Source organism: Grampus griseus (genome assembly GCF_964374135.1).
Source record: "Grampus griseus genome assembly, chromosome: 14".
NCBI classification, from domain to species: Eukaryota; Metazoa; Chordata; class Mammalia; order Artiodactyla; family Delphinidae; genus Grampus; species Grampus griseus.
The window spans coordinates 38,726,034-38,836,666 of NC_139008.1; the positions used below are offsets into that span (position 1 = coordinate 38,726,034).

The 110,633-nt window shown below is 60.4% G+C and overlaps 11 protein-coding genes and 1 pseudogene across 20 annotated transcripts; 4 read left to right on the forward strand and 8 right to left on the reverse strand.

The window, feature by feature from the left end:
• Positions 1–13,244: 13,244 nt before the first annotated feature.
• On the forward strand, positions 13,245–16,370 carry FBXL16 (F-box and leucine rich repeat protein 16; the record flags this gene model as incomplete). Its single annotated transcript, XM_082669593.1, has 5 exons — positions 13,245–13,886; positions 14,607–15,115; positions 15,490–15,574; positions 15,889–15,952; positions 16,222–16,370. The coding sequence occupies 5 exons, from the start codon at positions 13,245–13,247 to the stop codon at positions 16,368–16,370; spliced, it is 1,449 nt and encodes a 482-aa protein (XP_082525719.1).
• Positions 16,371–19,833: 3,463 nt separating this feature from the next.
• WDR24 (WD repeat domain 24) lies at positions 19,834–25,009 on the forward strand. Its single transcript, XM_082670555.1, has 8 exons — positions 19,834–20,769; positions 21,962–22,139; positions 22,288–22,960; positions 23,489–23,607; positions 23,686–23,807; positions 23,901–24,005; positions 24,090–24,430; positions 24,606–25,009. The coding sequence occupies exons 1-8, from the start codon at positions 20,289–20,291 to the stop codon at positions 24,957–24,959; spliced, it is 2,373 nt and encodes a 790-aa protein (XP_082526681.1). The 5' UTR covers positions 19,834–20,288; the 3' UTR covers positions 24,960–25,009.
• A 221-nt stretch (positions 25,010–25,230) lies between these two features.
• On the forward strand, positions 25,231–26,921 carry JMJD8 (jumonji domain containing 8). Of its 3 annotated transcripts, none has more exons than XM_082671059.1 (9): positions 25,231–25,354; positions 25,432–25,530; positions 25,742–25,790; positions 25,868–25,964; positions 26,054–26,122; positions 26,214–26,333; positions 26,421–26,488; positions 26,566–26,700; positions 26,781–26,921. In XM_082671059.1, the coding sequence occupies exons 1-9, from the start codon at positions 25,263–25,265 to the stop codon at positions 26,859–26,861; spliced, it is 810 nt and encodes a 269-aa protein (XP_082527185.1). In that variant the 5' UTR covers positions 25,231–25,262; the 3' UTR covers positions 26,862–26,921. The 3 variants fall into 3 exon arrangements, with proteins under 3 accessions (XP_082527185.1, XP_082527186.1, XP_082527187.1); XM_082671060.1 differs by having other exon boundaries at positions 26,421–26,470; XM_082671061.1 differs by having other exon boundaries at positions 26,566–26,695; positions 26,781–26,901.
• Positions 26,910–29,336, reverse strand: STUB1 (STIP1 homology and U-box containing protein 1). The gene is made up of 7 exons (XM_082671058.1): positions 29,048–29,336; positions 28,332–28,530; positions 28,078–28,243; positions 27,790–27,877; positions 27,575–27,631; positions 27,372–27,488; positions 26,910–27,294 (listed from the first exon to the last, which is right to left on the reverse strand). The coding sequence occupies exons 1-7, from the start codon at positions 29,207–29,209 to the stop codon at positions 27,169–27,171; spliced, it is 915 nt and encodes a 304-aa protein (XP_082527184.1). The 5' UTR covers positions 29,210–29,336; the 3' UTR covers positions 26,910–27,168.
• A 2,044-nt stretch (positions 29,337–31,380) lies between these two features.
• Positions 31,381–33,591, reverse strand: RHBDL1 (rhomboid like 1; the record flags this gene model as incomplete). Of its 2 annotated transcripts, XM_082670824.1 has the most annotated exons (8): positions 31,381–31,652; positions 31,727–31,787; positions 31,871–31,971; positions 32,046–32,158; positions 32,287–32,435; positions 32,520–32,744; positions 32,957–33,118; positions 33,553–33,591. In XM_082670824.1, 8 exons carry the CDS (start codon positions 33,589–33,591, stop codon positions 31,381–31,383), a joined length of 1,122 nt encoding a protein of 373 aa, XP_082526950.1. The 2 variants fall into 2 exon arrangements, with proteins under 2 accessions (XP_082526950.1, XP_082526951.1); XM_082670825.1 differs by lacking the exon at positions 32,520–32,744.
• Positions 33,592–35,311: 1,720 nt separating this feature from the next.
• Positions 35,312–40,923, reverse strand: RHOT2 (ras homolog family member T2). 4 transcript variants are annotated; one of them, XM_082670974.1, is made up of 19 exons: positions 40,800–40,923; positions 40,622–40,680; positions 40,442–40,523; positions 40,312–40,355; positions 39,359–39,412; positions 38,819–38,871; positions 38,632–38,740; positions 38,435–38,536; positions 38,264–38,362; positions 38,027–38,135; positions 37,812–37,932; positions 37,524–37,608; positions 37,306–37,448; positions 37,124–37,224; positions 36,908–37,038; positions 36,731–36,811; positions 36,497–36,619; positions 36,203–36,405; positions 35,312–35,920 (listed from the first exon to the last, which is right to left on the reverse strand). In XM_082670974.1, exons 1-19 carry the CDS (start codon positions 40,834–40,836, stop codon positions 35,794–35,796), a joined length of 1,863 nt encoding a protein of 620 aa, XP_082527100.1. In that variant the 5' UTR covers positions 40,837–40,923; the 3' UTR covers positions 35,312–35,793. The 4 variants fall into 4 exon arrangements, with proteins under 4 accessions (XP_082527100.1, XP_082527101.1, XP_082527099.1 ...); XM_082670975.1 differs by having other exon boundaries at positions 36,492–36,619; XM_082670973.1 differs by having other exon boundaries at positions 36,731–37,038.
• A 378-nt stretch (positions 40,924–41,301) lies between these two features.
• On the reverse strand, positions 41,302–57,499 carry WDR90 (WD repeat domain 90; the record flags this gene model as incomplete). The annotated part of the gene is made up of 44 exons (XM_082670703.1): positions 41,302–41,604; positions 41,895–41,979; positions 42,093–42,212; positions 42,283–42,426; positions 42,535–42,665; positions 42,774–42,948; positions 43,101–43,223; positions 45,236–45,407; positions 45,564–45,675; positions 45,816–45,984; positions 46,073–46,263; positions 46,361–46,520; positions 46,693–46,814; positions 47,042–47,144; positions 47,717–47,814; positions 47,944–48,033; positions 48,118–48,285; positions 48,431–48,678; positions 48,882–49,055; positions 49,193–49,323; positions 49,522–49,683; positions 49,973–50,103; positions 50,615–50,745; positions 50,952–51,091; positions 51,298–51,533; positions 51,863–51,979; positions 52,051–52,181; positions 52,284–52,427; positions 52,520–52,638; positions 53,093–53,150; positions 53,221–53,366; positions 53,436–53,546; positions 54,193–54,261; positions 54,525–54,587; positions 54,726–54,923; positions 55,001–55,098; positions 55,478–55,545; positions 55,634–55,748; positions 56,007–56,168; positions 56,381–56,489; positions 56,579–56,755; positions 56,885–56,976; positions 57,203–57,386; positions 57,428–57,499. 44 exons carry the CDS (start codon positions 57,497–57,499, stop codon positions 41,444–41,446), a joined length of 5,910 nt encoding a protein of 1,969 aa, XP_082526829.1. The 3' UTR covers positions 41,302–41,443.
• Positions 57,500–58,178: 679 nt separating this feature from the next.
• MCRIP2 (MAPK regulated corepressor interacting protein 2) lies at positions 58,179–63,460 on the reverse strand. Of its 2 annotated transcripts, none has more exons than XM_082671286.1 (5): positions 63,211–63,460; positions 62,988–63,105; positions 59,127–59,254; positions 58,790–58,891; positions 58,179–58,561 (listed from the first exon to the last, which is right to left on the reverse strand). In XM_082671286.1, exons 1-5 carry the CDS (start codon positions 63,260–63,262, stop codon positions 58,491–58,493), a joined length of 471 nt encoding a protein of 156 aa, XP_082527412.1. In that variant the 5' UTR covers positions 63,263–63,460; the 3' UTR covers positions 58,179–58,490. The 2 variants fall into 2 exon arrangements, with proteins under 2 accessions (XP_082527412.1, XP_082527411.1); XM_082671285.1 differs by lacking the exons at positions 62,988–63,105; positions 63,211–63,460 and adding exons at positions 60,154–60,289; positions 62,665–62,807.
• A 6,920-nt stretch (positions 63,461–70,380) lies between these two features.
• On the forward strand, positions 70,381–72,136 carry METTL26 (methyltransferase like 26). Of its 2 annotated transcripts, XM_082671551.1 has the most exons (6): positions 70,381–70,659; positions 70,812–70,974; positions 71,196–71,255; positions 71,612–71,679; positions 71,768–71,846; positions 71,926–72,136. In XM_082671551.1, exons 1-6 carry the CDS (start codon positions 70,463–70,465, stop codon positions 71,971–71,973), a joined length of 615 nt encoding a protein of 204 aa, XP_082527677.1. In that variant the 5' UTR covers positions 70,381–70,462; the 3' UTR covers positions 71,974–72,136. The 2 variants fall into 2 exon arrangements, with proteins under 2 accessions (XP_082527677.1, XP_082527678.1); XM_082671552.1 differs by lacking the exons at positions 70,812–70,974; positions 71,196–71,255.
• A 438-nt stretch (positions 72,137–72,574) lies between these two features.
• Positions 72,575–75,069, reverse strand: WFIKKN1 (WAP, follistatin/kazal, immunoglobulin, kunitz and netrin domain containing 1; the record flags this gene model as incomplete). The annotated part of the gene is made up of 2 exons (XM_082671632.1): positions 74,768–75,069; positions 72,575–74,056 (listed from the first exon to the last, which is right to left on the reverse strand). Exons 1-2 carry the CDS (start codon positions 74,936–74,938, stop codon positions 72,575–72,577), a joined length of 1,653 nt encoding a protein of 550 aa, XP_082527758.1. The 5' UTR covers positions 74,939–75,069.
• Positions 75,070–76,897: 1,828 nt separating this feature from the next.
• On the reverse strand, positions 76,898–107,413 carry RAB40C (RAB40C, member RAS oncogene family). The gene is made up of 7 exons (XM_082670556.1): positions 107,274–107,413; positions 106,295–106,513; positions 89,480–89,540; positions 88,933–88,993; positions 79,821–79,898; positions 79,315–79,537; positions 76,898–78,782 (listed from the first exon to the last, which is right to left on the reverse strand). Exons 2-7 carry the CDS (start codon positions 106,434–106,436, stop codon positions 78,502–78,504), a joined length of 846 nt encoding a protein of 281 aa, XP_082526682.1. The 5' UTR covers positions 106,437–106,513; positions 107,274–107,413; the 3' UTR covers positions 76,898–78,501.
• Positions 82,965–85,195, reverse strand: LOC309832468 (protein TFG-like; annotated as a pseudogene). Its single transcript has 3 exons — positions 84,759–85,195; positions 84,421–84,506; positions 82,965–83,615 (listed from the first exon to the last, which is right to left on the reverse strand). The product of its transcript is annotated as a protein TFG-like (transcript).
• Positions 107,414–110,633: the final 3,220 nt, after the last annotated feature.

Here is a 110,633-nt window from a genome sequence, read left to right on the forward strand (position 1 = left end):
GCCCACTGGAACCTCTGGGAGAGGGGAGTTCATCTGGGTGGCTCTCTCCAAGACTGGTACCTAGGCTTCCATCCCCCATCTCTCCCTAACCTGGCCCTGGTGACTTCCCACAGGCCACGCGGTAACCCAGCGATGAGAGTCCAGGCACTGGGGCTGCAGGCACCGTGGAAAAGCAGGAGCAAGGACAGCCCTGAGCCCCAGAATCAAGCCCCTAGTAGGTCGGGACAAGCTGAAACGGGGCCCACTCTCATAGAGGAAACCCCGCCCCCAATGCCAATGTGTAGGCTAGGGAGGAGGTGGGCAGTAGGTTGTCAGATGGGGACTGGAAAGAATGCCAGACAATGGGGAGGAGCAGACAGCCTTGGCCAAGGCCCTGAGGTGTGGACCCGGTGGATGGGACCCAAGAGCCTGGTGAAACCGTGGGGTCAGATTACAGAGGCCTTAGGCACAAACCCAGGACTCCAACCTCACACTGGAACCCTTGAGATCACTGAAAGCTTTAGCTGACATAGACTCTCTGCCGCCTGTGGGTGTGAAGGGGTTTTTTTGTGTTTTTTTTTTTTTGCCTGTATTTGGGTCTTTGTTGCTGTGCGCGGGTTTTCTCTAGTTGCAGCGAGCGGGAGCTACTTTTCATTGTGGTGGCGGGCTTCTCTTGTTGCAGAACACAGGCTCTAGGCACGTGGGTTTCAGTTGTGGCACACGAGCTCAGTAGTTGTGGCTCGCGGGCTCTAGAGTGCAGGCTCAGTAGTTGTGGCGCACAGGCTTAGTTGCTCCGTGGCACGTGGGATCTTCCCTAACCAGGGCTTAAACCCGTGTCCCCTGCATTGGCAGGCGGATTCTTAACCACTGCGCCACCAGGGAAGCCCGGATGTGAAGTCTTTACCCCACTGTCCCCCCACCCCAGCCCTCCTGCTGCCCTGGGCCAGAAGTGCAGGCTGACAGATGAAGGCAGATGGCGCCAAGGGGAAGGGAGGCATTGGAGCCGCTGCCAGACTGAGCGTACCACTGCCCCCTCCCCTGGCTCCAGGGCCCTTCAGGGCCAAAGAGGGGCAAGGCATCCTCAGGGCTCAGCTGGCCCCTTGCCCTGGGCAAGGTGCGGTGGGAACCAGCCATCAATCACGATAGCCCAAAGGTGGACACAAGCCAAGTATCCATTGACAGATGATGGGTAGACAAAATGGGGTCTATCCGTACCGTGGAATATTATTCTGGTTAAAAAGGAAGGAAATTCTGCCACATGCTACAACATGGATGAACCTAGAAGACATTATGTTCAGTGAAATAAGCCAATCACAAAAGGACAAATATAAGTCTATTCATTTGAAGTACCTAAAATAGCCAAATTCATAGAGAAAAATTAGAATGAAGGTTGCCAGGGGCAGGGGGATGGGGAGTTGGTGTTTAATGGGGACAGAGTCTTCAGTCTGGGAGGCTGAAAACGTCCTGGGGATGGTGGTGACGGCTGCACAACAGTGTGACTGTACTTGACACTCCTGCACACTTAGACATGGTTAAGATGGTAAGTTTTATGTGTATTTTACCCAATTACAAATTTAAAAAGGGGTACACAGGGCCTGGCGCTGGGCACATAGAAGGCAAAAGAGGCCCCACTAGAAGGAAGGGAGCGGGCACCCCCGTCAGCTGCCCTTGCTGAGACAGTGGGTCCACTTCTGGCGGGTCACTGGGGCCCTGACTGCTCTTGCACAGGCCTGGGAGGCGGACAGTGGGCTCCAGGCGCCCTCTGGTGGCAGTGTGAGGAGTCAGCCTCAGCCCCACCTCCCACCAGTCTGGGGCCCCTGGCTCCCCACCCTCCTCCTCCCCCAGAAAATGGGCTAGTGTCCGTGGGTGCCTGGAAGGGGTTCCTAAAGGGTGACCTAGTCTGGAAAGGACTGAGCTGTGGCCCCCTCAACACCAGGCTTCCCCTGCCTTCTGCCGCAGCTGATTCTTCAAGGGGCCCAATGGTGATGCTGTCACCCACAGAAGACCACAGAAGGCTGCCTCTCCTCACAGCTCCTGGCCCCGCGCCCTGTGGGTGCTTCCCTGAAGCACCCAGTGGCATAAGCCATCGGAGGTCTGCCACCCACAAGACAGGGCGCCCAGAAGGCCACGCCTGGCCTTGCTTGCTGCTGGTGCCGGAGCAGACATGCTCAGTAAATAACCTGGAGAGTGAGTGCATGGATCGATGAATGATACCCCAAATCTCAGGTAACTCCCTCAACATCTGTGCTCAGTTTGGAGGCTCCTTCAGCCTTTGGAGTGCCCCCAGCTCCAGACCCTTCAGTGCCCTGACCCTCCAAAATGGGCCTCTCTGCATTTCCACTCAAAACCCAAGTCCTGGCAGAGGACTGGAGCAGATGCTGGGACAAGGAGCAGTCCAAGTGAGCCCTGCCCTCCAGCAGGGGAGGCAACCCCACAGGGTAAGGGGCACAGATGAGGAGCACATGTGACCGAGGGGGGCGCTGGGCTGGTCCCGGGCCGGTGGGAGCAACACAAAGGCCAGACAGAGGCAATGGGGGTGGAGGGATGGGAAGAGTGCCCCAGGTCTGGATGGAGCTTAGGGCCAACCAGGGACAGGAAGCTGACCAGTGGGAGGTGGAACTTGGCTTCGAGGGGACAGTGAGCCTAGCTCTTGAGGAAATGGTGAGAAAGCCCAAAAGGGTCAAGTTCTCCCAATTGTCCAAGACTTCCCACTTGGGCTCCCATTTCAGCAGAAGTGGGGGAGAGGGAGAGATGGGGGCTAAGCAGAGGCCAGCTCAGCCTTGCCCCGAGCTGAGTCTGTGGCCGCCCAGGCCCCTGCAGCCAGGACCTCTTGAATGTGTGCTCTAGTTGGCCCAGGGCAGGGCGCTGCACCCCTTGCGGGGGCTGGGAGCATGGGAGCAAAGGACAACGGGGACAGTTCCCACAACTGAGAGCCAAGGGTGCCAGGAAGCTGCCATCAAGTGACACGCTCCAGTGGTGCCCACCATGAACACTGGCCTGGAATGCTCCTGACCAGCCTGACCTAGGGAGCCCTAGGGTGCTGGAGTGACCAGCCCTCCCAGAGACCCCATCAGGGAGACAGTCATATCTGCCAACTCTTCCCGGCAGCCTGAGCTGGTTCTGCTTCACCTGCACACACCCCCACCTCCACTCCCAGGTGGAATCTGGCCTTGCCCACCTATGAGCCTGTACCTTGGGACACATGACAAGTTTCCTCCCTTGATGAGAAATCCACCCCCCTCCCCGCCCCACATACACCTTGCATCTTCTCTAGGAGCCAAAAACGCAGCTGCAGACTGATTTGCAGCTGAGCTAAAAATAACTGCCAGGCTCCAGCCAGGGCCCGGGAAAATATCCCATTGCTAGGAGACGTTACTGGGAGACCGCCATTGCTAGGCAACAGGGTTGCCATGGTGACAGCTGGGCCCTGAGTCATCCTCAGCCCCGGCTGCTCCACCCCCCTGCCCCTGGTGAGTCGGGCCTGCGTCCCAGGAGGAGGGAAGGCAGGAAGCAGAAGCTAGAAGCAGCAGAGAGGCCTGCTGCCCACCGCCCGCCACCCACAGCTGCCAGGGCCACCCCACGCTGCGAGGTTCTCACTTCTGTGGGCGCCCATCTGGCTTCGGTGGTGAGGACTGGCAAACACACTTGTGGCCTTCCCACCCCACATGGTTCCCTCCCCAGGCACTCTCGGGGCTCCTGCCTCTGGGTGGGGAGCAGAGGCAGTGAGGGGCCCAGTGTCCATGTGGCCCCGCAGCTTCAGAGCAGGAAGCTTCAGAGCCGGCCTAATCACTAGGGAGCACGAGGCTCTCACCACCTGTGCTGCACTAGGATCTTCAGGGCAACCCCTTGGACCCCAGACTCATTTTCCAGGCAGGGAACTACTTGTCTGAGGCCCCATCCACAGAGAGGAGATTTGGGCCCAGGCATGTGGTTCCAGGGCACACATATCACCCCAGAACTCCCAAGGAAAGGCCTGAGGACCTCCTGTGAGGAGCTTCAGGGAGTTTTAGAGCCACTGCCCCAGGCCTCCAGAGCCATGAGGGTGACCTCCATGGTGAGAAGCCCCACTCCCTGATGTGACAGTGGCTCCCTCTCTCATAGCCTTCCAAGGTCTCAGATCCTCACCCCCTCATGCTCCAGAGCTGGAAAGCCCTTGCTGCCTGGACTGGGGAGACTCCTCCATGCCTAGGCATCAAGACAAGGGGTGCTCCAGTTGAGGGGTGAAGGTACTCCAAGTGAGGGGATGCTCCAGGTGAGGGGATGCTCCAGATGAGGGGTGCTCCAGGTGAGGGGATGATCTAGGTGAGGGACATGGTGCCCTCCTGGCCCTGGAGGGAGGCCAGTGTAGCTGAGACTCCACGAGCAAGGGGCCAGGTACAGGGCAAGGCTGTGGGCTGGCAGTGCCAGAGACTCAGGGCTTTGCAGGCTTCAGCAAAGAGCAGAGGGAGCCCTGGGAGCATGGGGACCGCATCTGCACTGTAAAGTGACCCCCCCTGCACCTGGGAGAACAGGTGGGGGCAGAGGTGAGCAGGGCACAGGTGTTCAGGAGGCCCCCACAGAGTACGCATGTCCCTCTGAGCAAGAGCTCTTCGCTCAGATTCTCCCAAGGCAGGTGGCCTCTCAGGCCCCTTTGAGGGCATAACTTGCTCTCTGCCTGGGGCCCTGGCACTGCTGAGGGGCAAGAGCCCCTCAAAGTGCAAAGTGAAGTCCTGCCTACCAGTCAGGACGCTGTCCACATCGGGGTCCATGCCGACCCACGCATGCTCTCGTGGGGTGGAGGCTGAGCACACACTGGACGTTACCCGATGGGTCAGACAACACTCTCCCGGTCACCCCGAAGTCTTCACGCACCCCCTGCCTGTCCCACCAAGCCTCCCCCTTTGATCAGTGTCAGCAGGATGGTGACTCTTAAGGCCCTGCCACACAGAAGAGCTGCCTTCACCCCCACCGGCGTCCCACACACAGCCAGAGTGGCACCCCCCAAACCAGCCAGGGACAGGCCAGGCTGCTCCCCCTCCACTGCCCTCACCTCACACCAGCCCCACTGGGTCCCGCTTCCTGTCAAAATGTTGCAAACAACAGCTGGTTTCATTTTCTGTTAAGGCTCTGGGGGGCGGGGGTGCTGCCTCTCTGCCCTGAGGCTCTTTCCCTGGTGTGAAAACCCAGCTTTGCTCTCCCTGCACCTGGTCCTTCTGCCTTCTCCACTCCCAGGAGGTCCCAGGATGGGCGATATTAGCCGCTGTCCTCTGCCCTGAGCCTGCTGGGAGGCCTGGCATCCCCAGTGGCCCAGACAGAGCCCTCCACACCCTCCCGCCAGACCCCACTGCCCCCCACCCAGCCTGCCCTATAGAGCTGCCACCACCGAGGCCTGCAACCCATTCCAGAGGGAACTTGCCTGGCCAGAGGGAACTTGCCTGGCTCCTTAGGCCTCAGGACCTTTGCACATCCCTTCCTGAACAACTTCGTCTGCCCTCTCACCCTTGGGGCACTCAGTTTAAGCGTCTTGTTTTCAGGAGCCCCACTCCCACCACCAACCTCGCGCGGTCACCATCACGTGACCCTCTTGAACGTTCACCGCACTCGTCACTCTCTGAAATGATCTACTGGTCTCTTGTTTCTCGGCTCTGCGGGTGTGCAACTGCGCTCCTCACTGAGGGAGGTTCCTGGGCCTGGCACCCCGCAGGTGCGCGGGAGATGCGAGGGCCGCTCACGGGGCCTGGCCACCGGCTCCGCAAGAGGGGCCAGGAGGGGGAGGGTCGGACGGCCGGCGCCCAAAAGCTCGAGTCCTCTCCGCCCCGCAGGATTCGGGGTCCCCACAGCTCCGCAAAAGGCAGGGCTCGCTCCACCCGGCTCTCCCTTTGCGCGCCCGGCCCTTCCTTCGCCTTCCTCCCTCTCCCGCCCTCCCCTGCCCTCCTCTCCCCTCCCCGACCCGCCGTGCGCCAGGGTTTGTTATTGTGCGGGCGCCCGCGGCGAGGGGAAGCGGGGGTGAGGTCCGGGCTGGCGCGTGCCCGTGCACGCCGCCGCGTGAGCGCGCTCTGCGCGCGGTAGGGCGCGGCGGGGCTCAGCATCCTCAGCGCCCCCGCCCGGGCTCGCCAACCCGGATTGGCTACCGGCAACGGGGGCGCGCGAGGGAGCGGCGCGTAAGGCCGGGCGGGGGGCGGGCGCGGCGCCGCCGGCGGCCGGGGAGGAGCGCGGGGAGGAGGGCAGAGGAGGAGGGCGGGGAGGAGGAGGGCGAGGGGAGGGAGGAGGCGCCCGCCCGGCTCCCTGCAAAGCGGCCTTATTTATCTGGGCACAGCCTCAGCCTCCCTGGTGGGAGGCTCGGGGCGGCCGATCCTCTCCCACCCGGGAGCTCTTCTTCGAGGCGCGGCAGAGGGGGCCCGGCCAGGCCGGGCGCGGGGCGCGGCCGGGCCCTGCCTGCCAGACCAGCACCTCGGCCGCCTCCCCGCTTCGCCGGTGCCCATGCCGGGCTCCCCATGACGGGAGGACGCCCGGTGGACAGCGTGGCATGAGCCAGGAGCCCGGGCCCAGGTAAGGTGTGTGTGCCGGGCCAGGCTTACAGGGCGGGTAGGGGGCCAGGCCACAACACCGCGGAGGCCACAATGAGGACGACGCGGGGAGGGGGCTTGGGACAGCGTCGCCGCCACCCCCGGAGGGCTTACGTAACCGCAGCCCCTTCCCTGGCTGCTGCAGCTGGGCCTCCAGCCCTGCCAGGCCTTCCCGCAGCCCTTCACCCCAGTGGCTGGCCTGGTTGAGGCTCGATCCCCATGGCAACTGGACCAAGGCTGGGGGTCGGTGCCACGGTGCTGTGCCCCTGTGGAAGCCGAATTGCAGGACCCCAGTTGGGTTGGCTGGGTGAGGTCCTGGACCCCCCTTCACTCTGGGCTCCCCACCCCAGCACCATTAGCCCCTGCCCCTGTGAGACAGGTGTTATATACAATTACACTCCAGGAGGAGCTTGTGAACGTGTGGCCCGGTGGCTGATCTGCCTCTGGACACCTGAACCTGGCCCTGTTTGGAGCTGCCACAGTGGGAAGACGAGGCGAAGGGAGGGGGCTGGCCACGTGCCTGGCTCTGGAGGAGGGGTTGGGCGATGTCCAAGGCTGAAGGGCCCCAGAAGGAGAACTGGGCACCCTGAGACTGCTGGGGGAGGGTCTTGTCCTTCTGGGAGTTTGAGTGGGTGGGGAGAGTCCCCACCCATGACCCCAGAAGGAGAGAAGGCCTGGTTGTTGGAGCCCAGTGGCCACTCCTCCAGCCCCTCCCAGCCTCTGCACAGGAAGCCTTCCCTCCACGGAGAGGGCAGACGCCACATGCTGCTTCACCTGCCGCCTCCGAGGGCCCACTGACCAGGGTCAGCTCAGGCCTCCCCGGGGCCACGTGGGGCATGGGGCCCTTTCTTCCAGCAGGCTCCTTTGAGAGATACTGGACAGCAGCCTTGGAGCAGAAGGCCTGAGCTAGCTCAGGACCTTGAGAGGTTTGGGGTCCCACAGGCCAGGGCAGAGGCCTGATGGAGACCCACTGGCTTGGCAGGAGGTGGCCATAGGGCTGGACCGAGTGCTATCTGGGGAGGAGGGAAATTCAAGCCCCAGTCATAAACACTGGCAGAGCAGGGAGGGCTGTTCAGCCCTCAGGGACCCCAGGATTCATCTGGCCCAGTGCCTGCCGCGTCCACAGCCTGGCCTGGCTCCCCCACCTCTACCACCCCTCGCCTTGGGAGGCCTATGGGCACCTCTAACGCTGGGGAGGTTCATGGGACAGATGCCACCCTGCAGCTCACACCCGCTTCCAGGGCACTTGCATGAGTCCTGTTTCCCACTGCTCAAAAGGAAACAAGTGGCCCCGAGGTCAGGGCACCTGGGACACTCAAGACAGCTGGGCCTCAGGCAGGCCTTCTCAGCCAGGGAGACACCTCACCTGGAGGTCGGGGAAGGGGTTCCTTGGCTGGCGCTGTCAGCTCTCCACAGCCCCCATCTTGTCACACGTGGGAGCTTGCTGCTGCGTCTCAGAGGGCTGGCTCAGGGGAAGAGCGACGGTGGCAGCAAAGGAAGCACTATGGGGTAAGTGGGTGGCCCAGAACCTTCCTTACCAGTGGCCCGGGAGGGGCCTTAGCCAGACCAGCTGCAGAGGGTGGGCTCAGGCCACATTCCTTCCCTTGGCAGTGTTTGAGGCACTAGATGCCCCAGGCCTAGGCCCTGTGGGGCTCAGGTCCTTCAGAGCAGAGAGGCCAAGATGAGGACTGAAGCCCAACACCCACCCCCGAGGCACCCGGCCCCACGTGGCTGAGCTGCCCTGAGTTTGGCCTCAGGACTTGGTCTGCTGAGCACCGACTCAGGTCTCTCCTGAGGCCCACGTGCTCCCTTCCCAGAGCCCCCAGTGCACGGGTGGGGCAGCCCGCACCCCAGAAGCATCTCCGAGCTGGGGGCGGGAGGGGAGCGCTGCTGCTAGGACGTGTGCAAAGTGGCAGGGATGTGAATGTGCCTGAGTCACAGGGCTTGTCATGGAATTTGTCAGCCTGCGCTGTGTCCCCAATCCCAAACTATCCTAGTTGTCACCCCAGCCCCTGGGGCCAGCACTGCAGATCGACCTGATGTGAGTTTTTCTGGCTACCAATGCCCTGCCCAGCTCCATGGTCTTCAGCTAGCAGGGAGAACTGGTCAGTGGAGGTTCTACTGGGGCCGGGCCCCCCAGCATCCAGGGCACACTGCATTACGTGGGGGTATCAGGGATGGAGGAAGAGACCTCTGAGCTTAGGGCCATGAGGAGTGGGGGGTTTCCTGGGCATGAGCAATCTAAAAGAAGAGTGTGCCAGTGGTTGACATCAGCTTGCAGCCTCTGGAAGGAGCACAGGGGCATGACAGGGGCACGCTGGGAGAGACCCCAGCGGAGGGACCCAGGCTGGAAGGGCACAGGGACTGAAGCAGAACAGAGCAGAGAAAGGAGGCAGCAGCAGGCTGGTGGGGGCCCGGGACTGCCCTCTGGACCACCATGCCTGGCCTGAGTCTTGGGGTCAAATCCCAGCTTTGTACAACTTCTGAAAATTCACTCTCCGAGCCTCTCTCTCCCCACTTGTGGTCAGGCAGTGTTTGATGGGCTCAGACCAGCAGTGGGTGGAAGGGGGGGCACGTGGTGCTGGGAAGAGCAGAGCAGGACCAGGCTTCCCTCCCTTCTGGTGCTTCCTGTCCCCTGCCCCCCAGGTCTGGCCAGATTATGGGGAACAGGCATCCAGCTTCCTTAACTCTGCAGCTCTTGGGGTGGGGGGGAACTCAGTCAAAAAGGAAACATGAGCCGTCCTCTTCCCAAAGGTCAGAATAATGGCAAGGCCCACCCCAAGCCCCAGGGTCTTGGGAGCCTTCTCAGGGACTCTGGCACCAACCCCTCCCTCCCCTATGGACACTGGCCTCTGTCACCAGGACTGACAAGCTGAGCTACAGCTTCTCCACTGACTGCCTTCCGTCCCGCCTCCTGGGCCTCTGTCAGCTGCACCTCTTTCTGCATGACCCTGATAAATGGACTGCCATTCTTTTCATTCAGCAAGCACTCAGAGGCCACTCAGTAGTCACGCTGTCTGTCCTCAAGGAGTCCCCAGCCAAGGAGAGGCAGACAGGTAGACGGTGATGATAATGCACGTGATGGCGGAGACTCTGGTTATGCTTCCCCGGTGCTGAGGGTCCCCCAGGGAGGGGCAGGGGCAGTGCTCACACTGAAGGATGGAAGAGAAGGAGCTGGCAGGGTTACGGAGCAGGGAGGCCTACTGAGCAAGCAGGGGGACCAGCATGTGCCCAGGCAGAGAGGGGAGGGGAGGAGGAATGCAGGACAGAGGGTCTGGCTGAACTGTAGGGTCAGGACGAAAAGGGGCTAGAAGTGAGGCTGTGAGGTGGACTTGCTGAGTCTCGGGGCCCAGTGACCTGACTTGCAGGAGAGGCAGCTCCTTATGAAGCCCCAGCATGGCAATCTGCAGACCCTTAGCCTGGAAGCCACCAAGGTCTGGAGTCCTCCCGCGAGCCCCTGGGACCCCCCCATGCTTCACATGAGTCTGCTGGGGAAACACAGAGGCATGGTTAGCTCTCCCAAGTGGCACCCTGATGCAGCTCTGGCTCAGGCTGATGAGGACAACTAAAGTAGTGACCATCACCTCCCTCCTTCTGGGGTGAACCCAGGACCCTCGAGCCCCTGCAGCCTATCCCAGGAGGAGGCCTCCCCCAGAACTCCACTCCACACAGAGACACAACACACCAGGGGCTGAGGCTAAGAATAGTGCAAGCCTGACCATCTTATTTTAAAAGCCTCTTTTCCTGGCGTTAGCTTCTCGTGCTTATCCCTAAAGGGGAAGTAGTCCCCAGCGGACTGGCAGCTGCCCCTGCCCCATCCTGGCAGGAAAATCCAAGCAGGTCCTCCTAGCCCCACTGGGGGCAGCGGGGGCAGGTACCAAGAAGGTGGGAGGCTCTGCAACCCGTCTGGCTGGGGGGGTGGGGCCAGGGTCAGGGCCAGGCAGAGGGGCCCTCATCCCAGCCCCCCAGGGACCTCTTGCCTAACTGGCAGGCAGACCCATTTCCAAAGTGAACAGTGAGCATTCTCCCAAAGCCCTGACCCCTGGGCTAATGTGTGGCTGTTTCTAGTTTTGAGCTAAAGAGCCAGGGCTCAGGCTGGGTGAGAGGCTTAAGGATGAGGAGCAGCTGGAGCACAGGAAGACCGTGGACAAGGCTGGGGAGCAGCAGGGCCGCCTCTGTGGGAAGGCAGCTCCAACCCAGGGCATATATGGGGGGGGTGCTGACCAACAGGCTGACCAGTGCCTTCTGGCCGGGGATGGGGTGTGGGATGAGGGGCAGTCAGGCCTTGGACACGCCCCACAGGCTGCTGCGGGCCATCTTTGGCATGGCCCCTCCCTCCTGTGGACTCTTTTCCATGGGCCAGTTCCACCCTGAGGTCTGGAGGGTGGGGATGGGACTGTGGGTGTATGCAAATGTGAGCTCCTGTGGGGGACGGGAAGGGAGCCCCGCAGATGCCCGGGGCATACACGTGATCCCCCCAACTCAGGCGCTCCACGTGCACACCCATGGCTGGGAGAATTTTCAACCTAAATCGGCACTGCTCTTGAGTTATTTCTCCCCTGGTGCCGCCTCCGCCGCCTCCTCCTCCGGATCTTAGCCGAGCGGGCGTCTCCTCCCCCCGCCCCACACCCCAAGCCTCCAGGGCCCCTCCCAGCTCCAGCTGAACTGGGTTTGCCGGGCCGTACCCCTCCCTACCCCACCCCGCCGCTGTCCGTGGTGGAGCGGGCCGGGACTGGCCTGGCCTCCTAGCCCGCGCGAGGCGGCTGGAGGGGCGCTGTCCATGGTGCTGCCTCCGGGCGTCAGGCCGGCCGCGCCTGCTCTGCAGAAAGCCGGCGTGCCCTGCTCTGGGGACACAGAAGGTATTCAGGCTGGGGCTACCCCTCTGTACCCAGCACAAACCGCAGGAGGGAGTTGCCAGGATAGCCTCTCCACTGGCCCCAGTAGTGGGGCAGGGGCAATTGTGGGCTTCATCCTGTCCCCCATGAGGCACTGCTGTCCCAGGATGGTCCCCTCCTATGTACTGGCAGCCCTCATGTCAGGCCACTCCTGCCACTGTGGGCCAACTGTACCTCCTGGGAACCTCCGGTTCCTAATCTGAAAACGGTGGTAACAGTAGTGCTTTCCCCTGTGCCCCCCACCCAGGCTGCTGTAAGGTTGAAATACACAATTATCCCAGTGGGCATTCAGCAAATGTTTTCAGGGATGTCGTGTATCAGCCAGTGTGAGGCTGCTACTACCCGGTCATGAGCTGTAGTGAAGGGGCAGCCAAGGTGTGGGAGCCTCCTCGGGGGAGGGAGGCCCTGGGGTGGACTGCCAGCCTGAAAGTTCATGGCTACCAGGGCAGGAAGGCCTTTGGACCCAAAGCTGGTTGGCAGCCATGAGGGCCACATGTTACAGTAAGACCCTTGAACCCAGCCCAGGATGCACCCCCTCCCCAGGTGTGGAATACTGGCAAGTGTTGTCCTGTCCAGGGCTTGGACGCCAGTGGAGGGTGTGGTACTGGGAAGAGCAGGGCAGGACCACTGGCTCCCCTCCCTCCTGGGGGCTCCTGTCCGCTCACCCTTTGGCCAGCAAGCTCACTATGAGCCATGCACTGCACGTAGTCCTTGTCACATGCTGTCCCGTGGGGCAGTATCGTCACTTCCCAGGCTTTGAAGTGAGGAAAGTGAGGTTTGGGGAAGGAAGTGGCTCCCCAAAGCCACATAGCCAGAGTGGGGTGAGCCACTGGGTATGCTACCTCCTCGCTGAATGTCTGAGGTGGGGATGGGCAGGAGATCTGGAATGTGGGACAGATGGTAGCGCTGTGGGGGTCCTGCTGCCCCTTCTCTCCAGGGTCGTCTGTGCCCAGTGCCCTCTGCCACCCATTCACAGCCTTGGAGGCCTGAGGAGGGGAGCTGGGGGTTGGTCTCAGCCCCCACCCTGTGGGAAGCTCCCTACACATAGCCTTCCACAGCCAGCTCAGTGTCCATGTCTTGGCTCCACCACTTACTATGACCTCAGGCAAGCAACTCATGCTGCCTCAGCCATGATTTCCTCATCTGTACAGTGGGTACAGTCATCATCACATCATCGTCCTCAGTGGGTTGAGTGGAGGATTAAAGAAACAGTATGTGTGCAGGGCTCACTGTGCTGGCATCACGGTAAGCACCCTGGGAAGACACCTGCCCTTTCTCTCGGTAGATTCTGAGCCACAGAACCTCCTGTAGCCACTGAGATTCTCAGAGGCTGGTATGTGAGTCTCAGATGGCTTACTCAAACCACTCCAGACAGCTACGCTGGCACCCCATAGAGGAGTGGCCAGAGAATGCCCCAAACCCTCAGTTCCCCAGCCCCTGTCCAGCAGAGGCAGGCCTGGCAGACATTGATGGTGAGCAGCAAAGGTAAAGGGAGCAGTCATGGGCGAATGTCCCTCCATCTCTGTTCTGTCATCTGTAAAATGGGAGCCATAGTGCCTAGGTATCGAAAAGCTCTGTGAGTGGGTGGAGGTTGAGCTCAGTGCATACAGTAGGTGCTCAAGGAGTGTCGTGGTCATGACCAGCCCTGCCTTCCTGTAACTGCTCAGTCAGGGAGGGAGGGACTTACACTCAGATCCTTTCTGTTGGGTGGTTCTGGGAATGGCATGGGAGGGGACGCCCATGGATGGAAAGGAGTTCAGTTCTGCCCTGGCAGCAGACTCACTACCCTCTCTCCTGGACACTGTCTGCAGACCGAGCGAGGAAGATGTCGAGCCCGGGCGTCGACGGCGACCCCAAGCCTCCATGCTTGCCTCGCAATGGCCTGGTGAAGCTGCCAGGCCAGCCGAACGGCCTGGGCACAGCCAGCATCACCAAGGGCACGCCGGCTGCCAAGAACCGCCCCTGCCAGCCACCCCCGCCCACCCTCCCACCACCCAGCCTGGCTGCCCCACCGCCCCGGGCTGCTCTGGCCGGGGGCCTGTGCCCCCAGGCAGGGCTCCCCCTTGGTGGACCAGCCTTAGCCCCAGTGCCCGGGCCCCCAGTAGAGCGGCCGCCACTGGCCACAGACGAGAAGATCCTCAATGGCCTCTTCTGGTACTTCTCAGCTTGCGAGAGGTGCGTGCTGGCCCAGGTGTGCAAGGCCTGGAGGCGTGTGCTCTACCAGCCCAAGTTCTGGGCGGGCCTCACGCCTGTGCTGCATGCCAAGGAGCTCTACACAGTTCTGCCTGGAGGTGAGAAGGAGTTCGTGAACCTGCAGGGCTTCGCAGCACGTGGCTTTGAGGGTTTCTGCCTGGTCGGTGTCTCCGACCTGGACATCTGTGAGTTCATCGACAACTATGCCCTCTCCAAGAAGGGTGTCAAGGCCATGAGCCTCAAGCGCTCCACCATCACTGATGCCGGCCTGGAGGTGCGCACCACCACTGGCCCAGAAGGGCAGGGATGGGGGGCAGGGCCAGGCAGCAGCCACTCAGCACATGTGGGGGGAGTAGGAAGAAGCTTGGGCACACAAGCAGCAAAGCAGCCGAGGGTGGGGTCGGTGTCCTGAGGAGGAGTGTAGCTCTGGGGTGGGGGGAGCAGGACTGGCTACATAATTTGGGGGACCAAAATGAAAATTCGGGTTCCTTGTTCAAAGATGACTAAGAATTTCAAGACAGCAACAGCAAAGCAGTCAATTAAATGCGAGGCCATGCATGCCCAAGAAGCTCACATTGGGTAGGGAGGATGCTGGAGGAGGTGGGGGAAACGGGCAAAGGTCAGAGGAGCAGCTGTGGAGGCAGCCCCTTCCCCGGGACCTGGACTCTTAACATCACATCATTAACACCTATGGCTCTGAGCACCTGCTCTGGCCAGGCCCTGGACTCGTGCCCTGCCTCCTCTTTTAGATGTTGTTCAAGTGTAACGAACACACTGTAAAGTGCACTTGTCAGAATACAGCTTGATGCATGTTTACACCATATACACGCTTAAAAACACAGCTTCCTGCCCCTCGGTGGGCTCCTTCTGCTCTGTCTCCTACCATCCTCACCACGCCCTGGGGGAAGGGGCGTGTCTGGGGAAAACGTGGTAGGGTTGCACCCTGGCGAGGGGGAGGTCGGGGCCTCCTGACCCCGCGCCTGCCCGCCCTCAGGTGATGCTGGAGCAGATGCAGGGTGTCGTGCGCCTCGAGCTGTCAGGCTGCAACGACTTCACCGAAGCTGGGCTGTGGTCCAGCCTGAGCGCGCGCATCACCTCGCTGAGTGTGAGCGACTGCATCAACGTGGCCGACGACGCCATCGCGGCTATCTCTCAGCTGCTGCCCAACCTGGCTGAGCTGAGCTTGCAGGCCTACCACGTGACGGACACAGCACTGGCCTACTTCACGGCACGCCAGGGCCACAGCACGCACACGCTGCGCCTGCTCTCCTGCTGGGAGATCACCAACCACGGCGTGGTCAACGTGGTGCACAGCCTGCCCAACCTCACCGCACTCAGCCTCTCTGGCTGCTCCAAGGTCACCGACGATGGTGTCGAGCTTGTGGCCGAGAACCTGCGCAAGCTACGCAGCCTCGACCTCTCGTGGTGCCCACGCATCACCGACATGGCGCTCGAGTACGTGGCCTGCGACCTGCACCGCCTGGAGGAGCTCGTGCTGGACAGGTGTGCGCGTCCCCCACCCCGGGGCCTTGGAGGGCAGGGCTGGGCGAGGCCTGCCGGACCTCTAAGCAGGGAGCCTAGTGGACTAGTGGACAGGTCTATAGCTAGAGTAGGGCTGCAGCAAGGGGGGGGGGGCGGGGCCCTCATAAGAGGCCTGCCTAGTGTGGGCTATAACACGAGAGCAGGGCTGAGCTATGTCCCGCCAGTAGGGAATACCACCGAGGGGTCAGGTGGGGGCGGAGCCTGGTGGGGCGGGGCTATGGAAAGGGCGGGGCATGTTGGGGCAGGAGGGGAGTTCACGACCGGGACACTTCGGGAAAAGGAGGAAGGGGTCGGGTGTTTTGAAGGTGGGCAGCCTCCTTCTGTTGCGACCACAGGTGTGTACGCATTACGGACACTGGCCTCAGCTATTTGTCCACCATGTCGTCCCTTCGCAGCCTCTACCTGCGATGGTGCTGCCAGGTATCAGACCTCCATGCCTCCAGAGATTGGGGAGTAGGCAGGGGAGGTGGGGGGCACGGGGAAAGCCTCCACCCAGACAAGCCGCTGGCCTGCACCCGGCCCGCTCAGATCCTGTAATGAAGTCTGGGATCCCTCCACACCCAAGCGGCCGACGTAAGCGAAGCGCAAAGAGTCCCCAGGGCCTCACCGACTCCGTGGGGAACTGAGAACCCCCGTTTTGAACCCACCCCCTGCCCCCTATGGCCTGACCCCAGGAGTGGGGCTCCCTCGGGGCGCGAACGGAAATAGTTAACTCGCCCCGCCTTCCCGCCCAGGTGCAGGACTTCGGGCTGAAGCACCTCCTGGCCATGAGGAGTTTGCGTCTCTTGTCTCTGGCAGGTGAGACCCCCCCCCCACGCCGTCCTCCTGGGCAGTGACCACCCACCCCCATTAGTCCGACTCCGCCAGCCCTGCCGGGTCCCCTGTGCAGACCCATACCTGGTGCTGACTCGCTGCGTCCCAAGTCCCAGTCAGAAGGCGGAGACGCCGGGCAAAGTTTAGTCCGGCCTGCTCCTGCCCGGCCCCCGAGCTCCCTCCCCCCAGCCCCGCCCTCCGGAGCCCTCGGGCCGCGCCCACTCAGCCGCCGCCCCGCCTCCCGCCCGACGCAGGCTGCCCGCTGCTGACCGCCACCGGGCTGTCGGGCCTGGTGCAGCTGCAGGAGCTGGAGGAGCTGGAGCTGACCAACTGCCCTGGGGCTACCCCCGAGCTCTTCAAGTACTTTTCGCAGCACCTGCCCCGCTGCCTCGTCGTCGAGTAGCGCAGGGCCTTCCCGCCTCTCGGCCCCTCGCTCTCCTCCCGGCCCCGCCTCGAGCAGGGAGGGCGGTGGGCGGGCCAGCCCCGCGCACGCACGCACGCTCGGGGAATTTGTGCATGCCCCTCGCACCCGCAACTGCACGCCCGCCCTCCACCACGCCACAGCCGCAGCCATCCTTTGCCCGCCCGCTGGGTGCGGGGGGCTGGGGCTCGGTCCTGCGGGCACTTTGAGCTCGTCAGACGGCCGCCCCTACCGCCTTCCCCGCCACACCCCTCTCTGTCTCCCCGCTGTCCCCCCCACCCCTGGCAGGGCCCAGGGGGATTGAGGGGAGCTGGGTCCCCTCAGGACACGGGGGCCCGGAAGAGACCCCAGGGCTTCCCGCATTTTCCACTGCACCGCGCCTGGAGCCCTCCGAGGGGTGCGAGGGGAAACAGGCCGCCGCCAAAGCCATGGCCCGCCCAGGAGCCCAAGTCCCACCCGCCCTTCCCCCACCTCATACCAGCCTGACCCCAGCGACCTCCCCTCTTCTTTGCCGCTGTGTGAGACAGGCCGTGCTCGCCCCACCCCCATACACAGGCCTAAGGTCCTTGGGCCCTGGCCAGGCTAGGGCAGAACTGGATTAGGAGAGGGACCGCTGGGCTGACAGTGACCCTGGCATAATCAACATTAGCCCAGCTGGCTCCAGTCCACCTCAACCCAGGGGTGGTAGAGCTACCTTGAGAGACCTGAAGCTGGAGCGACCATCTGGGCCTGCAGGCCTTGGGAGCAGTCCTGGCTGGACCCTGCCCCGCAGCCCCTGTAGCCAGCTGGGCCCAGGCCCCTCAGCATCACACTTCACCCAGGGCAGGTATCCGTCAGGTGGAAGCTGGGAAAGGGGGCCCCAGCCAGCGGCTCCGATCTTCCAGTGGCCAGCTCACCCTCAACACCCAAAGGAGGGAGGGCTCCTTTCTAGCCTCACACCCCTCCCCAGCTTCCCAAACTTCTACTTGCCCACGTGGGTTCACCGTGTTCTGTCCAATCCCAAGATATTGGGAGGTCCCGGGGGTGCTGGCACATCTTGGCAATTACTGAGGAGGGGGCTGGGACCCCTTTCCATCCCAACCTTGAGCCCCAGGATATACAGCACCCACATCCAATCTTGGGACACTCCCCCCACCCCCCCATCCGGTTGGAAGAGAGTAACCAGTTTCCAGAGAGCCAGAGAGTGAGAGAGAGAGAGAGAGAGAGAAAGAGCGAGCGAGAGATGCTGTTGAAGAGAAACAGTTCAACAGCCCAAAGATTTCCCTGACCCTGGAGCGCTGGCCAGAGGCTCCAGGGCTGAGGTGGTCAGGAGCCAGTTTCTTCAGCCCCTCCTCCCCACAGCTCCCTAGTGGGGAGGGGCAGCTGTCCATTTGTCCAAAGTATTAATGCAACTGAAGCTGTGATATTTCCAACGACTGTAGGAGGAAAAATTAGGGGGAGAGAGGAAAACAAAACCAACCAACCCCTAAAATCATTTTCTTATTGTACATACGACCTCATTCTCCTGTATATGCGGAAGATATAACCTTATATTTGGTAAGTGTTTCTTGTGCTATTTTATCACGTGACCTGTTTATAAAAATATATATTAAAAAAGTTGTAAAAACACATGTCTGATTTGGTTTTAGGTCATGACGCCATGGTGGGGGGAAGGTGTATCTGTCCTGAGTGGCCCAAGTCTGAATTTTTGTGCACCTCTCAACTCATCAGACTTACTGGTTCTTTCAACAAACGTGCAGAGGCTGGTAACACTGTGCCAGACTGGAAACCCAGCAGCGACCAACAGAAGGTCCCTAACCTCTCACTGCTTCAGAGGGGGAGAGACACTAAAATTATTACACATAACATTCCCTCCAAAATATCTAGGATCTAGCCTATCCTTCCAGAAGGGCAAAAATGAGGCCTGTTTCGGGCACAGGGTAACTAAGGATAGGAATGGGTCAGGGATATCCTAAAACGGGTCCACAACACCCCCCCACCCCCGACTGCACAGCAGAAGGTGAGCGGCAGGCGAGCAAGCGAAGCTTCATCTGCCGCTCCCCATCGATTGCATTACCACCTGAACCATCGCTCACATTACCGCCTGAACCTCCCCAGCCACCCCCGTCCCACGTCCGTGGAAAAATTGGCTTCCACGAAACTGGTTCCTGGTACCAAAAAGGTTGGGGACCGCTGTCCTAAAAGATCACACAGTGCAGCACGGACAGACCAGGGCTCATACCCAGGAGAGAAAGGCAGGCTCACAGAGTCACTGATTGAGCCGAGCCGCTTGTGTGAACAGGTCGGGTCAGGCACTCGAGCTCTTGGAGACAGAGACAGATGTGATCTCTGCCTGGTTGAGTTCATACTCGTGTGCAACAGATGACAACCAGTATACAAAGGAATGGGTTGTGACAAGCGCTGTGGAGGTGACAGTGGAGAGGTCACGTTAAATGGGGTGGCCAGGGAAGGCCTCCAAGAACGTGACATGTAAGCTGAACTCTGAAGGAGGAGATCCCTTCTGGAGAGGACAGCGGGCGAAAACGTGCGATGGCCACGAGGCAGGGAAGAGCTTGCCCAGCTGGAAGAAGGGCTAGAAGCCGCCGTGGCTGGAGGTGCGCGGAGAGAGGAAGAGGCCGGGAGTTTGGGATTTACTCACAGCACGGTGGGGACTTATGGGGGACCTAAGGCCAAAGAGTGGTACCTGACTGCTGTGCGGGGTTCAGATCAGGGGAAACGAGGAACCCAGGGAGAGCCGTTAGAAGGCTGCTCTTGGGGTCCCGGGGAGGGCGAGAAAGGAGGCGGAGACGATGGAGGGATTCAGGACTAGTTTAGGGATGCCTGGACTTGCTGATGGACCTTGGGGCAGAGATGAGCATTAGCATTAAAATACTGCAATAGGGTGGCGCAGTGGTTGAGAGTCCGCCTGCCGATGCAGTGGACACGGGTTCGTGCCCCGGTCCGGGAAGATCCCACATGCCACGGAGCGGCTGGGCCCGTGAGCCATGGCCGCTGCCTGCGCGTCCGGAGCCTGTGCTCCGCAAAGGGAGAGGCCACAACAGTGAGAGGCCCCCGTACCGCAAAAAAAAAAGTGATTAAAAAAAACCCCACCACCACTCGAAGCGGAACCGGGGGAACCCCTCTACCCCTAGTCCCGGTCAACCCCTCCGCCTCCACCAGCGTAGCTCCCGGATCCGGAACGTTTGTAGTGTGGGCACCCGCCTCCGGCGAGGGGCTGGCAAGAAAGGGACCACGTCCGGCGGGGGGGCAGGAAAGAGACGGGCTGCTTCCGGCGCGGCGGTTCCTCCCCGGCCCGGCAATTTTAGGAAATGGTTCGGGTGCTCTCGGAAGGAGAGACTTCTCCGTTCGGCTAGCTCTGTTCCCGCTGCCTCCGCTCGCCCGCAACCTCCGCGCCGCCAGCCTCTCCTGCCTCCGGTCTCGCCAGACCCCCCCAGGCTCCTTAAACAGCTCGGTCCTTGAAGTCCCTCTGTGTCCCTCGCGCCTTTATAGCCTGTGTTCTCCGGGCTCCTCTATCCTTCTGCCCGCCTTCCAGAGGCCGACTTTGCGGACGGTGGGAACCACCTGGCTTCCCCGGGCGGGATTGACTGACCGAACGTCCAGTGACTATCCTAATCTGGCAGTTGGGGGGTTGGAGAGGTGGCCTGGCCTGGGACTGACCAGGTAGGGTCTTCCCCAGAAGTCAGACATGGGACTCACTGGCCTCAGGGCAGCTATGGCGCCTTCTGACTGCTCAGCCAGGGTGATGGAATTTGCCTGTCAGACTGACTAATGGTGGACTGCCCTGGACTAAGCAGTTTTGGAGGAACCACCCAGGGTAAAGGCTCTGAACTGCCAGGTCCCTACCCCCAGGCTGACCAGCCCTGCCAACTTCATTGACCTATCCCCACCACCCGTGCACCCATGGAGAAGATGTCTCGCGTGACTACAGCCCTGGGTGGCAGCACGCTGACGGGCCGCACCATGCACTGCCACCTGGATGCACCAGCCAATGCCATCAGTGTGTGCCGTGACGCGGCCCAGGTGGTCGTGGCAGGCCGCAGCATCTTCAAGATCTATGCCATTGAGGAGGAGCAGTTTGTGGAGAAGCTGAACCTTCGTGTGGGCCGCAAGCCCTCGCTCAACCTGAGCTGTGCAGATGTTGTTTGGCACCAGATGGACGAGAACCTGCTTGCCACGGCGGCGACTAATGGAGTCGTGGTCACCTGGAACCTGGGCCGGCCATCCCGCAACAAGCAGGACCAGCTGTTTACGGAGCACAAACGCACGGTGAACAAAGTCTGCTTCCACCCCACTGAGGCCCACGTGCTGCTCAGTGGCTCCCAGGATGGCTTCATGAAGTGTTTCGACCTTCGCAGGAAGGACTCTGTCAGCACCTTCTCGGGTGAGGCCCTTGGAGGCGGGTCGGGCAGGTGTGCATCTCTGCAGGTGGCTGGCCTGTCTAGGCAGGTTGAGAAATGCTGTGTGCATCAAAGGCCCTCAGATGTACTCTCAGAGGGCTTCCTGGAGGAGGAACCAGCCGAGCTGGCACTGGAAGAGTGGGTGGAGGTGAGCAGGAGAGGGGCAGGGCAGGGGTAGGCCTGGTGGAAGTATGAGGGGTACCTGGAGTGTGGTCACAGCTCTGATGCACTTATGGAGTCAGCAGGAGTCAAGGCTGAGTGTGAGATCAGGGAGAGAGCAGGGCCTGAGCAGATCCACAGCCCACCTGGGCAGCTGAGCAGAGGGTTTGTTTTGCTGTCTCCTCTTTCCTTGCCTCAGAGCTCCAGGCCACCTCATTGCACAAAGTCTACCTCCAGGGTCCTCAGCCCAGGGAAGCAGTGGGGAGTGGTGCACTGCCTGGTCCCCCCGCAGTTCTCTTCCCAGCAGGCCCAGCTCCCTGACAACCCCCCTTGAGCCAGCTCTCCCTTTTCACCTCGCTGAGACCAAGTGAAGCACAGGGCAGAGCCCAGAGAGAATCTGAGGGCCTCTTAAGACAGACCTTGAGCTACCTGTGGTGGGGAAAAGCTGGACACTGCACTCAGAGGCTCTTGGTGTGGTGGTCCACAGGGGTGGACGTGTACCCTCAAGGTGTCCAGTGCTCTGGGGCTGACTTGGCGGCTCCAGCTCAAGGTGTAGGGACTGGGCAGATCCTGGGGCATCCCATCCATGCCTCCGTGGGCCTCAGGCCCCCGAAGGATTGTATTCAGCCCACTGAGGCCCCTGTTCATTCAATGCTCTGATACCTGGTCCTGAAGCCGACCACAGCTTCGCCCAAGGACTGATGTCAGTTGCAGAATCCAGGGAAAATCGAGGTCCAGGAGCCTGTGTCAAAACCACCCAATGCCTGTGTCCCTCTCACCAGCCCAGGCTATTGTGTCTGCTCTGCCAGGCCTCTCCTCACCCTTGTCCACCCTGGGCAGGCCTTGGCAGTATCTACTCCACCCTCTAGGCCTCCTGGCCTGCGCCATGGGCAGGCATGTGACACCAGTCCACATTCACTCCAAGGGATACCCCTTGGTTGCTCTCCCTGCTGGAGTCCCTGTAGGCTACCCACCCACCCACCCCCAACTCTCCCTCCACTGACGTCCTGCCCACAGGCCAGTCTGAGAGTGTGCGTGACGTCCAGTTCAGCATCCGGGACTACTTCACATTCGCCTCCACCTTTGAGAACGGCAACGTGCAGCTCTGGGACATTCGGCGGCCCGACCGCTGTGAGAGAATGTTCACGGCCCACAATGGGCCTGTCTTCTGCTGCGACTGGCACCCCGAGGACAGGTGTGGGGTGGGGTGGGGGCCGGGGCAATGGGGCAAGATGGGTGGGGCTTATGGAAGGGCTCTCTCACTGCCTCAAGACCTGTGAGACAGAGTGGGGAGCCCTCCCACCCCAAAAGAGGTCACTGAGGACCTCACGGGCCTTCCACAGGGGCTGGTTGGCCACAGGTGGGCGTGACAAGATGGTAAAGGTCTGGGACATGACCACACACCGCGCTAAGGAGGTGCACTGCGTGCAAACCATTGCATCCGTGGCCAGAGTCAAGTGGCGGCCTGAGTGCCGCCACCACCTAGCTACGTGCTCCATGATGGTGGACCACAACATCTACGTGTGGGACGTGCGCCGGCCTTTTGTGCCAGCTGCCATGTTTGAGGAGCACCGCGATGTCACAACAGGCATTGCCTGGCGCCACCCGCACGATCCCTCCTTCCTGCTCTCCGGCTCCAAGGACAGCACCCTATGCCAGCACCTATTCCGTGATGCCAGCCAGCCTGTTGAGCGCGCCAACCCTGAGGGCCTCTGCTATGGTCTCTTTGGGGATCTGGCCTTCGCAGCCAAGGAGAGCCTAGTGGCCACTGAGTCGGGGCGCAAGCCCTACACTGGGGATCGGCGCCACCCAATTTTCTTCAAGCGCAAGTTGGACCCTGCCGAGCCCTTCTCAGGCCTCGCCTCCAGTGCCCTCAGTGTCTTTGAGATGGAGCCTGGCAGCAGTAGCATGAGCTGGTTCGTGGACACGGCTGAGCGTTATGCCCTGGCTGGCCGGCCACTGGCCGAGCTTTGTGACCACAATGCGAAAGTGGCTCGGGAGCTTGGCCGCAACCAGGTACATAGGGCTGGGTTGAGGGCCATGACCTTGGTGTAGGGTCAGAGAGTTCCTCTGACTGCTGTGCCCAGACCCTGCCCTGAGTTCAGTGCTCAGTTCTGCTTGAGGTCACCACTGGCTCTTGCCCCAGTAACTAAGGGTGTCCAGAGCCCCAAGTGGGCCAGATGCCAGTGCCATTCCTGGGATGCAGGTCTGGGGTGCTGTGGGGCTGGAGCCCCCTCTTCTGGCTTATCCTTGCTTTTAGACTTCCCAAGGTGTCCAGCCCTACGCAGAAGGCCCACACTGCCTCACTTATCACCTCCTGGGGACCCCAGGCTCATTTCCACTTTTCTTTCTGTGCCTCTGCAAGTTTGAGGCTGGGGTTTTTGTCTTTCCATGGGCATCGGTTTCCCACCTGGGGCGGGCCAGGACGTTGGGTCCCTGGGGCAGCTGAAAGTTGAGGGTTTGTGGTTCCATCCAGGCAGAGGGGGGCCTGCACGGGGCGCCAGGGACCCAGGACCCCCGTGAGTGAACAGTGCCCACCCCTAGGTGGCGCAGACATGGACCATGCTACGGATCATCTACTGTAGTCCTGGCCTGGTGTCCACCACCAACCTCAACCACAGTGTGGGCAAGGGCAGCTCCTGTGGCCTGCCACTTATGAACAGGTAGACATCTGGGGGTGGCTTTCCCCAGAGGGTGGGATTGTTGGGGCCCACCTATCCATCGGCTTTCCCTGCCTCCAGTTTCAATCTAAAGGATATGGCCCCAGGGCTGGGCAGTGAGACTCGGCTGGACCGCAGCAAGGGTGATGCACGGAGTGACACAGTGCTGCTGGACTCCTCAGCCACACTTATCACCAACGAAGGTAGGCTGGGAGCAGACGCAGGGCATTCATGGGAGTGAGACTGGGGCCTCCCAGAGTGAGCTGGTCCTGCAATGCTCTCCCTCCCTCGGGCAGATAACGAGGAGACCGAGGGCAGCGACGTGCCTGCCGATTACCTGCTGGGCGATGTGGAAGGTGAGGATGACGAGCTGTACCTGCTAGACCCGGAACACGCTCACTGTAAGTGGGGGCTTGGGGAGGGGTGGGGCCAGGAGGCGGGGCCAGAGGCTCATACCCTGCCTACCGCCCCCCCTTGCATTGCAGCTGAGGAGCCCGAGTATGTGCTGCCCCAGGAAGCCTTCCCACTGCGCCACGAGATTGTGGACACCCCACCCGGGCCTGAGCACCTGCAAGACAAGGCCGACTCGCCCCATGTGAGTGGCAACGAGGCAGATGCAGCCTCCCTGGTGCCTGTGGACTCTTCCTTCTCACTCATCTCCGTCTCACACGCACTGTACGACAGCCGCCTGCCGCCTGACTTCTTCAGTGCCCTGGTGTGTGACATGCTGCGCTTCTATGCGGAGCAGGGCGACGTGCAGATGGCCGTGTCCGTGCTCATTGTGCTGGGTGAACGCGTGCGCAAAGACATCGACGAGCAGACCCAGGTGGGTGACAGGGTCTGGGGGGGTCTCCCTGGAGCAGCTGCCACCCCCAGGACTACCCCTGCACGCCCCGCCTGCACCCGCCCCTCTGTCTGTGCCCAGCACACTTGGGGGAAGCTCCTCAGTGTGCCCGAAACCCTGGTCTCTTACCTCCTTCCTCCCCTCCCTGCACCACCAGGAGCACTGGTACACGTCCTACATCGACCTGCTGCAGCGTTTCTGCCTCTGGAATGTGTCCAACCAGGTGGTCAAGCTCAGCACCAGCCGTGCCATCAGCTGCCTCAACCAGGCCTCCACCACCCTGCACGTCAACTGCAGTCACTGCAAGAGGCCCATGAGCAGCCGGGGCTGGGTCTGCGACAGGTGCCACCACTGCGCCAGCATGTGCGCCGTCTGCCACCACGTGGTCAAGGGTCTGTTCGTGTGGTGCCAGGGCTGCAGTCACGGCGGACACCTGCAGCACATCATGAAGTGGCTGGAGGGCAGCTCCCACTGCCCCGCCGGATGCGGCCACCTGTGCGAGTACTCCTGACCCGCCTGCCGGACCTGGATGGGTGTGCGGGGCTTGTGAACCAAATAAAGGAAGCGGGAGACGTATTCTGAGGCTGCCTGTCACCCGGTCGCGTCGCTTACGGTCCCGCGCGGGCGACTCTGGTGGGCGGGTGGCAGTGTGTCCACGGGAGCTGGCAGTAGCCAATAGCAGCTCTTGGTGCGACCTTCGTCCCGCCTTCCGGAAGTGCCCCCTCTTTCCAGGACGGGCCAGAGGAAGCCGCTTCCGGGAGCCAGCCTGTTGCCACGACGACGGAGCTCCCGGCATGCCTCGCGGCGGCGGGATATGGCGTTGGGGGTGCGGCTACTCCTGTTGCTCGCGCTCTGGACGCTGGTGGTTCCGGCCCGGAGCCTCCGGGAGGCAGGCGACGGAGGGTGGTGAGCGGCGCCGGGCGGCAGGGCGGAGCGGGGCGGCCGGCGGGGCGGCCAAGGGCACTGACCAGCTGTGTCGGCAGGCGGCGGCCCGGGCCGGGGGCGCCGGCGGCCGTGGCGGAGGAGGAACGCTGCACCGTAGAGCGCCGGGCCGATCTCAGCTACGCCGAGTTCGTGCAGCGGTAAGCGCGTCCTCTTGTATGGCCACACCTCCCACGCCTGAAAACTCTGGGGCTCCGTCACCGTGCACCGCTGAGGCCGCGCACTGGTCGCCGGCCCGTCCTCCCGGGCCTCCTTAGGCCGCTTCCCCTTGAGCTCGTGCGAGCGCGTGTGGGCGGGGGCGGACGATGGGCGCGGATCAGACTGAGGCCATGATTCCTCCTTTTCTTCTAGCTACGCCTTTTCCAGACCTGTCATTCTGCAGGGGCTCACAGACAACTCGGTGAGTGCTCACGCTCCTCGCGACCACCACTCGCCCGTGCTGAGCTTGGCCCCTGAGTATTTTCCCCGCCCCCACAGAGGTTCCGGGACCTGTGCTCCCGTCAAAGGCTGCTGGCCTTGTTTGGGGACAGCGTGGTCCGGTTGAGCACTGCCAACACCTACTCCTACCAGAAAGGTGAGCTGCCCCTCCCAGCAGCCCAGCCTGCCTGCCAGCATCTTGAAGGCAGCACCAACCAGTCCTGACCAACCCCTTTCAAACTGCAGTGGACCTGCCCTTTCAGGAGTATGTGGAGCAGATGCTGCACCCCCAGGACCCCTTCTCCATGGGCAATGGTGAGCCAGACAGGTGGCCATGGGGTGGGGTGGGGTGACTTAGTACCCAGGTGCTAAGATTCCTGCATCCTCTTGTGTGTTTTGCTGTCAGACACCCTGTACTTCTTTGGGGACAATAACTTCACGGAATGGGCATCACTTTTTCGGCACTACTCTCCACCTCCATTCAGCCTGCTAGGTACCATTCCTGCTTATAGCTTTGGAATTGCAGGTGAGTGCCCTGCAGGACCAGGGGACTTGGGAACTGGGTGGGGGAGGATTAGGCTTGGTAATCAGCTGCTCGTAACTCACCACACAGGTGCCGGCTCTGGGGTGCCCTTCCACTGGCACGGGCCCGGGTTCTCAGAGGTGATCTATGGCCGAAAGGTCAGCAAAGGGTGGGGCTGAGACTTTGGGTTCACTGACCACAGCACAAAGAGTGACCTTGCTGCTCCCACCCTCAGCGCTGGTTCCTGTACCCTCCTGCGAAGACACCTGAATTCCACCCCAACAAGACCACACTGGCCTGGCTCCGGGACACATACCCAGCCCTGGCACTATCTGCACGGCCCCTGGAATGCACCATCCACGCTGGTGAGGTCAGTGGCTGGCAGACAGGGGCCAGGCTGGGCTGGGTCAAGGGGCCCCAACCAATCCCTGTGTCCCCCCCCACTCCCAGGTGCTGTATTTCCCTGACCGATGGTGGCACGCCACACTCAACCTCGACACCAGCGTCTTCATCTCTACTTTTCTCAGCTAGCCAAAGGGGGTGGCTGGGGAGCCCGTCGCACACCAGCACATGCCCCTATAGTGCTCACAGATTTTATTACAGGGACAGAGATGGCAGCGGCAGCCTCAGCCCAGCCCACTCTCACCCACTGTTTCTGGCCCAGAGGGGGATGAGGGAGGCTCATGACCCAGCAGAACTGATGGGGGTGGGCTTGGGGACACCAAGATAGGGATCTAGGGACACAAACTATGTACAGCGGCTAGAGACTACTGCCCAAGGCCCTCCTGGGCCAGGGTACCAGGCAAGGCGGGTGAGTGGCTCACACACTCGCCCTGCCTCAGTAGTCCTCCACCCAGCCATTCTCGGAGATGAACGCGTCAATGACCTCTTTCATAGCCAGGTTGGGGATGAGCTGTTCCTGGGTCAGGGGGCTCCGAGTCACAGGGTCGAAATGGCCCACACGCTGCAGTGACAACAGAATCAGAATTAGGAGGGGCTCAGTGGGTGTGGGTCCTGCTCCCAACTCCCATGGGCCCTCACCTGCAGGTGCTCCTCAATGTCCTTGCGGTCATAGGTGATACCACTGGGTGTGATGCAGGGCTCCCGCATCAGCTCAAAGCTGATCTTGCCACACAGGTAGTCGGGTATATCTCGCTTCTGCAGCACAGGGTCAGATCAGGGGCTGGGAAGGGGCACTGCTCCGACTCTTGCTACCCACAGACCCCAGAAGACAGGCAGCTCACCTTTCTCTTCTCGTCTACCTGGGAGAAGAGTTCATCCATGTCTGCCAAGTACTTGTCCTGCAAAGAACCAAGCAGCTATGTTTGTGGGCCTGACACCCCATCTCCCTTCCCCAGGCACCGAAACTCACAGACCCAGCAGGAGCCAGGGGCACCTCACGTCCATTACACGCATGCAAATACACACAGGACCCACACTTGGGCTGGGGCACCCTCACATGCTTGGCCTCAATGCAGGCCTGTTGGGCCCGGAGGTGGCCATCGTCCTCATCACCCTCATGGTTCCGCTGACACTCTTCCAGCTCCCTGGAGGTTGACCAAAAGCTGATCAGAGATGGGTCTGGCCAGGAGGTCAGACTCCACTCCAATCTTAGGCTCATTCAGGCCTCATTCCCCTCCATCTCCTGCGTGCCAGAGTTGACCTTCAATAAATGATTGTGTTCACGACTCAGAGTTAACCTAAAAGTGGTGACTTCCGGGGGGCGCCTGTCATCACCACAGCCCACCTCTCACGCTCGGCCACAATGAGCTGTGTGAGGTAAGAGTGCAGCTCGTTCTCCTGGTGGATGCGCCGCTCCTCAATGCTGTTCCAGCGCTTCTTCTTCGCGATGCGCAGAGCACTGGGGATGTCGTCCCCAAAGTTGAGCCGCTGCTCCTTGGCCAGGTTGTAGGCTGGAGGAATAGAAGATTTGGATAAACCTCCAGCCAGTCCACCCGCCTGGTCCCAGGCACCCTGGCACCAGCCAGCCTGTAAGCCCACCTCGCTGCAGGTTGGCAATAGCCTCATCATAGCTCTCCATCTCCAACTGGCATTGCCCCAGGAAGAAGTGTGCCTTCACAGACTGCCCGTCCAGCTCCAGGGCGCGCCGGCAGTCAGCCAGAGCTTGCTCATGCTGCTGCATCTTCAGGTAGCACAATGCCCGGTTGGTGTAATACACCGCCACCAAGGGATTCCGGGTCTGGAGAACAAGGGCAGACCAGCCAGCGTGAGGGAGTGAGCTCAGCCTACCCCCTCTGTCCCAGCTTGAAGCCCATAGCTGGAATCAAGACACTACAGGTTTCTCCGCTTCCAAGCCTCTGGGTTCTGAGGGAGGGTGGAGCCTACCTGAGCCCACCCTCTGGACTCCAGTGAGTCTTGTGAAGGTAGCTTTTCCAGATCTGTGGAAATCACCAGCTTTGGGCTTGGACTCCTCAAAGGGCAAGGGTCCCTGGCCCCCAGCCGAGTGGGCCTCAAGCACTCTGAATCTCCCACCCGCCGCAGTTCTCTGGCAACCAGCACTGGCTCGGGAGCCGTGGCCTTGGCCCCTTTGGAACAACATCATCACCGAGTTCTCAGAGCCCAAGCACCACCCGCCTCCGAAAGTCGGGCGGGGGTGGCCAGACAGGGGCTCCGGGGAGGACGCGGAGGCGAAGCCGCAGTCCGGCCCCTCCCCTGGCTCGGACGCCGGCCCCCTCCCGCGGTGCAGGCGCACTCACGATGGCGCGGCCATAGCAGGCCGCCGCCTCCGGGTACTTGCGGCCCACGAAGAGCCGGTTGCCCTGCTCCTTGAGCTCCTGCGCGCTCGGGCTCTTTTCCGGGCTGCCGCCGCCGCCGGCGCTCAGCCGCGCGCCGCCCTCCTTCTCCTCCTTGCCCTTCATGGCGCCGCGCGGCACGGCCTGGGCTCCGCTCCCAGGCTCCGCGCCGGGCCCGCCCTACGCCCTCAGCCCGAGCCCGCGATCCGCTCGGGCCCGGTCCAGCGCTCCGCCACCGGAACTTCCGGCCGCGCAGGTGGGCGGGGCCAGCGGGAAGGATGGCCTGCGAGCGGGCGGGGCCGCGCGTGCACCAGACGCGAGGCGGAGGAGGGGAAGGGGGAGGGGCGGGGCAGGCGGGGGAGCATGCGCTCGCGGCGACGCGACGCGCAGCGTCTGAGGCCTGAGAAGTGCCGAGGTCGTCGGGGCAGGAGCCCGCTCGGGCACTCCGACGCCCCGCCCCCGAGGCTCCGCCCAGGCGCGTGGGGATGGCGACTGCCCGCGGGCTCGGGCTGTGAGGACTCGAGCAGCTGGGCCAACGTCCTGGGGTGCCACGGGGAAGTGCTGCGGGCGCGCGCGAGCCCCCAGGGGCGGCTGGAAACCCTGGAGCGATGGTAGGACGGTGGGGACATCGGGCGGGCCGACCCCCGTGGCTCGGATTCCCCGTCACCGCCCTTCCCCAGGTGTCGAGAGGAGTTGCCCGCAGCCATCGAGAAGCACGTGACACGCGACAAGCTGGAGCAGTTGCTGGCGTGGAAACTGGCGGTGAGGAGCTTCCCACGTGGGGGACGGAGCCTTCCGGGGCGGGACGTAGCGCCGTGGGCGTGGCTTCATCCTGGGGGCGGGCCCTCGCGCCTGGGGGCGGGGCCCCTAGCGAGATCCACCAGCCGTGACCCCAGACCCGCCTGGACCACCGAGGGGCCACTTTCGGCCGCGCCTGCAGCAGCTCTTGACCACCAACTCCCCGGAGCTGGTGGTGCAGCGCTCGGCCGCCGCCTTCTGTCTCCTGCCAGACGTGAACGCAGCGGTCACGGAATTGTGCGCCCTCCGGGGCGTGGGCCCGGCTATCACCTCGCGTTAGTAGGGAGAGCTGGGCGTCCCCCCGGCGAGGTCGTGGGCGGAACCTGGCGTGTTAGTGGCCTTATCTGTGAAATGGCCAGATACGTGACACCGAGAGTTGTTGGGAATGGCAGCCCCACGTCGAGGTGGGGCTGAGTGCTGTCCATTTACTTCCCACGGCAGTCCTGGCTGCCAGAGCTCTCGAGGTAGCAGCCTTCATGTCTGAAGAGGCAGTGGCCGCAGTGCCCGGTCTGCCAGCCTTGCAGTACACCCTGAAGCACTACCTGCTCTACCTGGGCCGGGTGCAGGAGGGTGCCACAGCCCTGAGCCAACGTGCAATCTGTTGGCGGCCAGAGAGGGCATCCAGGACTCTGGTCAGGGTGATGTGCAGAGTTATCCAGCAGGGTAGGGTGACTGGTGCCCCTGAGCCCCAGACTCCCTCTGCCCCACCCCAGGCAGTGCCTCAGGCTGTGGACTCCTCACCGTGTGGAGACAGCACTGTGGATCTGGGCTGTAGGGCAGAAGCTGTGCCCTGACCTGCTGCCTGACCTCGGTCCCAGCCTGGCCACCCTTGAGGACACCAGGCCAGCCAAGAACCACAGGACCCAGGCCTACTGACTTGGCTGTGGCCCAGGGCTTGCACACCTACCCTGTGATCTCAGGGCACAAGTCTTTGGACAGGGGGCTGGCTGCTGTAGGAGCTCAATAAATGCTTGCTGAACTCAAACCTGACTATGAGGCCCATGACTCTCCCCAGGGGCTCCCATCTCCCATACAGAGACACCTCATGCTGGGTACAGAAAAGCAAGGGGGAAGCCCAGGCTGCTGTTTGTGTGGAGGGAAGGGCCCTCACAGTTTGATCAGTGAGTTGGGGGGAGACCAGCCCAGCCCGCAGTGCCCAGTACAGCCACCTGGTGCTGTGTAAAATATTTATTCATTCTCCAAAAAGGCTCAGACTGCAAGTCTCATGGGAGAGGCCAGGGCAGGGTCTCCTCTGGGGCCACCCTTGGGGACCTCCACCACTCAGCCCAGTCCATCAGTCCTATTCCTCCAGGCCTGGGAGGGGGTGGCCAGGGCTGGTGTAAGGCTTGGCCTGCAGTCAGTGGGCCACAGGGGCCACCTGCACCCACCAGGAAGAAGCAGCCTCAAGACATACATTCACAGAGGACGAACATGCAGGCCTCCCTAGTGGCTGGCCCACGGATGCTGCGCCCTGGCTGGTGTGGCCCTGGGAACTCTTGTCAGGGTGGCGGGGGAATGTGGGCACCCAGCAGGTCGTAGGCAAAGATGTTCCAGAAGATGGCGAAGAGCAGGAAGGTGCCATAGGCAAGCAGCACCACCCACCAGCCACACTGGTCTCGCAGGCGTTCCTCATAGCTGCGCAGGATGGTCAGGCCCATGCTGACACCCACCACCGCGCCCGCCAGGTGTGCCATGAAGCTGGGCTGTGGGCCCGAGGCAGGCAGTGGCGGGGAGAAGCGCAGCCACACGGCCCGGCCCACCTCGGAGCTCACTACAGAGGGAGGCAGCAGGTGAGAGGCACCCTAGCCATAGGCTGAGGCCCCTCCACCCTGGCTCCCTACTTACTGCACACCAGGGCCAGCACCATCCTCAGCAGCTTGTAGGGACATCTCATCCCCGCCCAGTTCTGATGGGGTGTGAATAAAAAAGGCTGTGAGGGAGGCCTTATGGGCCCCTCCCCGCACCCCGCCGCAGGGGCTGCCCCGTTACCATGACGACATTGGCCAGGTGTGCAGAGCACAGGGCGTAGACCCCGCCGGAGCCCCCCACCACAGGGGCCCGCATGTCAGTAATGGAGACGGTCAGGGAGCCTGTGTGAGCAAGGGGAGAGCCGTGAGGGTGAGGCCCACCAGTGAGGTGGCCAGGGCGCACACACCTGCCTCACCTGCCAGCACACCAGCCAGGTAGAGCAGGCTGATGCGGAGCAGGCCATGCACCATCTCCAGGGGCACCCCGATCATCAGCTGCAGGAGTGCGTTGAACCCCAGCTGCTCCAGCCTGGCCATATGGGGCAAATAGGTGTGAAGGGTGGGGTCCGCCAGGGGGCTACTAGCCCCCTGCCCCCACCTCGAGAGGCTGAGCCCTCCCGATCCAATCCGAGGGGTGCCAGAGGTGGGCCCACTCACCCAACGTGCATGAACATGTAGGTGAGAAAGCGCCAGGCCCGAGCACGGTGGCCGGGGTGGTATACCAGGGGGCTTTTCATGTACTCAGGGTGGTAGGTCTGCAGCACCCACTTGTTGAGACGGGCCCCGTAGCACAGGAACACGATGATCTGGGAGGGACAAGTGTTGGGGCCAGGCAAGACCAAGGATAAGGGAGGCTCCCGGGGTGGTGGGTGGTGGACGGGCAGGCCCACCTGGGCGAGGGTGACCGAAGCCATAAACACAGGGGGTGGGCAGCTGCGGTGCCGGTAGAAGTACCAGTGGCGGTCCACCTCTCGGGGCAGGATCTCGTAGGCCACGTAGCGCACGAACCGCTTGTAGACACCCAGTCCTGGCTCGTCCAGCAGCCCGTCCTGGGGCAGTGCCCGCTGTCCATTGGCGATGGCCCGCTTGAAGCTGCTTGAGCGCTTGCTGCTGATCTGGGGGGCGGGGCCTAGGCATAGGCCACGATACTCCCCCCATGGCCGCTCCTCCTGAGTGGTCCACCCAGCTTGTCACAGGGTCTGAAGCCCTGCCCCATGGCTATAGCCCTCCCCAATGGGAAAGGCAGGGAGGAGGGGCCGCCTGCCCAACCCACGCCAGCCAGGGCACTGCGCCCATACCCCAGCTGCCCACCCACTGTGGCACTGACCAGGTCCACCAGCTCCTGGTAGCAGACCTGGCCCCGCTCGTTGCTCTGGGCCAGGGCCACCAGCATGTCCAGTTTGGCCGGGTCCAGGGGCAGCTCATGGCGGTGCACCAGGCCAGCGAAGGTGTCCGCACCGATGAAGCCAGTGTTTTCAGGGTCCAGCTGCTGGGGTCGGGGAGCCAGCGGCCAAGGTCTGAGGGTGGGCCGGGCCCCAGGACCACAGGGCTGAGCCACGTCAGGCGGGAGAGGCAGGCTCCGAGCACCCTGGGTCCAGGCCCCTGTGCCCACATGGTCCCAGGAGCTAGCTGTAGGCACCAGTACCTAGGTCCCCGGCCTCTAGCTCCGCTAGCTCTCCAGCCGTCTCCCCACCTCATTTCTGCCTTGCCCATCCTGAAAGGGTAGGGCCAAGGTCTGAGGGCAATCACCAACCCTTTTGCCCCTCCCCAAGCGCCCTAGTCTGGCTCGGTCTCGTGCAGGGGACCAAGGTCGTGCAGGGAAGGGGCTGTGCTGAGGGTCTCAGAGCTCCGTCCCCCCGGCCCACCCAAGGGCGGGGGGCCGGCAACGGGGGCGGTGCCGGCGCCCCCCACCTCTCCACGCACCTGCTCCTGGATAAGCTGCAGCAGCGAGCTCCTGTCCATAGAGCCAGGCCGGGCCGGGGGCCGGGGGCCGGGGGCCGGGGTCGGCGGCCGCGGCCGGGAGGGGCTTCTCTGCGGACTACTCCGCTCCGCCCCTGCCCTCCGGCTCCGCCCACTCCGCTCGGCGCCGCGTCACGGAGCCGCCCGCCCCCGCCGCACACGCCGCCGCTGCCAGCCCAGCCACTCGCGGTCAGGACACGCGCGCGACCCGCACACGGACGTGCCAGGCAAGAACTGCGCGGGGCGCTTGGCTCCAGTGCCGGCGCCCCCGCCCCGCCCCGGGCTGCAGCTGTTCGTCCCGCGGGGCAGCAGCCGGGAAACTGAGTCACGCGCGGCACGCAAGCCCCTTCTGCGCCCACCCTTTTGCCCCGGTCTGGGCCTCAGCGCCGATGCCACCTCCTCGGGGAAGGCTTCAGGGAACAACCCATTGCTGGGGACTCCCCCCACCGGGCTCCCTGAAGGCACCTCCCTCCCTGGCAGACATGCTTGCCCGTCCCGGCAACAGCGGCTCCACGGCCCCAGCGGCGAGCGCTGAAGCCAACTGGGCAACTAGCAGGGTTGAGGGAGGTCCCTGCAGCAGGCCTTGCTCAGTGGGTGGGGACCAACACAACTTGGGCTGAAGGTTCCTGACTACTCCTGTGGCCACAGTGCTAAACTGACCCATGGACATGGGGGTGGGGAGAGCCCCCCAGTGGACAAGACCGCAGCTGGGATGGAGAGGAGCCCTACTTCCCAGGGAGAACAGGTAGACCCCCTACAATAAGGAAGGTGACAGGCTGTGGTAATGTATAACCATAGCAACCCCTGACAGCACCGCTCAGAATGCCTGTGCAGCTGAGCCTCAGGACAGATGCAGCAGCTAGAAGTAGCATCCTGCCCTGCCCAGCTTTAGTAAGAACTGCACCAGGGGTCCTCAGGTCACTGGAACTGGGGGGCCAGCGGGATGGTTGAAACAACTTAAGGGTGTGACCCCCAGCCCCTGTTGGGTCAGGCCTAAGCATCCCCTGCCGAGGAGGCACCTCCCCCGCCTCTAGAAACAGCTTGTCAGGGCTGGGGGAGGGGCCCTGGCCTAAAGGCCTGTCTTGCAAAGAATGACTAATTACAGGAAGTAGAGGGGGTACTTGTCTGGCCAAGGTCCTCCACCCAAGCACACCACATACTGCCTCTGCTCCACGCCCAGAATGCACGCCAGAGTGAGCACCTAAACTCCAAGCTGAGCCCCCTCCTCAGCCCAAGAAAGGTTCTCTGTCCCCTTGTCCTTAGGCTGGAGCTCTGGCTGTCTCCTGCCCAGTGGGAGGGGCAGAGGCCTCTGGGTGGGGTGTGAGAAACAGGGCAGCTCCCCCAGACCAGGGCCACCTCGCACACCAGGACATTTCAGCACATCCCCAAACCCCAGATCCTCAGCACACCTCAGCCAACCTGACAGGATGCTGAGGCTTGGGTAGTGACTACACCTGGCTGTGGGGAGGGGTCACATCAGGGGGGTCCTGAGGTATCAGGCCCCCTCCAGCCTCACTCTCAGGCCAGCATGGACCTCAATGGACCTGAAGGCCCTGAGGCTGCGGCTGGGCCATAATTGGTCCTTATCCTGGCCTGAGACCTCAGGATGGTGACCCAGAGAGGAGGCGGGGGGGTCAGGAGTAACATTCCCAGCCCACACCCAGACCAAAGACACGTTTTAGTTAATTCAAGAAGTCATCCTCAGAAAGCAGGACCCAATATGTAAAAGACACAAGTGAAGTTTAATCAGGAAACCCAATCTCATACGTCTTCTGTGAGAGGCACAGCCCTGGACCTGTCTTCAGATTGGGGGGTGGGGGCGCGCACAATGGTCCAGCCATTTCTTGCCTCCACGCCCCTGCCTTTGGCCCAAAGCTCTGCCCTCTTACCCCCTTCATACCCTCTGGCGACATGGGACCAGGAAGGAGGAGTGGAGCCCTGAGAATTCGGGTCTGGGGTCACTGACTTCCTCACCCACACCTCCCGGTCCCTCCAACACATGATGCCGACAGAAGAGGGTCATGCCCGGCACCTGCAGCAAGGCCGGACACAGGCTGCTGGGAGCCAGGGCCACCCTCGGGGCTGAGGCAGGGGTGGGGCAGCAGGTGGACTGTCCTCAGGAGGAAAGTTGAGAGGGTCTCCATCCCCCACCAAGCAAGTGGCCCCACACCAGCACCCTGAGATCAGACTGTGGGGTCTGGGACCTCATCGGCTCTTCACCAAGACCCTGTAGAGTGAGAAGCTGAGAACGGCAGCAACGGCAGCCCCGACGGCCCCCAGCGCCACCCGGAGCCAGAAGGAGGTGGCGTGCAGCTCCCCGTGGACAAGGTGTCTGCAGGAGAGAGGGGAGTCTTGCTGCTGTAACCCCATCTCCGTCTCCTACAAAGTCCCAGAGCCCCACTCAGCTGCTTTGTGTCAGTGCCCAGCACGGCAGTACCCCCAGACTAGAGGGCAGCCTGTCAGGCCAGGCCCCGAGGGCCCCGCCTGAGCATCGGCACAGGCACCAAGGCCCACCCTGCAACCTTGACTGACTCCAGTCCTGACACCACAGCTGTGCCACTCTCCTGGGACAGGGAGGGGTCTCCCACACAGGGGCTTCGATCCTGGTACCCACGGGAAGGCGGCCATTGTGGCGAGCCGGGTGAAGATGGCCGCGCGGGGCTCGGCTGGGCCGGCACAAGAGAACAGGGCGGGGGCGGGCAGCCGGTGCCTACGGCAGAACTCAGTTGGAGACAGACCAGGCAGCAAGACGCCTTCGGGCAAGTCAGCCTTGGAGGAGACGAAGAGGCAGGGGGTCTGCCTGTCCATGTAGTGGCGCTGCAGGGGGAGGGGCCATGTGAGTGTGCTGGGGGACACCTGCCCACAGCTCTGCTATGCAGCAGGGCCCCCAGGGTGGGCGGGACCTTGCCTTGTAGACACTGGCGCACAGCGAGAAGGACCTGGGGTGGCTGCTGTCAAACATCAAGCAGGCGATGTCACAGGTGGCGTCGGCCGAGGCGGTCAGGAGGCTGTCTGCACCCACCTCACACAGCTGAACAGAAAGGGTGGCCTCAGAGGGGCACAGGCTAGGTCTCCCAGGGCCGCGTTGGGCGGCTCCCTCAGCGTGCACGCTCTAGGCCTACCCTGGGGACCCCGCACTCACGATCAGGTACTTCTCCTGCCCGTTGACCTGCACGGTGTCGATGGTGTAGGCAGAGGACTCCCCGGCAGGCTCCCCAGCATCCTGGTGCAGAGGAGGGACGCCCCTGAAGCTCACTGCTTGGACTCTTTCCAGAACCCCTGCCCCCCAGGTCCACGCACGGCACACATGGACACTCACCCCCAGGCCATGGCCAAGGAAAGCCTGCAGGAAGGAGGACTTGCCCACTCCGCGGGCCCCTACCACCTTGCACAAGAAAACGTTTCTCTGCGTTTGTCCCTTCTCCTGGTCCAGCCTCTTCTCCCGGGTGACTGTGGGCAGGGAGCAAGGATGAACGTGAGGGAGGGGCTGCCAGGGAGGCACTGGCTGGGGGCCGGTGTGGAAGCGGGCATCCACCTGTGATGGCGTGGGCCTGGGAATCCTGCTCGCAGAGGGTGGGGAAGCCCAGGTAGCCAAGGTGCTCAAGACAGTGCTGGACGTCCAAGTAGGTCACCAGACTGGGGACGGGAGAAGTGGGGATGTGGTTACAGCAGGGCAGAGGGTGAGGCCATGTCTCAGTGGGTGAGGGCTGCACTTACGTCCACTGGCAGAGATACCCGTGCAGAGGCAACCGACCGGCCTCGGTGCGGACTGTGCGAGGGAGCTGGGGGCCCCAGGGAGCAGCAGGAAACACGCTGAAAAGGCTCTGCAGCTCTGCTGGCGAGAGGGCGCCATCTCGGTCCTGCGGGCAGAGGAGCTGCGGTGACATGTGCGGGTGGGAGGCCAAGGGGGTCTCAGTGGGGCCCAGCGCCCTCACCTGGTCATGCTTCTCGAACATCCTCTGCACAAACTGGTAGCCGCGGTGGTTGAGCTCGGTGCTGCATCCGGGGGGCACATGGAGCCTGCGGGTGCCGGGATGGGGGTGGGGCTGTGCACACCTCCTTGTGCTCCGCAGGGCACCTCCTCCGAACACAGGCCATCCAGGCAAGCAGAGAGTCCCCCCGCCAGGGAGAGACGCCCCGATGGCCCCCAGGACAGGGTCCAGGAGCCCCAGGCCCCATCCGACACAGATGGGAGGCGAGCCCTGAGCCCAAACGCCACTCACGGTGGGCAGAGGTAGTTGGCCGTCAGCTCAAGCGAGTCGCCATAGCCAAAGCGCCTCAGGATGGTCCACGTGGTCTCGTGGCGGCCTCGCTGGATGAAGAGCGTGTTCAAGAAAAGGAAGCCTGCTCAGGAGAAGCAGAAAAGGGAGTAACACCAGGCACAGCCCGGCCCTGCCCCACACCCCACGCCCGATGTAGGCAGGGTGTCGGGCCTCACCGTCCAGGGTCAGCCGGTCATCCCGCACGCCTCCTGCCACATTCTTGCTCACCACCACCTTCACATCCTCCAGGGCCTGCGGGGCAAGAGGGTGCCCGAAGCAGGACATCTGCTTCCGAGAGAAAGTCGCCGTTAGTCAGCCAGCTGCCCTCTCCATCCGTCACAAGGGCAGCCAAGGCGTGGGGTGTGGCTGCAGCTGGGAGGGTGGGTACCGCCAGGAGACAGAAGGGGGCGCACCTGGAAAGCATTAAGCTCCTGGTCACTGAGCACCTGGTCCATGTCCTGGTCTGAGAGCCTGAAGATGCGTGTAAGGGCCTGGGCGCACTCGGGCATCAGCTGTGGGGACAGCGGCTCAGCACCCCCACCACTCCCTCCTGCTCGCCCTCCCCACCGGTGCCTTCAGCCCACCTGCTTGGCCTCAGGGTCATAGAGGGGGGCCGTGGGGTGTAGCACGGCCTTCTGTGCGTAGTAGAACAGCTCTGAGATGTTTTTCAGGTTCTTCGCCGAGCACTGGGACACGTGGGAACAGACTCAGAGGGGGAGGCAGGCAGGCCCCCTGTCCTCGCCTCTGCAGTCCTGGCACCCCCGGGGCCCTGTCTGCTCACCTCCACACAGGTCTCGATCTCAGGGAACTGGCTCATGATGGGCAGCACAGCCTCCATGGAGCCCCCCGGCCGCAGGTCCGACTTGTTGCCCACCAGGATAATGGGGACCCTGGGGGAGAGACCCACGGTCACCAGGGATCAGGGAGCTGGCGGGGCCCAGCCCCCCTCCCCGAGTCCTGCCTATTACCTGGGCCCCCTCTTGGTATCCCCATTCACCAGCGGGATCCATTTGGTTCGGATCTGAAAGGTAAGACCTGGCCATGAGAATGGAGGCCTGCCCGGCCCACAGCTCCCATGTGGAACTCTCACTTGGCTCGAGGAGAGACGGGGGAGACTGAGGGCCACTGAGAGCCAAAGTCACGGCCACTGGCAACAAGACCAGTGGGGAAGAGCAGCGGGCAGGTAGGACCTCATCTGATCCTAGCAGTTCCCAAACACCCACAAAGGGCCTGAGACCAGCAACTCCTCCTGCAGGCCTAAGAGATTCAGACGCAAGGCCATCCACGCTCTCGGCGGGAGACAGGATCATGGGAACTCGGGGGGAGCTTTGGGGGCCGTGGCCAGGATGGCTCCGTGAAGCTCCCCAGTGGGGCCAGCCACGGGTGCAAGTTGCCCAGAACCCGAGTCAACTGAGCATCCGCCTGTGGTGTGTGCAGAGAACAGGTTGATGACCAGGCTCGGCGCCAGTGACAGAAAGCTAGGATGGACAGAGAGTTCCCTTGCTCACCTTCTCAATAGTGGCCTCCTCAGACACGTCATACACCACGCACACCACGTTTGCCTGTTGGGGGCAGGGAGAGGGACTGTATGGTGGGATCTGAAGCTCCCTGCTCCACTCACAAGCTGGACAGCACAGGGCTCAGAGACTGGGGAGCCCACCCTTCCAGCTGCTCCCAGGCCAAGTCACTGGCTGTTGGCTAGGCACACCTCAGGCCAGCTCTTCCCTACCCACTTCTGCTGCAGATGCCAGGCCCCAATACTGCAGCTCTGGTCAACGAGTCCCCTGAGGGCTCAGGACACAGCCACCCTTAAACTTGACTCCCCAGCCCCAGCCTCAGCCCTTCGCTCCCTGGTCACTACAGGCAACAGCAGACAGAGGACAACAGCACAAGGTAGGGGATGATGGCAACACAGTGGCTGCGGCCTGTACCCTTGCCCAGTGGCACCCCCAGGACACAGCAGATGCTGCAGGGGCAGCACCCCTACCAGGAGCTTGGTCCAAGCACAGGTCTTCCTGTGCAGAGGAGAGCAGAGAGCTAGCTGTGCAGCCCACAGCCCTGGTCATGACACCCGGTGCAGCCCAGAGGCCCAGGACAGTGGGCTGGACTAAGGAGTGGGGAATGGGGGTGCTGGGCACAGAGTTGCCCAAGGGATCACTTTCAAGGACTTGGAGACTGCTCCCCAAGGTCCACCAGAAGAGGGAAGGCTAGGCACGGAGAGCTGTGGGCTGGCCAACCACGCATGCAAGAGGAAGGAATGGGCCTTCCTCCTGGCTCCCAGCAGAGTGCATCACAGGGACCCCAAAGACACTCAGTGCTAACAGGTCACAACAGAATTAGCGAGGCTGCAGACATTCTGGGCACCTTAATCCAATCCCTCAGAGGCTGAAGCCGATCAAGCCAGGGCAGCCATATCCCCAAGGCCTGAGCCCTGCACTCCCTTCCCCAGGACCCACCGTACCTTGTGAATCTCGTCCTGAAGCTCCTCGACTGTCTGCTCAGCCTCTGGGTGGAAAAAGAGACCCTACTGCAGACCTGCCGGAGATGCCCGCTCCTGGGCGCAACCGCGGGCGGGCGGGCGGCCCCTCTACCTGAGTAATCCACGATGTGGGTGGGCACCTTCTCTGGGGTGACGTCCGCGGGAATGGTGATCTCTTCTGCCCGGGGAGGGACCTGGGGCAGACGCGGCCGTGAGGACAGCCGGGAAGGGCGGAGGGCGGCGGCGCCCGGACCTGGGCCCTTCTTGGGCGCGGGGGCGCGCTCGGCCTTACCTCCTCGGGAAACTCCTCGCCCACCAGCGACAAGATCAGCGACGTCTTCCCCACCTGGGCTGCGCGGGGCGGCGCGGTCAGCGCGGCGGCCAAGGTCGCGGCGCCTCTCCTCACCCCGGCCCCAAGATCCCCGACCAGGCTCGACCCCCGCCTGACCCAGGCCCAGGCGCCTACATACCCTCGCCAAGCAGCAGGATGCGCACGTCCCGCTTCATGCTGGCCGCCGGGAGCTGCAGTCCGACCCCAGTGCAGGCCCGGCCCCCGCCCACGACCCCGACCCGCGCTGTAGCTGCGCCCGCACTTCCGGCCCCCGCCCGCGCAGCCTCCCTAGCGAGGCGGGCGGGCCAGACCGGCCTAGCTGCCCGGCGGCGCCACCGCGTGGGCACGCCGGGCACTGCCAGCGCCGCGCCGGCCAGGGGGGCGGGGCCTTTGCCCAGTGCCGCCCCGCCCCCGCAGCTCATGCAGGGGTCAGGATCCCTGGCAGGGAGCAGGAGGTCTGGAGGTTGGGCAGAAACTGAGCTCAGGCAGTCTGGAGTGACCAGGAGACAATGCCTCAGTGCAACACCCACATTTATTTGAACTGTACAAGGTAGAAACAAAAGCCCAAAGGAAAAGAAGCAATAAGCACTTCATACATGTTCAAGGTCTTGATGATTTGCACACACTCCTGGGCAGCCGGGTGTGGAGGGGTGAGGCCCACCCAGCCATCCTGGCCCAGCACAAGGCCCCCGGCCAACCCAGCTTCTCAGCTGAGCCTCTGCCCAGGCCAGGTGCCCAGCTGACCAGAAGGGCAACACCTGACCCCACACTCCCCACTGGGGGTCAGTGGCCTGTGACTTCCCACACCAGTATCTCATTGTGGGCCGCCGTGAAGAGCAGCCGAGCAGATGGGGCAAACCTGCACAGCTGCACCGAGTCATCATGGCCAGCAAAGTCCTGCACGGCCCCCGACGCACAGTCCACCAGCCTCAGCACACGCTCTGCTGGGGGACAGCATCGGGTGGGCTGGGACAGTTAGGGTGCTGTGGGCCCTGTGCCTGTGTCTGTATAGTTCCAGGACCCAGGGTTCCTCCAACCCACCCTGGCTCTGTCTCCAGCTGGGGCCAGTGCCTCATTGGGGGAACCTGGCCCCCCACCCCCCTCATTTCCTGACCCTACCCGAAAGACTCCCCTGGAGCAGGTGTCCTCACCCCACTTTCAGGGACGAGGGGTACGGCTCAGTGTGGGGGCACAGGTGTACCCACTGGGCCTCACTCAAGACACCAGCACTCACCAGAGAAGCCAATGGCCATAAGGTGGGCCCCAGGGGACAGGCTCATGGACACAGCAAAGAAAGGCAGTGGGATCTTCTTCATCACCTGCAGACAGCAAGCGTGAGGCACTGGGCGGGGGTTCCCGTGGCCCCGAGACCTGTCCCTCCCCAGCCCCGGGTCCCTCAGGCTCCCAGAACCACATGGAGGGGTGCATGTGCCTGCTTCTGGCAGAGGCTGTAGAAGACGACCTCATGGTGCACGCTGAGGCCCGCACACACCAGCAGCGCCTCATCCCAGGGGCAGAAGGCGGCGAGGGAGGGTGGCGGGCAGCTGGGAACCTGTGGAGGGCACAGCACATTGTGGCAGGGTGGGGGGGCACCCCGCCCGCAGGGCCACCGGGACTCTTACCTCCGTGAGGGCGGGCGCTGGGAAGCTCAGCCAGTCCACGAGCTCACAGCGGTCCTGCAGCCAGTTGGAGGCCCAAACGCTGACCTGCTGGTCCCCGCTGGCAGCCAGCCACAGGTCCACACCCTCTGCCCCGAAGTCTCCATACTGGGGACATAAAGGCTGGTAGGTGCCGTCTGCCCTGCTCTCCCATCCCCTTCCCTGCCAGCACCCTCGGCTCAGGCCAGGCCCTGCAGGCTCACAAGGCTACTTCACCTCTCTTCTCGTGCTCTGGATGGTGCAGATCGGGGCTCCCCGATGGTCATTCAGCACACGGAAGGTCATCCCCGTGCGAGGGCGACTCACAGCCACGAGCCCATCCCTGTCTCCGGAGAGGATGGTCTGACCTGGGCGAGGCAGAGACCAAGCTGTTACTCGTGAGCCCCTAGCCCTCAGCCCAAAGGTGTGACCTGGGCCAGGCAGAAGCCGTGCTGTCACCGTGAGCCCGGCCTCACCATCAGCAGAGAAGGCGATGGCCGTCAGTGCAGCCGAGTGGGGATGCATCTTGAGCTCCATCGCTATGAGGGGGATGCTGAAGAGCCGCAGCGTGCCGTCACTGTAGCCCGCTGCCACCCACTGCTGCTCTGGGCGTTCGCAGGATGGGGAGCTCCAAGACAGGCAGAGGCAGCTCTGGGGACCCACGGTAGGAAAACATTAGCACTCCCCTGGGGAGAGGGGAAGGGGCCCAGGCCCAAGGCCACAGACAGACACCAAGGCTGGACGGAGGACGAGGCTGCCGGAGTCCCGGGCGTGCACCCCAGCCCCAGGCGCCCCCCAAGTACCTGGCTGAGCACCTGGAACTGGATCAGCAGCTCCATGCTGGCCACGCTCCACACCCTCACGCTCCCATCGTCACTGCACGTGGCACAGTGGGACTCGCTGGGGCTGAAGACCACCTCGTTCACCTGTGAGGAGTCACCACCCTACCTGAGGCCCATGGCCCTCGAGCAGAGAGGAAACACAGCATGGCCAGGTCATTCATGAGAGCATCCATCTCCCCCTTGAGCCTACCTGGCCCCGGCCCACCATGTGGCACAAAGAAACTGTCCTGACCTCCCTCCCTCCCAAGTGTCCCCACACTAGACCTGGGTGGAATCCAAATTGCAAGAAGCCCACCAGTCAGTTGAACTTGACCATCCACTTGCTAGGACATCACAGAAGGAACTGTCCTGACAGAACCTAGAACACGGGACTCCCAGGGGGGCCACTCCTGGGCCTCATCACAGCAGGGGGGGTGGGGCTGAGATTGTCATGTGTGTGTGTGTCATGTGTATCAAGGGAGAAAGCAGTTGTATGATTACACAGAGTCAGGATCTCTGGTGTAAAAAAAAGGAGACAGAAAAAAAAATTAAAATAAAAATTAAAAAATTAAAAAAAGGAGACAGGCCGTGCACCAATGAGGTAAAACAAAATATCCGAGTCCTGAATGTGAATTTCAAGCATTAAGTATAAACTCCTGATGCATTTTATCTTAGAAAAATAATAATTTAGGTCTGTTTGGCTGAGAAGTGATGGGCCCCTCTGGGCCTCAGACCATGACCTCTAAGCCCATTTCCCACTGGAGGGGCCCACAGGCTCTGGAACAGCCAAGTCCGGTCTTGGGCGGAGCTGCAGAGGGAGAGGCTGGAGCACCTGTGGTCCACAGAAGAGGGGGATCACCAGTGACCACCAGCTCAGGTCAAGAACTCAGCACCCTTGAGCTCATGCCCTGGTGGGTGGATAAACTCATCCTATCTGTACCACAGAAGCATATTTAGCAGTAAATAGGAGTGAAGCACTGACACTCGCTACAACTCAGATGGACCTTGAAAACACGATGCTCAGTAAGAGAAGCAGATAGAAAGCACCACAGAGTGTGTTTCTGTTCACAGGGACCATCCAGAACAGGCAAACCGACAGAGACAGAGTCGGTGAGCGCCTGCCAGGGGCTGGGTGGTGAGTGTTTAATGGCTGGGGGGTTTCCTTCTGGGATGAAAGTGACTGCGGTGTTGCACAGTTCTGCAAATGTTTCAAAATCCATTGATGTTACATGGGTGTGTGGCCCACAGATTATACCTCGACATAAAGCCATTACCAAAGAAAAAGGAAACATGTAACCCTCACTACCTCACACAAGAGTTTCTTTGTTGGCTACTGTTACGCCTGAACAAATGAACGTAGAATTTTTTTAAAAAGACTCAGGAGCCAACTTGAAGACCCTGCCACCAGCCAAAGCCAGGACTCCACGAGCATCAAGAGAAAGTGACGGTGGGGAAGCCAGACCCACATTTCCACCCACCAGCCCTTAATAGCTCTCAGAAAGTAACACATTGACTGCTGCTGGGGGGCCTGGTCCATGAGGGAGACACTCATCTACCTGTGCCCTGTCCCAGCCCCGGGAAACCTGAGAGCTCTCGAGGCCACTTCCCTTCTGAAAGAACGAGGGATCTGACTACTGCCACCTGCAACTCCTGCCGCCAGACAAGGGCATCACTGGTGGGAGACACAACACTCCCAGAAGGAAGTAACGTTGGGACTGGCTGGCCCTGACTAGACCCTGGCCCGGCTTCCAGACCCCTCGGACCCCAGGGAAGCATGTCCAACAACGGTGGTGAAAGACTCCAGGGTGGATGACCAGTTTTCTTCAACACGTAAATTACAAGAGAATAAAGTGGCGGAAAAGAGGAAGGGTCAAGAAGGCCACAGGGCCTGGGGCTGCTGCACGTGGACACGGCATGGACCCCATGCCCACGGGGAGGGGCGCGTGGTTCCAGGGGTGCAGCTGGTCCTGGGAACGCCTGGACACTCGCAGCTGCGCTTGGGCTGGGAGCACCCAGGGGGGCGGGGACGGAGGGAGTGCACGGCAGCTGCCCGGCTTGTGCGGGCTGGGATCCCCTCAGAAATCCTCGGCGGCAAGCCGGTGGCCCAGCGGCCTCACCTTGCTCTGGTGGCCGCTGACGAGGCGGGTGCTTGTGCCCTCAGCCCAGCTGACGTACCAGAGCGTGCCCGCCGTGGTGCCCACCACACCCATGTCCATGCTTTCGTGGAAGACTGCACTCACGACGGCCCCGTCAAGGGTCAGCTCACGCTCCATAAACACAGAGCTAGACCTGGAGGAGCAGGGGGTCAAAGGGGTGGCAGCAGCGAGAGCCGAGGGAGCCAGGTGGTTTGGCCCACAGGCCCTGGCCTTGCCCGAGCATGTCCCCTGGGGGACGGGCCCAGCTGGCAACAGAGTGCCAGCTCCCAGACACACTGTAGATGCTCACCTGGCCCCGGAGCCCTTGCACCTCAGCTCTGGTACGGCCCCCACGGCCCATAGGCGCAGCCGCCTGGTGTTGCTGCCACTGACCAGACGCGCGCCCGAGCACAGCAGCACTCCTGGGGGACAGGAGATGCCGTGAGCCACGCCCCCAGATGCCTGGGACTCAAGACGGTGTCCACCGCCCCAGCACTGGGACTCCCAGGGAGAACCGAGCCCCAAGCTGTCAAGGGCCACGGAGGCTCCGTCAGACACCCACCGATCTCACCGTCGTCCGCCTCCCAGGCCAGGAAGCAGCAGCTGGCACACATGTCCCAAACACACACCTGGCCAGCATTGGAGCCGCAGTAGAGCAGGGGTGTGGTCCCGTAGCAGAGCGAGGTCAGCTCCCACCCCCCCACCTCCTCAGGGATGGGCTCTCGGTGGACCTGGAGGGACACGAGCACAGTGTGGGTCAGCGATGCCCTGGGGTCCAGCCAGACCCCATCCTCCAAAGCCTCCTCTGAACCCTGGCACCTGGAGGCTGACATCGCCCCCACGCTGCTGCAGAAGCCACAGGGTGACGGCACCCTGGCCCACGCAGGCGAGCTCGCCAGCGTCCCAGGGGTTGAAGGCCATGCCGTATACTGGCTCTGGGAGGCACGTGGAGGACATAAGCTCGTAGGTGGCCATGCTCCACAGGGCCAGGGTGCGGTCGCCATAGTCCCCTGGGGGAGATGCAGAGTGACCACGTCAGCTGCCCAGGGTTCCCAGGACAGGCAGGGGAGTCCAGAGACCACTGTCCTCCGCCCCCGCCCTGCTGACCCAGAGTGACGAGGAGTCTGTCGTCTGGTGAGAAAGCCAGGGCCTGAACAGCAGTGTCGTGGTGAGAAAGGAGCTGCCGACAGGAGCCCCCTGGCACGTCCCAGACACGGATCTGGCAGCGGGAGGCAGTGCTGCTTCGGCCTGAGGCAGAGGCCAGCACCTGGCGGGCAGGCAGGTGGGTGGTCAGCAGGGAGGGTGCAGTCCACGGGCCCGTTCCCGCTCTGTGTAAAGGGCTGCTCTGGAAGCGAGAGCCAGCTGCACGCAGTTCAAGGAGCCAAGCTCCGAGGCACACCTTGGCCCTGGGCATTCAAGGCAGGCTGCAGGACAGGCACCTGGGCATCGTGGCTGAGGGCCAGCGTGGAGATCTCCTCAGGGTGGCCAAGCCAGTGCTGCTGGACACCAGAGTGCAGGTCCTCCACCACCACCAGGCAACCACACGTGTAGGCGAAGAAGCCTGTGGGCAGGGAGGAAGCGCCCGCCCCGTCAGCCCCACAGCCCCAGGCACTCGTGCCCACACCCCCCAACCCCACCCCAAGGAGAACTCCTGCTCACAGCAGGAAGTGCCACCAGGAGGACACGCCCGTCCTGCAGCCCAAACCACCTGCGGGCCCCTCCATGGGGCCTGGCCTAGGGGTGGACAGAACTGAGCCCACCCTGCAGCGTCTGGGCCATGGCCCCCACCTGTGTCTGGCCTCCAGACCAGGTTGGCGCGCCCGTTCCCGTTGTAACCCATGACGGCCTTCAGGTGCAGCCGCTCATCGCCGACAGCAGGGAAGGAGAGGCCCTGTGAGGAAGTGGACCCAGGACGCTGGCACCGGCCCACCTGGCCCAGGCCCCCAACCTCAAGCTCTGCCCATCAGGCCGGGCGTGGGACTGAGCCTTGGGAGATGCATGCTCCTGGGAGGAGGCAAACGGCAGGTACGTGGGCACCAAAGTCTGCACGCGGTGGCCAGCGGGGCTGGGAGCCTGGCATGCAGCATGCAGACAGGGAGGCAGGAGGAGGAGACGGGGAGGCGCCTGCCAGGGGGGAAGTGAAGGGGAGCCAGGACCATGGAGTGAAGTGAGTGTGTGGGCTTAGCAGGACACGCCTAGGTCCAGTCACTGCGTGACAGTGAGAACCTAAACCAGTCCGGTGAGAGCATGGGGCTCAGGGCAGAGGGGTGACGCGTGGGGCAAGTGCCAGCAAGGCCTGGGCTGCTGTCAGCTCTGGGAGCTGCCCCAGGGAAACCCTAGGGAGCCTGTGTCTACCAGGGAGCAGGAGTACCCCAGACACCACAGGGCCATGCCACCTGGACCCCTGGGCTTCCAGGATATCCACTGGTGGCAGGGCCTATGAGGATGCCCCACCCAGCCAACCTTGGGCAGCAGGGAGGCCTTGTAGCGAGCTGTGAAATGCCGATAGGAGTCCGGGCGAGTGGGGGGTTGGGCCCTGGCTCTTCCAGTGCTGCAGGCACCTGTCAGGGAAGGGAATGAGGCTGTGAACCCCCAGGGACCACACAGTGACCCTCCTTGCAGGCACCCTGCCCTGGCTGGTCAGACGCTTGGGTTCAAAGGGTACAGATGAGCCACGTCCCATCACCCACCTCGCCCAGCAGGGGCCTTGGGCTCTCCATTTGTCCTGTAGGTGACCATCCCTTGTCTGCCAGGGGCAGCCAGGTCTGTCCTTAGGCCACCTGGAGTCCACGTGGTACATGCACCTGGGCCCTGGTCCAGTTATGAGTGACCCTGCCCCACCCTGCTGCCCCTCCCCTGCTTACTGGGCCAACCACGGGGGTTGGGAGGCCTGCCAAGGTCCCAGGGGCCCCCCATGGCCCCCCAGGCCCCATCACCGGCCCTGCCAGCCTCCTTCTGCACCAGCACAGGTGGGCTTGAGGCCTGGCGGAGATCCTCAGGGCCACGGCTCTCATCTGACATGGAGAAAGCGCCTGAGGAGGGTGGGGAGACAGTGAGACGAGGGAGCAGAGCACCCCCATGCCCTTGCCCCTCCCCCAGGCCAGGAGCAACAAAGCATGTCAGGATGGGAGCCAGGAACACATCCCCTCCAGGCCCTCCTAGGACCCCTGCCCTCACCATCATGGTCCTTGGGGGGCCTGGCACAGATGTCCAGCCAGGGCGGGGACGCCTGGGATGGCATGGGCACCTGCTGCCGGGGAAGCCCATTGGCCCCGGACACCATGTCCTCCAGCTGTCTTGTACCCAGGCCTGAGGACGGAAGGAGCTCGGCTGAGCTCAGGGCCTGGGGAGGGCAGAGCAGGAGGCGTGCCCAGCCCCTCACGCCCAACCAGCTCTGCATCGGGACCCTCAGGAAAAGAACAGTGCTGTGCACCCACAGCGGTTACAGCGCCAGCACCAGACATCACCATGGAGACTGCCAGTGTGGTGGGACCACTCACCAGCTTCGCAGGTTGTGGGGGCCCCGGGAGAGGCTTGGACACTGCAGAGGTGACAAGAGAGATGGTCGGGTGGGGCGAAGGGGTGCAGAGGAAGGCCTGGCAGATGCATGTCGAGGGCAGGAACTTGCCTTCCTGGAGGGGACTTCTCAGAGGGCGCCAAAACGTCCCATAGAAAGATGGCGTCTCCCACACTAAGGAGCTGCTGCTGGTCGGGGGTGAAAGCCACGGCCCGCACAGGTTCTGAGTGGCCGATGTACACCTGAGGGCAGCAGTGTGGCAATATAGAGACCACTGAGGCACAACTAGAGACACCTGGCCACCAGACTGCAGACTGACCAAGAGGACCTCGTGCAGTATCAGGCCCCAGCAGGCACGGGGTAACTTCAGGGACTGTCCTCCACCCTCCTTCTTACCCGCTGTGCGCCCGCCCAGGGCACACACCTGGCAGCCAGGGCCAGCCTGTGCTGAGTAGTCCCACACCTTGATGGCCCGGTCAGCGGCTGTGAGCAGAAAACGGCCATCCCCGCTGAGAGCTAGGACAGAGCAGGCCGCAGGGGGGACACAGGACAGCTGGGAGAGAGAGGGATTGCTGAGGGAAAAAGTCAGAGCACACAGGACCACCAGTTGGGGAGCCCCCTTCTCACAGAACACAACCTCTAGGGAGCAGCAAGCAGCCCAGGGCCTCCCCTCCTCTGGGCACTGCGGGCAGCAAGGCCGGAGCCGGGAAGGCGGGGGAGGCCAGGCCACCAGCCGCAGTCTTGGGCTCACCTCCCGGACCAAGCGGCCCGACGTGGCATCTAGCACTGCAACCATGTTAGAGGACGTGGACACCAGCAAGTGGCCAGGGGGTGCAGGGCCAAAGCAGACGGCCACAGCTGAGTCCAGGCAGCTGCCAGCCAGGTCCAGAGTCCTGATGTCAACCCTCAGCAGCTGAGGGAGAGCAGCAAGTGTCCTCACCATGACCTCCGGCCAGAGCTCGAGCCCCCAGAGCTGGGGCCCGGGCCGTGGGCGGCCTTGGGCACCCATCCGGCAGGCTGCCCACAGCTCACATGTCCTCTGTGCCATGAGGGGCGCAGGGCCCAGGTCCTTTCTGAAATGAGCATGGCCTCCCACCCAGGGAAACACGCAGCTGCCAGGGTCAGGGTGCCCACAGGGTCTGTGGGCCAAACTGGCGTGACTCCACCCTCACTGCACACAGGGAGGGTTCCAGTTGACTCACCTCATCCAGTGAGGCTGTGTCCATGACAGTCACTGTGTACTTGGAGGGACCCACAAAGGCCAGCAGGTGGCTGTCCCCACTGACCACCAGGGCACTGGGGCTCGGGCAAGCCTCCTGGCACACCACATTAGCTGCCGGCATATGGGGACAGGCAGTCAGCTGGGTCAGGGTAGGGGTGGGGCACCAGAACAGACACTGGTCAGAGACCTACTGTTGCGGGCTGGGGAGGGCAGATCCCACAGCAGCCAGCCCATGGGGCCTAGATGTGAGAGCACCAAGACACCAGTGGGCACCACGGACTGCCAGGAAATCTGGGGGTTCTCCGAGTGACCACCAAGTGACCATCTGGCTGGCCCGAGTTACAGTGGCCATGGGAGGGGGCTGACTCCCCTGCTGGCCTGGTGCTCAGGCTTCAGGTACTCACTTCCTCCTGGGGAAGGGTGGGCACAGACTCTCACTGACCTTCAATCTCGGGGGGCTGGTGAGTCCTAAAACCACACTTGGCTCTGGGGGTCTCAGTAGTGCGACTGTAGAACGCAGTACCACAGTCGGGGGCGACACGTACCCCCACCCCCGCAGGGACCTGACCAGGGGATGGCTGGGAGGCCAGAGTGGGGCTGGGGCTGGGCCTGGGGGCCTGACCTGTCACACGAAGGATGCGGCACTGGGGCGCGCTGCTATGGTACTGGGCCAGGGAGCCCCGAGAGCAGGAGCTGAACAGGAGGCTGCCGTCGGGGCTGGCGGCCAGGCCGGTGATGGCTCCGCGGTGACACCTGCACACACGAGACGCCGTTGCCTTGCCCCTGAGCTGCACCGTCCCAGACCTCCTGCAGAATCCCGGAGGGGCAGCAGAGGGCGGGGCTTCCAGTAGACGGCCCTCCCCCACACTACCCGATCTCCCACACTCCCCAGGGGACCCACAAACCACTGGAGCTTCCACCTCGATCGTCTGTGGGGCCAGAGCCGGCTGACCACCCACCTGTGCTCCACTAGGACCTCGGTGGTCTCCAGGCTGAAGGAACGGACGGCCCCGCTGCTAAAGCCACAGAAGAAGGTGGGCTGGGTAGGATGGAAGGCAACAGCACACGGGGCCTCCTCCGGAGACGCGAAGTCATACAGCTGGAGGACAGGGCCATGTGAGGGCGGACAGGCTGGGGCAACCAGCTGGCCACAAGGCCCGAGAGCCAGTCTCTCTCCAAGTGCCTTGAACCTTCAGGCCCCAAACACAGGCAGAAGAACTCAGGGCCCCACCCACCGGGCCTCAGTATGGCCTGCGGCCCTCCAGTCCCTCCCTCCTGGCTGGCTTCCCTCCGGCCACACCCCACCTGCTGCAAGGTCGCTAGGTCCCAGATGCGGACAGTGTGGTCCTGGGACACAGTGGCCAGCTGTCCCCGGCTGCTCTCAGTGGCAAGGGCCAGCACCGGGGCGGCGTGGGAGCGCACCAGCACGCTGTACTCCCGGGACAGGATGTCCAGGAAACCCAGGTGGCCCGAGGAGGTGGTGGACAGCACACGCAGGCCGTCAGGGCTGACGCAGACGGAGCTGATGGGGCCCTCATGCTCTGCAGGCAGGGTGGGTTGGTGATCGCCCAGGCCTGTAGTGGGGTGGGCCTGGAACCTGGGCCAACTGGGGCAGGCTGACCATATCCATGCTGTGCCTGTGCCCAGCTCCTCTGCCCAGGACACTGAGAAATGCGCTTCCCTGCTGCCTGGAGCCCCATCTCCCTGTGAGCTACAACAGGTGCCTCCCCTGTGACCACCCACCCCTGGGCTCAGCAATGGTGGGCCCCAGCTCAGGACACAGCCCCTTGGAGCCCCATGACTGCCGTCCAGCCCGGGGACACGGCCCTCCTGCGGCAACCCTGGTGGCAAGGTGATGTCGAGGCCCCACCTGCCTCCAAGAGCACAGAAGAGAAGTCCAGGGGCCAGAGGCGCAGGTAGCCGTCCTCGGAGCCCATGGCACACTTGGCCTGGGAGATGCTGAGGCTGCTGATGGCGATGCCGGGGCCTGGGTAGGGGGAGGCACGGTCAGCCCAAAGCGTCAGGGCCGCTCCTCCCAACACAGCAGGGCCCACCTACCTGAACTGAAGGTTTGCTTCTGTGGGAGGGGGCCACCAGGGGTCTGTGTAGGCAGGAGGCGGCGAGCGCACCGCACAGCCATGCGCTGGTGGTCAATCTCCAGGATGTGGCCGCTGCGGCTGCAGACGTAGCTGCCCAGAGAGGCAGAAGTAGCAAGTGAAGGCGGAGGGACTGAGAAGCGGGGCAAGGAATGGGCGGGCCCTGGCCATTAGGGGAGGGAGGGTGGGGCTCACAGTATATGGCTGTCCTGGGCCTGCCTGAAGGCCAGGTCAGTGAACTCCAGCGCGTGGTGCTCCCCCAGGTCCACAGGGCAGGAGCGCAGCCCCCCACCTCGCAGCCGCCACAGCCGCACGCTGCCCCGCCCGCACGATGCCATCCTGCGAGGGGTAGGAGGTGAGCCAGGGAGGAGGGGCCAGCTCACAACTCGCTGGTCCCAGCACGGAGGATGGGCAGGCGGGCAGCCAATCACCTGGTTTCATCGAAAAAGGCCACCTTGAATGCCTGGATATCAACGTCGCTGTGCACCTTCGTGAGGATGACGGCCTCTCCGCCTCGCCCCACCTGGGCCGTGCCCCACACCACCACAGTCTGCAACAAGTCCACGCTGAGCACCCACCACCCGCCTGGCCTCTCCCACAGAAGCAGGCGCGTTGGGCTGCAGGGGGTGGGAAAGTTGGCCCCTGCGGCCCGGAGGAACCTACATGTGCCCACCCGGGGTTTCCACAGACATATGTATGCAGAAAGGAGCAGGAGACACAACCACGAGTGGAGGAGAGACCCCGGGTGAAACACCCAACTTCAGAGATGCTGTCATGTTAAACACGCCCAGCTCAGGCGTGGGGGACTTGCCACTGAAGAGGGTGAGGCCGGTCGAGGCCGGTCAGTCAAAGGTCAGCTCCATCCACGAGGGAGTGAAACAGACACTCTAGCAAGTATGGCGCAGTGGTGCCCGGCGGGGCTGGGGGAGGCCTGCGGGGGACCCTTACTGCCTGCCTGCACCCCAGGATGGGCTGCCCCACCTCCCCCGGCCTGGCCTGCTTACCATCCGCCCGTGGCGGTCCTTGCCGACACCACAAAGCACCTCCCCACTGTCAGAGAAGCTGCAGATGGAGAGGTGGAGGTCAGTGTTGCAGGCGCAGCCCCCACCCCCCTCGGAGACCCTGCACCCACCTGAGGGAGCAGACGGTGTGGACTGGGCTTTGGAAGAGGGACAGGCACTCCCCGGTCTGGAAGTCCCAGAGACGCAGCATGCTGTGGGGCCGTGCCTGGGCTGAGGCCAGCAGGGAACCGCTCCCGTCCAGCGCCAGGGCAGAGACCTGGGGGGCAGCAGGGTGAGGGAGGGTGTGTGCCTGCAGAACAAGCCACCCCTGGGCCAGGGTGCCCACCTTGTCTGTGTGGCCAAGGAAAAGACGCTGCTGCCGGGTGTTGACACACAGGACGACGATGATCGCATGGCAAGGGTACACGACGGCGGCCCCATCCCGGGTCCACAGGGCCTGTGCACAGGGGCCGGAGGCTGAGGTCACAGGCTGGTCGGCTTCGTCCCCCCACCCCAGCACTCCGCCGAGCCCCACACACAGGAGTCAATGGGATGCATGTGCCAAAAGAACAGAAAGAGCTCGGGTGCACGTGCGCAAAGGCAGGGCTTCCTCTAAGCCCTGTCCGCAACACAAGAAACTTTGGGATTCAGGTGACAAAAGGCCAGAGAGCCCACAAAGACTCGGAGTTCGTGTCCTGGAAGGCCTGGCGAGCACACAGCCTCCTCTCCTGCTGCTGTTCCTGCAGGGTCCCACAAGTCTCGCCCATACCCGGCCCCACTCGGCTGGACAACACGCATCAAAGCTTTAAAGGGTGAGCAAGGGCTCTCAGGTCTCTGGAAGCTTGAGCGATCGGACCAGCACCGACCCGGCTGGTGTTCACGACACAAAGGGACGCCTGTGACGGGATGTCATCACGTCAAGGAAGCACCGAGCGTGTGAGGATGCGGGCAGGGCTGGGCGTCTGCAGCGGTGAAGGGACCCGACGCCTGGGGGAGCTCGGCTGCCCACACAGCCACCTCAAGGAAACACGGGGTGTGCCCACTGTCCCCTCTGTGTATCTGACACTTGCACGACCCAGCAAGAACAGAGTCGGACCCCTCACCCATTTGGTGCTGTGACCCCCAAAGCCGATGACCCCCTTGAGCCTCAGGACCGGATCCGGGAGGAAGCTCTGAAATAGGCAAACTCACAGTGAGACCCCGAAGTGGCGAGGCTCCTGTCCCACCAAGGCTGCCCCACCCAGAGCTGGTGCCTGCCTCCCAAGAAAGCCACCTGGTTCTAGTGCCTTCTGCCAGCTGCTCTATGGCAGGAAACCAGAATTCCAATCACATTGCTAGACCCTCCAGGTACCCCAGTCCTGCGCCTGCCTGGAGCCTAAGCCCGCCCCCCACCAAACCACTGGGGCTGGGGTCAGGGCACCAGCCCCCTCCTTACTCTTTGCTGAAAACGATTCTTGCCCAAAGCCACCTCCTGTTGGTTCTGCTTTCTGCCAGGAGACTAGATGGGAAGAGACCATCTGCCCCACGCATGTTCCCAGTGGACAGAGGCCCAGCAGCCCTCCACCCACACCTCGTCCACATCCCACCCCCCTCGGTGGCACAGTCCAGCCCCACCTTCCTTGGGAAAAGCACTCACCTCTTGTGGGGATGCATCCTCTGGGGCCGTGGGCTCCACAGTCGTCTGATGCACAGACACGTGAAGGCTGTCACTGGCCACGTGCTTGTCAGTGGCCTCCACCCAGGCCAAGGGCTCCTGGCTACGGCCACTGGGGCCACCCACACTAGAGACACTGACTTCTGGAAGGGGCCTGGGCACAGAGGGGGCCTGGCGGGACTTCGGGAGGACAAGTGCCTGTTAGCACCCTGTGGCCACCACCCTCAGCCCCATCTCCAAGGGCACAGGGCACTCACGGCTGTGGGGCCACGCTTCTGGACCATGAGGGCCAGGCTGTCCTGAACAGGCTTGCTGAAGGCCGCTGGGTGAGGAAGAAGCCGCAGCACAGGCCCCGCTAAGATTGCAATTGAGAAGAACCCACTGAGCAGAGTGCAGACAAGCCTGTGAGAACGTGGCCACAAGGCACTGGGCAGGGGTCAGCAGTGGGCCCTGACCTTGCCCACTATGCAGGAGGGAAGCCACAACAACAGCTGTAGCCTACCCTCCCGTGGGCCCCGGCACCCCTTCCCAGTTGGAAAGCTTGAAGCCACCCGGCACTCTAGTCGGAACCTCCCACACTGGGTCTGGGGCCTCGAGACAGCCTCCCCTCACCCTTGCAGGCATCATGCTGCTGCATTCACCTCCCCAGATGCAGCATCAGGCCCCCCTCTCCCGCCGAGCTCCATGGGCCCTTCAGGCCTGAAGCTGGGTCACCGCTGGTCCCACAGGCCCACCTGCCTCAGAAGGGGAACAGCTCTTCTGAACTGCCTCGCAGGGTGTTTTTGAGCTGTCGCTTGGAAACCTTGACGGGGTGGAAGGACAGTCAGCTTCCAGGGGCGGCCCTGCCGTCCCTCCACCCGGCCGCCCTCATGACAGGCAGAGCTGCTCACCGGATGTGGACATAGTGGTCATGCCAGCTCTCCCCTTTCGGCACCGGGAATGCCATTTCTCGAGGTATGGGGGTGATGGGCAGTTTTGCACACCGGGCTTCAGCGACAGTGACAGCTACGAAGAGCAGAGTCCAAGGAAGCCCACCCAGCTCCCTCTCCCAGCCCAGACAAGACAACACCAGGTGCCAGCCAGCAGGGCACTGCCTGGCCACCAGCCCAGCCACCCTCTCCCCCAGTGGCTGCCTTGGGAGCTGGGAGGCTCAAAGATGGTACAGCATGGGCATTTTCACCAAGTGCCAGGGAGGGTGTGGAGGCCAGCACACAGGGAGTTAGAGCAGGTGGGCTGCAGGCTAAGCACACCTTTAGCCCTCACCGGGATCGAAGCACAGGTCGCTGGTGTAGAGGTTCCTGACCAGCAGGCTAGCACACAGCCTGATGCTCTTGAGGTGACTGTACCGTCGGTTCAGGTAGACCAGCAGAATGTCGTGCAGGTCGAGCTGCAGGCAGGTCCAGCGGGCACCAGGAGAGCCCACACCTGCCAGGTGCGCAGGACAGGAGCAAAGGTCAGAGCCTACCCTCACCAACTGGCCCACAGCACTCTCTGTCCTCGGCCTGTCCCCACTCTCATGGCCACAGCCACATGCCCCTCCACCCAGGCTGTCCCTGGCCTGCCTCCCCGCTGAGCCTTCTGGCTGCCTGCCTCTCCCAGACCATCTGTGACCCGTTCACACCTTATCTGCATGTTACCTTTCCTGGGTGTCCCAGTCTCACAGATGAAAGGGAACTGAAGCCATGTGGCTGTGGACTTGAACTCCTTGAAGAAGTTGGAGAATGACACTCGGATGACCTGGCTGCCCTGTGGGCATACAGCATGGGCGTGAGGAGAGGAGACTGCAGCATGAGTGCAGGGCCCCCACCGGCAGCTCCCGCTCTCCAGCTTGTAACCTCGGTACACAGGTCCAGGTGAATGACGAAATGCTTGGCGGGCAGGGGCCGAAAGAGCACGTACAGGTAGCGTCCGGTCAGCCCCAGGGACTGGGTGCTGGTTTTGGGGAGCTGGATGTAATTGCCTGCAGAGACAGGGCCCCGCACGCGGTACACCGTGCACTTGAGGGTCTTGTCCTGCAGAGAGACACGGGAGGCATGGCGTCCCGCTCAGCCCCACGGAGCGCCAGGAGGGCGGCAGCAAAGCGGCCCAGGAGACAGAGGAGAAGCCGCCGCTCCTGCTACCAGGTGCCCCGGCCCACTTACCGTCACGACGGCCACGTCGCCCTCTTTAGAGGACCGCTTCCACTCGTCCACCTTGAAGTGTCTGAAGACGTTGAGGAACGGCTGCTGCCACACTGGGGGACACGGGGGCGTGAGGTGCCAGACCCACCGCGGGTCTAGGGAGGGGGCCGGGGCAGGGTCTGCGCGCTCCCCAGCTGTGACAGCCAGCGCAGCGCGCGGACTGGGCTCCGGGCGAATCTCAACACCAACCCGTCCGCGGCGGCGCCGGATCTCGGGCCCCAGACCCCGGCGCCCGGCCCCGGGCCCCGAGCCCCCGGCCCTCCCGCCGCGCGCCGCTACCTCCGGCCATGGCGCCGCCGCTCGCGCTTCCCGCCTCGGCCACCGCGCGCTCCACGCAGAGCACGCAGTGCGCGCCTAGCAACGGCCGCCCGGCAACGACGCCACTTCCGCCGTTACGGCGGCAGGGCACGTGATCGCGCTTCAGGGTCGGGGCCTGACACGTGACCGCGCGACGGGGCGGGGCCTGGTGAGTGACCGCGCTGGTGGTCTGGACCCCCACCTCACCAGCTGTTTCTCGGGGCGCCCCCAAACCTTGCCCGACCACTTCCTCTTCTCTGCTGTCGTGCACCGGGGCATAAGGAGCCTCCGCCCCCAGGCCTCTGCGGCCACTCCCAAGCTGGGACCCCCTGGGGGTACTCTAGCGCCACCAGCTGTGGGATCCGAGAAGGTTCCTGACTCCCTCTGGGAGGCATCTTTGTATAGGGTATGAGACGCAGCCCAGAAATTGTGAGCTGCACTTGGCAGGAGCTGTCCCCACCTACCCTGTTGCTACCTAGCTCTCTGGAGGCACGTGTGTCAGACGCAGGCAAAGATCTGGCCCCACAGCAGGCAAAGCAATGTCCTACAGGACCCCGAGGGCTCCCCACCAGACCTGGAGGATTCAGAGACAGCACCAGGCGTCCTGAGACCTGACCGCAATTCTGGGTGGCTGGGGCGCCATCTCAGGGCCAGTTATGTAACATTTCTGGGTCTTGAGGCCGGGTTCAGACACCTGCCAATGACTACGGGGGTGGGGGGGGGCGGTGTCAGGTGGGGTGCGGTGGCATTTATAGACTTCTATGCAAAATGACCTGGCCCAGGACACAGGAAGGCAGCTGGGCAAGAGGCTGGGGGGGACCAAATTTAGACAAAGCTTCAGTTGTAAGGAGATGAGGCTACAATGGAAGGTTGGGCTGGGCCTGGTGCTGGGGCACAAGCGCCCCCTCCCGCATCCACCCCCCACCACCCCCAAGTAAAGGCCTTTCCAAAGGGCAGTTTCTCAACTTTATTAGCCTGGAGCTCCTCCCTGCCAGCCCCACAGGCTGGTCCCCGGGCACAGTGAGCAGGACTGAGGTCAGACAGTTTCAACCCCTGGCCTCTGGCAGCCTGGAACAGCTGGGCCAAGGGGTCAGCAGGAGCAAAAGTCCAAATTCTGGCACTTCAGGTGTGGCCGGCTCCTGGCCAGGCCCAGGGTGAAGCACGGCACACCGCAGCGGGTGGACAGGGTGCCGTGGTCCTCTCCTGGCAGAGGGTCCAGCGTGGGGCAGGGCCAGGCCCTGCATGGGCAGCGTTCCTTCCAAAGCTGCGACTAGGAGCAGTTGGTGATCCTGGCCAGGAACTGCTGTGCCCACCACTCGTCCAGGTCGATGGGTACGAAGTCTGCAGGGGGGCAGAAGGCTGGGCAATGATGTGCCTCCCGGGCTGACCAGCGTCTCCCACCTCGAGCTGACCACAAGCCCCTCACCCAGACCCCAACTGTAGCAGATGCTGGGAAGAATTGGGTCAGGCTCCAGTCCTCTTCCCAACCCCCTGGGGCAAGAACCTGGCTGAGCCAGATCAGGGTTGGAGGAGGTGGAGGGGACACCCTGAGGGCGGGGGAGGGCTCACTCTGCAGCCGGGGGTTGGGGGTCCTCTCCACGTATTGCACTGGCCTCGGCCCGCTCTCACCGGCTGGGCCACCACCCAGCTGCTGCTCCACTTGCTGCCAGGCTGTGGGGAGAGGATCGTCAGGCTGAGCCAGGCCCCTGGCACTGTGTCTCCCACCCCAGGGCATGGTGGCTACCCTGGACCCCAGCCCAGAACTGGGAGTGGGCAGCCTGCTGGATGGTCACAGGAGAAACAGGCAGAGAACCCAGGAAGAGCCCAGGCCTCTGGCAACTTCGAGTGAGGTTACAGTGGGAAAAGGACCAGTGGCCCAGGTCACACCCTCGGGCCTCAGCACTACCTTCGGACACAAATCGGACGTTCTCCTCGTGAGCCAGTGTGTAGGTCTCCTGGGTTCCCTTGAGGGACGGGGATGTGGCAGGTGGCCGCCGGCCATTCACCCGATTGAACACGAGCCTCGGCCCTGGACTGCAGGAAGGCGGAAGAGATGGTCAGCAACTGTTCCAAGCCCAGGTGTTACCTGGCAGAGCTCCCGGAGCAGCCTCAGGCCACCCTCACCACCCCTGGGCCAAGCCCAGCCTGGGCACTTCCCTGAACCACAGGAAGGCTGTGTGCTGCAGCCAGTGGCCAAGGCCTTTGTCGTGCAGGCCTGCGCCCCCAGCAGCTCAGTTCACAACTGCAGCCCCCCGACCCTGAGCCAGGCCTAAGACTGCAGGGGTGGAGTGGGGCCTCTCTGTGTCCCCAGATCCCCTGCAGAGCTCCACGCTCAAGGCACATAGGCGGCCCTCCAAGGGTCTCAGGCACCCCCACTGCCACCAGCCACCCACCTCCCCTGGACCAGCCAGGCCTCCATCACCCTAGGTTTTGACCTGCGTAAAGGTCACTTGGCCCAACCCCACCCACCAGGCGCAGTTCTTGGCCACTTTCTCCCCCACAGAAGTCTCTCCATCTCACGATGCCCCCCAGTGTGGGATGAAGGACCCAAACAAGAGCTGACGGCCTTTGCCCTTCCCTCTCCCAGCTGCCCCAGGTCCCCAGGGACAGCTCCTGGTCTGGCTAGACAGCACCAAGTGCTGAGTGGGCCATCCTGAGTAGGGAGGGTGTGACTGCAACCCTGGCCCACCCCTGCAGGCCCCAGATGAGGGGCTATGCTCTTGCCCACGGGGGCAGGAATGCTGAGTAAGGAGATGGCCCTGGGTGCTGGAGCTCGGCCTGGTGGGCATTCGATGTCCAGGTGGCCACTGGGCCCATCCCGGCCAGCCGGGCCCAGGGCATTGGTTGGGCTGCCCTGGCCAGTGGCAGCTGGCCCAGCCCTGTGCACATGAAGCCCGGGACAGGGCCGTGGAGAGTGCGGGGCCCACACCTACAGCAGGAGGTGGGAGCCGGGAGTCCTGGGCTGCACGTGCCACTCCGCCAGGCACTCGCGGTCCCGCCGGCCTGCTCGCCATCCTGGGCTCAGGTGCCCCACCGCCGCTGGGGTTTCCTCCTCAGTTGAGAGGGGCACTAAAATAAAGAGGAGCGTCTTGAGGGGCACCAGTCCCACCAGCTCCAGGCTGGCAGGGTCAGGTGGCCACGTAGAATGTGGAGGGGCAGGGCTCCTCCCAGGCCTGAGCTATACCAACCAGAGGGCATAGCTATTTGTCCTTAACTGGAACAGCCCCTCGCCTGCTACCCTTAGCCCTAGAAAAATTTGGAGACTGAACATCAAAGAAGGAAAAAAAGAACTGCAGTCAAAGGCTGTAAATCGCAAGTACCTAGACGGTGGCCTGGCCAGGGCTGAGAAGGGGCCCCAGCAAGCGGGCACCTGGCCGCCCACTGCCGGCAGTTACATAAGGCAGTTCTGCGGGCCCTCTGGGGGAAAGGGCACAGCTCCCTGTGCACCTATGGACGAGTCCAGCGTCCGTCTTCCCCACCCTTCTCTGTGCCAGCGCCCAGGGACTCGGCCCGCAGGAAAGCCCCGCCCACAGGCAAGCTCTGCCCACGGCAACAGCAGCACCGGAATCCCTGCTAGGTGCCTGCTGATACAGGCCTCGCTTCCTTTTACTTAACCCCCTTCACTACTCTCCAAGGTAGACCACCCACCCGTTTTCAGCCCAGGAACCTGGGTTCAAGAGAGAAGTGACCTGTCCAAGGTTACATGTGGTGAGTGGGTGGCAGCATCAGAACTCTATGCCTGTCTGACCCCAAAGCCCACAACCCAGTACAGCTTCCAAGCCCCCTCCTCCACCAGTCCACCTCCCCTGCACCATCAGGTGGCCCCATTTTCTCTTCTCCCCAACAGTTGATCTTATTCTCTCTCGCTGGAAGGGAGAACTCATCACAGGCACAGACTCATGTGGCCTGTCTACCACCACGGGCAGCGCCCGGCCAGAATCTGAGCCCGGACATTTAGCAGGTCAAATGCTTTGAGCACCTGTGGTGCACCAGGCACAGAGGGTGCAGCAGTGGCTCAGACTCCTTCCTCCTGGGCAAAGTCTGAGTGAGGGAGGGTGGACAGGAAGTCTGGGTGGAGTGATTTCAGAAGTTTCAGAGGCTCCTGGTGTGGAGGACCTGGTGGCTGCTCTGGCCTCCCAGCGGGGGTACTCTTCAAGGTCCCTGAGACTGGCAGGGGGCAGCTCAGGGAAGGAGTGACCTCAGAGAGAAGGGGGGACGGCATGACCAGCACACACTCTGCCTTCCTGCCACTCCCCTGTACTCACAGTGCCACACAGGACTGCAGCAAGCTGAGGGGCCAAGCACCAGCACCCCCCTGAACCCCGGGACCTGGCAAGTTGCAACATCTTAAGGGCTCTGCTTTGTCTTTCCCATCTCTCTCCCCAGCACCCTGATCCTGCCACAGACGCACATTTCCTTCCCCATTCCCCAGCAAAGGGGCCATGGAGGAAGCAACAAGTTTCTCCAGGTAAGGGGCGGGGAAGGCTCCCTGCTTGGGTGATTGGGGGGGGGGAGACTACACACCTATGCCTTATTCCCTCCCCTGGGAGGTAGGGCGGCTGTGAGGACCAAGGCTGATGTCACAGGCAGTGTCACAGCACAGCTGGGTCCTGGGAAGTGCCCCCCAAGGTCCCACTCACCCCTCTCCCCAGGATGCACTTGTGGCCGGCCTGGAACATTTTCCTCACTAGGACCAGTCTCAAAGTGTCAACATGCTCCTAGCAGGAGGCCCCAGGAAAGGGCCTCAGCCAAGAAGGGTCCTCACAGGCTGCCCGCACCTGTGGCATCTGAGGCCAGTAACTGAGGGAGAAGGTCAGGCTGTGGCCTGCAGCACACAGCCCCCACCTCTTAGCCAATCCTGGAAGCTGTTTGTTCTCAACTTGGGAAGAAATCCCAAGGCCTGGTCAGCGCTGCCTCCGGGCCCTGAGTCTGCTGCCCCCACCCATCCACAGCCCAGCTCAGGAGCCCTCAGGCCTGTGTGGGCCTGGACTAAGCCCTGGGCCCAGAACATGCATAGAATAAATGAAACCAGAAGCCAGGACCTGAGCCAAAAAGTGAAAGGTTCAGTCCTGGGGGATGGAGGATATGACCTCCAGGTCACAGTCACTTGGAGGCCAAAGTGGTTGAACTGAGCCTCCTATGGCAAAAATGCTGGTCAAGAAAGGCGGAAAAACCACAACTCCAGCAAGCCCCGAGCATCTGCGGGGGTCTCCGCGCCCAGCCAGGGTGTTTGGGGTGAAGGGCAGAGGCAAGCAGTGGCCTGGCAGGGCCAGAGGGAACCACGTGCACTTCTCCCCCAGCTGCCCCGCAAGCACGGCGCTGGCAGCCTCCAGCCGCGGGCAGAGGCAGGCCACCTGCGGGCCAGCGTCCTGGGCCACCGCGCTCCCGCCCTCTAGGGCGAGTCCCCAGCAGTTCGTCTCAAGCCCCAAGGTCGGCCCAGGCACCTGACTTAGCCGCCCGGAGCCCCTCAGATCCAGGAGCCGGTCGGCCTTCTCCCGACTCGGGGTCCGCGGGATCCCAGAGGACTCGGAGGTGTGTCACGCACATCCGGTCCAGCCCCCTCGGACCCAGCCAGGTGCCAGGTGAGGAGGAGGTGCGGTGCCAGAGCTGCACGCGCGGGCGGGGTCGGCGTGCTCCGCCCCCTCCGCGCCCGCCCGGAGCATGTGGCCCGATCTCCGCTAACCTTTCCCCAAGGTCACCCTCAAGGCCCCGCGGCGGCCGGCGGGGGAGGGGAGGGCCGGGCTCCGGCCGCGGCCGCGCGTCTCACCTCGACAGGGGCCAGGGTCCCGGCGGCTGCGCCCGTGGGGGCTGCGGGGTCGGCGGCGCGAGATGCCGGCATTTCAGGAGCTCGCCGAGCCTGCTCTCCACCTGCTGCTGCGTGGGACCTGCAGGCACGGGCAGGACGCGTCAGCCGCCGTCGCGCTGGGGGCGGGCAGCGCGTGCGGAACTCCGGTCGTCCCCTCCCTACCTTACCCGCCCCCGCTGCGCACCTGTGCGCCGCTGCGCGACCAGCTTGCTGGGTCCCTTGGTGATGGTGTACATGGTGCGGAGGGGCCGCAGCGCGCCCGCGCCCTCCGCGCCCTCCCCGCCCGCCGGCCCGCGGCCAGATCTCGCGCCCTCCGCCCGGCTGACACTCGGCGGGTGCCGAGGGCGCGGCCCCTTTAACGGGCGGCCGGCGCTGCGGGGAGGGGGCGGGCCCGCCACACACCCCCGGCCCTTAAAGGGCCCGCGCCGAGGCACGCGGCAGGGGTGGCGCTTGGGCCTTTGGGAAACTGGCTGGACCCGCGGCGGGGCCCGAGGCTGGGGTTGGGCGGCCGCAAGCAGCGCCCACCCCTCTGGCCCAAGGCCTAGGTCAAGGAAGTTCCCTGAGGCCTGGGCCGCCGTCCGCCACAGGAGGCTACGGGAGCCATAGGCACACAGACGTGGCGAGGTTCTGGCCCAGGCCTTCGGTGATGTCCAAGGAGCTGAGGCATTGACAGATGCTGGGAGTGAGCTGTGTGGACCCTGGAAGCAAGGGTATTCCCACTCACGTCGGAGACACTCCTCCAAGGTGCCTGGGTGGGCCTGGGCCAGTGTGCCGGTTCACCCAGTCATGGGACTGAGGGGGTCAGAGATGAGAAAAGGCGGTCAGCCCCCGGGTTCGGGCAGACATGACGCCGTGGGAATCTCCCTTTCATCCCATGGGGCAGGAGCAGAAAGTACATTCTGCCGCAGCTCAGCCTTCCATGCTGATGTTTGCCCCCAACGCCAGGGAGGTGGGAGGCCACTTACCAATCCAGGAGCATCCTGGGGGCTGGATCCTGGGGATGGAGAAGGTGGGTGAAGCAACCCAGTTTATGTCATTCCACAGGGGAGAAAGAGCACTTACTCCTCCAAATCCCCCAGGCAGTGGGGTCAGCCGCAAGACCTACTTCAGTGACAGTGCTTCAGGAGGAGCCAGACCTGCCTGCCGGAGGAGAGCGGTTGCTGTGCCCTAATCTGCCAGGCAGGCCCTTCCCTGGGGGCTCTACCCACAGGGTTCCTTCCTGAGAATTAGATAGAGATGCCCCTTCCTCCCAGTTCACAGGCTGCTTAGGGCTGCCTCAGGCTGCCAGTGGGGGCAGGGTCATCACAGGGTCTCACACACAGCAGCTTGGGTTGGGGGAGGGGGAACCACACAACTCTTGGGTTTGTGAGCCTGAGGGCCTTTTGGATTCTGCAGGAGGCACCCATCCTCCCTTTGGTTGAGTTCAATCCTTAATGCCCCCCCCCCAAAAAAAAACTCTGCCTGGGGTCATCCAGGGGGTGTGGCATCCGCCTCAGAGGCTTGTGCAACCACGTTGGTCCCTCAGGGCTCCTACACTGCTCCCACAAGTATTTGGGGAGGCTCAGTCGGGCCAGCACCAGAGCCTGGGGTGTGTCTCAGTCTGGGATCCGCTGCCCCGGGGGGCAAGGGGGCTTCCCCTCAGCACTGTGGCCCAGTGGGTTCCTGGAGGGCACCTAGCGCAACTACCCCCACACCCCACACCTGAGCGGGCCTGAAGCCTCCCACCCAGGCAGGGCTGAGAAGCCAGGTCAGGGGCTAGAGCACATCTTTCTCCTCGTATCCTGTCCAGACAACAAGTACTGTGTACAACATGGCGGGGGGGGGGGTGGCAACCAGCGGGAGGATGCCCCCAACCCCCTACCCCATGCACCTGTGTAGCTGCTGGTTGAGGTGGGGGCACTGGGCCTGCTGGGGCTCCTTCAGGGAAGTCTGCTTCCTGGGGCAGCTGTGCTGTCCTTCCTCCCAAGTCCCCCATAGCCCCTTGGCTCTGTGTCTTGTTCTACCCAAGGCCAAAGGATAAGACCCCTATCCCCGGCCCCAGCTGCCCACTCTGTGGGGCTGGGCTGAGCAAAGCCTGTGACCCTGAGAGGGGAGAGCATGCCCAGGGAGTCTGGGCATGAGCACAGCCCCTGGCCAAGCTGGCCCCCCTTTCCACCCGAGGTGCCCATCCCTCGTCCCGCCCCCCAGTTGTGTCAAGGCCACCACGCTCCTGCCCTGGTCTATGCTGGCTGCCCTGGTCTCCCTGGTGGCCTCGAGCACAATGCTAACTCACTCAGGCTGGGTGAGGGGCCCGCAGGGTGAGGGGCCTGGGCGGGCCTGTGTCCTGAAGGCATATGTTCTGGGCAGAAGGAGCCAGGCCCTGGGGTGGGGGAGTACCTCCCCCCAGGTTGACATGAGAGCTCCTCCTCTCCCAGGCACCCCCTCAGGCCAGGGTGAAGAGGGGAAGGACAGGGCCTGTTGATGAGCAGATAGGCCTGGCCTTGATGGTGGACAAGGCTGCTAGACTGTAATGTCCCAGCCCTGCCTACGGGCCTTGTCTGATGTCAAAGGTTGGGTCCAAGACCCCTTGGAAGGGCTCCAGGAAAGAGGAGCAGAACAGAAATGGTCCCGACAGGCAGGAGAGGAGGGGGTGCAGGACAGGCTGGGCCTAGGGGAGAAGTGAGAGAACCCAGAGGTCCCCAAAAGACACTGAGCTAAGGGAGAGGGGAGCCAGGGAGAGAAAGGCCCGGTTGTAGGGGACAGGCAGCAGAGGAGGGCAGGGAGGAGGGTGGGGCTGATCTCCCCCTGAGGCACCTTTCCAGCCTCACTGCTCCCAGGACTCAAGTGTGAGACCTGCTCTGGCCCCAGGACAGAGCCAAGGGGCGTGGGGAGGGCCCAGCCAGAGCCTGGGAGAGGTCAGGGTCTGGATGGGCCTGCAACCAAGATCTCAGTTTGGTTCTCCTGTTAGGGTAGGAACCCTGGCCAGCCTGGCCTTCCCTGGACTACACTGTCCATGACGGTGTGCCACCCTGCTAAGCCCCCGTAGAGATAGCATCTTGCAGCCGGCAACATTCCCTATTGTCAGAGAGCCTGGTAACCCATCCTGGAATTGGAGTCATGGGCAGTTGAAGAGCAGGCACGGGCCTCACCCAGCAGGCTGAAAAAAATGGGTGTCATAGTAAGGAAAGGCCTTTACCTCACTGACCCCAGTTAATCATAATAAAAACAAGTATTGGTTTTTCTCTTCTAAAAGCCTCTAAATATGATACAAAAATGTCATGTTAGAAGAGAAAGATGTTTAAGTTTTCAGTCATCCTCCATCATTTTTCAGATCTGAAATCCATGCCCTCACCAACCCAGACTAGAGGATGGGCTTCTGCCAATAAAGGGTGATCGGTGGCCCCCAGGAAAGGCTCCGGCTGGATGCTGCCACACCTGCCACCGAGTTTCTAGGGATTGCCCATTCCTTTTTTTTTTTTGGCCTCATGGCTTGCAGGATCTTAGTTTCCTGACCAGGGACTGCACCTGGGCCCTAGCAGTGAAAGTGTCGAGTCCTAAACACTGGACCTCCAGGGAATTCCCAAGGGATTGCCCATTCCCATACCCAAGTGCAGTGAGTTGAACAGTGGCCCCCCAAAGATACATCGCCCAGAACCTCAGAACATGACCTTATTTGGAATAATGGTCTTTGCAGATATAATTAAAGCAAGGATTTCGAGATAAGGTCATTCTGGATTAGGATGGGCCCTAAATCCAATGATGAGTGTCCGTGTAAGAGAAAGGAGAGGTATATTTGGACACAGAGAGACACAGAGAAGACCAGGTGAAGACAGAGGCAGAGACTGCAGTGAGCCTGCACAAGCCCAGGAACGCCTGGAGCCACACAGAAGCCGGAAGCTGTGATCACGAAAGGGCTTCCTGTAGGGCCACTGGAGGGAGCTGACATCTTTATTTTGGGCTTCTGGCCTGCAGAACTGTGAGAAAATAAATTTTTGTTTTAAGTCACCAAGTTTTGGGGTAATCTGTTATACTAGCTCTAGAAAATTAACATACAGAGAGAAGCAGTAGTGGGTGACGGTGAGGGAATGGGAGGGGAAGTGCCCAGGGTGCAGCACTGGAGGGCTTGGGAGGAAGTTCAGTGAATGGTGGGCACATGGGCCTGGACCTCAGGAAGGAAGCTGGACCCTGCTGTTGGCTCTGGACACTAGGGGGGCTTACTCCACAGCCCTCTGTAGATGAGCATGACTAGCAGGAGAGGCCCCTCCGGCTCCAACAGTAATCCGCAGGAGACACAACCCCAGGAGGTACCACTGAGCACAGGCCCAGGTCTGGGACACTTCCAGGTGTCCCATGTTCAGCATCCCCTGGGGGACTTGGACCCTCCCAGAGTCTGACACACATCTGGCACTTTACAGGAAATGTGTGCTCACACTTGTTCACCCAGCTCACACATGCTCACATGCATGCATTCACACACACACACACGCACTGTAGCAAAGGCCACCGCTTGGCTGCACCCAGCTGCTTCTGTCCCAGGCTCTGAGCTTGGAGAGTGCAGAGGGCAGGTGTCAGTTCCCACAGCATCCAGTCCAGAGTGATGAACGTGGCAGGGGGACGTCAACCTGAGGTCAAGTGCCGTTAAACAGAAGACGTTGCAGGGCATGTGGGCAGTTCCTCAAGTAGCACCATACAACATGGGGGAAGCAGGCTCCTTCTCTCTTACAGGACATGAGTGTAAAGGAAAAACTTCTTTCTCTGTACTCACAACACTTCTGACACCAAAAGTGGGGGGGTGGTTCTTATTGGTTCTCTAGTGAGAATGCTCTAGTTCTCTTTGGACACCAACTGGGTGTCCGACAATTTAACTGGATTCTAACTCTAACTGCCCAGCGTCCACACAGACCCACGGGCTGAGGGCTCAGTCCCTCAACACCACCCCCCACCCCCGCAGACGCCAATGAGGAGTCCAGGCTGTCACCTGTGCTTCTGAGCAACCAGATGTAAGTCAGGGTTCCCACTACCCCCTCCTTGGGTTCCATAACTTGCCAGAATGGCTCACAGAACTCAGGGGGACATTTTACTTATATTTACTGGTTTATCATAAAGGACACGACTGTGGAACAGCCAGGTGGAAGAGATGCCCTGGGAAGGTGTGAGGAAGGGGTGCGGAGCCCCCACGCCCTCCCTGGGAGCCACCTTCCCAGCACCTCCAAGTTCACCATCTGGAAGCTCCCTGAACCCCTCTATTTGCGATTTGTGTGGAGGCTCCATTACAAGAACAGGGCTGATTAAATCATTGGCCATTGGAGATTAGCTGTGTCTCCAGCCCCTCCCCCTCTCAGGAGTCAGAAGTCTGAGTAGGGCAGAAAGTTCCAACCCCCTAATCACAGAGTTCCCCTGGCAACCAGCCCCCATCCTCCAAGAGTCACCTCAATGGTATAAATCCAGGTAAGGCTGAAAGAGGCTTGTTATGAATAACAGATGCTCCTCTCACCCCATCACTCACGAAATCTTCAGGGTTTTAAGAGTTCTATTCCAGGAACCAGGACGAAGACCAAATATCTGTCTCTTATTATACTATAATATGACAGGGTGGCCCGTGCCCAGGAATGCCATGTTAAGCCACCAGGAAGCGTGGTGCCTCTCGAGTGGGCAAGGAGGGCTGAGGGGCCTGGTTGGTGAGGCCTCAGATGACCACTGATCATTACAGGTGACGGTCAGGGATTCACATTGAGGGACACCTCTTCTCCACCTGGAGACACAGAAACTGCTCAGCCAACAAACTAGGAGGTGAAGCAAAAGTGACTCAGGTAATGAAAACTCAGGGCCATGAAATGGGAAAGTCAGCTACGAAAAAAGGGTGGTCGTAATGCAGAATGCCAAAGGGGTTGTCTGGAGGCCGACGCACTGAGTGGAATTTTCGCATCTCCCGTCCCTAAGATGCAAGGTTGTCCTCCTTTTCTGACCACATTCAGACAGCGGCCTCTGGTCCCACTCTGCATGCCCCCGCAACAGCAATCCCAGGCTAAAGTCTCGGTCAGTGCCATTCTCAGAGCTCTTGTCAGAGCGACGTTGGGTATGGGGGGAGGGGTGTCTCACGCGAGAAAAAGTGCCCAGCAAAGGAGATAAGCTAGTCCTGACTGCAGAGCACGGTCTCCAGCCTGCTGAAAGGGCCCCTTCTGAGACATGGGCCCCAAGAAGACAACCAGGGAAAAACCGTGGACACAACACAAATCGGCCTCCCACTTGACTCAGAGGTCACTGACCCCGCACAACATCCGTGAACCCTAGGCTAGCGCTGGTCATCTCAGTGTCACAGAGAAGCCCTGAGCATCACAGGCTCAGTTCCGGCAGGCTGGGCCCGCCCCTCCCGGAGTCCCACCAGCCGCAAGGAGCCCCGCCAAGCACAACCCCGCCCACATAAGAGCCCCGCCCCAGAACCCCGCCCAGCTGCAGCCCCAGCCCCGCCCCAGCGGAGCCCAGCCCACCACAGGAAGCTCCGCCACACAACCCCACCCACCCGCAGCCTCCGCCCAGCCAGGAGCCCGCCCCAGCCACGAAGGCCCTCCCATGGCCCCGCCCCCACAATTTCCGAATGCCGCGGTTGCCGTGGTTTCCACAGAGCACGCTCGAATCCAGTCGGCTGCAAGCCCACGTAGCTCATCCCCGCTCCTTCCCCTCGAGTGCTGGGTGCCCGAGCGACACCCCGAGCCCCCCCACCATCGCGGACCCCGCCAAACCTGGTGCACCTAACCATTAGCGACGCATGCGCACCAATGTCTCTGTGCAGAGCCGGGAAGGCCGGTGTGGGAAGGGTAGTGGAGGAGGCTAGTAGTTGCGTCACAATCACCTAAGTCTCGCGGGCGAGTTGGTTACCAGCAGCGCCGCTGGTGTAGTGGTATCATGCAAGATTCCCATTCTTGCGACCCGGGTTCGATTCCCGGGCGGCGCATGTCGTATTTTTTCTTTCCCCTCAACTCAAAAAAACCCCGAGAGATTTCATAAAGGAAAGAAAGACTAGAGGGAAGTATCCCATTCCGATGCGACACGAACGAGACTACTTTGGAGTAACAAGCCCTATGAAAATGTGCCAGGACAGCCACGGGCACGGGGTGCTGAGCCAATGGGTGCCTGTAAACCAGCCCCCCCAAGCTCCTCGCCCCGTCCCCCTGCGGAGGCCGCGGCTCGCTACCCGCCTCTGCGGCTGCGGGGCCTTTAAGGCGCGGCGCGTGTCCTCCTGGGAATTGTAGTCTGTGGGTGTGGGGGGGGCGCCGGCTGCTCGGCGGCTAGGCCACAGCTCCCGACGGGCCCCGCGGTGCCGGACTACCACTCCCGACGGGCCCCGCGAACCACAGCACCACTCCCGACGGGCCCCGCGGTGCCGGACCACTACTCCCGACGGGCCCGGCGGTGCTGGACTAACACTCGTAACGGGCCCCGCCGCGCGGGACTAGAAGATGCTGGTGGCGGCGGCCGCCGAACGGAACAAGGAACCCATCCTGCGCGTGCTGCAGCAGTACGTGGACCCGGCCCAGCGCGGCGTCCGCGTGCTCGAGGTGGCCTCGGGCTCTGGCCAGCACACGGCCCACTTCGCGCGGGCCTTTCCCCACGCCGAGTGGCAGCCGTCCGACGTGGACCAGCGCTGCCTGGACAGGTGCGGCGGGAAGGCGGGACCCCGGGGGTGAAAATGTGCCCCGTCCCGCTGCCCTGGATCCCCACGCTATTGTGATCCCTCTAAGCCTCCCCCAAGTAGTGTTGCAGAAATGGCTGCACAGGCCACCCCACCCACGGGCTGCCTTCCCGCAGCATCTTGGCCACCACTCAGGCCCAGGGACTGCCCAACGTGAAGGCCCCGCTGTACCTGGACGTGAGGTGGGATTGGGAGCAGTGGGGCGGGATCCTGCCGCAATCTTTGGACCTGCTACTCTGCATCAACATGAGCCACATCAGCCCCCTGAGCTGCACCGAGGTCTGTGGGAGCGTGGGTGAGCTACCCAGGGGCCACCCACCTGCGTCGTGCGGCATTCCTTCCCCTGCACTGGGAGGGAGCGGGATGCCAGGTTTGCCCCGAATCAGAGACAGGGCACTCAGGCCGGGGGAGGTCAGGCTGAGATTCCAGTACTGGGCCCAGGGCTCTTTTGGGCCCTGGGGAAGGCTCCTCACTGCTCTCCTGCTTCCCCCACTTCCCAGGGGCTCTTCAGAGCAGCAGGACACCTGCTCAAACGCAAGGCGCTCCTCATCACCTATGGGGTGAGTGCTCCTGCCTGAGATGGGCCTCTCCTGGCAGGACCACCCCAGCTAGCCTTGGCTGTCCCCGCCTTTCAGGACTCCTTTCTTGTCTCCGTATTTTCAGTTGCCCTTTTCCCCAGCTTCCCATTATCACTGAAACACACCCAGGCCCTCCCCTCTCCAACACTCCTGTCATCTGCCAGTCTTTCTGCACCCCGTTGGCTCAGCAGCTGGTCCTCAGCTGTCCCGCTCTGGGAAGCAATGAGGGGTGTGTCCTTTCCATTCTGTGGGTGCCATCCTGCAAGTCTGCCCAGTGGATGACAGGGGATGGCTGAGCCTGTGGATAGTGGACAGAATCGTGTTCTCTGTCTCCACAGCCCTATGCCATCAATGGGAAGATTTCTCCCCAGAGTAACGTGGACTTTGACCTCACCCTCAGACGCAGGTCAGAGCTGGGTGGGTAGGGGGTTTGGTTGGGGGGCAGGTGGGCTGGGTAGACCCCCAGGCCGATTCCACCTCCTTCTCTCCTGCAGGAACCCAGAGTGGGGGCTGCGGGACACGGCCCTTCTGGAGAACCTGGGCCAGGCCAGCCAGCTGTTCCTGGAGAGGATGGTAAGTGGGGAGGACTGTGGTCACAGGCAGCCTCCCTGGGGACCAGGAGCAGCTTCTCCAGCCAAAGTATCTCCCCCAGGTGGACATGCCAGCCAACAACAAGTGCCTCATTTTCCGGAAAGAGTAAACCCCTTCTCCGCCATGCCTGTGTCCCTGGGACAAACCCAGATCACCAGCCCCTACCACCCTGGGCCAGACTATGGGGACTGGCCCTCCCCAGACTGGGGATTCTTAGCTAGTGGCCACAGGGCTGCTAAGAGCCTGGGAATAAAGTGTTTCCTGCTGTCCCATTGCTGGTATCTGCCATGCCTCCTCCTGGGAGCACTCCTGCAGGGTGCTGGGTGGGCAGGCTGTGTCTCCAAGGGTTCCATTCTGGGGACAAGAAGGGTCTGGCCTGTGGGTCAGGGCTTGGGGGCATCCTGGACTCTGCTGCTCCACTCGGGCAGAGAGGGGAGGGAGGGAGGAAGGACCCAGGGGCTGCTGAGACACGACTGAGCTGGCTGCCTGGCCCTCCATCCATGGGAGGTGATACCCACTTCAGAGGCTGGTTCTCACTGGTGCTCCCTGGTGACCTCAGACTGGAGCCAAATCCCCGTGTGATGGCAGGACCCCCAGCACAGGCAGGTTATGAGGTCCAGGACGCTTTTATTCAGGCGGAGGGCGGGGAGGGCGGGGCGGGCCGGGAGTGGGTGGTTTGTGGGGAGGGCGGGGTGGGGCGAGTGGGCGGGCTAGTCTTGGAAGCGGTTGAGCAGCTCGCAGGCCTTCCTCTCTAGCAGCTCCGAGATCTTCTTGATGCGCTTCTCGCTGGCTGCGCGGACGTAGCTGCCCGCATCCAGCATGGCCACGCCGTCTCGCACCTCGCCCATGATGACCAGCGGGCTGTCGCCAGCCGTCACGTTGGGGCAGGGGCAGGCCCGGTCCATACCGCTCAGCGTCACCTCCAGGTACTTGGTGCCCAAGAGCCTGAGGCCCATCTTGTCATCCTTGAGCACGTCGTCCAGGGCCACGCGAGCGATGCCGCCGCCGCCGCCCGCCTCGGGCTCCTCCAGCACCTCCGTGAGCCGCCCCACGATGGCGAAGTCGCTGCGGCACAGGCTGAGCGCCAGCTTGCTCCGGAGACGGCAGGCCCGGCAGGGCGGTGTCCGCGGTACGGGGCAGGCGTCCTCGCAGCTCTCGCGGCTCTCGAAGTTGTTGCCATTGCCCTCGCAGCCGCTGTACTCAAAGGGGTGGCACTGCTGTAGCAGCGGACTGTAGGCCCAGCGCGGCTCCCAGCCCTGGCAGGGGCCCTGCACGGCCGGCAGCACGCAGGCGTCCCTGGGGCCACGGGCGCAGGCCTGCTGGCACGCCTCATAGGTCTCGAAGCCCTGGGCACCCCCGGCACAGCTGCCAACTGGGAAGGTCATGCAGCCGCCCCGCTGCGGGTCAAAGTGCCAAAGGACCTGGCCAGAGGGGGTGCCGACACAGGCCTGCGTGGTGGGTAGGCATTGGGCTGGGGCGGCGGCCACTGGGGCCCCGTCCTCGGCCGGCTCCCGCTGGACCACGGAGAGCGGGAAGTCGGCCCGCAGCAGGCCAGCGGCATTGCGCGCGGTGCACGTGTAGAGGCCGGCGTCCTCTGGCCTGGCATTGTAAAGCACCAGCTGCCCGATGCTCGTGACCACCACGTTGCCATACATCTGGTCTGGCCGCATGATCAGGTTCTCCCGCTGGTCACTCTGCTTCTCCCAGGTCACAGCGGGTGGCGGGCGGCCACTGACGTCACAGTGGAGGCTGGCTGTGCCCCCTACATACACTGCCTGTGGGGAGGGGCTGCTGTAGAGGGCAGGCGGCACCAGGGCATCCCCGGGTGTCGGGCGGGCGGTGGTCTCGGGGGGCCCGGGGCTGCTGGGTGGCCTGCTGAGGACATGCTTGCAGGGCACGACGTGCAGGCGGAGGCCACGCAGGCAGGCCTCTGCATCCATGTAGCAGCGGTTGTAGTAGGTGAGGCCGTCCGAGGCGCAGGTGAAGCTGGGCTCCTTCTCACAGCGGTCACGGCAGCGGCACACAGGCTGCCCATCCCAGATGTCGCAGTCGGAGCCCTGCTGTGGGCACACGAAGCCATCACATGAGGCCGCCAGCTTGGGTGTGGCCAGGCCGCTGTCAGGGAAGCGGGCTGCCACGCAGCTCTGCAGCCCACACACGTTGGTGCAGCACTTCTCAGTGGCAGCGCAGTCCTGTGGAGGGGGCGGGAGCGGACAGCTCAGCGGACACCCAAATACCCCTCCCCCTTCAGCCCTGCCCCAGCATGCCCAGCGAGGGCAGTGGTGAGTCCCCTGCTGCCTCTCCCTGAATCTGTTTCCCCTCTGGGAGCCGAGCAGGTCTGCAGGTTTGCTTTCCATCTGGACAATGAACTACAACTGCCTGGCGCACCCATCACATAGGTCATCTCACTGGACCTCACGGAATCCTCAGACCCCTGGCCACCAGAGCAGCTTTTTTTGTTATCCCATCATACACATGAGGACACTGAGGCTCCGGGAGGACGTAAAAGTGCTCAAGGCCACTGCAGTGGTGCAGGGCTGGGCTGCAAAGGCGGGACCTCCAAACAGGTTCCCGCCTCTCTGCCCCGCTGGACCTGAAAACAGCTAGTTGCAGGGTGGGGGTGGGCAGGTCTGAGAAGTGAGAAGGGGGCCTCCAGTTTTCAGATGTGAAGGCAAAGACGGGGCGGCTGTCCCCAGGGCCCCTCATATGGAGCACAGTGTGAAACCCCAGCAGAAGAGTGGGGAGCCTGAGGAGGAAGTGACTTCCAGGGTTGAGGGTCCCCTCTGCAGGCAAGGCCTGGGGCGTGGGGGAGGTCCTGGCTTCTCCCATGCTGACCAGGGGCCCCCAACGTAGTCTGTCTCCCCCCCCCAAGCTGGGCCAGTGGTGACAGTGCCTGTGCTCACCTGGTCTCTGACGCACTCACGCTCACAGGTGCTCTGGGCGTCCACCCACAGGTTGGGGCTGAGCTGGTTGGGGCACACACCCGGGTGGCTCCTGGGCCCCGGCGGCAGGCTGGCCCCCGCAGTCAGCCCAACCAGGAGCAACAGCAGCAGGAGTGGCCTCAGGGCCGGCATGGGGACCGAGGGACCAGGGGGTGGGGGGGTGTGGCCGCTAGCCCCTCCTCAGGCCCTGCCGATCCCCACTCCCTGCAGGCATCCACCCTCCCAGATCTGTGATCGGTGCTCCTGTCCCCTGCCCCTGGACTCCCCTCTGTCCCCCAAGGTTGGAGCTCACAGCAGACGCTCAAGTCTCAGGCTGGGTGGGTTCCGGGTCTCTCCGAGCTGAGTCTGTGCCTGTGGCACCGGCCCCTCCCCCTCCTGGCCCCTCTGGTCAGCTCAGGGCAGGGGGCGGGGAGAGGAGAGGAAGGCTGGGGAGGGGCCAGCGCCCAGGAGCACAGAGACACTGGCCATGAGGGTCACCAAGGGGCGGAGAAGGGCGGCTCCGGCCGGAGAGAGGAGGGGGAAACGCTGTAACCGGAGCCCCTCCTCCCTCCAGGCCCTGGGATCAAAGCTGGCCTGCAAGAGGGGGCAGGGCTGGCCAACCCCTCTGGCTCCCCCATCCAACCCTGGGCCTGGGTCTTCCCCAGAGCAGGCCAGGCTGGACTGCCACCTGGTAGTCACTATGTCCAGGCAAAGGTGCAGGGGCTCTGTGTTAAGCCCAGCAACGGTGGGGTTCTGCTCCCTTCCCAAGGAAGATTCCACAACCTTCCCCATACCCCTTCTCGTGGTCACACCGTGCCAGCAGGTCTTGGGGTCAAATCTAAACCCTTCCTGCTGGAGGTGAAGCCTTTGCAGCACAAACGTACCTGATGGGCACGGCCTGGGGGAGGCTGACGCATGGCAGAACTTTGCATTTAGAGAGCCTGCTTCCCGCCCCTTCTGAAACCCAGGCACCTGTCTCCTGGTCCAGGCCCTTCCTCAAAGGGTTATGGTGCTTGCCAAAAAAGTGGGGTACTAGAGCAGTGGACAGGGAGGGAACGGTCTGTGTGTGCTGGCCGGCACAGGCGCCGGTCACAAGGGCTGTGGACACTAGAGACGCGGTGAGGGTGTTTACTTGGACTGATCTGAATCTCAGCGGCTGTGTGTGGCCCTGCGTGGGGCAGCACAGTCCTGAGAGAGATCAAGGGCATCTAAGAGCACCCTGAGAACAGCGTGTCCCAGGAGAGCTTAAGGAACTGCAAGGACCCAAAGGTCTTCGCCTGCCCCTCCAGGCCCGTGACATTCAGGAAGGATGGAAGCTCCTCCTGGGCGTGGGGGCAGCGGGGAGATCAAACGCAGCCACCGCGAGAATGTGCTTTTCCCAGGGGTCTGGGGCCCCAGGAGTGCCTGCTCTGAGACTGGATGGGAGAGTGTCCTGTGACCCTGTGTCTGACTGGCTGACCTGAGAGGCAGGGCAATAAGAGCCTGGTTTGGTCCAAATGAGACCAAGAGACACCCCAGGTGTGGAGGACACCATGGGTCCCCTGCCCCGTATAGCCACAGCCACAGGCAGTGGTCTTCAACCGTGTGGGCTACGTTCAGAGCAACTGCCCCCCTAACCCCAGCCCTGCTGACCTCCAGGGCGTCTGCCGCACCCCTGAGCTGAGCCCTACATACCCTTTTAAGTGGGTGGCTCTCCCACGGAGGGTGCTGGCCCCAAGGCCTGGGTTCTCAGTTGTGGTGAGTCTCGGGGGACAGTTCTTCTGGTCCACCACCTGCTCAAGCAGCAGAGGGAACCTGGTAGGCCCTGCCCAGAACACTAGTGAGGGCTCAGTATCCCAGGTTCTGGCCCTGGGGGCAGCAGGCAGCAGATGCTCCCAGCGGCCATGGGTTGAACTACTGCACAGGCAGGAACAGCTGGGGAAAGCTGCTTCCAGGTCCACCTAGAAACGCAGGGAGGCCTGAAACCCTTCGGAGCTCAGCAAGGGAGTCATGGGGGATGGAGCAGGAACAAAGCAGCCCTCTGCAGTGCCACCCCTCCAACCGCCACTCAGCCCAGTGGGTTAAAGCCAGACTTTCATTCACTCACAACGCAACCTGGAGGCCAGAGCTGAATTATGTTTACTACACAAAGAAACTAAAACTGTCCAAAACGAGCCCAGGAATAGTGCAAGTGTGGACAGCAGCAAAGGGTAGTGTTGATATGGTGAATGCAGGATCGTCCGTTTCCTCAAAACAATGTCCAAAGAAGGGGCTCCTGCTGGCAGGACAGGATGGGTGGGGCCTCCTCTGCCCACCCAACCCTGCTGGCAGCCAGGCCTCAGCCAGGATCCTGCTCACAGGCGCTGCAGCCCCTCCCCACCTCACCTCCTATAACAGCAGCCCTCGGGGCACCCACCACAGAACAGTCCCGAGCAAGGGGGTCACAGGCCAGGGAGGGGCCCGTGGGCAGGAGGTAGAGTTGAGCACCAGTGACCTGTGGCCACGTCACCAGCCAGGTGGACGGAAGGAGGCCAGGCCTCCAGCTCAGGCTGGCCGGTGGTCCTCGAGGAGGGGCTCAGCGTCCACCACTAAGAAACGGGTGAGAAAGGTTTTGGTGACATGTGACCTCACAGAGGGGTGCAACTGGGTGAGGAGCAGCTATGGGATCACACCCAAGGTCAGAAGACAGAAGCTGGCCAGAGAAGGGTCTAGACACCCCAGGAGGCAAGTGGGGCAGGCTCAGTCCAGACTTGCCCAGGGCCTGGTGGCCCCAGTGAGCACTGCCTACAAATAGCTCTGTGTCAACTCGGGGAGACGCCGAGCCAGTTTCATGCAGCAACAGATGTAAACGGAACTGAAGGTGCAGAATCACAGAACGAAGGTTGATCGCCCCCACGTGGGGAGAGAGGGAGCTGGGGAGGGACGTGGGGGGTGCACCCCGCTTCCCCTTTTCCAAGCAACGTGGGAACCTGCGAGTCGCCCCTGGCTCTGAACCCGTAGCTCCATGACACACACGGATATCATCCAGGAAGGCCGGCGGGAGCCCTGGAAACTGCAGCTCCACCACGCAGACTACTGGGGCCCGCACCCTCAGCACATGGCGGGCACACTGACCACCATGCTCAGAAAGGCCAATGCATGTAGCTGGGGAGTCCAAGATTGCTGCCCAAAGCTTCCACATGTTCTCCACTGGCCCCCACACAGCCCATAGCCCCATGTGAAGTGTTATGTGAATTCAGATTCAAGCCTTGATGGTGGATTCTTTCCCATCTTTGCCTCAAACACCTCCTCTCTCCCAATGTCCCAAAGCTCGTCCCCTCAGCTGTCATGGGCTCACCGCGTGGTTGCACGGAGGCTTCCCTGCTGGTCCTTTAAAAATGTACAAAAGGGGTGAACCATCTTTTACATAAATAAGAAAGGGAACCTGGTCTCCCAGTCCCCAGGGACAGCCCCCTCACGGCTGGGGCCAGGCAGAGCCGCCTCCAGGGGTCTTCTCAGCCACACCTCGGGGTCCTGGGCGTGATCTGCCACCATCCCAGCAGCATGGCCCTCCACTGTCCTGTGGAGCTGGTCTGGCTGAGACCACCAGCCTACTAGGGGCATCCCCACGCTTCCCAGGAGGGACTGTGTGGCCAAAGTTTTCCCTGCACACAGCGCTGGGCCCAGCGCCCAGCCAGGAGCACTCCCCAAGCGTGAGCCCTCCCAGAGTGCATCTGGATGGGGCACAGCCTGCCGAGCTAGGAGATCTTGCAGTTGCTCCGCGAGCAGTTCTGGGGTGGGCTCTGGGGTGGTCGGATGGACTTGGACCGCTTGAGGCTGTTGCCCTTGCTGCCGCCGCCCCCTGCTCCAGTAGCCAGTGAGTAGGAGCGCCCGTGCATCATAACAGCGTTCATGCCATTGGCCATCGAGAAAGACTTGAGGTGGCTCTTGATGGTGACAGGAAGCGGGAGCTTGTCGATGAGGTGCACGGGGGTGCAGGAAACGATGGCCCGGCAGCAGAGGTCCTGTAGACTGAACACTGCAGGTGGGGGTCAGAAGATGGGGGGGCGGGGTCAGACCGTGGGGAGGGGATCAGACCATGGGCAGGTGGGCGTGAGGCGCGGGTAGATCTCGGTGGCCAGTGGCAATCTCGCCAGCAGGTAAGCACAACTGACGCCTAGAAGGGGCTGGGGATTGGGGAGGTCTGCAAAGCTCCCAGGGCTCCTGAACCAGAAAACCCCCGGACCCTGCTCCTGCCCCAGGCATGCAGAGAGCAGCCACTGGACGCCCTGCTCCCGTTTCATCCCCGGAGCCACGGCACACTGAGAGGTGCCCTGGGAGACCCTGCAGGGCTCGGCGGCTAGACCTCCAGCCCCTCAGCCTGGGCGACTACTGAGCTTCCCTGGCCGCCTTGGCAGCTCTGTTCTGGTGGGACTGCTGAGTCCAAGGGCCTGGGAGGCGGAGCCTGGAACCTGTCCGCCTGCTGGGGGTGGGACAGGTCAGTCACGGCCCCGCCCCTCCTGAGCCACACCCCCAGCCCCACAGCCGGCCCCGCTGGGCACACTCCTCACCTCGGTTGGGCCTCCAGATCTTCTCCATGCCGTGCCGCATAAGCACGATGCGGGACAGCTCAGTGAAGGACTCGATGACGTTGAAGTTGCACAGTGGGCTGACCTCGAAGAAGGTCATGCAGTTCTTCTCCGCGTAGGCACGCGCCTGCTCTGTCGGGACTTGCCGCTTGAAGGCCAGGTGCAGCCGGTTCCCAACCAGGATCCGGGGGACCCCGGGTGCATGCTAGGTAGCGCACAGGACTCAGCAGAGGCAAGAACGTGGGACGCCCCCTCTCTGTGCTGCCCCCCCGGGGGGGCCCTCTGTCGCTTCTCTGATGAGGTGGGGCTCCTTGGGGCACAGGACCCCACTGGGAGAGTGCCATAGCAGTCAGTGCATGAGAAGATGCAGAGCTGGGGCACAGGAGGGGCTGAAAATGGGGGTAACAGAGTCTCCTCATGGGGGATGTGAGCGCACATGCTGGGGAGGGGGTGACCCTGGAAGGGGGTGTCCACAGGAGCACACCTACCTCATCGATCTCCTTGATCCACCGGTCAATGCCGTCGAAGGACCAGCGGTTGGTGATGTCATACACCAGAAGGATCCCCTGCAAGGGAAACGCGGGCATTACGAGGCCCAGGGGCCGCCCGGATGGAAGGGGTCTGGTTCAGGCTTGGCCCTACACCGCTCCCTCCCAGCACAGGCAGGGCCAGGGACACTGGGGCACCAGCCAGACAGCTGTCAGGTGGACCATACAGTTTACTCAACAGGTGGCATCGTGGGAAATGTGCTTTGAGCTTTCCTCTTTGCGTTTCAGGGTGGCTCTGTGCACAGGGTTCAGCTAGCCCTGTCCCTGTCTCCTCACCATGGCCTGGCCCTGTGGCCCTGGACGCTGCCTGTGTGTGTGGGCTGCCTGACTGTCAGGGATCTCGTGGACTCAATACTGCCTCCTCCCTCCCCCTGAGGACTCAGCTGGGGCAGAACTGGCATTTTTTCAGTGTCTTTCCTCCAAGCACGTTGTATTACCCTGTGATCATTTAAAAGTCACTCGACCTAAGACAGGTGCACAAAGGACCACGTATGGTGAGGGGCTGTATCGCCACACTACCCAGCAGTGCATTCTTCCCGGGGGGCACCGAGCAGAGGTGTTTCTAAGTTTTCCAACCCACACTTGCTGAGGACTCCAGTCACTCTGGCAGCTGCCCCCACAAGCCGCACAGAGGGTGTGCTGCAGGGACTTTCCTGTCACGTTCCTTAGAGACCAATTACTCCATCTGCTCAGCTCTCCTTGTCGTCTGTGCCTGGTACATCTCAGCGGGGACCTGTCACAAGCCTCAGGAAGGCAACTCCAGCAAGTGAGTGTGGCCCCCAAGCCCACTCTGGCCTTACATCCCACCCTGAAGCAGTCTCCTCCAGAACCCAACCCCAAGCAGGACTCACACCCCTCCCCATCCCAGGAAGTCTTCTTCATTCAGTCCACGTCTCTATCACACACAGGGGAGGAGAAAAGTGCAGCTGAGATGGAAGGAACAGGGCACCCTCCATCTCAAAATGAGGAATTTTAAAGCCTTTCCCCTTAAAAATGTCCTTCAAATTCCAGAAGATGAGGTCCTGTTAAGACAAAGGTTGAGATTACTTTAACCCATCCTGGTGGCTCCTGCTCCCTGGATGGAAAGTCTTGCGCAGAATAGGGCGGAGCTGCCTGCTAGGGAGGAATGCCAGGCCTGGAGGGGAATCGGTTGCTGTGGTGGTCGACAGAGTACACTGACAAGGAATTCATCCTGTTCCCGGGGGCACAGGGACCAAAGCCCTCTCCCTTGGTGTTGGGATGGGGGTAGAGCCACCCGCCTTCCAACTTGGAAACCCCCTTCTAAGAAATAATTGAGGACATATCTAAAGACCAGCTTTGCCAGATGCTCATCACGGCATCGCTCGTAAGACAAAGAGCAGGAAACAAACTAAACATGTGGCCCCCAGGGCTGCTGAGCAGTCCAGCGAGGTGCAGACTCCCCTGGCAGGCAGGCAGGCGATGAAAGTAAGGGTTCACTTGAGAGCACCTGTGCTGATCACATGCATAACAGACTGCAAGGTGACAAACACGGATCCCAAATGTTACAGACAGGGCAGTTTTTTAAAAAATACAAGTATAGGGGCTTCCCTGGTGGCACAGTGGTTAAGAATCCGCCTGCCATTGCAGGGGACATGGGTTCGAGCCCTGGTCCGGGAAGATCCCATGCAGCGGAGAAACTAAGCCTATGCGCCACAACTACTGAAGCCCACGGGCCCAGAGCCTGTGCTCTGCAACAAGAGAAGCCACCACAATGAGAAGCCTGCACCCGCAACAAAGAGTAGCCCCCACTCACTGCAACTAGAGAAAGCCCGCGTGCAGCAGCGAAGACTCAACGCAGCCAAAAATTAAATAAATGAATAAATTAATTAAAAAAATACAAGTATAAGCACTCCACACACCACACAGAAAAGGTTTCCACGGACGTGACCACACATGGAAGGGCTGGATGGGGACTTACTTTCTTGCTTATGCTTCCTATGTAACATTATTAATTTTTTTATTTTTTGGATTCTACCATCTTTATTAACCTATCAATGTTACATTTTATACATAATATCTAGTTGTGTTCTCAAAGGGATCTACTTTAGGGGACTTCCCTGGTGGTCCAGTGGTTAAGACTCTGCGCTTCCACTGCAGGCGGCATGGGTTCAATCTCTGGTCAGGGAACTAAGATCCCACATGCCGTGCAGTGAGGGGAAAAAGAAAATAAGGATCTACTTTAGTACATTGTGTTAATAGTAAAAAGCCAAGTAAGATGGCTGAACTTCAACCTAGCATTTATTTTTTAATAAATTTATTATTTTTTGCTGCGTTGGCTCTTCGTTGCTGCATGTGGGCTTTCTCCAGTTGTGGTGAGCGGGGGCTACTCTTCGTTGCGGTGCGCAGGCTTCCCATTGTGGTGGCTTCTCTTGTTGCAGAGCAAGGGCTCTAGGTGTGCGGGCGTCAGTAGTTGTGGCTCCTGGGCTCTAGAGCGCAGGCTCAGTAGCCCTGGTGCACGGGCTTAGTTGCTCCGCGGCATGTGGGATCTTCCCGGACCAGGGTTCAAACCCGTGTCCCCTGCATTGGCAGGCGGATTCTCAACCACTGCGCCACCAGGGAAGTCCCCAACCTAGCATTTTAATATCCTCTGGACAAGGTAAGCTAGAAAAGTCAATCACTTTGCGCACATGTAAGAGTAGTGTTCCAAAATGACTAGGAAGCTGCTACTTTTAAGCAGGGGAGGAAAAAAACCTTTCATTTTGGTCTTTTATTTCCCCAGCAAATTATACTTTCAATTAACAGCAACAATGATATCATAAAAAAAGGCTCTGCTTTTTTTTTTTTTTTTTGGTACAGGGGCCTCTCACTGCTGTGGCCTCTCTTGCTGCGGAGCACAGGCCCCGGACGTGCAGGCCCAGTGGCCGTGGCTCACGGGCCCAGCCGCTCGGCGGAATGTAGGATCCTCCCGGACCGAGGCACGAACCCACGTCCCCTGCATCGGCAGGCAGACTCTCAACCACTGCGCCACCAGGGAAGCCCTATGCTCTGCTTTTTAAATTTCTGTACTTCAGTACGAATTAAAATAGTAGTATTAGAGTCTTTTGGGAGTGTAACGGAGCCTCTTTATCGATAACCTGGTCCAGGTTGGGTATAGCCCTAACTGAAGGGAGGACGGCTATGTGCATAAGGATTAGACCCACTTGGTACTTCCAGGAGGTAGAGTGAAACCTGGTCTTGGTTGACAGGACCCGGGTTGGCTTGGAGCCATACTGGGTTGTAAGGCAGGGGCCACAGTGTAACTAGTGGGTTGAAAGTCTATGGAGGGTGGGTAACTGCTCGCCTGGTACTGCTGAGCCGGGTGAGCAGGCAAGTTGCTGAGACTGACCAGAAAAGGCAGGAGCCGGTACCTGAGAAGTTGGTTGCTGGCCATGTCCCTGGAACTGCTGAGGCTGTTGAGGTGCATTTGGCCGATACAGCCTGAATACTGAATACCATTCTGCTGTAGTGGCTGGGAGGTGCCTGTGGCTGCTGAGTGCCATGGCCGGCCTGCTGCAGGTACTGCTGGCACATCTGACCTTCACTCTGACCTGCTTGAGTCTGAGCTCCTGTACATGGTGGCTGCTGTGGCTGAATTCCTGGTGGGTAAGCTGCAGAGGAGGCAGCAATGCTGTTGCGAGTTCCTGAGCAGTCTTCTTTCTGCAGGAGCACTGGGTGGCCCTGAAACCTGATCATCTGTTAAGCCGAACGCTGACAGGACATTTTTATTGATTTCACCTTGGTTTTTTTTTCTCTTCTTAGATATTTATTTATTTAATTTATTTATCTGACCACGCCGGGTCTTAGCTGCGGCATGCAGGATCTTTGTTGTGGCATGCAGCCTCTTAGTTCCCAACCAGGGATCAAACCTGGGCCCCCTGCATTGGGAGCATGGAGTCTTAACTCATTACGGACCGGAGGATTTTTGCAGAAACTTAACGCCTGTGGCTGGCGATTTTTAGTTTGGCCGGCCAAAAAGTTAATTCTTCTATTTCACTAACACTTTGTGGGTTATCACATTCAATAGTTACACCTGACACACCTGTAAAGTCCTCTAATTTTCAAGAAATGTTGTCTTCGATCCACTTTTCTGCAGAAGCAAAGGAGTTTCATGTTCACTTTCCGTATCAGAATCAATCACTAAAGTTTTTTGTCTTTTTGTTGGTCTACTATTCACATCGTCTGAATCAGAACTATAGTCTGAAGAACTATCATCTTCTGAGACACTAGGGTATATGTCGCTTGGACAATCAGAGAAAGCATCTGCATAAAATTCACCGAAATATTCTACTTCACTCAAAATTTCGCGATGCGTCATTTTTGAAAATTTTACATTTATAATATACACAAGGTTGGAACAAAAACCTAACGGAGCAAAATGTGAATGATAACGACAATCGTAAGTTGTATAATGAACCCATGATCAATTTTAAGCTCTAACAACTTTGCACGCTGATGTTAATCGTATCACTCTCTAAAAACATATTGATACATCTCCGGGCAATAATGTGTTAACCACTTGACCACCAAGGAAGTCCCTCACCTTGGTTTTTGAAAGGATCAAAAGCTGACATACTTGCTGCCATAACCTGAGTAGACTGTTTTCCAGAAGAATCAGAAGCAGCAGGCCTTTTTTTTTTTTTTTTGCGGTACGCGGGCCTCTCACTGTTGCAGCCTCTCCCGTTGCGGAGCACAGGCTCTGGACGCACAGGCTCAGCGGCCACGGCTCACGGGCGCAGCCGCTCCGCAACATGTGGGATCTTCCCAGACCGGGGCCCGAACCCGTGTCCCCTGCATCGGCAGGCGGACTCTCAACCACTGCACCACCAGGGAAGCCCAGCAGGCTTCTTTTTTTAATGTCCTTTTCTAGCAGCAGGCTTTTCTTCCCTACCATTCACAGTATCACTTTCAGGAATGTTGGTGGATGGTCCTGGTTCTCCAGGTGGTTCCAAGCTATCCAATAAGTGATTCACTTTATTTAGAAGCTCCATCAGTTCTCGATGAAGGTATTTCACCTGACTTGATTCAAGGGGTGTTGGTTGGCAGTTAACAAATAATGTCGGTTTCAGTATCCTACTACACTGAATTGCAAAGGAAAGGTCAGAACTATCAAAAACTGTTATAAGATCTCCATCTTCATGTTTATATTTTATTGTAATTTCATCATTACTCAGAAGTTTTCCTCTGAAGAGTCACTGCATCATTAGCACTAATTCATCATAAATATTATCTTCATTATGAATGGGAATTCGCTGAATATCCTCCCCAAGTTGAGCTTTGATGATTAGCTTCCCACTCAGATTCAACTGCCCAATCATGGTGGACTCCAGGATGTTCTATATATAAAAGTCTAGAGAAAGATGGTTTGTCCAGGTCACTGCTGCCGCCCCTCCACAGGTCTCCACTGATCAGATCGGTGCGAGGCTGCCACTGCTGGACTCTGGGGCATTGGGGGAAGGCTGTGGTCACAGCCCACTTGGTTGCCCTCCCCAGGGCCGCCGCATCTTGCTGGCAGGCTCTCACGGGCCCCGGCCAATCACACAGACCCACCAAGCCTAGCGAAAGCTCGGGCCAGTACTGGCAGGTGGGGAAAGAAGAGGGGCGGGCCTAAAAGCTCAAACAAATGAGGAGAAGCCCATTTCTTGGGTTCAGGCTTCAACTGCACCCTGAGGCTGTGGAGGAGCCTGCCCTTGGCTGCTCCCCCTGGCTGGCACCAGCCTCTGCCCACCACCAACAACCACCACCTAAGTCTGACAGGGCAGGGTGATGACAGAGAGGTCACAGGAGGAAGGACACAGAGCTGGTCACACTGCAGACGGGGACCAAAGTGATCATGGGCTTGGCAGGGAAAAACACCTAGGGTCGACCACAGGTGGGATAGTTGAGAAACCAAAATGAGGCTCCTGGTTACCAGGACTACCCCCTCAAAGGACTCCAGAATCAGCTGTGTATCTCAAAGAGCCAGAGGAGGGGCAAAGAGATTCTCACTATATTTCTTTTCCTTTTTTTTTGCTTAGCTTTTTAAAAGTTAGTAAGTACTCTAGGGTATAAATAGAAGCTCTGGTCCCTTAACCCGCCCAGGAATCACCTGTCTTTCAAGCATCTCCCAGGCGTTTCCTGACCCGGACTGGGTCATGGTGCAAACCGCCTGGCACCCGCAGGGCCCTTCCCCCACAGCGGCCAGCACCTCATGCCAGGCTCATCAGCTAGCACTGCTGTTGGGTTTCAGGTAATGCACCTAATTTTATTACAAACATCAGCGATGAACCTCTGAGTACATACATATAACTCGAGCTGTAAGAGAGAATCTCTGGATGTGGAGCTTGGGCCTAGGAGTGCACACCCTTATTGTTGCCAAGGTGATTTATTGACCTTATACACCAAAAAAACGCACAGGTTTTAGGTATGAACAGTTTGATGACTTTGGACAAATATATATACCTGCGCAATCACCACCCCAACTAAAGCACAGAGGTGCGGTTTTTAATTAAGTTAGTTTTGGAGTGAGTAATGCATTTGTGTGGTGAAGCTGCCAAGGAACCAGAGACTGTGGCTGAACACACCTGCCCACACTCATATGCATGGGCTCTGCCCAGAAGCCAGCGCACTGACAAGGGGAGTAGCCGTCAAAGCTGTTGATCCACACGCGCCCCACCCAGGCGGGGCCGACTGGCAGGGTGGTGTCCTAGTCAGCACTCACTGGGCACCCAGACCGCTCTCCACGTGAAACCTGAAACCCTCCCTCCAGGAGACCAGTGCCTCACTGAGCTCCCCCTCGTCCTAATCCAGCTGATCCCAAACCCCAACTAAACAGGACGTCGCCCACCGCTGGCTCCCTCCACACGCACAGCCCCGGGGGAACTGGCGCAGGGGACCGCTCTCCCCCTGAGCCACGAGTGGCCACCTCAGACCTCGGCAACAGAAAACAAGGGCCACAAGACAGAGAGGGCCAGGGGTTGGTCAGTGGCTCTGTGGCCTGGGCCCTGAGAGATCTGCAAGGCCTCTTTGTTCTTAACCGAGGGTAGGAGGGTGACAAGACAAGAAAAACAAGACTTGGGAAGACAGTTATACCAGTCTGCACCATCGGGCTGCACAAAGCCATGCTGGTGCCAAATCTGGAAAACACCAACCAAGCAGGATGGAAACAGGAAAGGCGAAGCACTACTGTTTAGGTAGGAGCACCCACGGTCAGCTTTGCAGCCAAAAACCACCTATCCACCCACCATCCAGGCCCGAGATGCGCACTCAGAATCTGCAACTGGCTCCTCCAGCCCAGAAGCAACAAGAACCTCTGGAATTAGCACAGAATTAAGCGCAAGCAACGACACATGCACACTGACTGCTGATTGCTCTGGAGAGGATGTGGACGTGGTAAAGGTGTTCCCTTCCCCAAAGCGCGTGCTCTGGAGAATCCCCAGGTTCTCAGGTGTGCCCTTCTGTCCTGCTCCATGTTCACATCCGAGCAAGCGGACATCTGAGCCCATTCAGGTTCAGTCTCCCAGGACCTTCCTTGATATTTCCCAATCACCCAATTATCATAACCCAAGGTAACTACTCCCCTTATCTCCTCATTTTCTTTTTTTATCGAAAAAGTAACAATGTGTGTGCCATAAAAAACTGGGAAACATTCAAAAGCAAAGGGAAGACAACAGAACTCATCAGTAATCCCATGGTCCAGAAATAATGAACACCTCCCCTCGGAACATGGCTTTCTCACTTCCTTGTATGTATGAATCATTGTCAGGGTCCCTCCTCTACAGAAGGTAGCCCACGGAACATTCTCCTTGGTGCTCAAGCGCTCCCCGTGCATCCACTGAGGGCCCGGCTGTGAGGGCCTTGTCCTTCCTTAACCTCACATCCAGTGCCGTCCACACCTGAGGGCTGCTGTCCCTGACCACCCAGCACCAGCTGCTCCAGGTGGAACTGCCAGGTTAAGCACCACCTCTGCGGCCCCTCACACCAGGCACACACTGGGGGGTGGAGCCAGCGGACAGGCAGCACCACTGCAGTCTGGAGCCTCTGAGCCCAGCCTGAGGGTCCTCCACCCACATTCACACCTCAGCAGGGAGAGAGGCGCTCTCACCACCCCTGAGCGTCTCCGGCTCAGGAGGGGGAGCCTGGTCACCTGAAGACACCATCGATTCCTGCTCACCAGGCAGAAAGGACGCCCGGGGCTCCCCACTACCCAGGCCAGATTGAAGGGGTGACAGGCTCTACACAGCCAGAGGCCCTGACACGGGCCCATGGGCCCCCTGGCGGAGCACCCTGTTTGGGGAGAATGGTTGGGCAGGGCTGACTGAGGGCTCTCCTCAGCAATTCCAGAAGCCCAAGGGGTCATGGCCCTGCCCTGCACAGACAGGGCTGGTCTTGAATCCAGTCCCCTCACGCTGAAGCAGCGAGTGGGTAGCTGGTCTATTCACACAACTGCTTCTTCCCCTCCTTCCAGCCTTGAATCACAAACAGACCCGGTCAGCATGCAAGCCCATCGTAGGGAGCCCAGGAGACACAGAGAGGGACGAGCAAGTCCCCAGGCCCCCCAGTGAGCCCCCTCGCCCCTGCGCAGGCCACAGCTTAGGTGCTCTTCCAGGGCAGGCCCCGCCTGGGACAGCCCCCATCTCCGCTCCCTGCTAATGCCCTGCCCTTTAGGACCTGTGGCAGCCCCTCCCACGGCGGCTCCAGCTCCCAGTCCCGCGGTCTGATGAGTGATCCAGACCGGCTGGCCTGGGAGCTCCAGCAGCCTCCTCACTCAGCACAGGGAGAAGTCACCCCTGGTGAACCAGGTGATGGGGGACCTCTCCACAGTACAGGGTTCCCACACACCTCCTGCAGCAGCTCTGGGCAGCAAGGGCCACAGGAGCTCGTGGGGCCCTGGCACCCTCTGAAGGCTGAGGCCCCTCCACTCGGGGGCATCCTTGTTTGGGCTCCTGGTTGGAAGGCTGATGTTCAAACGAAAAACTTCATTGGAAAGAACCCTGCACGTGGTGTCTGACAGCACCGCACGTGTGAGGAGAGCGGCCCCTCTGGAGAACAGCCCCGGCAGCACCGCTGGTCTTACCTGTGCGCCCCTGGAGTAGGACCTGAAGATGGTGCAGAACCTGCCCTGGCCCGATGTGTCCCTGAAACAAAGGCGGTTGGGGATGCGGCCCGTGGGACCCCAGCATGCACAGCATGACCCCCTCCTATTCTGCTGCACATGCTGGCCAACCTCCATGGGCCTGGGCACCCCAGGAGACTGCCCTGTGGGGCGGGAGAACCCCAAACCTGGAGGAATTTACAGCTCAACTTTGAGGTTCTGGAAATGCCCTTAATGTGGAGCCCAGTAAAGGGCAAGGCGAGAGGGGCTGTGGCTCCTGTGGAAGTGAGTCTTTGTGGGCAAAGGGAGCTGGGCTCTGCCCGAACAAGCAGCCCTGGGCCTTCTGGTTTCTGCATCACGTTCCAGCCCATGTTTATACAGGGGCGGTATCAATAGCTAGTCTACTGACACGTAAACAGGGCGCCTTCCAGTCTCCTTAAGGATTCCTGAGTCACTTCACTTGGCTTCCCGGCCCGCACAACAACTGAAGTGTGGCAGCCAGGCACCTTGGCCGCACAGCCCGACTCACCAGAGTTCCAGCTTGACCCGCCGGCCGTCCAGCAGGATGGTGGTAGTCTTGTAGTCGATCCCTGCAAGGAAGCAGAGGGTGGCTGAAGGACCCACCTGGCCAGCGCCCAGTCCCTGAAGCCAAGCAGAAGTGTGGCTCCAGCCCAGGGAGCCCAGTGACCCCAGCTGGCCACCCTCCTGTCACCCCAGAGATGCAAGCCGGGTACCAATGGCACCGGCCAAAGGGAGGGCAGCTGGTCTCAGCATCGGCCCACGTCGTGTGCTTCTCAAAGCTAATGGGTTTTCTGAGTTCTTGGGTTCATCGCAGCTCCCAGGTACTGACAACGGGAGCGTGCTTGGAGCATGATTTAGTGGTACAGTAACGTCTAAAATGCCATTTCTCTGGAGAGGTATCTGGAGAACCTCTGCTTGCCATGTCTTTAGTTTTTATTCTTTATACTTTTTTTTTTTTTGCGGTACGCGGGCCTCTCACTGTTGTGGTCTTTCCCATTGCGGAGCACAGGCTCCGGACGCGCAGGCTCAGCGGCCATGGCTCATGGGCCCAGCCGCTCCGCGGCATGTGGGATCTTCCCAGACCGGGGCACGAACCCATGTCCCCTGCATCGACAGGCAGACTCTCAACCACTGCGCCACCAGGGAAGCCCTATACTTTTTAAAATTGAAGTATAGTTGAATTATGTTTCAGGTGTACCGCAAAGTGATTCAGCTATATATATATCTCTATCCTTTTTCAGATTCTTTTCCATTATAGATTTATATAAGATATCGAATATAGTTTCCTATGTTACACAGTAGATCCTTGTTTATTATTTTTTCATACTTTTAAGCGAAAAAAGTCAGTCCAAGAAAGGTGGGTAGGAGCAGGGCCAGTGCTGGATGCATTACTTTAGATGTAAGACCTTCAACTGGTTTATAGGCCATCGGGAAACTTCCTAAAAGCTGTCTTTCCTCCTCCTCCCTTAAGCCTTAAAGATGTCATCAGCTTCTTGGCTGTTTATAACACTTGCTCTAAGAAGGCTTGGAAATGGGCATTTTTAATGCAGACACTGCTCTCACACATTGTGTGTGCATGTGCAAAGCCAACCTCAGAGAGCTGCACGTGAAGCCTCTACCCTCAACGTCCTTCCATCTGGCTAACTTCTAACCATGTGTCAAAACCTGGCTCCCACCCATCAAAAGACACTCAACGGAATGAAAACACAATCCACGAAATGGGAGAGAATATTTGCAAATCATGTATCTGATGAGGAACTGATATTCAGAAAATATGAAGAAATCCTACCACTCAACAACAACAAAAATCCAATTAGAAAATGGGCAAAAGACTTTCTCCAAAGAAGATATGCAAATAGCTAATAAGCACATGAAAGGATGCTCAACATCACTAATCAGTAGGGAAATGCAAATCAAAACCACATGAGAAGGACTTCCCTGGTGGCGCAGTGGTTAAGAATCCGCCTGCCAATGCAGGGGACACGGGTTCGAGCCCTGGAAGATCCCACATGCTGCAGAGCAACTAAGCCCGTGTGACACAACTACTGAGCCCGTAAGCCACAACAACTGAGCCCGTGTGTTGCAAGTACCGAAGCCCACGCACCTAGAGCCCAAGCTCCGAAACAAGGGAAGCCACCGCAATGAGAAGCCCATGCACCACAACGAAGAGTAGCCCCCGCTTGCCCCAACTGGAGAGAGCCTGTGTGCAGCAATGAAGAACCAACGATGAAGACCTGATGCAGCCAAAAAATTAATTAATTAAAATAAAGAAAAAACCACATGAGATACCACGTCACACCCACTAGATGGTTATTATCAAAAACCCAGAAAGTAAGCAGCATTGGTGAGGATGTGGAGGAATCGGAACCTTTGTGCACTGCTGGTGGGAATGGAAAATGGTGCAGACACCATGGAAGACAGTATAGCATTTCCTCAGAGAATTAAACACAGAATTACCACGTAATCCAGAAATTCCACTTCAGGTTTATATCGCAAAGAAGTGAAAGCAGGAAATCGAACATGTATATATTTGCACATCCACGTTCACTGCAGTGTTATGCACAATAGTCAAAAGGTGGGCGCAACCCAAGCGTCCAAAGATGGATGAAGTCCATCTGTACAACAAAATATTATTCCACCTTAAAAAGGAAGGAAAGGGGGCTTCCCTGGTGGCGCATTGGTTGAGAGTCCGCCTGCCGATGCAGGGGACACGGGTTTGTGTCCGGGTCTGGGAAGATCCCACATGCCGCGGAGTGTCTAGGCCCATGAGCCATGGCTGCTGAGCCTGCGAGTCCGGAGCCTGTGCTCCGCAATGGGAGAGGCACAACAGTGAGAGGCCCGTGTACCGCAAAAAAAAAAAAAAAAGGAAGGAAAGGGACTTCCCTGGTGGCACAGTGGTTAAGCATCTGCTTGCTAATGCAGGGGGAATATGCGTTTGATCCCTGGTCCGGGAAGATCCCACATGCCGCAGAGGAACTAAGCCTGTGCGCCACAACTACTGAGCCCACGCTCTAGAGCCTGCGCACCACAACTACTGAGCCCACGCTCTAGAGCCTGCGCACCACAACTACTGAAGCCCACGCACCCTAGAACCCACACGCTGCACCTACTGAAGCCCGTGCACTCTAGGGCCCGCATGCTGCAACTACCGAGCCCGCGTGCTGCAACTACTGAAGCCCACGCTCCTAGAGCCTGTGCTCTGCAACGAGAAGCCACTGCAATGAGAAGCCCGCACGCCGCAATGAGAAGCCCATGCGCCACAACAAAGAGTGGACCCCACTTGATACAACTAGAGAAAGCCCGTGCACAGCAACGAAGACCCAATGCAGCCAAAAATAAAAATAATTTTAAAAAATAATAAAAAAAATAAAAAGGAGGGAAAGTCTGACACATGCTACAACATGGATGAACCTTAAAGACATTATGCTCGGTAAAATAAGCCCTACACAAAAGGGCAAATCCTGTATGATCCCTTCTACGAGGGCCCTAGAGCATCAGATTCAGAGACAGAAAGTAGATAGAGGTCGCCAGGGGCTGGAGGAGGGGGTGGGGAGTTAGTGCTTAGTGGGGACAGTTTCAGTTGGGAAGATGAGAAATTTCTGGAGCTGATGGGGGTGCCACTGAACTATACACCCAAAAATATTTAAAATGGTAAATTTTATGTTGTGTATATTTTGCCACATTTTTTTTTTTTAAAGTGAAAGAAGATTCTCCTGCACATATTCTCAAGCTAAAGAAACACTCTTCAGGGAGGAATAGAACTCAGGCCCGTCTCCACCGTCCTTCCTCTGCATCCACCCCTCCCCCCAATTGTCTGCTGATAACCCACTTCTTTGGGTGGAAACTCTTGGAATTCTCTGTCAAACAGGAAGCTCAGATTTGGCCCAGGACACCCTCCTTTCAGTCCTGGCTCTACAGCTGCTGTGAGAGCTGGGCCCCATGAGGACAGTGTTGGAAACAGCAACCTCCAGGAAGGCTGTGGATGGGGATGCCCATCCTCTACACAATGTCACCTCCATGTGGTGGACCAGCCCAGCAGGTTCTGGCCATGGGGACTGGATACCCTCTGCCAAGGGCAGCCCCCATGAAAGGACCCCGATCGAGGTGGCACCATGGCCCAAAGGCCCAGCCTGGAGCTGCAGGAAGGAGCGGGCGCCCAGGAAGGGCCCAGGAGGAAGCAGGGCACAGGGAGCGGGGCTGCTGCCCTTGCCCGCCTCTGGGGAGGAGGCCAGCCTCTGCACACCGTGAGGCTTGCACAGCTGGGCGCCTTGCCCACCCACCGCCTGCGCCCAACCGACCCCTTACTCACGACTTCAACTTCAGAAAGGATGACCAGTCCTCACCCTCCAGGGGCTCTGCTCAAAGCTCTGCCAAATGCCCAAGAGAGACCTGTGGGGACAGGCACTCAGAGCCAGGAGCAGGCACCATGAGGGATCAGCTCTGCACTCCTCCCAGCACGCCCCCCGCACCTCCCACAGTCCACCAGCTGGGTCAGAGGGCTCCCGGAGAACAGGGTTCACAGGGAATGGGCCACTAAACCAGTGAGACTCCCGCCCAGGAGCCCTCCCTACAGCACGGCACTGGCACCCCCAGAAAGGCTGAGCAGCCTTGTGAGGGGACTGAGGGCAGTGGACGGTAGGTCCCCACAGCAGACGGCAGTGTCCAGCTGAGAATGGCCGGGGAGCTGGCCGTGCAGAAAACACGGACAGCCCTCAGGCTGACACGCTCCCTCAGAGGTAAAAAAATCTCAAGTAGGGGGCTTCCCTGGTGGCGCAGTGGTTGAGAGTCTGCCTGCTGATGCAGGGGACACGGGTTCGTGCCCCGGTCCGGGAAGATCCCACATGCCGTGGAGCAGCTAGGCCCATGAGCCATGGCCGCTGAGCCTGCGCGTCCGGAGCCTGTGCTCTGCAGCGGGAGAGGCCACAACAGTGAGAGGCCTGCATACCGCAAAAAAAAAAAAAAAAAAATCTCAAGTAGGGGACTTCCCTGATGGTCCAGTGGTTAGGACTCTGTACTTCCACTTCAGGGGGTGGGGGTTTGATCCCTGGTGGGGGAACTGATGAGATCCCACATGCTGTGCGGTGCAGCCAAAAAATAAAAAAAAAAACAAAACGAAAAAACTCACGTATATTTTTCACGCTTGCTCTGCCTCTCACCTGCCCACCTCCCAAATCTGGATAAAAATGTACAGTGTGCTTTACAAATTCATAGAAAATACTGACAAAGCAAGTCCAAAGAGAGGCCTGCCCGAAGAGGCAGCACCTCCTGTAGGCAAGGATGGTGCCAGCCAGACTCCACGGCTGAACCAGCTCCGACAGCTCTTAGGTCTCAATATCTGGTGTTGCAGAACTTCCATCACCTCTCCCTCACCTCACCCCACCCGTGCTTGAGAACGTGAGGAACAGAGGTTTCACGGAAAGCATCTAACACCTTGTACAGCACAGGCATGACTGCTGAGAACACAAACCAGCTCTCAGGAGCTGGGGCAGCTGCCCGGTGCGCAAGGGGGCGGGGGCAGCTCACACACGAGGAGGGGTTCCCAGGTGACCAGGCCTCAGGCTCTAGGACTGTAGACACTCCCTTGATGGACACAGGGCTCGGGAGGCCACCAGGGGCCAGAGTAGACCTCCTGTGTCCCCACTGGGGGCTGCCCAGCCACTTGGCCCCTGGCTCGGGGGTCCCTGCTGGCCCCTCACAGCCCAGGCTTCAGCTCTCTGCCCCTCCCAGACTGTCAGCCCCTGTCACCTGAGGTGTTCACGAGTTGTTAAGAAGGTCTTCCTACTGTTTCATGGGGTTTCTGAAAGGAGTGCAATTCACTTGACACAAGAGGCTTTTTAAACTTCTACTGTCCACCAGGCATCCAGCTGTCTCGGGCAGCACCCGGCCAGGATCTGCAGCCTGAGCATTCAGATTCCCACCGACGCGTCCCTACCGGCTGGGTATTCACGGCGCAGCACCGGTGGCTCTCACTCTGTGCCGAGACCCTGACCCGCCCCGCACAACGTGTGGGCCCCACCCTCACACCACGTTTTGCAGGGATGCTTCCACCTTGTGAATCACAGGAGACTCTGTCTTGTTTGTTCAGAATTTTAACGAGAATTGTTCACCATTTTGGAAAAAAAAATCACATCACCCACAGTAATACCTATATCAGGTACATTTTCCTCGTCACTTTCTCAGCATCTAGTACAACTGTCCCCAAGCACTGACTTGCTTAACCACAAACGATCTTACGACATCCCACTGCACCCCTTTCTTCCTCCTTTACATTACCGAAGTATGTATACGTATGTGTGTGTTTTAGTTCCTAGTGTGGGTAGAACAGATGATCTACTAACTTCACTCCTTTTCAGGACAGTAAAGGGGATGCTGCAGAGCACTGGTCCTGCCGGCCTCCTACCCCATTTCTGCATCGCTGGCCTTGCACCCAGCAGGGAGGAGCTAAGCACCAAGCAGCTCACCAGCTCTGGGAAAACGTGACAGGCTGGAGAGGCAGGAACACTGTAACTGCCTGGCTGCTGATGCTGCCGCCTGTGCAACAGGTGCTTCAGAGCACAGACTCAAGAGATGGGGGAGGCAGAAGGAAGAAGGCTACCAAAAAGGTCACTCAAGTTTCATCTTTTTTTTTTAAAGATTTTTAACAAATATTTTCTTTCTTTTATTTATTTATTTAGTTTGTTTGGCTGTGTTGGGTCTTCGTTGCTGTGCGCAGGCTTTCTCTAGTTGCGGAGAACGGGGGCTACTCTTCATTGTGGTGTGCAGGTTTTTCATTGCGGTGGTTTCTCTTGCTGCGGAGCACGGGCTCTAGGCGTGTGGGCTTCAGGAGTTGTGGCACGTGGGCTCAGCAGTTGTGACTCATGGGCTCTAGAGCGCAGGCTCAGTAGTTGCGGCGCATGGGCTTAGTTGCTCCGCAGCATGTGGGATCTTCCCGGACCAGGGCTCGAACTCTACATTGGCAGGCGGATTCTTAACCACTGCGCCACCAGGGAATTCCTCAAGTCTCATCTTGACAGCTGCTCACATCCTAGTGATTTGGGGAGTCTACCGGGCACCCCCACAGGCCCCCCGAGACAGGGACACACAGGAGGAAGGCTGAGCGCTGGGTGGCACTGACCAGCAGGACACACCCCTGTCTTTGCAGCCTCCCATATTCGGGCATGGGGCGTTTCCACCTGAGTGGGGCATCCACAGCCACGGCTCCAGCCTGTCAAGGACAACCTGACCTGGTGCAGAAGCCACGTTCCTTGGGCTCCTTTTCTCCCGCACGGCCGGTCCTCCCTCAGGAGTCACACTTCCCACATCTGTTGGCACCAACTCAGAACAAAAGACCCCTAGAAAATTCATCTTCACTCCACCCCTAGGAAATTACAAGGTAATCAGGGCAAAGGGAACAAACCAAGTTAGTTTGCAGCTTCAGCTTGTGCGTACAAACCAAGACTGCAGATGTTTCAAAGCCTAGTTGTCCATCACTCCTAGGGAGCAGAAGCCAGTGAGAATGAAGACCACTAGGCACAGCCTGACTGACCCTGGGTGGAGGCATTTCCCACATACCTGTCCAGGCTCAACTCAGACCCACCTGCAGGGAATGGCAAGGAGGGACATCCCACCACACAGCACATCCCCCAACCTCTCTTCTGTCTTTATGTCTATTCAGTCAACACTAAGTGCCTAACCATCCAGCTACTTTCCAACAACATGAAAAGCCACAGGACAACTTGTTAAAAATTCATAACAAAGAACAAAAACTGAGTGATAAAAGACTGAGTTAGGAATGAAAGAGAAAATGTTAATCAATGCCTTCCTCTGCAGTATTAAATCCAGCACCTGAAACTGGCACGCAGCTCCCGGGCAGTGTGGCCCCAAGCACACGCCCTTGCAGGCAGCAGGGGAGCCCGCAGTTTCACGGGGGCGCTGCAGATGCAGCTCAGTCCCCAGGCTGGAGGAGTTGGTCTTCCAGTAGAGCTCCCAGACCTCGCCTCCTGGACCCAGTCAGGCTCCCCATGCATTTCCAACACGAAGCCAACGCACAGCGTCAGGGCGCTGCTCCCAAACTCAAGACAGGCAGCCGCTGTTCTTAGTGTTACTCCTTAGGGAGGGAAAATAAGGTCTCGCCAAGTTCCCAGAGACAGACAAAAACAAAAAAATGTCTAGGTCCTCTTGGAACCAGAAAAAACTTCCAGTGACACAGGCAGACACACAGGAGTGTCTGGGACCCACACACTGCCGTGCAGGCAGCCCTAGGCTAAGCGGTCCTCCTGGACATGCCTGACCATCCTTTATGCATCCTCCCAAGGGGGAGGCCACAGCACAGGCCTCTGTCAAGGCCACACACCTCGCACCACGGCGTGCGTGGAGACAGAGGAGGGTCTCAGAACAGTGTGTGGGCACTAGCAGGTGGGCACAGGTCCCGCCTCCCGGCACTCCCACCCCAAACATGCCCCTCCCGAGGGTAGTGGGATCTGAGACTGGCTTCTGACCCTTGGAATAGGGCCGAGTGACGACGTCCCCTCCGTGATCACGTTGCACAGGACTGTCCTGCTGCTCCGTGAAGCAAGCCGTGCCGGGGAGAGGCCCATGGCCAGGAAGGAGGGTGGCCGGCTGCTGCCAACAACCACATAAGCTCAGAAGGGATTCTGCCCCAGCCCACACCTGGGCACAGCCTGTGAGAGACAGAGGTCCTGTGAGGCCCGGCCAAGCCATGCCCAGATTCCTGACCCACAGGAACTGGGCGCTAATAAGTAGGTGCTGTTTTAGGCCACTCAGTTTGTGGTATTTCTTGGTTGGGTTGAATTCCACAGACTGGGACTTCCAAACAGCAGACATTTATCTCCCACTGTCTGGAGACTGGGAGTCCAAGACCACAGTGGCTGCAGATTCTGTGCCTGGTGGGGCGGCTTCCCGCTGTGTCCTCAGGGGCAGAGGGGGTGAGGGAACTCTCCAGGGTCTCTTTTACAAGGACAACAACGCGCCCTCCTGACCTGATCACCTCCTGAAGGCCCCACCTCCTAAGACCACCACCTGAAAGTCAGGTGTAAGTGTGTGAATTTGGGGGGACACATGTTCAGTCCACAGCAGTTAACTAATCCTGGCAGCATCTCGCAGAAATGCAAACGTGCACTCCTCCGACCAGCCTGTAAAACCCTACCAACACAAAATAACAAAAAGAACCTTTCATCAGGCTGTGGTGGGAGAGTCCTAGTCCCTGGAACCTGGGGACATGCTTCCCACAGGGCAGAGGGGCTTTGCAGATGTGATGGGTTATGGGCCTCAAGAAGGGAGAGGACCCTTGGTTACCCGGGTGGGCCCAATGTCATCTGGAGCCCTCAGAGTGGGGACCCTTTGCCGGTGAGTCTGACAGATGAGACGGAAGGACGGCTGACCTGGCTTTGGAGGTGGAGGAGGGGGACATGGTGAAGAGTGCAGGTGACCCTGAGAAGCTGGGACAGCCCTCTGTTCACAGCCAGCAAAGGAACAGGGACCTTGGTCCTACACTGTGACTGATCACTACACCTACAGAACAGTAAGATGACGAGGTACAGCAGCAACAGAGAGGGAACGTCCCAGGGTACCAGTAACCGACGGTATTCACCTCAGCATTGTTTTCTATTATAAACAGACTCAATACAGGCTAAAAATCCACCCACTGGGAGGATTTAACAGGAGGTGATCCACAGGATGGAATGCTGTATGGCCCTCAGCATGGCGAGGACGGAAGCAGGATATAGAGCGAACACAACTCTCATACCCTCCTGATGGGATAGAAACTGCTTAACTGCTCTGGACCACTGGGTGGTATCTACTAAGGCTGCACCTGCAGCCCAGCAACTCCACCCCTCACTGCTTCCCATACAGAAACACAGACACTCACTCACCAAAAACACGTGTGAGAATTTTCACAGCAGCACTACTCAGAGTGACCCAAACACGGAAAGTCTCCCAAAGCCCACGTGCAGAGTAGATGAATACACTGCCGTCCTCATGCGTGGAACGCTGCACACAAAGGAGGCATGAACCACAACTACACACAGCGCCGTGGCCGAAGCCCACGCGACACGGGGAGAGAAAGAAGCCACACACAACTATACACCGTGTGGTTCCGCTCATAGAAAAACACCAGAAATGCAAACCAGTCTGTGATGTAAAGGTCAGCGGTGGCCAGGTCTGGGGCAGGGGGTGTAGTCTGCAAAGAGTGGAGGGAGGTGATGGCTTCTCAGGTGAGTGCACCTGTCAGCACAGCCACTGAACTGCAGGCCTTACACAGATACAGGTTCTGGGTTACATAAATTACACCTCAATAAAGCTGATTAAAAGGGAAAGAGGCTGACAACAGCCGAGGCTGGCCAAGATGTAGAGCCACAGAACTCTATATGTTGCCGGTAGGGACTCAAAATGAAAGGTCACTTCAGGACCCAGTCTGACCACTCCCTGTACGGGAAGCAGACACACACATGGCCAGCAACCCCACTCCCAGAGACACGTACACATGAGGATTTGTGCGTTTGAATGTCTCATGTCACTGAACCAGACACTTACAAAAGGGCCAACATGATAAATGTGTATTTCACCACAAAAAAAATATTTCTTTTTAATTTTAAAGGATTTGTACAAGAATGTTCATAGCAGCATCATTCACAGTAGCCAAAATCAGGAAACCCAAACCGTATTGATAGGTAAATGGACAAACAAACTGGGTGCCTGCGTGCACAGGAGTGCCACCAGGGATAGGACGGCACTCGCTGCAGTATGCGAATGTGAATGGACTTGCTGAGCTGAACGAGCAGATGAGAAAGGCCATGCTGTATGGTTCCACTTACAGGAAGTGCTGGCAAAAGGAACATAGAGGCACAAGAAGCAGGCCAGTGGGGACCCGAAGGGGCACGAGAGAATCACATTTAACGTGCTGACCACGCGGACGTTCTAGGGACAAGGACGATCTGCTGGCTCCAGCACCTGCCCTTCTCCAGACGGGGTCGGCACCACGGGTGCATGTGCCAGCCTGCCGCCAGGGCTGCTCAGGAACAGAGAGGACACAGAGGCACCTCATACAATTCAAGACGTCCTTGTATGCTGGCACATGGGATGGGGAGCAGCTCGAGGGCGGTTTGTGGGCTGGTTTCCTCAATGCCTTAAAAACCACACCAGACCAAACCAAAGCAAAAGCTTTCTGCCGTCCATAAAGAGCAAGCACACTTCGCACACAACACCTGGCGAAACACGGAACATTATAAAAACAAACAAACACAACTACTCATAACCCCAAAACTCAAAGGTTACCATTAACATTCTCCTAGATTTCACTCGACGATTCTGTCCTTCATCTTACATACATTTATACACTATGTAATTCGACATGCTTTTTTTCCCCACTTAACAAGATAACAGAGAGATTTCCCCATATCATTGAATATTCATTAAATATTGTTCCAAACCAGCATTTTTAAAGGCCCTATAATATCTCACTCTACAGATATACCATATGTCCCCTGCCAGACCCCTGGGCTGCTTCAAGTTTTTCATTTTTATTAAAAAAAAAAAAAAAAAGGGTTTCCCTGGTGGCACAGTGGTTGAGAGTCCGCCTGTCGATGCAGGGGACACGGGTTCGTGCCCCGGTCTGGGATGATCCCACATGCCGCGGAGCGGCTGGGCCCGTGAGCCATGGCCGCTGAGGCTGCGCATCCAGAGCCTGTGCTCTGCAGCGGAAGAGGCCACAACAGTGAGAGGCCCGTGTACTGCAAAAAAAAAAAAAGCCTTGCTTTTCTCCACTTGTGTCCCCTTATGTTCCCTAGGATAGACTCTTGATCACTTGGTGGAAAGGGAAGTGTCTCACAGCTTCGGACACAGGCTGCTGAGTCCCCCGGCAAGATGGCCAGCGCCATCAGACTTGCTCTGTGAGGAGCTCCCGGGTGAATGTTCCATCCTGCTGGATTTTAAGGTTAAACATCTTCCATGTATTCTTCACCAGGACCTCCTCTCTGAAGGGTCTACGTGTTGCCAAGTGACTTGAAGTATGGAAGATACTCCCAGCAATGACAACACAATCAAGCTGTTCCTGCTTGTTGAGGGGCCTCATCGCTGCCGACTGGGACCCAACCTGTGTGCGCAAAACTGTGCGCATGTGTGTGCCTGTGCATGTGTGAGCCAGTGAGCATGGGCCGCGCTGAAAGGGGCCTCTGCCGGCCAGGCCGCACCGGAGCCCGTGCTCAGGGACACACCTCCTCCTGCCCCAACTACGTCAGCAGGAAAATCAGACTCAGCTCCCAACACACTCCAGCAGTTTGAGGACTAACAACATCGGACTCAGGAAGAGAGAGAGGCCTAAACAAGGGGAAGCAGAGATCAATGCAAAACAACTGGCTAAAACTAGGGGACTGCTATAAGCCACACCAGCCCAGGGCTTAGGAGGCAATGGCCAACAGCGGCAGGTGGGCAAAGTGGCCAGGCAATGCTGCTGCCGAGTTGGAGCTCCCAAATCCTCCGTAGTGGCTTCTGGACCTAAACACAGACCCTCAGCACCCTGTTAGACATCTCCGTGTTCCAAGGCTGCACAAAGCATCTTATGTCCCTGTTATCAGCCCTCCCAGCAAGATGTTGCACAGACCTCATCTGCAGGCACCCACCCTACCTCTGCCCAGGTGATGGACAACCACTGCCCAGGAAGGTGCAGGCCGGCGACAGCTCAGCTTACTCCCTCAAGAACCGCTTCAGTCCCAGCGCATCTGCCCAACCCCAGGGACCACAGTGCTGCGCTCTGATTCACAGGACACACCGGGTGGCCTCCTGGGCTCACAAACATGTGTTTATCACCAGCCAAGACCTTTGCCCAGGGGTGACACTGACTCCCTCGCCCAGACCTGGCACCTGGCTGCCTGTGGAGAGCCGGTCCATGTCCAGGGCTCGGGCCGTCTCCACTCTGTTCTTCCTCTCTGGGGATGGGGGCTTCCTCTCTGTATGCTGGCCTCCTGACACCACACCCTCTGCACTCCTTGGCTAAACCTTGGTTAGACTCCTCCTCACTTTCCTTCCCTCCTCACGATTCTGGAAGCCTGTCTGCCAAGCAGCCCTCCTCCTGTGTGAACAGCTTCCCTCTTCTGCGTTCTAGCCAAAAGGCCGTGAAGAGCCGAGGCTGCCTGATCACGCCCCACCGCCTCCATCAGCATCAGTTTACCCCGTTACCTCTGTTCCCCTATCCCTCCTCTACCTTCTGAAAGACATATGTCCACAGCCAACGAGGTCCTGGACATTCTGACCTCCGCAGAAGAAAATCGTGCAGCACTGTGGACACCGGAGTCTGTCCGTCACTATCAGACCCCAATCATGACCGGAAAACCTAGGTTACCACCTTACCCTCAGAGTTCAAGTTCACTTTATTCACTTTTATTTCCCAGCTCATTCCCAAAGGACTTAAACGGCCCACCTTCCCACACTAAGGGTGACCCCGCACACCCGGTTTTGGCGCGGACGGCCCCATCTCGGTCTCTGATGCCTGCACTCAGTCCCAACACCCTTCTCCCGAGTGCCCAGGGCAGTAAATCCAGGCCCACCCGCCATCTCTCCCTCCCTTCGCGCATTCCTTTTGCAGCTCACTCCAAGCAAGGGTGCCGGACACTGAAACCTTCCCCACTTTCTCCAAGCGCCTGATGGACGACGCCCTGACTGATGTGGCCCCAGGCCCCACGACACCCTGTAAGCGGCGTGTCCCCACACTAGATGCTCCCCGCTCCCCGGCCTGGCTGCAACCCTGCCTCCTCCTCCTCCTCCCCCACCCAGGCCCAGACCAGGTAAGTGGCCAGCTCTTCACGGACCAGCCACCATGCACCTTGCCAATTCCAATTCAAAGAGAACAGGGGCCAAAAGTGCCCCAGGACCCTTCCCACCTGCTTCCCCACCCCCTCTTAGGATTTCCTTCCTGAAACACACTTCTACCTGGTTCATCATCCAAGCCACAAACACTCTTGCTGATGCAAACAATGATATCATGTGTGCACGACACAACACAGCAGCGTTGCTAGGACCACGCAACCCCTCGAGGGAGACCAGCTCTGCGCTGCCCGCGCCTGCCACTGAAGCCTTCGCTGTCCTCTGCTCAAACTTACGGCATGTGCTGAAAGCTGGGGAAAGTCTTTCTAAAACTGAAAATATTCTAGCTACACACTTAACTATTACCTGAAAATCTAGAAAAAGCCATGCCTATCCAAATTACAAATCAACGTAACTAGCATAATCCAAAGCAGGTACCAAAATCCATCCCTCAAAGCCTGCCATCCTCTTGGGTAGGGTAGGTTGGTCTTTACACCACATGTAGCATGTGAGTACCTCCCACAAAGGGGCAGAGTAGAGGAATCCCGCCAGGCGTGCAGATGGGTCTACGTGTGACCCTGGCTTCCAGAAACTTCTCTGGAAACTGGTGGTTTGCTGTCCTGGTTAGTGGCTGACCCTGGGCACTCTTGGGGCTCTGCTCTGCTGGCACACCCAGGAGAGAGGCAGGCAGAGCAGGAGCACTGCAGTGAAGTTAGAACAAATGGGCCTTGGTGACTGGTCCCAGGCCCCAGAGCAGAGGGAGGGGCCCCAGGACCTGGGACAGAAATGCCAGGAGGGCAAGAAAGTGCAGGGAGAAAAGAAAGAGCTCAGCTTGGGATGCACTGAGGACAGGAAGCGCTGGAGGGGAGGGTTGTGGTCATCAGAGAGAGGAGCCAGGCCCAGGCCCAGGGTGGAGGCGAGGGTAAGGGCCCAAGAGTGAGTGGTGAGAAGGGGTCACCCCCGCAGCCACAGTGCCGGGGCTCCTGGCAGCCAGACTTTAACTGGGGGCGCTCAGCGACCAGCTGCCCAGCGCTGCCTGAGCCTCGGTTCTTCACCTATAAAATGGGAGGATACTGGTGTCTCATCCAGGGTGGTGGGGAGGAAAGGATGAGGAGTGCCTGGCACACATCACATTTGGGTCCACACCTCACCTCAGAATCTCGCACCTCCCAGAGGAAAGGCAAACCCAAAAAAACCACCCAGAAAAATGGGTGAGATCCAGACACCGGCACCCAGGCAAGCACAGAGAAAGAGAAGGGACTGGGAGGGGTTGTGTGGTGACCATCAGCACAGGGGTGCCACACCAAGCTGCTCCCTGCACCTCCCGTGTGCAGCTCTCAAGCTCGCACTGGGGACAAAGCAGTGGAGAAAACACCAGGCGTGCACAGTCCAGCACGAGAGCATCTGAAGATGCAGTTTCCCTTAGCTCTTCACTGAGGACAGAAACCAACTTACAGCCAGGGAAACACCTGGAACTGTCCAGGGACATGGTGACGCACTGGCACGCTGGGGCGCAGGCACACAGCATCGCTGGGTCCCAGAAACAGAAACAGCCAGCAGGCCCCACAGGTTCAGGGAAGACCTCCACACTGGCCATGCTTTGTGCACACCCGTCACAGTCATGCTGATCCTCCGGCCATCAGACCTCCTTCCTTCCTTCCTTCCCCCACGCCCTGGGCTCAAAGGAGGCGAGCTCCCACCAACACTGACCCCGAGGAGTGGACAGCGAGGATGGAGTTATGCCCACTCTCTAGCCTTCCAGGACGTGGGCACATCAACCACGATGTGTTTTCCTGTAGGCCCCCAACCCTCCATGTGAAGACTCTTGGGAACCAGGGTATGGAGAATGGAATTGCCTTAACCGAGGCTGTTCACCGCCCTCGGTAGAGTGGGAAGGGCCCAAGCATGGCAGCAGAACACTTCCCGAGCTCCGGGGCGCACCCGGAATGCAGCCTCGGTGCCAACACTAGCCTGGCGCCCCAAGGGCCCACCAGCATGGAGCAGAGTCTGGCGCTGCGCTGGGGAGAAGCTGCTTCCAGAGCCTGGCCCTCCCTCCTGCCAGCTTCCACCATGCAGACTCCTGCTGCCCATGCTCAGAGCCTAACTAGTCAGCGGCCGGCCCTCAGGAGCCTTAGCAACGCCGCCGCCGCCACCGCTGCCAAGTCCTGACGCGGGTACAGACCCCTCCCCTCAGACCACTACTGGGTATTAAGAGAAAGGAAATCAGAGCTCCCCAGGGGAGCGAGCTGATGCCCTGACCGAAAGGACTGTCTAAGAGGGGGCTCTCCTCACCGGTCTGGCAGACGGCCGTCCCGCTGGCCCAGGTCACTGTGAGTCCCTCCGTCTCCACCACCTCAGGCAGGCCTCAGCCCTGCTTCGGTCAACGTGTCACAGGAAGTGCGGCAACACATCACCCCCTGACAGCGGGGACAGGAGGCGGGTCCCCCTCTCCACCTGTGGCTGTGTGTCCCCAAGCACTCGCTGCACCCGGCTAGAGGACCCTCGGAAGCAGTGATCACGTCCTGGGAAACCGCTGCCGCCCTGACGGAGCCCAGGCCCTCACGCTCTGCCGGACACACACCGCCAGCTTCCTGGGCGCGGGGCTCTGGGAAGCAACAGCACCTCTGGGGAGGCAACTAAAGCGCCCACCATCTGCATCTGGAGGAACACCTGGCAGTGGCGGTGAAGGGGCTGGCTCAGCCCCGGAGACCTCCCGCTTTCCCTCCCGCCCCTAAAACGAACCCAGGGCCCTGCTTTCCTGGCCTTCGCTGGGGCTGGGAGCATGTGCTCGGGGAGGCGGCACAGCCCCCAGCAGGAAGGGTGCTCGGCCAGCCCAGGTAACCCCACGACCCTAACGAGTCCTAAAACGAAAGGGTGGGAAAGCAGCGCCCACACTCTCGGCCGCTACAGGCAATTAGTTTAGCAAACAGTCGCCGCTCGCGGTGGTCAGGCGGGACCGACAACAGCCCAAGACACAAAGCCACAAAGGGTGTGCAGAATGAGGACGCCAAGAAGCAGAATTCGTCAGGAAAGACAGCCCAGCCAGGAGCACGAAGGTCCTCGGGGAGGGAGGGCCCGTGAGCCTGGGAGGGGCCGCAGGGCAGGGGTACCGGCCACAGGGCCGCACTGGTCCCTTCAACCGCGGAAGCTGAGGAGAGCTCAGGCAGGTGCCAGTGACGGGTATTTGCTGTGTATTTTGGCCACACGTCCAGAAATCTGGAGAGAACATTTAATCCCGTCAGGAACGGTTATCTTCCTCCAGCACAAGGCATTGATGCTCTGAACCCTGAGCCAACGGCTTGCCTTTGAGTACACCCAGGTATGCACACCTGGTGCGGACCCGCGACCAAAGAAAAGCCCTTCTTCCTCTGGAGGCCCGCGGCCAAATCTCCGCCCCCAAAGACGCTGCGGGCCCCAGAGGGGTCGCTGCTCCCCCGGCCCCCGCCCGGCCCCGGCTCGAGACCAGGCGGACGGCAGGTCGCCGGGCGGTGCCAGGTGCGCGCAGCGGCCCGCCGGCCGGCCTTACCATTACTGTAGGCGTACGGGGACTCGGCCGCGCCGTCCTGCAGGCTCTCCAGGATCTCACCCTTGCCCACGTCGCTGTCGCCCACCAGCAGGAACTTGAGCAGGTAGTCGTAGCTCTTGACCGGGCTGCCCTGCGTCCCCATCGTCGCTCACGCGCGCGCAGGCCTCGCCCGCATGCCCACTGCGCCGCGGAGCCCGGCGGCGGAGGCCTCCGACCGACCTGCGGGCGCCGACGCGGGTAAGCGGGGCCGGCGGACGGCGAGGCCGCCCCGCCCGCACCTGTTCCACCGCCCCCGCCTGGACTCTTCTTACTCAGCCTCAGCGCCGCCGCCGCCGCCCCGCCGCTTCCCGCACAGCGCCGCGCAGACCCGCCGCTCCGCCCCGCCCCACGCGCCGCCATTGGCCGCCTGCCAACTCCTTTCCCGCGACCATTGGCCGTTGCCCACGTCCGTCAGCACCACTAGCGCCCCTGCCCCCTCCCCGCTTCCCAGACTTCGCTGCGAGACCTCCGCTCGCCCCGCCCCGTCACCGCCCCGCCACCACACTGTTGCCATAGGTCACCCACTGCCCCCTTCCCGCGGCCATTGGCCCGTGCGCACGTCCATCAAACATGCCCCGCCCCCACCGCTTCCCACGCAGCTCAGCGAAGCCTCCGGTTGCCCCGTCCCATCGTCGCCCCGCCCCTCCTTCCAGCCGTCGCCATTGGCCCTTCGCCTCCCGCTTTCCAAGAAACAGTGGTCCGCCTCCACGTCCGTCACAGCACTACCGTCCCCGTCGCTTCCCGCAGAGCATCCCAGACTCACCAGCAACCCTGCCCACTGCCCCCGCAACTCCTCACGGCCCTCGCCCGCCCCCTCCCCTTCGCCATTGGCCACCGCTGCCGATCTTCCCAGAGCCACTGGACCGTCCGCACGTCGATCACAGCCCTTTAAGCCCGCCCTGCTCACCCCGAGCTTCCCGCTCCCTTCCGAGACGCTCACCAATCAGGAACTTGGAACTCCAGGTTGTTTGCATACGCCCCCTTCCTTCCGCAGACGGAGCAGGATGGTGGCGGTCCCCGAGTTGAGGTGACGCGGCTGGGTCCAGCAATACTGAACCCCCTAGAAAGCTGTGGCCGCTGCTCCCACAGAGACCCCGGAGAGGACAGCGGGGCCCACCCAGAACAGCGCTCTCGGAAGCCGCTGTCCCACGGCGGGGGCGCGGCGAGGGCGCGGCAGGGCGTGGCGGGATGAAGGCGGCCAATCGGCGCTCGGGGTGGCCGAGGAGGCGGGACTTCCGTTCCTGCATGGGGGGCGGGGCCGAGGGGCGGTGGGGTAAGGTGGGGGTGGACGCGGAGGGGGGGCGCAGGTGGCGGCGGGGTGACGCATGTGTGCTGGCGGGGGCGTAGGGTCCCCAGCTCGGCGGCTCTGCTCTGGCCCCTCGTCTGCCCCTCCCTTGGGCAAGACCTGCAGGTGACAGCGGGGCTCCGAAAGCCCAACGCTGCGGAACGTCGGGGTCAGTGGGCTGGTGGTCCTCCAGCTCCAGAGACGACGGCAGCACCGGCTCTGAGCCTCCTACCCGGGGAAGAATCGGGGTCAGGTCAAGTGGAGGACCCAGGAGGGCCCAGGAAGAGGGTCAGGGCGTGAGGCTCTGAGGCTTGACCAGGGGCACTCGAGGAGCAAGTGACTTTGGGGTTGTTTACAGAATGGGTGGCTTATGAAAAGCGTATGAAGTCGTGCGAAGATACAGTTTTACTCTGCAAGATGGAAAGTGAAGCAAAGTAATACTCTTTTCATATTAGATTGGCAATGTCGCATGTGGGCCAGGATGTGGGGAACAGCTCTCTGGGAGGTTGGTTGAACAGCCTAATAATTCCATATCTCACTGAGCCTGGAGAAATTCTCAGAAATTAGCTGAAAGAATTTCACTGTAGCGCTGTGGTGATGGTGAAAGTAGTGAAGCCATCTGGAGCCCCCGATAGGGTGCCATTAAATCAACCAGGTTCACGCAGCCCCTTCGATGAACAAGGTAAGATGCAGGCAATACTGACCTGAGAAGACAAGTAAGCAAATGATAGTACAGTATATTCAGTGTAACTTCAACGATTATGCTTTAAAAACTTAGTTCATTTCATTCTAGATTTACATATAGCAAAATGTAATGTATGCACAGGATAAAACCTGGAATGATGCTCACCAAATGGATAGCATCGTTTCCTTTGGGGTTGGAGGTGGAGAGTGATGTTCTCGTCATTGATAACATTTTCACGAGAACATATTCACATATGACATGTAATTGACAACTAGTAAGTCAAAAAGTTCAGCATAAAAGTACCATACAATGCAGCAATTCCTCTCCTAGAGGAATGAAAATATACACTTAAACAAAAACTTGTGCATGAATATTCACAGCAGCATTACTCACAATAGCCAAAAGGTGGAAACAACTCAAACATCCATCAACAAATCAATGGATAAACAAAATGTGGCCTATCCGCACAATGGATTTTCATCCATAAAAAGGAATAAAGTGCTGATACCTGCTACATTTCATTTATGTGAAACTTCCAGAATAGGCAAATCCACAGAAAGTAGATTAGTGGTTGCCAGCGCCTGGGGGAGGGGAAAATGGTGAGTAACTGCTTAGTGGTACCCTGTTTCCCTTTGGGGTGATGAAAATGTTCTAAAATTGGTGATGGTTATACTACTTGATAAAATTATTAAAAATCCTTGAATTGCACACTTGAAATGGGTGAATTTTATAATATGTAAAATATGCTTCAATGAAGCTGTTAAAAATAATAAATCAATCAAAAGGATACATTGTCCAAGCTGAGCCACTAGACTCAGCTGGACGAGGCACTGAGGGTGCATGCTAGGGAGAGGCCACGTGTGGGTTGGGGCTCCCTAAAAAGCAGATTTGTGCAGAGAGAACAAGCACATCATCATAGTGACCAGGCCCCGAGGGCTGCACCAAGGACAGCTGGGCTGGCACATCTGTCCAGCAGGCGAGAAACAGGGCAGCAAGAACTCCTCCCAAGGGATCACTGAGCCTGGGCTGTGTCTCCAGCAGCAGGTGGTCTTCATAGAGAGCAGACCCCTGCATGGGCAGGGCACAACACCGAGTGACCACCCCCCACAAGCTGCAGATAACCCTCATTGGGCAGTGAGCCATGTGGACTCTGCTGTTTCACTTTGGTGGGGTGCCCGGGGAGGCTTCCTGAGGAGCTGGTCCCTCTGTAGGGTGGGCAGCAAGCACCTGGGCCTTTCTCACCTGCCTTCAGGGAGAGGCTCTCCTGGTATCCTCCTGGCCCTCTGGGACATTCAAGAGCAGAGGCTGGCCAGGGATGGGCAAGGCCACCTGCTCATTCGTAATCCACAGAGTGGCCAAACCCTGGATGATGGCTTACAGCAGACATGGCCCCCAGCGTGTACAGAAAGGGCACATGGGGCTTCCCTGGTGGCGCAGTGGTTGAGAATCTGCCTGCCAATGCAGGGGACACGGGTTCGAGTCCTGGTCTGGGAAGATCCCACATGCCGCGGAGCAACTAGGCCCGTGAGCCACAACTACTGAGCCTGGGCAATGAAGAGTGGCCCCCGCTTGCCGCAACTGGAGAAAGCCCTCGCACAGAAATGAAGACCCAACACAGCCAAAAATAAATAAATATATTTATTAAAAAAAAAAAAAAAGAGAAAGGGCACATGCACCCACAGCACAGTGTTTACAGAAACGACAGCCAGTGGGCAGAGTCTTGTTAGCCTTCAGCTGGTGGGGGCGGGGAGCTGAGTCCCCACCACCTGCCACCCCCCAACCACGGCCAAGGCGGCCTCTTTGGCAGAGGTCACTACACCCAAGCTGGAGCCCGCCTCAGCCTGGCTTTGCCTACTCCCTGCTTTGAAGTCACTGAGGCCCCTCTCTGGGGCTGGAAGCCATGTGGGGCTGACATGTCCTCGGTTTCTGAGGCTGCCCAGAAGGGATGGGGGGTGAGAAACTATTATCATTCCACTTTGCAGAGAATTTAAACCAAAAGCACCCTTTGTACATCAGGACTTCCCCCGAAGGGGCTCCAGCAGCTGTAGGCCCCGCTGCCTGGTTCTCCATCACCAGGGACGAAGTGAGGCCAGCTGGGTCCTTCCCAGCACAGCTTGTGCAGCAGGCGTGACCATCCCTAGAACCTGTCCACGGAGTCTAATCCTGGGAGCAAGACTCAGTAACCTTTCAGGTGCTTCCTGTCCTCCTGATTTACTGGTTTCCTGTGCTGCTCCGGTTCCCTCTGACCTCCGACTTCCCAACCTCAGAGCAGAAAGGCACCGCAGGAACCCACAGGGTCTGGGGCAGTGGGGCCCAGTCAAGGGAGGGAT

Excerpts from the sequence above, each read along its gene's own strand:
- JMJD8 (XM_082671059.1), top strand. The coding sequence starts at position 25,263 with ATGGCGTTGGGGGTGCGGCTACTCCTGTTGCTCGCGCTCTGGACGCTG. Across the intron at positions 25,791-25,867 it reads AGGGGCTCACAGACAACTCG|AGGTTCCGGGACCTGTGCTC; the intron begins GTGAGTGCTCAC and ends CCGCCCCCACAG. Across the intron at positions 26,123-26,213 it reads CCCCTTCTCCATGGGCAATG|ACACCCTGTACTTCTTTGGG; the intron begins GTGAGCCAGACA and ends TTTTGCTGTCAG.
- MCRIP2 (XM_082671285.1), bottom strand. The coding sequence starts at position 62,767 with ATGTGCGTGACACACCTCCGAGTCCTCTGGGATCCCGCGGACCCCGAG. Across the intron at positions 59,255-60,153 it reads CCCGGCTCCCACCTCCTGCT|TCCAGGGCCGAGGCTCGTGT; the intron begins GTAGGTGTGGGC and ends GCCTTCCTGCAG. Across the intron at positions 58,562-58,789 it reads CCCCAACCCCCGGCTGCAGA|ACTTCGTACCCATCGACCTG; the intron begins GTGAGCCCTCCC and ends GCCCCCCTGCAG.
- WDR24 (XM_082670555.1), top strand. The coding sequence starts at position 20,289 with ATGGAGAAGATGTCTCGCGTGACTACAGCCCTGGGTGGCAGCACGCTG. Across the intron at positions 24,006-24,089 it reads AGACCCGGAACACGCTCACT|CTGAGGAGCCCGAGTATGTG; the intron begins GTAAGTGGGGGC and ends CTTGCATTGCAG. Across the intron at positions 24,431-24,605 it reads ACATCGACGAGCAGACCCAG|GAGCACTGGTACACGTCCTA; the intron begins GTGGGTGACAGG and ends CTGCACCACCAG.
- METTL26 (XM_082671551.1), top strand. The coding sequence starts at position 70,463 with ATGCTGGTGGCGGCGGCCGCCGAACGGAACAAGGAACCCATCCTGCGC. Across the intron at positions 71,256-71,611 it reads CGCTCCTCATCACCTATGGG|CCCTATGCCATCAATGGGAA; the intron begins GTGAGTGCTCCT and ends CTGTCTCCACAG. Across the intron at positions 71,847-71,925 it reads AGCTGTTCCTGGAGAGGATG|GTGGACATGCCAGCCAACAA; the intron begins GTAAGTGGGGAG and ends TATCTCCCCCAG.
- STUB1 (XM_082671058.1), bottom strand. The coding sequence starts at position 29,209 with ATGAAGGGCAAGGAGGAGAAGGAGGGCGGCGCGCGGCTGAGCGCCGGC. Across the intron at positions 28,244-28,331 it reads TATTGCCAACCTGCAGCGAG|CCTACAACCTGGCCAAGGAG; the intron begins GTGGGCTTACAG and ends CTATTCCTCCAG. Across the intron at positions 27,632-27,789 it reads CCTGCATTGAGGCCAAGCAT|GACAAGTACTTGGCAGACAT; the intron begins GTGAGGGTGCCC and ends GGTTCTTTGCAG.
- RHOT2 (XM_082670973.1), bottom strand. The coding sequence starts at position 40,836 with ATGAAGCGGGACGTGCGCATCCTGCTGCTTGGCGAGG. Across the intron at positions 38,363-38,434 it reads ATGACCCTGAGGCCAAGCAG|CTGATGCCCGAGTGCGCCCA; the intron begins GTGGGCTGAAGG and ends CTGTCCCCACAG. Across the intron at positions 37,933-38,026 it reads TGACCGGCTGACCCTGGACG|GCTTCCTTTTCTTGAACACG; the intron begins GTGAGGCCCGAC and ends TCTCCTGAGCAG.
- RAB40C (XM_082670556.1), bottom strand. The coding sequence starts at position 106,436 with ATGGGGACGCAGGGCAGCCCGGTCAAGAGCTACGACTACCTGCTCAAG. Across the intron at positions 88,994-89,479 it reads CGGGTCAAGCTGGAACTCTG|GGACACATCGGGCCAGGGCA; the intron begins GTGAGTCGGGCT and ends CCTTTGTTTCAG. Across the intron at positions 79,899-88,932 it reads CCTACTCCAGGGGCGCACAG|GGGATCCTTCTGGTGTATGA; the intron begins GTAAGACCAGCG and ends TTTCCCTTGCAG.